At 40.9% G+C, this 142121-nt stretch overlaps 4 protein-coding genes across 6 annotated transcripts; 2 read left to right on the top strand and 2 right to left on the bottom strand.

The window, feature by feature from the left end:
* Positions 1-65114: 65114 nt before the first annotated feature.
* On the bottom strand, positions 65115-72638 carry cdk9 (cyclin-dependent kinase 9 (CDC2-related kinase)). Its single transcript, XM_049604605.1, has 8 exons — positions 72540-72638; positions 72293-72406; positions 71622-71703; positions 70935-71025; positions 70203-70369; positions 69226-69397; positions 68713-68861; positions 65115-66077 (listed from the first exon to the last, which is right to left on the bottom strand). Exons 1-8 carry the CDS (start codon positions 72578-72580, stop codon positions 65712-65714), a joined length of 1182 nt encoding a protein of 393 aa, XP_049460562.1. The 5' UTR covers positions 72581-72638; the 3' UTR covers positions 65115-65711.
* A 3809-nt stretch (positions 72639-76447) lies between these two features.
* fpgs (folylpolyglutamate synthase) lies at positions 76448-104422 on the top strand. Its single transcript, XM_049604522.1, has 15 exons — positions 76448-76605; positions 80880-81008; positions 81130-81183; positions 81503-81567; positions 85318-85432; positions 88363-88440; positions 88772-88833; positions 90761-90863; positions 92062-92139; positions 92279-92426; positions 93910-93993; positions 94463-94613; positions 98623-98698; positions 99379-99445; positions 102736-104422. Exons 1-15 carry the CDS (start codon positions 76456-76458, stop codon positions 103110-103112), a joined length of 1737 nt encoding a protein of 578 aa, XP_049460479.1. The 5' UTR covers positions 76448-76455; the 3' UTR covers positions 103113-104422.
* A 2305-nt stretch (positions 104423-106727) lies between these two features.
* Positions 106728-115982, top strand: skp2 (S-phase kinase-associated protein 2, E3 ubiquitin protein ligase). 2 transcript variants are annotated; one of them, XM_049604227.1, is made up of 10 exons: positions 106728-106866; positions 107512-107756; positions 107856-107970; positions 108706-108849; positions 110441-110575; positions 111689-111787; positions 111903-112030; positions 113179-113230; positions 114618-114725; positions 114808-115982. In XM_049604227.1, the coding sequence occupies exons 1-10, from the start codon at positions 106853-106855 to the stop codon at positions 115013-115015; spliced, it is 1248 nt and encodes a 415-aa protein (XP_049460184.1). In that variant the 5' UTR covers positions 106728-106852; the 3' UTR covers positions 115016-115982. The 2 variants fall into 2 exon arrangements, with proteins under 2 accessions (XP_049460184.1, XP_049460186.1); XM_049604229.1 differs by having other exon boundaries at positions 107859-107970; positions 114808-115981.
* Positions 115983-123824: 7842 nt separating this feature from the next.
* Positions 123825-139467, bottom strand: nadk2 (NAD kinase 2, mitochondrial). 2 transcript variants are annotated; one of them, XM_049604091.1, is made up of 12 exons: positions 138628-139467; positions 137850-137938; positions 137636-137724; positions 135803-135884; positions 135489-135572; positions 130394-130533; positions 130084-130177; positions 129786-129929; positions 125023-125078; positions 124862-124915; positions 124649-124772; positions 123825-124545 (listed from the first exon to the last, which is right to left on the bottom strand). In XM_049604091.1, the coding sequence occupies exons 1-12, from the start codon at positions 138880-138882 to the stop codon at positions 124407-124409; spliced, it is 1350 nt and encodes a 449-aa protein (XP_049460048.1). In that variant the 5' UTR covers positions 138883-139467; the 3' UTR covers positions 123825-124406. The 2 variants fall into 2 exon arrangements, with proteins under 2 accessions (XP_049460048.1, XP_049460049.1); XM_049604092.1 differs by having other exon boundaries at positions 129786-129881.
* Positions 139468-142121: the final 2654 nt, after the last annotated feature.

The following is a 142121-nucleotide window of genomic DNA, read 5'->3' as shown; positions in this document are numbered from 1 at the left end:
TAGTACATGAAACAGATACGCCGCATCCTAAGAGCAAGCAAGCATCTGACTATCACACCACATCAGACGCTCTCTGTCCACATTGACTCAGGTAAATATGGAACTCTGTTACACTGCATAAACCCCCCCCCCCCACGTCAGACTGGAGATGTAACCACTTTCTTATTATCACTCATGTTGCATCCAGTTAGGATACGGTAATAATCTGTGAAAAAATCATCATCTGTAGGTCTGCTAAATGGAATTTTTAAGAATCCTCCACACATAAACAAAAACAACCAATCAGAGCAACCAATCAGAGCCGAGGAGTCTCTAATTTAACTGTCAGTCATGTCAATCACTGCTCGTGAACTATGGTCAATCTGTCAAACAAGGCAGCACTGATCAAACATGAATCAAGATGCTGTTAGTGCGTTGTGTATGTCTCTCCTAAAATGTTCTTAGAAACATATATCGGTGGACTGTTTAGCTGTAAAATGACATAGTTTGTGACTCGGCAGCCATGTTGGATACAGCCAAGTGGAAACTAAGCACTGCCCACTCGCCAGAGCAAACTTTCTCATTTTACAGCTAAGATAACTGAAAGCATCTGAAGTGATAAATAAGCAGTGCAGTAACAGAAACTTGACTTCTATTTCATCAGTGCTGCCTAGTGTGACAGTTTGACCACAGTTCAAAAGCAGTGATTGACATGATTGACAGCTGTGTTGGGGACTCCTCGGCTCTGATCAGTTGTTTTCCAACGACTGCGGTACATTGTGGCAAATGCCATTTGAAGCACTATGAGGAGAAAGATGGCTTTAAAAGACAGTGAAAGCCAAAGAAGCCAGAATCTGATAACTTTGTTGTAAATAATCATCTACTTTATGTACTGTGCTTGTACAAGCTAGCTTTGTAGTGAACTGAACGTGACAGCTTGGACTAGCAACAAACTAGGCCAAACATTGGGTCATACGAACATTGATGCGTCATACTCATGCTTAAGTGCATATGTGCAGTGATGCAACTGCTTAGCTTAAGGAAACTCTTAGAAATCATACAGTCCATCTGCAGGCCCTCCTAAGGATTTTATTTTATGGTTATATGCAGTGGTGTAGTGGTAGCTGATGAGGTGGATGTACTATTTAGTAGCTGGGTAAGTTACAGAGGAGAAAGTGGGCATACTCTCCTATATAGTCTCATGGTTTTTTGTCTGATAAGTGGGTATACTGTAATTGGCCAGAAAAAGATGTGGGTATACCCCATATACCTGCGTATACCCTCCACTACACCACTGGTTATATGTAAACAACAGCTGTATTTGTTGTTGTTAAAGTGGTTTACTTACCGGTATATGACCTACTGTTCAAAAGCTACGCTCCTTGTGCCAATGATGTGAACCATTTCAAGATAAAACCACCAGACAAAAAACAGATATAACTCACTTATGAGGCATTGTCATAATCCATAGATCCATATTATCCAGACAGATTTGCTGCTTACAAAGCTATCAGTTGATCTGTTACACACTGACATTAGTCCAGATGATCTAAATCTAGCAAAACTTGTATTCCAAACACATTATTACATCCATAGATATCCACAAACTGCCATTGCATTCTTTCAAAGGTTCATATTTCTCCACATATTATCCATAGTTTCTCCTGTTCTACATGTAATCAAACTGACTGGCAAATCTCAAGATGGAGGCCAACTCCTTGACTTTTCATTGACACCTCTTTTGAGCCCATAGGAGCTTATGCTGTTGCTATGGCCTCAATAGCCACTGAGGGCCTGTGCTGAAGGCACATGTGGTCTCAGATTTTCGGGGTTAACAGCCATTTAAAGAGCCAGCTACTGGCCCATTTGGCCCAATGCATTATAGGTCTTGTAGTCAATGATACTTCAAAGCTCCACAGTAGAACTGAAGTGAACTTCTTGTAGGCCCCCAGACTGTTATAAATGCATGGAAGTGATGAAAAGTACTTACAGTGATTCTGACTGTCGGGAAAAAACTTCAGTGTTACTTTTCAAATGAGACCATGCATGTACATGAACTAAAAATGGAACAGGAACAGCTTTCAGTTTACTTTGGGATTGCTTTGGATGGGCCTTTTAGGTGAATTTAGGTGAATTTTACAGGGAAAAAAAAATCTTCGAATCTTCGAACTTAACAAAACAATTCAGACTGTGACTTGTAATTTTCAGCTCCAGTGAAAGTAGACTCAGTAGTTAGATAACCAGCACAAGTTTTTACATGAATTCTTCATGTGTTGTACTTAAAATAAATTCCTTTCAGCATCTGACTACTGTACAGTGAACATTTGTTGGAGTGAATGGATTAGCAGTAAACAGATTAGCTTGTTTACACAACCAGCAGACACAGAGATGCAATCATTTAGAGTCATTTCCATTCCTCTGACAAATGGAAGTCCAATATTCACTCTCCTTTTAGCTGCAGCTACTGAGAATACTGTCTTACTTCAACTACTAAATGCTCCAATATGTTCACAAACTAGTCTCTAACTTTGTCTGTCTGTTGTTTGTGTGCTTGGCAGGAAGTACACAGTGAGATTATCAAGGATTTCCACTGAAAGCAAAGTTGATAGGAGCAGTGCGAATAGACAGTAAAGCTTCTGGTGGTAAAACCCAGAGATATGGACTTGAGTCATATGACATAGACTCAAATCAGACTCAAGTCCCAAATTTGATGACTTTTAACTCGATTTGACAAAATCAAAAAAGACTTGTAACTTGTAAAAAGTATGTTGAAAACTGTACTATGAATCAGTTCATTTCCTTTATTTTCTGCATCAACTAACATTAATGTCAAGCTTTTACTTCCTTTTCAAATAAAACGTGCAACTTCATACAATAACATGTTAAAGGAAGAATATCTTGCAAATGTAAAAAGAGAAAGTTGCGGACATTTTTCCAATATAAGATGAGTAAATTAGAACAAGACAGGACAGAAACATACACAATTCTGTTGTGGTATGAGTTCAATTTTTTTTATTTTTTAATCATTATTATTATTATTTTTGATGACTAATTTCAGTTGCACTTGTTTTAACATGTCATGTCATGACATGTTTTATGACATGTTAAGGATGCAGAACTCAAAGTTTAGGACTTGGGACTTGAGCGCAAAGACTTACCAAGGACTTGGTCCCACCTCTGGTAAAACCAAAACAATAAGCTGAAAAATGCTAAAACACTCACAGAGCTGACAGGAACTGCAGGGTTGGGGAAATCTCTCTATTTGTCAGTATGAACAACCCATTTCACAGAAGAAAATGTAATTTACCCATTGTTAATTAAATCCTATTGATTAGTGTAGCTTTAGACATGAATTGCTTCCTTAGAGAACAGTCCTTTTGTTCAACATCTATAGCAAAGACAATATTTTCCATGAAGAATACAGTTATGATCTTACCAAGGTTACTGCAAAAAAAATTAAAAAAAAAAATGTTACTTTAGAACATACAACATTGTTACTGTGCAAAATATATCTTTCAGCCGTCAGATGATAAAATTATAAAATCTAGTGAGCTTGGTTAATGTCCTGATACTTATAGGACACATTTGTAAAACCAAGAGTTCAGTCTGGAACACTGAATCTGAATCTTATTGTAAGACCAGGACAAGGATAATAATTGTAATAACAGCATTTAACTTTTTTTAAATTGCACACAGGTGTTGACATACACCTGAAACATCCTTGATGCGCGGTGTTGTATATGTATGTACATATGAGGCCAATTGTGAGTCATACCCTCTGAAAACTTTTATTCTCCTCACCTTGTATCTTTGCAGTCTTGCTAATTGGTTCTTGAATTCATCAGGCTAATTAATGATATGCAGATGAGGCTTGATTGGTTTGAGTGTGGCATGGAACTCGCACCATGGAGGGAGATTGAGAGACCCCCCTCCTTGCTTATCAAGATATGGAGATAATTGCAATTAAAGTCATTTGCATGAGTTAATTAATTTGTCTTATGCTTTTCATGATCACAGACATGGAGTAAATAATTGATTTCCTATCAGCACTGAGCATGTCAAACTGCCTTTGTCATGATTGTGTGAAGTCAACAAACTGAAAACTGCCTCATTATTCCATCACTAGAGAGGGAAATTCTATAGAATTAATGCAAAGCAATAGATGCACATGTAAAGCTCTTGTATCCTGTGTGATCTTTGCCATCACCAAGACAGACAATCCTCACGTGAACCCAGCTCATGCTCCAGCTTCAGCTGTTCTCTCTGTCTCATATTGGGTGAAGGTTTGTCTGTGTTCATAGCATGGATGGATTAACGGGCACAGGCCCAAGGGACTAACCTTCACTTACAAAATGTCAATCAAATTAACATATATCGACTAGGAAGAGACTTAAAATGACCACAAAGAGATGCAAAGGAACTGCAAAGAGACATAAAATAACTTCAAGTAGAATTACTGCCTTGTGGTTGTATACCTCTGCACACCAGTCAAGTTTCTCTTACAGTTTACATCCATGTCTGTGAATGCTTCGCATCTTCACCCCAACAGCACAGAAGATCTATACTGTACAACCAGCACAGTTTCAAGGTGGACACCCACGATTAGAGTCACCAATTCAGTACCTGACCAAATGTCTCCCCTTCTGTTCCTGAGATATGACATTGAGTGATGGCCAGGAAAGTGTTTTATGCAAAACATTATGATGTCACAGTGAAGTCAACCTTTAAACTTTTGTGATTGTCATCACTTCATCATTTTATAATATTAGACATTTGTGTGAAGTTTTGTCATAATCAGTATGAAATTTGGAGTTATGACCAAAAACATTGACACTGACCTTTGAGCTAATCAGTTTATTCTTCAGTCCAAGTGGACGTTTGTGTCAAATTTGAAGAAATCCCCTTAAGGTGTTCTGGAGATAATTTGCGTTCATGAGAATGAGATGGATTAAAGGTCACAGTGACCTTTGACCATTAAAATTGCATCAGCTTGTTGTTGAGTCCAAGTGAATGTTTGTGCCAAATGTGAAGACATGTCTTAAGATGTTTTTCAGATATCGTGTGCACATGGAGGACAAAGTCACAGTAACTTGACCTTTGACCTGTGACCACCAATTCTGATCAGTTTATCATTGAGTCCAAGTGTAGCCGATGGTACAATCGGCAACAATTTGAGATCTTACAAAGAACTATTATTGCAGTTAATTTTTTAACCATTGGGTACCACTTATATCATTACAGAGTAAATATGACCTACTGAGCAGTAAGCTGGATTTTAAAGAGGAATTAAGAGAGAATTTACTGCAGTTATTATGTTACCTATTCTAAAGTATGACCATAAATCTGAGCAAAAATCTGGATGTTTCAGGGAAGATGGAATGATGACTTCTGCATGACTTACTAAATCTAATGTGGTTTTATTTCAAAATGACCTTAACACCAGTAAACAGGGAGACTCCATTACAATGTTGGGGTACTTTAAACACACAAACAAGCATTTACTGCTGAACAAAGGGGACAGTGTCATGGATACTGCCAGCCTCTTTCATTTGCCCCATCAGCAAACTTCATTACTAGACACTGGTTTATGGCCTTGTGGCTCTGCTTACCATCGGCTATACAATTCACCCACCCTAGATTTTGATTTAACCACATGTTGACAGTTTTGAAGTCTTAAATATAAACACTGCCTCCTTCATCTAAGGAAATAAATGCAAATATAGCAAGATAACACACAGTATGAATCATAACACATATACAGTATACAGGTAATCTTCTCCCCTGCCAGTAAACTGTGCAAATCTAAACTGTTGTCATATTGTTCTCTGTGGTTACAGAGTAAGTTAGATAGTTATCCCCTTGTTACATTTAGTTACAGGGTAACTATGGGGTATTTGGGTTGTAGTCTAAAGCACTGTCACCCAAAGGCCAGGAACTAGGCCACAGTTGGGACGCAAGCTCCACCAGGTACGCTACCAGGGCACCTCATCTGGGACGCAAGCTCCACCAGGTACGCTACCAGGGCACCTCATGTGGACATTACCACAGTTATTCAATATGGTCATACTGTATCCTGTAATAGTAACTGAAAAGGTACCCAGTAGTTAAACAATAACAAAAAAATACGTTCTCTCTAAATTCCTCCCATACTTTCAGATTATTGCTCAGTAAACGTACAGCATTATTACATTTTGGTGCGTTGTGTTCCAAGCTTATACTATGTTAAAGGAATACTACACTTTATTACAAGTAAAACAGGTCCAAGAGAACACGGCCAGATAATTAGACAGGTCCATCAAAAAAAAACAAAAAACTTTGGAGTTGTGACTTTGGATCTAGCTCTTTGTCATTCTGCACTTAAGTGTATTTTTATATCAGATGTGTTCAATCAAAGAAAAGTTGTGACAGATGTTTCATCATACCTCTTGCACTCCCCAGATGTTAAAAATCCAGGCATTTTACTGACAGCTAACAGCATGATGTGGCACAGCCTTTTCACTAATGATGCAGAGCCTTTAGTCAGCTGTGTGTCTTTAACATCCATTTCCCAAAAATCACAACAACACTTTCCAGGTGATTCAGACAGACCTCATGGAATTTTCCATTAATTAGTTGCACTGATGCAGTTTTCCAAAGCCTGCAATGTGGTAATGAAATTTCTGGAGGCATCACATGTTCTATAGTATTGCATTCAATACCTGCTGCTTCACCTAGTGGAAATGTTAAAGGAATACATCAAGTCAATGTTATGCTATCAGCTTTACAGTACACACTGACAGAATAAAATATATTGATAGAAGACACATGACACATAAACCTGCTCATCAACTCTCTTCTACACTAGGCCATGTTCCTGCAACTTTACTCTGTATGTACGGCTGCAGACAGACTGTGTGACTGAGCATTAAGAGGGTTAGACAGTGAGAATGATGAGTGTGTTGGTGGCAGATGTGGTGCTTCCTGCATCAATGAAACCTGTCGCCCTCCTGAGGTTTTTACACACATCGTGTGTATACAGTACAGGGTTTAGAATGACTTAATGAATACAACAAGCATACAGTCAACAGCAGCATTGTTGAGATGTCAGATCTAGCTAAGCGTAATTGTATCTTTAGCCAAACTAGCAGCATGGCTCCTGCTATGACAGTGACGTCTATCTATAGATCAGTTGGTGCACCAAACTGGTGCAGTCTGTGATATCTCAACAATTATTGAATGGATTGCCATGAAATTTTGTCTTGGGTGAAATATCCTCTGCATTTTCTTCTAGCACTATTATCAGCTCAGAATTTAAATTTTTCAAATACCTTGAGTTTAGGGCTTGACAGTCGCACCCACGAACCCACATAATGCAGGTAGAATTTGGCAGTGGTGTGTAACACACTCACTCTTACCAGCCACTTTGGCAGGTAACATATATGCATGCAGTCACACAGTATGTAAATAGATGTATTGGATGTGGGATGCGAGTTCACGAGTGCAACTTCTGCGAGGAAACTTTTAGCTTTCTGCTGTCGACTGAGTGGAGAGGGGAGCATAATGGAGCAAGCCACTGCTTGAAAATACATTGAACATGCTAACACATATTTGACAGCATCACCCAGATGTGCCAATCACCAGAATGAGGCAAAAACAAACCAGAGGCAAACTCCTTATCTCTGCTGCTTTAAAGCAGACTTCAGACGCAAAAACACAGAGGGATAGAACAATGACTGAAGCAGCTGACATTTATACTGAACAAAAAATTTCATGCATGTAATAGATATATTTCTCTCAAATTTTGGTCACAAATTTGTTACAATTTGTGTTAGTGAGCACTTCTCTTTTTCCAAGACAGTCCATCCACTTGACTGGCATTGCTGTCAAAGTGCTGATTAAACAGCATCATTACTACAGAGGTGTGCCTTGGAATGGTCACAATAAAAAGCCACCCTAAAATGAGCTGTTTGATCACACAACATAATGCCATAGATGTGGCAAGTTCTGCATTAAAAACAGTATAAGATCTTTAGCTTAAACCTCTGAAAAATGGAGCAAAAACAAAAGTTTGGGGTTTAAATTGTTCAGTGTACATTGGCATAAAGCATTTGAAATGAGTTTTAAACATAGTTCTTAAAGTAAATTGTAGCACGCCATAGTCAACTTAAATCAAATAAAACATTATTTCCCAGCTGACTGTCCACTAACTTTGAAAAACCATCAGTCACAGTGGTTGGTGTGTAAAAGTAAATGTAAAGCCCTGGTTGTAAAAGGTTGTTGTATAGACCTTTTTCACAACAGACATATTTTAACTTGTCAATGGGAAAACCTCAGGTGTTACTGATAACATGGACAATATCAGGAACCTGAAACTGAAGCAGCTAAATGGAATTGAGCCATCATTCATTCAATTACTTACACCTGTGCTTTTCATACTGTCACGTCACAATGCATTCTGCGATAAAGACCTGTTAGACTGCATTCGTTTCAGTTAGGTGTGCCTAATAATGTGAGCATGTTTAGAATTCCTTTTTTATACTCTGCAAATTGCTACAGCTGCTTTATTTATGAGCTCATCTGATTCATTGATCTTTTGCTCTCTGCCTGGATACAGTCAATTAATTAGTCAGATTTATATTTTGTAGTCCACATTTATTGTAGATGTTAAACCTGTAGGGAAAGGGTTAGTGTTGTTACATGGTGCATGTACAGAGTGTTTCGGTATGTGTGTACCATTAATCAGCCTGAGCGCCTGTGGGGAGAAAGAAGACCTTAAAGCAGCTGGTACGTGTTTTACTGCTCTGGTGGTATTTTATAGATGGCAGTAGTGAGCTGGCTGTTGTCCTTGATGATGTAAATATTATTAAGTGATGATTGCACCTTTGTTTCAGTAATTTCTGCCTTTCCAGTCAGTTTATTATTGATGCAGGTGCTCATCTGAGTCAGTTTGCAATGTGAAAACCAAAAATGTATCAAATAATTGAGGCGTCAACAAATGATTCACAGTAGGAAAGAAACAGGAGTGTGAATGCCTGAAACTGATGGTGAAACAGAGTGAGAGGTCACTGAGTAAGAAGTGATCCTCCACATCTGTCCTGTCTACAGCTGTGTGATGGACTGTGTTTAGCAAGATAGTTCAAAAAGGTCAATTGGGAAAGTTCCTTTTTAGTAAGTTAGAAAGCATCACCATTCACTATGCTCATGCTCAGCCACACCATCTTCAGTTTAAACTCAAAGTGGAGACCTTCTGACCTCCTGTCCTCAGATAGTACCTATCTAACCTCAAACACAGCTGTAAAACCTAATATATATTTAGATTGCTTCTCCCCAATTTCTCTTCAAGAATTGACCACATTGATTTCTTCATCTAAATCATCAACGTGTCTCTTAGACCCCATCCCAACTAGGCTACTTAAGGAGGTCTTTCCTTTAGTTAACACTCATATATTAGATATGATCAATATATCCTTATTAACAGGCTATGTACCACAGTCTTTTAAGGTAGCTGTAATTAAACCTCTACTAAAAAAGCCCACCCTGGATCCAGAGGTGTTAGCCAACTATAGACCAATATCTAATCTTCCCTTTATGTCAAAGATCCTTGAGAAAGTAGTCGCAGACCAGCTGTGTGATTTTCTCCATGATAATAATTTATTTGAGGAATTTCAGTCAGGATTTAGAGTGCATCATAGCACTGAGACAGCACTAGTAAAAATTACAAATGACCTTCTGATTGCTTCAGACAAAGGACTTGTCTCTGTACTTGTTTTATTAGATCTTAGTGCAGAACCTTTTAGGCCAATTAAGTGATCCAGTCTCTGCAGTAGAATTTGATGGTCAATTGTGTCAAACGCCACACTAAGCTGGTTTAAATCTTATTTATCTGATCGTTTTCAGTTTGTTCACGTTCATAATGAATCGTCCTTACGTATCAAAGTTTGTTTTGGAGTTCCGCAAGGTTCTGTGCTCGGACCAATCCTATTTACTCTATATATGCTTCCTTTAGGTAACATCATTAGAAATCACTCTATAAATTTCCATTGTTATGCGGATGATACTCAGTTGTATTTATCGATGAAGCCAGAAGAAAGTAATCAATTAACTAAACTCCATAACTGCCTTAAAGACATAAAAACTTGGATGAGCACCAATTTCCTGATGTTAAATTCAGACAAAACTGAAGTTATTGTTCTTGGCCCCAAACAACTCAGAGACTCTTTATCTGATGACATAGTTTCTCTTGATGGCATTGCTCTGGCCTCTAGCACTACCGTAAGAAAGAAGTAATATTTGATCAAGATTTGTCTTTTAATTCTCATTTAAAACAAACCTCACGGACTGCATTTTTTCATCTCCGTAATATTGCGAAAATTAGGCCTATCCTGACCCGAAAAGATGCAGAAAAATTGGTCCATGCTTTTGTTACCTCTAGGCTGGATTACTGTAACTCTCTATTATCAGGTAGCTCTACTAAGTCCTTAAAAACTCACCAGCTAATTCAGAATGCAGCTGCATGTGTACTAACAGGAACTAAGAAACGAGATCATATTTCTCCTGTTTTAGCTTCTCTGCACTGGCTCCCTGTAAAATCCAGAATTGAATTTAAAATCCTACTGTTAACTTATAAAGCTCTAAATGGTCAAGCTCTGTCATATCTTAGAGAGCTCATAGTGCCTTATTATCCCACCAGAACACTGTGCTCTGGGAACGCAGGGTTACTCGTGGTCCCTAAAGTCTCCAAAAGTAGATCAGGAGCCAGAGCCTTTAGCTATCAGGCTCCTCTCCTGTGGAATCATCTTCCTGTTACAGTCCGGGAGGCAGACACCGTCTCCACATTTAAGACTAGACTTAAGACTTTCCTCTTTGATAAAGCTTATAGTTAGGGCTGGCTCAGGCTTGCCCTGTACCAGCCCCTAGTTAGGCTGACTTAGGCCTAGTCTGCCGGAGGACCCCCCTATAATACACTGGGCACCTTCTCTTCTTCTTCTTCTTCTCTCTCTCTCTCTCTCTCTCTCTCTCTCTCTGAGACAGGACAGAGGGATGTCGTATGCTGTAAAGCCCTGTGAGGCAAATTGTGATTTGTGATATTGGGCTGTATAAATAAAATTGAATTGAATTGAATTGAATCCCTGACATTTTATTTACAGTGTTTACCCATCCATCCATCCATCCATCCATCCATCCATCCATCTATCACTGGGGAGTGTCTGGGGCCAGCTCTTGGGTCATGAAGCTCGGTCGGGCTCAGCCTGAATAAATAATATGGAGCTGCCACCCTGTGGGCCCACCACCTGCAGTGGTGGTAGTCCAAAATGGTGCTATGTTTTAGGCAAGAAGGCAGAAATTAAGATAATATATGGTTGGATTTGTTGCCTTACATAGACAGCTCTGTAATCAAAAAACAAGTACGACAAAGAAATGCACTTAAATTGGCCGAAACACTCTTTGTTGCTGAACACCACTGAAACACGTCCAATCTCTGGGGAATCTTGCCGGTCATTATTTGGTGATAGTGTGGTCAGCTGGCCAGAAGCACAAATGTATCAACACTGTGTAACCAGGTAAAAAAGTCTCTGTTACAATTTCCCCAGCGTTAGGTTGTGCCCTGCTCTCCCGTTGCACTCCTCGTACATTTAACTAAATTGTACCTTTTACCAAAAAAATGTATAAATTGTTAGCAGACACCTGTATCTGTTCAGGGATCAAATTACTTTCATTACTGTTTAAGTAGTCTGTGAGTAAAATAAAAGGTCATTCTGTATCGATACAAAAGTGTCCAAACTGACCCTGTTCTCTCCTAATCAATTAGTCATTATGCATTACTTATTGAAAAAGTAATTACATTACTTTGCTAATGCATCACCTTACATTACCCATCATTACTCACCCTGGCTCACTCACCTATACGTCACATCTTTGGTAACAAAAAAAAACTTCAGAGGGCCATACACTCTCCCATTGGTTGTCAGACCTGGTGTCCTCAAAGGTGAGTAGTGCAGTTGGGCCCTTTTGTTGAAATGGGAAATATCTTTTAACTATCAATGTTACCTTGTCGCCCAGCACTCCTGAAGGTCAAAGTATAAAGGAAGCTTTAAAGGAGACTCCTCCCTTTTTTGTCTTTGTGTAAGGAACACAGAAATTGCTGATGATTTGATGAAAGATTTGAGCTCCTCCACCCATCAGTTACTATGATATGAAATGGATATGCTGTGTGAGCGTGTGTGAGTAAGATGGGAGTTTAAAGCAGGGATCTTTTTTTGGTGGGTGAGAGAAGGGGGGATGGGGTAGTAATTTCATCCAATCACAGTACTTTGAATAATTAAACTGATCAACTTAATTAGCTCAATTAAGTTGATTTGACCACGGAACATTGCCATATGGCGCAAGGAAACAAAAGAGGGGGGAACTAATTAAAAGTAAAATAATGAGGATTTTAATTAACTGGTTCCCCAGACGTCAGCAAGCGGGATGTGGAGTTGTAATTAAAAAGTCCTGTAGTGCTGGCAACATTCTCTCCCTCTCTGTTTTAATAACGGCAAGGGCTCCATCCATCTAATTAAATCTGTAAATGAATTAGCAACATTGAGGGTCCCTGCTTGAGTTTTACACCCCACCTCCCACAGCAAACCTTCCAGATAGTTCTCATCATTTTTGTAATAATAGGAAGAAAAGGGAAAAGGAGGGAGAAGATGAACAGAAGAGCATCCCTCTGATCACAGGCAGAAATGACGATACAATAAGCTGTTAGTACATGTTCTAACACAGCAGAAGTCACTCAAACATGTTGTATGTCTTCACATATGCATGTCCTCTGACTTGGGACTTGGGACTCGCAACATGTTTACACAAACAATCTGCTACAATACCAACCACATTGTTCACATACTTGCATGCAGGTGTTTGGTACCTGGAGGATTTGGGATGGGCGAACAAAATCTCTTCATATAGGAATCAGGATTATTCTATCATTCAGTTAACATATTTGAATCAATCTATGTTTCTAATAACATTATGGTTTCTCCTTGCAATGTTAATAGAATGAAAAAGGCAGAGCTGAAACACAATGGCACAGTGCAACTCCCAGACAAATTAAAGTCATCTACAGCAGCTATTCCCAGGGGCTGCACCCCAGGAACTACTTCTGCAGTTACCAGAGGGGACATGGAAAGAATGTGGAGTAGCTCAACTAATTTTCAACTAATTTTCTATTTACAAATTCAGTATTGAGTCAACTCTAATGCTTGATTTCGTGAGGGTTGCATCATACCATCAGACCCCCCACCATATTGTAGATGTATGTTTTTGACACACTGCCTCCTACAGTTTGGGAGAATGTCAGTTTGCAGAGAGAAGAAACCTGCACACAGTATAAAAGATCCAAAAGTTTTCTTCATGATTTCATGATTTCACTATAATGATTCTGGAGATATCCTTCAGGGTCTGTGTATCCTGACATCACCCATTGGTTTGTGGACTCACGTTTTGATATTCGGCCATGGCCATGTTGGCTTTTTGGAGCCAAAAGTGATCATATTTGGGTGAGAGGCTGGAGTTGTGGAGGAGCGAGGGGTGGATCTAACTGAGAAGTTGAGGACACTATTGGCAGACAGCCTGTCACTAAAAGCGGCCCTGCCTTTACTTATGTGCAACTTAAAGCCATAATAAAACATAAACGGAGGGTAATATAAAAATTCCCCCCCCACATGCAGTTGTCATGAAGGGTGAAATTAGCTACAGAGACCATAACTGTTTTCCGTACCAGGCTGTAAACATGTTTATTTTTGCTGTAAAGTTAGGCATTTTAACATTAGGGTCTGTGGGGATTGACTGGCTTCTGGAGCCAGCCTCAAGTGGTCGGTAGAGGAACTGCAGTTTTTGGTACCTCTGTGTTGACTTCATTTTTCAGCCCAGGAGACTTGGGCTGCCTTTACACTGCCATGTCTTGATGCCCAATTTCAATTTGTTGCCTATATCCGATTTTTCCTGACTGCTGTTTACATGTTATTCACCTTATTTTTCACAGAGACACGGAGGCAAAACAGAATGTTTTTTTGTGCGACACTTCCGGTCCAGCACTCTTGACCACTGTGTAAATGTCCCACGGTATTTGCTACAGTGACATTACTGCACGCATGAAAATGTTTACATTACTGAAAGCAATTTTAAGGACTAACTTTAAATATTTGAAGTTAATCGTTAAAGAATAAATCACCTGGAAAGCTGGCGCTGCTCCACATAATTTAAAAGGAAACTTAGCCTACACAGAGTGGTGGAAATGTCCGTGCAGCTGCAGACAGGTGCGGCTGGATGATTGATAGGTACATGCTGATTCGGGTGCTATCAGAGCCGATCCGCGCATCACTATGGCTTAATAATCAACTCAGTCAATAAAAACAACCCGTCCTGTGTTTGGAGTGTATGTCGCTGACAGAAAAAAAGAAAGAAAAAGAAAAAAAAAGATAGAAAAGCAGCGTACACCTCACATATTTATTTCTCACAGTTGCACACACGTTTGGCTGGCAAACAGAAGCGCTGTCTGTGTGTCTGTGTGCCGAGGGTGCGAGCCGCTTCTTCAGCTGCTCAGGTAGAGAGGCTGTGTAGCCCGGTGTGTTTTTTCGCTGATTCGGTTCTGCAGGTTCTCTGCTGGTACACTGGAGACGGGGATCAAGTAGTTTGTCTCACTCGGGATAGATTGTGCTTTTTTTGGTTCATAGTTTTTGATTAACGTGCGATTTTTTCGGCTTTCCTTCCTTTCCCTCGCTCATGAGCACGTCATCAAAATGCGCTGTCGTCACATTATTCATGACGCTACAACGTGGATTGCCAGGAAATATCCGATCTGTCTGTTTAGATTACAGACCTACTGGCAGATATCTGATTCATATCTGATATATTTCCACATGAAGGAGGCCTGAATCTGATCTGACAATATCCGATATCATGCGTTTTTTTTCCTTTTTATACGTTCATGTTACAGATCCGATCTGTGCCACTTGAGAGGAAAAAATCGGAACTGGGTCACTTGAACCACGCAGTGTAAAGTAGGCTTTGGTGCTACCATGGGGTTGACATTGATTTGTTTTGTTCTCAACAACGATTGGTTGGATTGCCATGAAATTTTGGTTTTCTAGTCATGTTCCCTTCATGAGTAATTGTAGTAACTTTGGCATAATGACATTGTTTTTAGTTTTTAGTGCTAATTAGGAAATGTTGGCACTTAGTTCAAAGCACCACTGTGTCTAAGTACAGCCTCACAGAGCCACTAGTATGGCTGCACACTCTTAGTCCCGTTGCAGTGGTATAGACAGGTTTGCGAGCAACAGCATCAGTGAGTGGCTCAGAAAATAAATCAAAATGACTGAGAGCTTATACATCTAGATGTTTTTGATCTGAAACTGCACGGATCACAAAAGTAATGGGGATGAAATGTTCTCAAGAGGGAAGCCTCAGAGTGCAGAATAACCATTGTGCAGCACTGGAAGATGCTTTGCTTGTGATGCAAACCTTTTTCTTGTTGCTTTGTTTTGAGAGATCATCTGCTCTCACCTTGCCAAGTGACACTGACAGCACAAATTTGTAATTTGTCTGGTTCTGGATATGGCACTTTAATGACAATTAAGATGCACATTTGTTACTGAGGACCTGTTTGGATGTAATACATTGGTGTAACAAACTGCATCTAGTTAAGTTCCTCACTAATCAGGTAGTAGGGTTTTTTTAAACCTTTTTTACACTAACTAAAGTAATTATTTTTATGAATACTTTTACTTGAGTCAGTACCATTATAAAGTAACAATACCTTTACTTGACTACTGCTATTGCTTACACTACTCACTGCTGTCAGTTTGATGTGCATGTAGAGCTTCAGTGTGGGATCTGTAGCAGCTGGAAGAGGTGCAGACTGATAACATGGAAAATGCATCATGTACTTGGAATTTTACAGAGAAAAAAAATCAGGTGCAGAGTCTCTGTTCATCAGTAACACTCATTAAAACTTATATTGACACAGTTTGTTATGAGTGATGTTTTGGCTGTTTACACTGCTGTCAGAGGGTGAGTCTGTGATGTGATGTCTGTCATCAGTTTGTGTGTGACTTGGTAAGAGGCAAAGTGTAAAGCACAATATGATTGCAGTGCATTCACCATTTTACATTAACATATATTATTAATATACACTCAGTGTCCACTTTATTAGGTACACCTGTACAATCTAATGCGATCCTATATATCCTATAAATATCCTATAAATGGATTATTATTTTGCCATAAAGTTATGATGCTTGTAATGTTCAGTTTTTTGACAGTGTCATAGAGGGGTGCATTCAGTTATATGTTTTAGCAATGATGTCATAGTGATGGTTTTGTACTGAGTTGCTTTATATTCAGAGGTGTTTCTAACATTCTAATATTAGAGTTAGAATCACCTCTCTATGTAATGTCGTCAGCTGTGGAGGAAGTATTATGTTACAAGCAGAAGTCTTGTATTGAAAATGTTGCTTAAGTAAAAGTAAGTAAGTATAATCAGGAACATCATGTACTTAAAGGGTCTCACTTAACAGTAAAGTACACAAAAATAGTTGTTACTAAGGAACTAATGAGGACCGAATGAGGAACTGTTAGTTAATGGTCAGTTCTTGAGTAACTCCCAATCAAATGTCATACAGTAGCTAATCATTAGTTAATAATTAGTTAATTGATAATCACTGAGGGAACTATTCATTTTTTATGTACCTTACTGTAAAGCGTTACCAATTTAAGTAGCCTACTAAAAGTAAAAGTACCCAATGCAGAAAAATATATAAATAAATACATAAAATAAAAACACTCACAATGACAATAATAATAATAATGATAATAATTAGCAAATGCCTGAAATGTTTATCAAAATAGTTGTCAATTAATTTTCTGTCAATTTTCTTAATTGATTGACCAACTAATCTTTTCAGCTGTACTTGTAAAGCTGTTTTTTATGCAAAAAAATCTTAATTCAGAAAGTAACTTGTTGCAAAAGCTGTCGGATAAATGTGGTGAAGTAAAAAGTACAATATTTCCCTCTGAAATGTAATAGAGTAGAAGTATAAAGTGGCATTAAAAGAACAGACTCAAGCAATGCCTCAAATTTGTAAATAAGTACAGAACTTGAGTAAATGCACTTACTTACATTCCACTAATGAATGTCATTCAGTACGATACCACCTTTAACTGATAAACATATCAGTAAGTTTACACATTTCTAATGACCAAAACACTGAACATTATAAACTTAATAAAAATAGAATTTATGGCAGAACTGTTGTATTGAACTGCAGTAGTGTATTGGTGTGCCTAATAAAGTGGCAATTGAGTGCATTGTCCAGAATAAGGAAGGTTCTGTGCTCTTAACTTCAGCAGCAGATAAACAGAAACAACACAACACCCAAACTCTACACTCTCACTGTGTGCTTCACAATAAAAGTCTTGGTTGTTTGGTGGTGGAAACCTTTTAATATGAAGAGAGGTAGTCAAACTATATATAAAAATATATAGGCAGTTGTACAGACAGCTGGAAATATGCATGGCTGTTGTCAACCACACTGAGACTAATCTATTTCTGAGTTGTAATGGGATGATGAAGACAAGCTGTGCAAGGACAACCAGAGGACTGCAGTGAAGAGAGAACAGCAGCTGTCCTTCCTGATCCCCCGATCAGCTGCTACCCATCACCTCTCTGTCTTCATCAGTCTTCAGTATGTCCTCTATGTATTTCATTTTGTTTATGACTCCGTGTGTGTCGTCACTCTCTTCCCTCCTCTGAGTGGCAGAGGCGAGGTGCCAGGCTGGTCCTCAGTAGGCCCACCAGGAGTACAGGCTTTCATTAGCACTCTGTAATTAGGAACAGATGCAATTTGCAGCATGGCACTCAGCTCACACAGTGGCTCACACACAAAAACCTACACACACAGAGGCCCGCTGATACTGTACTTCAATCACTGACACAGACCTGTGCCCTGTTTCACCTCAAGCAAACTCACAGGCATATAAATGGCAGCATTTTTCAATTTCCCATAACTCTGTGGCATGACTTTCCCATCTTCTTAGATGAATCAAATAAATAAATAATTTTAAAAGGTCCAGTGTGTAGGATTTAAGGATTTATTGCTAGAAATGGAATATATGTTTTCTTCAGTGTATAATCACCTGAAAATAAGAATCATTGTGTGTTCATTAGAATGAGCCGTTTATATCTACATAGGGAGCGGGTCCTTGTCTATGGAGATCATCATGCTGCACCATCATGTTTCTACAGAAGCCCAGAACAGACAAACTAAACACTGGCTCCAGATAGGGCCATTGCATTTTCACGTTGGCCACTGTAGTCAGCAGCCCCTCTACAATGAAAGCGTGGTAAAAACACAGATTTCTTTCCCATGAAACTGCTATTCAGTGCTTTTACCAGTTTAAATCACTTGGTCTGTTTGATTTGGAGAGGAAGAAACCTCTGTGGATAATTTAGCTTATAGTGAAAACCTCCTGAATGTCTAGATTTCAAGTTATCAGAGAAAAAAAAGCACTCATGAGCAGATGCTAGGCTAGCATGAAACTGATTCTACGTTTTTACCTATTTTAATTATCTAGTCTATTTTTCTTGGAGAGGTAGAGACCTATGTGGACAATTTGGCTCCCAGTAAAAACCTCCTAAATAATGAACACTGACAGAATTTTAACCAGGAGAAGTTTCAGCTGGTTGCAATCTGCAGTCCTTACCGTAAATGCCACTAAATCTTACACACTGTTCCTTTAAATCATTAATAATGAAGCATTATTAAGTATTGCTATTACACTGAATGAGTTTAATGCTGAAATCCAAGAGCTGATTAGCCACTGCAGCCATGGACCTTTTAGCCTCTTCATTCAGAATATTTATATGATATGTACCATTTGAGGGGCAGCAGTAAGTTATGTGAGTACACCTCAAATGCCCAGATAGTTTAGAATTGATGTAACTATTTATTCCATAATGACGACTGGATCTGTATGAGTGTTTGCCAACACTATGAACAGGTCCTATGTATTGAGTGGTATCATTTTAGGGTGTGGCGTAATGCACAAGATCCTGCTCCGAAAGTAATGCAACATGGTGAAATCCTGAATCATCAGATCAACACTTCAGCGTTCATCACCTAAGGCAGATCATTTGAACATAGAACAAGAGCAAACACAGAAACCCTTGTTTAGACTGTCCTGTCAGGCTGACTGGCTCAGTCAAGAAAAATAGGCCTCTGGTGTGTTGTTGGTGGATTTAATGGAGGCAGAGGGTCATTCCCATTATTTCAGTACATAAACATACAAAACACTGTCAACATCTTGGAAAATGCTCTTTTTCACTTGACCACTCTCATGTCTGTAGCTATGCTAAATATGAAGCTATAACAAGATCTGTTAGCTTAGCTTAGCATGGGACAAAGACTGGAAGCAGAGGTAAACCGCTAGTCTGGCTCTTTCTAACACTGACATAAGCCACCTACCAGCACCTCTAAAGCTCACTACTTAACACATTATATCTCATTTGTTTACTCCGTAAAACGTGTAAATTTCCCTGTTTTATGGGAGTTATGGGCCAAATTATTTCTTGGCTGGGACCAATGTCTTCGTTTTTGGGGAAAAAACTAGATATAACGTGTTATTTGGTGAGCTTTAAGGCCCAGACACATCAAACCAACTACAAAGAATTAGCTGCAACAAGAATTGACTGTTGCGTCACTGGCTTGGCCAAAAAGTTTGTAAACGTCATTCAAAAACAGAAAATGAAAGACCGTGTTGACATTAGTTGACATTAGTTAGCATATTTACTGTGTACCAGTGAACAATAACACAAACCATTACAAACCATTTCTGCTAAAGAGCTTAATGACTAAAGAAAAATAATCTTATGTATCAAGTTTGTTTTGATCTCACTCCCTCTTGACTTAAGTTCTTTGATTACTTTTATCACTTCCGTTTTTCTTCCTGTGTGCTGAACTAAACTGCCAGTCAGAGTGATTTCATTCAGAGACAGCCTCTGCTGTTGCTGATTCAGCATGCTGAATGCCGCAGAATTTCAATTCATAATGCTGACTCGGCTGAAAAAAAGCACTTGTATTATGAGTGAATTTCATTTGCCAAAACAGAGACAAAACAACAATAATTGTGTATGAAGATCTTATAACATGCCAGCCCTACTTCAAAACAGGAGTACACAAACCATAGGTGACATCACAGTTGTTGCGTCCATTATTCTATATAGTCTATGCTTTGGACAGTTTCCCCCTGTTTCTAGTGTTTATGCTAAGCTAAACTCAGCTTTGTAGTAGCCACTGTAATTTTCACATAATTATCCACGGAACCTAGACAGGCTGATGTTTCCCACTTAAACATTTATAATGAACATTATTTATTTTTTACAGCTGGTCATGGAGCCTACACAAACATGTCTGCAACCCTACACTCCTGCCCTCCCACTGCCCCCACGGCCTGCACCACAGTTCCCAGTTCCCCTCAAATCTCCTAATAGTCCAGATACAATATCACTAATATCCCTAATTGCCTCATTAAATTGACACACAAGCCAGGGCTGAGGCTGAGGCAAAGACCCTAATTAGACACCTAAACATGAAGCCAAGGGCGTTTTATGGAGGGGCACTTTGGGGAATGTTTTAATGAGGACATGGTGCTGAGAATAGCTTTGGAGTCATTTGTTGACGCAGGAGCTGCACCCGGTGGCCAGCACTCCCTAACCTTATTCAGGCACACACACACACACACACACACACACACACACACACACACACACACACACACACAGTGTAAAATAAAGACAAAGCCTAAAGCCTGAAGCCCTGCTTGTGTCCCCTGGACGCTGCACTATACTGGATGGAGCAAACTACAAACTGAAAAGTTTTAACTTGTCATTATTTGTAGGACTGAATTTGTTTGTCTGGCACTGGCACAAGAATAAAACTCTGTGGGGTCATTAAAATCAAAGGTTCATCGTCTAAGGAGCATGAAAGGCATACTCCAGTGATAGCCTACAGTGTTACATTTCCATAAAGTTTGAGGTCTCACCAGAAACCGATTTTAAAAAACAGCCAAAGATACTAGGCTAGGCTGAGGCTATGTCCAATAGGTGTTTAAACAGAGCTTACAAACCCAGGGTGGATAAGCAGGCTTTTGACAGAGCACAGTTTGAGCGTGATACTTTTTTTTGAAAAAGAAGCTTGCACATCAGTCTTGTTATTTTTTATCACCACATACAGTACACATGCTGAACAAATCAAACGTATCATTTAAAATTATCGGGCCATTATTAAAAGTGATACTTTGTTGAGAAGAGTCTTCCCTGAACCCCCTATAGTTTCTTTTAGACCTTTGTGTTTTTTATTTAACTTATTATTAGTTTTTCATTATTATTTCATTTGTTTCACCTGTCGTGTCATTATCTAGGTCAGTAGGAGGTCATGGCCTCCTATTGGTTCCTATTACTATATAGGTGGGGTCCTATGTTTTGAAAGCCCTGAGTGAGACCTGCAGTGGTAAAAACATGTTGGCTCCTTCCATACTGTCACTTCTTAATCCATCACTATATCAAAAGTAGAGTCCTTTTGTTCTGGCTTGACTGCAGCTAAGAAACTTCTCGTTGTAAGATGAAAATCCCCGCATTGTCTGGATATTAAACAGTGGTTGTCCTTTTTTCAGAATCTTTTTAATTTTAAAATTACCTTTTGAATCTATAAACCCTCTTACTGATAAGGCTACAGCTAGTATTAAGATAGTCGTCAATTTAGTGAAATCCTATATGTTCAATGTAGATGAGGGATAGACTCTGAATTATAATATATAGAAAACTGTGTATGTATTATGTTAATTATATGCAGAATATAATACAGTATTCTCTTTTCTCTTTTTTCAGTATTTTTTCTTTCTTAGATTTTCTTCTGATCCTGCATTTATGTCAGTTGTATTACTGTAACATACATTTATGGGATTCTATGTGAATGCTGTGAAACCAAGCAGTGGAAAGTAACTTAGTACATTTACTCAAGTACTGTATGAACCAGCAATCATTTTTTCAGCCTCTGGGTACAGGGAGAGCAAGTTGTGAATGCAACAGTGACATATCGTCACCTTTTAGGTTGATATGGTGAACTTGTTAGTGAACAGCTGCTTCTTTACACATCCAGTAGAGCAACATGATTATTCATTTGGAGTCTTGTTTGTCACCTGATGAATGTAAGTCAAATATTCACTCTCCTTTTACTCTGTTTTTCATCTCCACCCTCTCCTGGGAAAAATATCTGTCTCTTTAGCTGCTAAGTGCTCCACTGTGTTTACCTGCTAGTCTCAGTCACTGCATTTACATGACATTAGAGAAAATGTATTTATTGTGTTAGTCAAAAACAAGACTTAAAAAATACACGTAAACATGTAAGTCAAATCAAATTTCTCAAAGCTGGACTAACACACCAACATGATGCGACAGAGATTCAAATTACTCCTGCATGTATACAGTTAATCGGACCCAAACTGGCCTATGCACTCTGCTCATGCTCTACAGGTTCCACCCCGGTCCTTGACCCAGAAGTCGAATAGCATTAAATGTGTAACAGAAGAAGAGAAGAAAAAGTAAAGCCTACAGCATGTATGACATGTAGAGAACTGTGAAGTTTTCCACCATGGTACAAGTTTGCCACTAGGTAACTGTAGTTAACCTGTTTGTTTGGCCTGTGACGTAATAGGTCAACTGGAAAGCAAGGGGAAGGGGGCATATCGCCACCTGTCGTAGCAGAGTCGGACATACTTTGGTCAATAAACCTAGCCTGGTTCCAGACCATAGACCCCGCCCACTCAACTAAGTAGGCTTGCATCTCTGGTCTGGCATACTTCAATGAATTTGTGATTTATCTCATCCAAACGATGGACGGACCAATGAACACCGGGGGTCTAGCGATTAGCCAATCAGGCCACGCTGATGTCAAGCTGTACGCCGGTGGGTAACTGGTGAGGATAGCAACAATGGCGACCGCTACAGATCCTACAGACCACATTAACAATGCTATCGAGGTATTTCGCCACTACTCGCGTTAATGGAGGACCAAATTAAGGAAGCTGCTAAACTGGATTTAACGGCGATGCAGCTGGGCGTGCACGATGACAGAGACATTTTAAACGGGCAATGCTCGCTTGTTTTCGGCACCCCCGAGGCATGGATACTAATGACGTCAGATTCTGGGTGAGTCGTTGATCTCTACTGATTGGTTAGGGAAAAATCAAATTCCCTCCCCCTTGTAAATCGCCTTCAGTGGAGGCAGTGTCAGACTGAAGGTTCTGGGAGCTTCAGTCTGACACTCAGGCTACAATAAATCGATTCCCTGCTTTGATACGGGGACAAGGACAGTAGTCCAATTAAATGCCCTAGTCAAGCTATATCTGTAGCTCGACTTGTAAATGCACAGAGTGTCTTTGTGGTGTTTGCTGCTGAGCAGGTAGTGAACTATGGCTTTTTACAGATTTGTCTATGAAAACAGCTGACAGCAACTGCTGAAAATGACACTAAGAGAACAATAAGGGTGACCCACACAGTGAAGTTGTGGGCTGAACGAATAAACAATAAGCTTTCACATTGTCACAGTGTTTTCATTGTTGTCATTTTATACATTTTACAATATAGCTTTGTCACTGATAGATGCTTTGAGTACCATTTTGAGACATTTCCACATTATACTACATTTCAGAGGGACTCCACCTGGCTACCACTGCAAAATGTATGTTATGGAAACACAGCATGTGTGGTTCAACATGGGTCACAGCATCCTGTGGTTTGTTGACTTAACAGACTACATTTCTTAATTGGAAAGTGTTGCACGCTGCTGGTGCTGTAGCAGAGCTGAAGAGAGGCAAGGCACATGGGAGCAGGCATGACGCTACTTCCTTTGAAAGGATTTTAGATGAAAGTCAGGGAAAGTCTCAATTTTTCAGTTACATTACAACCTGTTCACCTATTGGCAATTAAAAAAAATAATCAATACATGTAAAAAGTTACATAAAATAGTTTTAATTGTAGGAGGTGAATTTAGTTTTCTTAAAACATTTGTCATGTGTGTCATGTGGCTCTTCCTGTCCTGCACAAAAGTTCCACACATCTCTGATGTGACTAATGATGGAGCCAGAGAGCCAAAGGGCAAATGATAAGGCGATATCTCTGCCAAACAAAGGTCATTATTTCCATTCCCCTCTTCAACACTGACCACCTCTGTGTATATCTGCTCCACTGTCAGCAGCCTCTCAGATAGAACCCAGATCAGCTCAGGATACTTCAGAGACACATTGAGTGCAACTGCAGCAGAGCAGAGGGCACAAAGAGCCCATTCACAGGAGCAAAACAGGAAACAGCCATACAGCATACTTCCTCATGGAACGTGTTTGGATCCCAGTTCTGCAACACATTCAAGACTTCAGCCTGAGGATAAAGTACTGAACCTTGTTTTCCTCACACAACAGATCATTTTTAGGTAGCTTAATTCTATTAAGTTATTATCCATGAATTTAGGTGACTACTCAGCCCAAAACACGATAAAACATTCAAGATTTAATTTAATTTAAAAGTGATGTTGACACAGTCTAATCCAGACAGGGGAAAGTTTCATATCACATAGGATTGCAGCTATTTTCTTCTCAATAAATCCTCTGAAATGCTCTACATTTCACCCACAACATATATTTCTTAACCTTCAGGCTGGAGTGCGTGTTAGCCCAAAGCTATCTGACCTGCCCTGACTCTGTAAAGCAATTAAAAATGAGCAAACCTGCAGGATCCAAAGAGGCACGTTTCATATTTCCCCTGGATAAGGCCGCCATCTGTTGACTAAATAAACCTCTTCATTGGGTGTGAGGTAATGCAGTTTAATTTGATGTAATGTGATAGTCATCCGAAGGAAATTGCTTGTGAGCATCAAAAGCCACTGAAGCATTATGAGAAAAAGCAGCTGGGTGACCAGATGAGTCTGCAGCTCAGGAAGAGCACTCACTTTCTATCACGTTTCCTGTTGTAGGTCTTTACTGATCAGCAGCAGGGTGTGAAATAATAATCAGGGCTGTGAAATACTGAGGTGGAACTTTACTTAAGCTAAACATGTGACCATCTGTTTGTTTTATCACACAATTTAGGAGTAATTACTTTAAAAATGTAATGACTTTATTGTACACGGTTAAGTCAGGCTAACTTTATGCTGACATGGGTATAAACTGATGACTCACATGATCATTTTATGAAATAGATTTCATACATTTCTGTTGTAGCTGGGGTTATTTTGTGAGTTATTAAAGACTTTCAACTTAATTTATTAGTTTCTTTTAAATCCCTGTTTAAAGTTTCACACCTACAATAATTCATGAAAAGTCCTCCTAATTAAAGAACAGAATTATTTCTTTGAGAAATCTCATTACGAGATCATTTTAAAAGCTGTTTTAAGCTTTTAATTAAATCGCACAAATTGTAGGTGTTTAACTTTCTATTTTTTTCTGAGCATGAATGTTTATTCTTGTTTGACTGAGAATGGTGCAATATGATTTGAAGCACTAAACTGGAAGAGCTTGTGTATTGTCAGCTACTGTATTAAAAGTCAACAGATCTTGAAAAAAAATGTTGGTTCTCATCAAAATACTGCCCCTGTTGGCAGAACAGCACTGTTTGTTGGTGCCTCCCAACATTGTTACAAATCACCAGTACAAAAAGATTCATGAGTGTCATCTGATCTGCCTCTACTATTGTTAAAGGGATCATTCAGATTTTTTTAAGTGGGGTTGAATGGGGTACTTTTCCTAGACAGTATATTACATACAGTAGATGTTGGCTGGCATGCCCCCAGTTTGGTGAAGCAATCTGGATTCCGACATGGAAGCAAAGCAATCTAAATTAGCAATTTCAGTTTAAGTGTACACTATTGTAATTTTCAATGGGAAAATGATGCAGTGATATTGCTTTCTTCAAGATTCCAAACAATGATTTAACATTGCTGAACACAGGAGCTGCTGGTCTACCACTGCCTCGATCAGGTATTTTGTTTGTGTATTTTTTAAGTTCCGGTTTTGTTTGGACCCCTGATGCAAGTAAGTAACAAAAAAAGGTTTATTAATAACAAGAAAAAACAAAAGAGCAGGCAGTGGAGGCAGGGAGCTGGCTGGCTCGTAGAAAATTCACCGAAGGATGGATTGAGGCACACGGTGAGGCACAAAGGACGACCTGAGCACAACAGGAAAAAACCACAAGTACAAAAGAACTCTAGCAACACTAGAAGAACAGGCAGCAAAAATACGGCTATGCAACAAGTTGATCACAAGATACAAAATGTAAGAACACAGAGCTCTACCAAACATGACAGAATTATCTGGCAGCATAGTAGAGTGAAGACCAGGCTTTTGTAGACAGGAAGATGAGGTGAGTGAAGACAGGTGTGCCTCATCTGCTGCTGCAGGAGAAGCCAGCCACACACCCTGACACACACATGCACTGCAGAACAGAAAAGAGGGGAGGGAGAGAGAGCAAACACAAAAACATACCACAGGAACCAAAATCATCAAAGTATTATGTGATTTTGGGGTTTGAAAGGATAAGTTTGGATTTACCAAAGTCACACAATAACACAAACTAACTAATTGGTGGAAGCAGTGGTAGACCAGCAGCTCCCATGTTCAGCGTGCTAGAATTATTGTTTTTGTCAATGGAGTCTAGTGCTTTGCGGAGAGCATGGATGGGGAACTAAAGCCGTTAATGGCTTCCCCATTGGAATGGGCTGTCTGACGGAAAGGTAAAGCAGTGAAAATACTCTCAGTATAGCATATACTAAAAATGATATGATATTTTTTTAGGTAGGCCTTTGTTTAGGTGGTTAAAATATATTTTGTTGCTGACCTCAATTCACATCAGTACATTGCTTAGCTTCCATGTCAGACAACAGGCTGCTTCCCGAAGTAGGGGTGTGGCAGCTGACATCTGCTGAATGTAAAGCCCCATTTCCACCAAATGCTTTCGATATGTTACTTTTGGAACCAAAAGTAACCCTTCAAACATGGTACCTAGACCCTAGCGTTTCCACAGCAAACAGTACTCTTTGGAGTCGAGGTCACTTACTGCTCCATCCAGCTGTATTTCCTCATCACCATTGACACAGAGGAAAGTCTGCACCTCGAGCAGGCTGGGGTGAGAGTCTCTCTCGATTTCTCCCGGGTTTGTGCATATATATATATATATATATACATACATACATATATGGGCGTAGTGGATGCGGGGTACATGTGGGACATGTCATGTATATATATATATATATATATATATATATATATATATATATATGTGTGTATATATGTTCTAAACGAATAAAAAAACAACAACAAAGCTCACAATTCACATGGCCACCAGAATACTCTTGTCAATAACATTTCACCAACTCACAACCAGCTCTTGTTTTGGAACCTCGTGAAAGAATAGCTGACTAGTTGTTAACTTAACTCTTAAAATTCCATCTTAGCAGCAATGTGAAAGTATAATGCACTGTTTTCTCCTGTTTGAGTAACATTTGAAAAGCTGTCAAAAGAAACGTTGAAAAGAAAAATACCAAACAAGATTGACACTTCTGAGTTGTCTATATCTGTGTGTTTGAGGGTAAAGAATTAATAGTATCCAGAAAGCTTAAATAAACATGTCACCGTTCAATCAACTTGAAACATGGATAACTCAAAAGTATTGCAATAAGTGCCTAACTGGTTGTTGTTTTTCAACTGTTACCCATAGCCTGATTCCCTGTAGTGGCTTTAAAAAGATCCAATAAATTTTACTCTGCTAATCTTCATTTACAAAAGCACCATAAAGGCTGAAGTTCAGGTTTGACCTCAGTTTCTAAATGCAGCAAGTTTAACAAGTTGACTGTGTCCACATTGGACACATTTTATGAGTGTCTCAATATGCTACTTTTCTGGGCTTAATTGACTCTGAATACCAAGACTCACCAAATCCCCTGTTCACCACTGACATTAAATTTAAAGTGTTTATTATTAGGCTTAAATGGGCCCTGTGTTGGCTCTGTGCTGCTTCTCTCCCTGAGGCCACTGAGAATGTTTAAGCTCATGTTTGTGAGAGGCAAAGAGTTTGGTTTGGACACACTCTATATCCAGTAGCATTTGTAACCCTCACATTAGCAGGAGTAGCACTATTTACAACAGAAGCCACAGCATAAATAGAATAGCTGTAAATCTAGCAATCATAATGAAAGAAGTAAATATGTTATTAAAATTACATACTAGTACAAATAGTGACTTCTACATAATTATAGGTAGGATTTCTTAATGTGCAAAATGAAGAAGAACTGAAAAGCTTTATATCTCCTGATAAAGGCTCCAAGTCTCCGACCACCAATTTAAAGTCACCTTGTGGCATTTTGTGGAGCCACGTTTTTATGAGTGTGTCCTCTTGTTTTTTGTCTTGGACAGGGACAGTGGACCTCATTTATCAATCTAACGTACAAACCAGTGCAATTCTGCGAAATCATCCAATGATAGGGCTTGTGCATGATTCATGAAATGTTCTTATATTGTCTATCACAGCATAGGAATGATCAGGTGTTAATAAATGTGACGGCTATTGTCATTTAAACTTCCCGTCACAATATATTCATGGTTTAGAGGCCTTGCCCTGAGTGTTTATGTCAAAGAGGCGTGATATGGCCAACAAAAGAAACTTCTCTCAGCTGGAAGTGGGAGTGCTGACGTCCAATGTTTGCAGCCTGAAGAAAACCTGGAATGGACAGAAATCATAGCTGAGTTGACAATGAAACTTGATGTTAAAATGTTGAATTTATACATCCATGATATATACTGACCAATAGCCTAGAAATATTAATAATACTAGTATATACATGATTTAATATTTATATTGTTATAATAGCCTATTCATGTAAAAGTTTATAACTGACCTTGGCTGTGCGTACTTCCCCCTCCCACCTCTACAGCTCTTTTCAAAATATAATATGTCAGTTCACATGAAAGGTCCCAAAATGATCATTTTAAACATGCTGCTAACCAAATTATTTGAACAGTGTGGTTATTATAGGATTTGCAGTTCTGATTGAAGCTGTGGTACTTGTGTCAATGAGTCGGTCAGGTTGCAAAACTAATTGGTCGAATGTGTGGGTGGCAGAGTGGATGTAGTATCACAACGTGGTTCCAGTCTGGGAGCAGGTCTTGAAGATCAGATCCAGACAGGACTCGGATATAAACAGCTCCTACTAATTCCAGGACACTTTTAAATGTTGCTTTCAGTCTTTCTTTATAGCCATGTTTAATAAATCAATTTCAGTTTTTATGTTATAGTTTAGAAATTATTAAATATTATAATAAAATATTGCATGGTTCCCATTAAAAAGAACAATGAAATTGAAATGAAACTCATTTTTTTGTTTGTTTGTTCTTCAGTTCAAACAAAGTCTTCTTTGTGGTCACTTAACTTGTTAGGATTTAGGCATGATGTGGAAACTTTACACCTCCAGCACACATACATTTGTAGATTTAATAAGGAGGAAGAAGTAGATGAAATACCAGCAGTATATTTTGATATGTCCTAAAACACGTCTGGAGGGATTTTTCAGACATCTTAACGCAACACAGTGAAACTTATTTAGGGAGTTCAATTTTTTTTCCATCTACAGTAAATGGTGTGCAGATGATGTTAATCTGATATAATAATAAACACTGTCATGATGTCAAAATACTCAAAATCCCCTAACTTAAATCAGCATGGAGTTGCAGTCTGCTGAGCAGGACACAGCCATGTTGTTTTTCATCAGAGACAAGTGGACCATCACAGAGGTGGGAATGAAAAAAAAAGGACAAGACAAAATGTGGTAAACCAGACCCATTCACTCAGCACTCATCATTTGAAATCCTAAAAAACCCTATTTTTCAAGATAAAACCATCGTAGTAATGAAGCTCAGCGTAAGTTCAATCAGGAAGCCTGTCTCTGTGCTCATCCAATCACAATTCCCTCCATCCCACTCCCACTGCTTCCTCTAATCAGCTGACTATGGGTGTTCACTCTTCTAGTTATCCAATCAAACCTTGCCATGATCTCTCTCAGCCAATCAGGATGCCACTGCAAAATTTAAAATTTTTTGCTCTCTCTTCTGCTGCTGTCAGCCATCGTTTTAGACACAATCTTCGCACCCTCTTCCACCCCATTCACCTCTAGCCATCGTATCCAGAGTCTAGGACGAGCTCAACAAAGACTCATTCCTCTACTCATCCAGATCATCAGCACTTCTCCATCTTCCTCTTATCTCATCTTCACCATCTCTACCACCACCAGCATCTAGACCCCAGGGGAGGTTCCCTATATGACTATGGATTCACCACCCTCCTTAAAAAATACCATCTCTACAGGGTCTAATTGCCAAAGACTTTCCACATTTTCATTCTTATGTGCGCATGTTAATAAATATTCTTTTTACTATGAAAACAACTTAAAAACATTTAATCAGCATCTTGATATGCCACGCCTGTCAGGTGGATGGATGAGAAGTACTCATTGACACGCATATAACAAATTTGGGACCAAAATTTGAATGAAATAAGTCTTTTGTGTGCATAAAAAAAATCTTAAATCTTGAATTTAATCTCTTGAAAAATGGGAGCAAAAGTAAAAATGAAACTAATATAATCCAAATTAAAGCACATGCTCACACACATGTAGTCCAGACTCAGGGCTGTGTAATTAGAGGGCTGTGATAGCATCCTTATGAAACATTTGGCCTGTTGCCATATGACTAGCTGTCCTCCAAACAGGCCACACACACACACACACACACACACACACACACACACACACACACACACACAGTTGATCTTAATATCTCAAAGAGTATGCTTCATAAACTCATATTTCCTTCTGTGTTTTTTTTTTCCACCAAATTCAAGCAGCCTAATGGCAGTTAATATGCTTCTCCAACACTTTGTTCCAAAGCAAGATCTCTCCACAACTACTGGCTGGATTAAAACAAAATTCAGCATGAGCAGTCACGATCTCCAGAGGATGAACCCTTCAGATTTGAATGACCTCCTGACCTTGTTTTATCTTTATCTTTCCAGATCATTCCATATTTGTATCAATGTGAGCAAGCATGATCTTTAAAGGATGAACCCTAAACATTTTAATGACCCCCTGACTCTGAATTCCCTTTCCAGTAAAAGGGTGCACATGCACACATTGTGAACCTATTGCAACTCTCTGATTTTCATTGCACTGTATCATTTCAAACACTCATTTCCCATATCTCATCTACGGTATTCTATGGAAGTTACATGAACAGCATGTGTGAACCAACACACAACTATGATCACACATAATACATCCCTCCAGGCCCCCAGTGTCATAATGCACACAGTATCTACTGGCTGAGACAATAAAACCCATTTCTGACAGGAAAAGAAAAATGTTGACTCAGTAGCTTATAATGGCTTAGTGACACAAACTTGTTTGTGTTAAATTTGTCTGTTTAATACTATTTATTTCTTTTCCTTACAGTGAAACAGAGGTAAATGGCAGTGCTGTATTGTACAGCCCATGCACCCCAGTCTGTAAAAAAAGAGCTTTTTTCCACAGTTTCAGGCCCTGTCCTGATGGCAGTGTGTGAAAATGTCATAGCCATTACCTCAGCTGGAATTTTGCTTTTAAAAATAGTTGGTAAAAAACAAAACAAAAAAAACAACAGCAAAATCTAATTGTAATTCTAAGTTATTGATAGCTTGCCACACTCAATACACTGCATATGATACCATATCTAATTTAATTACAAGGTCTGCATTATTACCCTGCACTTTTCCTATATTGCTACTATGTTTTACCTGATAATACCACATGACATATGCAAGCAATATTACTATACCAATTAATTATCAAGTAGGTACTCAGTAATAAAAAATCAAAAAAAATCTTCCATTGTATTTTCTGTCCAAGCCCTGCTGAACACAGATTTCTTACCTCCTTATTCACAAACTTCTTCCTTTGTACCTATACATATGTTGTACCTACACATACATATGTTCAAAGTTAATAATTCATAAATCAGAGTTCCATTTTTTTGGGAATGGTGCTCTGCGAGGTGATTTAATGTCACATTATTTAACATGATTAATAATTATTATTATTATCATTATCAGTTATTTCTGATAGCCATTTTGATCATTTGACCCACAAGTTTCCAACAATTGGTGACCCAATGCGAGGTCTGGTCCCAACACATATAAGTGCTCAGTAAGTATTTTATTGATACTCCTTATATACTGCATGATTATACTGTAACTTGGGCTGCAGTCCAATGTAACCTGCTGATTGTTTTTAATTTGGGTGAAGGCACCATTACCTCCTCAACATGTGATCTGCATCTGGATACATTATCTGGATACTGACAAGCAGTTCATGGTTATTAATAAGCATTGTTGCTACCCTGGATCTGCCAACACTGTGATTGGATCTCAATGTGAGTTGCAATGGTAGCAGCATGTTGTTACAGGTACCATTGAGACATGAAATACAATCCAGGAAGTCCAATTGGAATAACAGATTAATGGCTTACAATTTAAAGCCTCAGGCCTATCAGATGCCAAAAAGCTGCAAAATAGTTAGTAATACTCACATCATAATAATAATAATCATTTTGTCGATAGCGCCGTAGGCTCGCTGCGAACAACACTTGACTCTGTAGCTCCTCTTAAAAAGAAGTTAAAAAAGCAAAGAAAGTTCGCTCCTTGGTATAACTCTCAAACCCGTAAGTTAAAACAAATATCGCGAAAATTTGAAAGGAATTGGCGATTAACCAAACTGGACGAATCTCGTTTAATCTGGACAAACAGTCTCAAAACTTATAAGAGGGGCCTCCGCAATGCCAGAGCAAACTATTACTCAGCATTAATAGAAGACAATAAGAACAACCCCAGGTTTCTTTTCAGCACTGTAGCCAGGCTGACTGAGAGTCACAGCTCTATTGAGCCTTGTATTCCTTTAGCTCTTAGCAGTAATGATTTTATGAGCTTTTTTAATGACAAAATTCTAACTATTAGAGGCAAAATTCATGACCTCCTGTCCTCAGATAGTACCTATCTAACCTCAAACACCAGCTGTAAGACCTAATATATATTTAGATTGCTTCTCCCCAATTTCTCTTCAAGAATTGACTGTAGTGATTTCTTCATCCAAATCATCAACGTGTCTCTTAAGGTTCTGTGCTCGGACGAATCCTATTTACTCTATATATGCTTCCTTTAGGTAACATCATTAGAAATCACTCTATAAATTTCCATTGTTATGCAGATGAAACTCAGTTGTATTTATCGATGAAGCCAGAAGAAAGTAATCAATTAACTAAACTCCATAACTGCCTTAAAGACATAAAAACTTGGATGAGCACCAATTTCCTGATGTTAAATTCAGACAAAACTGAAGTTATTGTTCTTGGCCCCAAACAACTCAGAGACTCTTTATCTGATGACATAGTTTCTCTTGATGGCATTGCTCTGGCCTCTAGCACTACCATAAGAAACCTCGGAGTGATATTTGATCAAGATTTGTCGTTTAATTCTCATTTAAAACAAACCTCACGGACTGCATTTTTTCATCTGCGTAATATTGCGAAAATTAGGCCTATCCTGACCCGAAAAGATGCAGAAAAATTGGTCCACGCTTTTGTTACCTCAAGGCTGGATTACTGTAACTCTCTGTTATCAGGTAGCTCTAGTAAGTCCTTAAAAACTCTCCAGCTAATTCAGAATGCAGCAGCACGTGTACTAACAGGAACTAAGAAACGAGATCATATTTCTCCTGTTTTAGCTTCTCTGCACTGGCTCCCTGTAAAATCCAGAATTGAACTTAAAATCCTATTGTTAACTTATAAAGCTCTAAATGGTCAAGCTCCGTCATATCTTAGAGAGCTCATAGTGTCATATTATCCCACCAGAACACTGTGCTCTGAGAACGCAGGGTTACTCGTGGTCCCTAAAGTCTCCAAAAGTAGATCAGGAGCCAGAGCCTTCAGCTATCAGGTTCCTCTCCTGTGGAATCATCTTCCTGTTACGGTCCGGGAGGCAGACACCGTCTCCACATTTAAGACTAGACTTAAGACTTTCCTCTTTGATAAAGCTTATAGTTAGGGCTGGCTCAGGCTTGCCCTGTACCAGCCCCTAGTTAGGCTGACTTAGGCCTAGTCTGCCGGAGGACCCCCCTATAATACACCGGGCACCTTCTCTCCTTCTCTCTCTCTCTCTCTCTCGTATTCTATTACTGCATCTTGCTAACTCGGCCATTCTGGATGTCACTAACTCAGCTTCTTCTCCGGAGCCTTTGTGCTCCACTGTCTCTCAGATTAACTCATATCACAGCGGTGCCTGGACAGCGTGACGTGTGTGGTTGTGCTGCTGCCGTGGTCCTGCCAGATGCCTCCTGCTGCTGCTGCCATCATTAGTCATTAGTCATACTTCTACTGTTATTATACACATGACTATTGTCACACATGTATACTGCCAGATATTAATACATACTTTCAACATATTGTACCACAGTAGCCAGAACTATAACTATAATATTATTACTTTCAACAATATTGTTGTAAGCTACTGTTATTACCTGCATCTCTCTCTCTCTCTCTCTCTCTCTCTCTCTCTCTGTGTCTCATTGTGTCATGTGGATTACTGTTAATTTGTTATGCTGTTCTGTACGACATCTATTGCACGTCTGTCCGTCCTGGAAGAGGGATCCCTCCTCAGTTGCTCTTCCTGAGGTTTCTACCGTTTTTTTTTCCCCGTTAAAGGGTGTTTTTGGGGAGTCTTTCCTTATCCGCTGCGAGGGTCATAAGGACAGAGGGATGTCGTATGCTGTAAAGCCCTGTGAGGCAAATTGTGATTTGTGATATTGGGCTTTATAAATAAAATTGATTGATTGATTTATTGAAGCACCAGGATGTTTTGCTAGCCAGTAAAAACATTCACACTGGAGCAGCGTTTGCCATTGGTGTGTGCTGTGAGCTGAAATTAAGCAGTAAATAATCAGTCTGAATGTGTGTCTGACTGTGGATGGTGGAGCTGTTGAGTGGATTTGTGGAGTTTGTTAGTTGCAGCGCAGGACTCCACTCAATCCAGACTGCCTTAGGAAGATTTATGGGTTGATTGACGTTTGACAGGCAGGTAGGAGGCTTGGTTATCTGTGAATGTAGTTGTGCTATAAGTAAACAGTCTGAACTCAGTCTGAACAGTCTGAGTTTTCCCTGACAGTTGAAAGTTTAGTTTTATTCGCCAACTCTGAGAGAGGACATTTGTTTAAACCTCCAGACTGACATGTTGCAGATAAAGAAAGAATTCTGGTTTTTATTAAGTTATTTTTCTGCTTCTTCACAGTGAGTTCGATAAGTCAGAGTTTACAATGAACCTGGGTACAAATCCAATTAGTTATTTTTTGGTGTCAAAGAATAAAATTGAGAGATGCTGAGCTTTTCAAATGAAGATCAGTAAGTGTGTGCTCATAAATCACCCCTTAAACCTGTCAAAAATTGCTGGAGAAATGAGTTTCTAAGTGTGCAGAAATTATTTGTAGGCTAGTTGTAGAAAAAAGTTGTTTAACCTCCTGAGACCTGAACTTTGTTTGGTATGCATTTTTAATTTCTCATAGCTATTTGGGATCATTAGGACCCGGTAAGTATGAAAAAAACTAAACATTGTCAACGATAGTCACAATGTCCTCAAACGAGATAAGAAAGTCCCAATGTCCTCAAACGTGACATCCTAATTAACAGTGTCTTATCTTGTTGCTAAAATTGGTCACATTTGTTGCCATATCAAACTACAAACATTATTAACCATAAATAAACAAGTTTCAACCATACAGTGTGATCAGGTTTTGGACCTTGTCCACTTTTGTGTCAGGATCGGCTGTAGACTGACTTGGCAAAGATGGCTGCCATCTTGTTTTTACATTAATTAGTGTATTGTGTTCTGACTACCACTAGGTGGCACAAAAAAGTGTCCACGAACGAGGACAACAGATCTATGTTAAGAAGAATGAAGTGTAAGGTCCAGTTAACCCAAAATGTGATGTTCTCTAATAAGGACACAGGGTCTCAGGAGGTTAAAGCAACTCTTACCTTTCTTGCATTTCACACAGCACTTAGAAAAAATTCACAACTCCCACCTCCCTCGAAAGTCCCATCCCCCTCCTCCATTACGCCCTCATTACGTCTATGATAGACATAGGCGTTGGCAAGGTACCGTTAGATACACAGAAGAGGAGAGCGACTGTAACGTTACAACCAAGACAGTCAAACACAACCCCGGAGTTTTAAAACTCAACCGGAGTCAGTGATGACTGATGAGTTTTAGAATAAGGTTACAGTGCTAACGCTAGATAGGCCTAGTAGCATTAATGTTACTAGTGAGTGGAAACGCACAAGGAAGATAACGTTAATGTTTCAGAGGCTACACTACAGTGGGCTAACGTTAGCCGTTAGCAACTGGATGCTATAACATAACGTTATATGTTATATTAGAAGCAAACTAAACATAATGTTACCTGTTACCCACAGTCAAATGCAACCCCAGAGTTTTTAAACTTATCCGGGGTCAGTGATGACTGATGAGTTTTATAATATAACGTAAACTCTAGATAGTACTGGTGACTGGCAACAAACAAGGAAGATAATACAGAGGCTTAGGCAACATTAGGCTACAAATGGTAGGCTAACAGTTAGCAACTGGATGCTGTGTTGTCATATATAATGTTATAGCCTGTTACATTAGAGGCAAACAAAAAATACCTGTCCAACAGAAACTATGCGACAATCTCGTCCCTTTTTAGCTCAGGATGTAACGCGAGCGGTTACATCAGTCGGAGGCTTCCACGTGGGGAAGACAGACAGGATGCTCGGCCAATCATTGCATTCGGTCCGAATGCAATGATTGGTCTGAGTTTTCTTAGAACCATATGAGAATGGTATAATTATGAGTTTTTATCTCTGGTGGAATTCACTTACATTTTAGTGTGCCATCAGCTTATTAATAGCATTTTAACCTAATCAAAGAAAAGTGTAAAATTTCCAGAAAGGTAAGTGTTGCTTTAAGATTAAAAAAACACAGATAATATAATCACTAAAAGTTGACTAAAATGTCATGAATTTTCATCGACTAAAATGTTTTGAATTTAGGGTTAGGACTAAACCTATGAAGGATAAAAATGGACTAAAATGGGACTAAAACTAATTAGCATTTTTGTTTCAAGACTAAGACTCAATCAAAAATAGTTGTCAAAATTAACACTGGAGGGGGCCACTGACCCTCGGCTTTGTGCCCCTAGTTCACAAAACTTTACAGATGTGTAATTGAGATAACAGTAAAGGTCAAGTTCGAGGATTGGTGTGGTCTGAGCAAGGGAGCGAGAAGTAGGGGGGGTAGGAAGCTTGGAAAGGGCCATTGCTCCCTGACTTTGTACCCCTGGCCCACATTCATTGATTGTTGTTTCTTGTTTGATTGATCCCATCGCAAGATAGTCCCTAGTCATATCTGTAATTATTAAATCTTTTGTTGCGACACATGTGAGATAAATTCCTAATTCTATGTGTGAATGTAGAATGTGTGCTTGGCTGTATTTGATTGCCCAACACAGCACCTTACCGTATGACATCACATTGTGCTGCAGCAAAAGTTGAGCAAGGTTCAACTTCTTCACCAGACAACACTGCATTTTCACGTGGGGCTGAAGTCAGTGGAAATGTGGCCTTAGGTGACCTTTGAACTAGCTGGCCAGCCTTTTTCCTTGTGGTCACGCTGTACAGGTCACCTTCACAACTGGCTGAGATCCATAACATGCTGTGACAGGGATACAGACCTTGGTTGTAAGTGACACAATGGTTGCTAGGTAGAATTTATGTTTGCCAAAACTGTAATGATTATAAGATTTATAAAATACCATTTGTTCTTGACTATTGTGCAGTAAAAGTCAAAGTTAGGTATAAAGGTTCACTGCTTATTTCTGACTACAAAGAGAAAAGCATTTAAGGTGACAGTTGAGGGATGGTTCAGAGAATCAGTCCTGACCTTGCAGTGACGGACATAAGCCAAAGATAAGAAGTTTACCTTTCAAACAAGTTAATACTGCTACGGAAACAAGAGTTTTTGTTTTGGTATTCTCAAGTCTTTTCCCTGAGGGGGAAACATGTCCACATTGAATGTTAAAATGTATCTCCAAATCCTGGCTGAAAGCTCTAAAAATATGGGCAATAAAAGGGCAGTTGTCCTGTTGGCAGGCCCAGCTGGCCACCAAGAGGGCACTCTTTATTGACTTGGCAGATAGAAATCTGCACTGACATTTCCCTCTCCTTTCTATCTGAAAGAGCCCAGGACTGACATTACAGCTAAGCATTTCAAAGGCCCAGTCAAATTGCTCTTTTTGATATTCAGTCAGGCCAGCCTTCTGGGGACCCAGGGCTTGGGGAATCATATAAAAGAAGAGATGACAAGGAGTATCTAAGACCTAGACACTTTTCAACAAAGCAGGGAAGAAGCTGCAATATAGCAGGACGATGACCGAAATACAAGACCTCGGTGAACTTTATGAACTCAATAATGGCATGTGTCCAACTCAAAAAGTCCAAAACGTCTACCTGTTAAGGTATTAAAAGATTTCACATTGAGGCATGAACTTTACAAAAAATGTTTTTGTTGGACCTAAATGGTCATGGAGAGAAAGAAACTGTGTGACATCAGAATTAGGTTATTGCAAAATTAAGATATGTGAGACATTTGTATCCAAAGAGTGTTTAAAATGGATTAATTTTAAGACTATAGACACAGAGATAAATGCCCTCTTCTCTTACATAGAAGCAACAGTCTTCCTCTGCACTAGCTGCTGTTTTCTTTCTCGTGTTAGTGCTGGTTTTAAATAGTATTTTCCACAAGCTGTCCAAATCATTTGCAAAGTTTTTTGCCACCACACTGACACTTCTCTCCAAAAATACTAACCCAACAGGAAATATTCTAGGAAACCCTCAAAGGAAATCTGTGGTATGAGTCATAGGCTATTTTATTTAAGCAGAGTTGCTCTGCCAACCCGGCAGAATAAATAATGACATTGTACATTTCTGCAAATCACACGTATGTTAAATTTGCACATTTCGTATGTTTCGTAGGTTTAGGAAAACATTATGTTTTGGCTTAAAGTACCCTGTTTGGTTGCTACAAACACAACTGGAAATGTCCAGAATACCCACTGCTGTCACAAATATGGCTGGAAATGTCCCAACCTGTCTTTAAATAATACCCGCTTTTGTCGTGACAAGCATGGCTGAAAATATCCCGAGCTGTCCTTAAATAATACCAGCTTTTGTCACAACAAGAAAATGCCCCAACCTGTTGTAAAAAGATACTTACTTTTGTCAAAGCAAGGATGACTGAAAATGTCTCGAGCTATTGTTAAATAATACCCGCTTTTATTACTACAAGCATGGTTGAAAATGTCCTGACCTGTTGTTACAAGATACCCATTTTTGTCATTACAAGCATGGCTTAAAATGTCCTGAGCTGTCATTAAATAATCACACGGGAAAGAAGCAAGCACTCTCAAAAATAAATCCACTCAACAGGTACACGGACAAAAGCAGCAGAAAAAAGAAAAGAAGCCAGCACTCACAAATGTCCTTTTGGTAAATTTAATAAACCAACTTGGGTGGCGTTACCAGAAACACAGACGTTTCGACAGAAAGTCTTCTTCAGTGTGTAACTTAGATTACGGAAGTGGCGTTTAAATACGTCAGAAACAATCAATGCAGGTGTGTGGAAAGACAATTTACACTTCCGCCATACAATATAGTGCCAGCTCACAGGCAAAGAGAAACACAACAACAGTACAACAATCTTAAACACATGTCACAGCTAAATAGCAGTAGATACACCGAAAATCGATATACAGTACAGGCCAAAAGTTTGGACACACCTTCTCATTCAATGCGTTTTCTTTATTTTCATGACTATTTACATTGTAGATTCTCACTGAAGGCATCAAAACTATGAATGAACACATGTGGAGTTATGTACTTAACAAAAAAAAGGTGAAGTCAAAGTCAAGTCAAACTTTATTTATAAAGCACATTTAAAAACAACCTCAGTTGACCAAAGTGCTGTACAGTTATTGAAATATAAAATAATCATACACAAATATCATAATAAATAAAACAAAGGAAATAGTAAGGGCTCAATTTAAAAAAAAAAAAAAAAAAAAAAACTAAAAATTTGATTAAAAAAGGGAAATAAAAGAGTAACAAGAGTAAAAGCCAAGGATTCTTGCCTAGCAGGGACTGAACGCCAAGGAGAAAAGATGGGTTTTCAGTAATGTTTTAAAGTGCTCAACAGACTGTGCAGCTCTAACCTGGAATGGTAGGCTGTTCCACAGCTTTGGGGCTGCCACTGAGAAGGCTCTGTCCCCACGAGTAGAGAGTCTGGACTGCCAGGAGCAGCTGGTTTGACGACCTAAGTGCTCTATAAGTACTGTGAGGCTGTACAAGCTCTGATAAATAAGACGGTGCTAGACCATTTAAACACTTAAAAACAATTAATAAAACCTTGAACTGGATCCTAAAATTAACAGGCAGCCAGTGCAAAGATGCAAGGACAGGACTAATGTGATCATGCCGTGAAATAACTGAAAACATGTTTTATATTATAGTTTCTTCAAAATAGCCACCCTTTGCTCTGATTACTGCTTTGCACACTCTTGGCATTCTCTCCATGAGCTTCAAGAGGTAGTCACCTGAAATGGTTTTCCAACAGTCTTGAAGGAGTTCCCAGAAGTGTTTAGCACTTGTTGGCCCCTTTGCCTTCACTCTGCGGTCCAGCTCACCCCAAACCATCTCCATTGGGTTCAGGTCCGGTGACTGTGTGTAACATCTAGTCCCTGAGTATTATGTTTTTCTGTCTTTGTGCATTTTGATTACTTCCTGTTTTATTTTTGTATTTTCCTGTCTTTCCAGATCCTCACCTCCTGTCCTCCTGTGTTTCCCGCCTTGTGTGATTACCTGCCCCGCCCTGATTAGTGTCACCTGTGTCTCATTAACCCACCTTCCCTTGTGTATTTAGTCTGTGTGCATCCCTTTGTCTCTGCCAGTTCGTCTTTTCAGTTCCCTGTAAGCGTCCCAGCCTTTTTCCCTGTGTGAGTCTCAAGAGTGTATGATCTAGTTCTGTTTTTTGGACCCTGCCTCTGCCTTAGCGTTTTTTGGATACCTCTGCCTTGTCTGACTGCCTTCCTGTGTACCGAACCAGCCTTTTTCATTAAAGACTTTTGTTGTGAACTGAACCTGAGTTGAGTCCTGCTCTTGAGTCCTATCAGTTCAACCTTAACAGTACGAACTGGCCAGCATGGACTCAGCAGACTCAGATCCTGTGCGGGTTGCTCTCCAAAACCAAGGGAGTAGGATTCACCAACAGGAGGAGCAGCTTTCTATTCTCCGCCAAGAAATGAAGGAAATGGCGGAGCGCCAGGAGAGAATAATGACATCTCTTGGCGAAGAGATCTGCTGTTTAGCGGGCAATATTCAGAAGATGCAGTTCCAGTCTGGGCCGCCTCCTGTGTCTTCTCCTCCACCTGTAAGTCCACCCCCAGCAGCCATGCCTCTTCCTCCTTCAGCTCCATTTCCTCACCTCTCCAAACCAGACAAGTTTTCTGGAGACTCAGGTGATTGCCAGGCATTCCTGGTCCAGTGTGGTCTGCATTTTGAGCTCCAGGCTGCTGCCTACCCCACGGAGCAGTCCAAGGTTGCTTTTATCATTTCTCACCTCTCCGGCAGAGCTGAAGCATGGGCTACGGCAGAGTGGAGCAGACACTCACCCATTTGTGACTCCTTGAAGCTGTTTTCTGGGACTTTCACCAAGATTTTTCAACACACCACTCCTGGTAGAGAGGCTGCCAGAGCCATCTCCAGTCTAAGACAAGGTGAGAGAAGAGTTGCTGACTACGCCATTGAATTTCGCACTCTTGCCGCAGACAGCGGTTGGAATGACGCCCCTGTTAGACTCTTTCCTGTTCGGACTGTCTGATCCATTAAAGGACCAGCTGGCTCCACTCGATCTTCCAGAAGATTTGGACTCTGTGATTGCCTTGGCTATCAAGATTGATAAGCGGCTTCTTGAGAGGGAGAGAGAAAAGAGGAGGCCCAGAGGTGCTGTTACTCCGCCGAGCCACAAGAGGTCATCACCCCCCAGTTGGCGTTTTTCTGGGCAGAGCCCTTCTTCGCCCTCTCCATTGCCCCCTGTTGTTGTGGAGGAACCAATGCAGCTGGGCAGAACCAGGCTCTCTCCAGAGGAGCGTCAGCGCCGCCTACGGGAGGGGCGGTGTATCTACTGCGCTCAGCTGGGACATCTCATCGCTACCTGTCCAGTAAAAGACCGGGCTCATCAGTAACCAGGAGGGCGCTGGTGAGCCGCACATTTCTGTCTGTAAGTCCCTCTCGCTCCTTGCATCATATTACACTCTCCACTCCCACCAAGACTATGAACAGTACTGTTTTGATTGACTCTGGTTCAGATGCCAATTTGATGGACTTTAAAGTTGCCAAAGAACTAGGCTTAGAGTTCATTTCTTTGTCAAAACCCCTTGAAGCCAGTGCCCTGGATGGTCACCTCTTGTGTCACATTACACATTACACTCAGTCTGTACAATTGGCATTCCCTGATAACCACACCGAGACTCTTAGTTTTCACTTGTTTGAGTCTGTTCAACACCCCCTCATTTTGGGTTTCCCATGGCTCAAGCATCACAACCCACACATAGACTGGTCGTCGGGGAGAATTCTAGGCTGGCGAGCTGAGTGCTCTAAGACGTGTTTTCCATTCTGCCCTGCTCCCGTTCAGTCGCCACCTGTAATCTCTCCTCCAGCCCTTCCTGCTGTTTCAGTCACTCCCGAATCTGATTATCCTGACCTTTCTAAAGTACCTCAGTGTTACCATGATTTGAAGGAAGTCTTTAATAAGACTAAGGCCACTTCCCTGCCTCCTCACCGTGAATATGACTGTGCCATTGACCTGTTACCTGGAACCTCTCCTCCCAAAGGAAGGCTCTCCTCTCTGCTCCAGAAATGCAGGCCATGAAGGAGTATGTGGATTCAGCGCTGAAAGCTGGCCTTATTCGCCTCATCCTCTCCAGCAGGAGCTGGTTTTTTCGTGGACAAGAAGGACAAGTCCCTCCGCCCTTGCATCGATTACGGGCCTTAACGACATAACCGTAAAGAACAGGTACCCCCTCCCTCTCATTTCCTCTGCTTTTGAACTGTTGCAGGGAGCTAAAGTGTTTACCAAGTTAGATCTGAGAAATGCCTATCACTTGGTAAGGATAAGGGAGGGAGATGAATGGAAAACAGCCTTTAACACCCCCAGTGGACACTATGAGTACTTAGTGATGCCTTTTGGTTTAACCAATGCTCCAGCTGTCTTCCAGGCTCTGGTAAATGATGTGCTCAGGGACATGCTTAACATCTTCGTTTTTGTCTACCTGGACGACATCCTCATCTTCTCCCCGGATGAGCAATCGCACTTTCTTCATGTCCATCAGGTCCTCCAGCGCCTCCTCGACCACCAGCTTTTCGTCAAAGCTGAAAAATGTGAGTTCCACGTCCCTACTGTGTCTTTCCTGGGGTTTATTGTTTCCGAGGGCAATATTCAAATGGACCCAGCTAAGGTTAAAGCAGTCTCAGAGTGGCCCACCCCAGGAAGCCGCAAGGAGGTTCAGCGTTTTTTGGGGTTTGCCAACTTCTACAGACGATTTATTAGAAATTTTAGCTCCATTGCTGCCCCTTTGCATGCTCTAACCTCCTGCTAGCAGGTTCCAGTGGAATCCCCAAGCCAATCAGGCTTTCATAACTCTCAAGGAAAGGTTCTCCTCTGCCCCGATACTGGCTCTCCCTGATCCACATCAGCAGTTTGTGGTTGAGGTGGACGCTTCAGATGTTGGGATTGGAGCGATACTCTCTCAGCGTTCCAAGGTGGACAACAAGATGCACCCCTGTGCCTTCCTCTCCCGTAAGTTGTCTCCAGCTGAGCGGAACTATGATGTGGGTAACCGGGAGTTGTTGGCTATTAAGGTGGCTCTGGAGGAATGGCGTCACTGGTTGGAGGGAGTGGAGCAGCCTTTTCTGGTATGGACCGACCACAAGAACTTGCAGTACTTGCGTACTGCCAAAAGACTGAATTCACGTCAGGCAAGGTGGTCCCTTTCTTTAATAGATTCCACTTTACCCTGTCATATCGCCCTGGCTCTAAGAATGTTAAACCTGATGCTCTCTCGCCAGTTTTGCTCTGCCGCTGCTCCTGAATCTCCTCTCCCATTCTACCCCATCCTGTGTGGTGGGAGCTCTCACATGGGGCATAGAGGAACGAGTCAGACAGGCTTCTGCTAATGTTCCTGTTCCGGAAGGTTGCCCCCCGAACCGGCTGTTTGTGCCTTCTCCTCTCCGTTCTCAAGTGATCCACTGGGCCCATACCTCCCGTCTCTCCTGTCACCCAGGAGTACGTAGGACGATGTTCTTCATTAAGCAGCGGTTTTATTGGGCCTCCATGGAGAAAGCGGTGGGGGAGTATGTTGCGGCTTGTCCAGTCTGTGCCCGCAATAAAACCCCACGCCATCGGCCTGCTGGTCTCCTGCGCCCACTCCCTGTTCCGCGCCGACCCTGGTCTGACATCGCCTGGACTTCGTCACTGGTCTACCCCCTCCGAGGTAACACAGTCATACTCACTGTTGTGGACAGATTTTCTAAAATGGTGCACTTTGTTCCTCTGCCAAAATTACCTTCTGCCAAAGAAACGGCAGAGGTTGTGCTCTCAATGTTTTCCGTCTCCATGGTTTCCCCAGTGATGTGGTCTCGGATCGCGCCCCAGTTTGTCTCCGTTTCTGGAAGGAGTTCTGTGCACTGTTGGGAGCCACTGTCAGCCTCTCTTCCGGATATCATCCGCAGTCCAACGGTCAGACGGAGCGGCTCAATCAGGAGCTAGAGACTGGACTGCGCTGCCTTGCTTCACAGAACCCCACCTCCTGGAGCAAACAGCTTATCTGGGTGGAGTATGCTCATAATACATTGCCTTGTTCTTCTACTGGTCTCTCTCCATTCCTGTGTGCTTATGGTTACCAACCCCCCCTGTTTCCGGCCCTGGAGGGTGAGTCACGGGTTCCTTCAGCTCTGGCCTTGGTTCGTCGGGTGCCGCTCGGACTTGGAGTCGGGCTCGCCAAGTCATGCTTCAGAGTGCTGCTCGTCTAAGAAGTTCGCTGATAGGCGTGGACCCGGCTCCTGTATCAGGCTGGTCAAAGAGTCTGGTTGTCCACCAAGGATCTCCCCCTGCGTGTTGAGTCCCGTAAACTGGCTCCTCGTTTTGTGGGTCCTTTCCCCATATCTAAGGTGATAAACCCTGTGGCACTGAGGTTGAAACTCCCTAAGACCATGAGGATACATCCTACTTTCCATGTGTCCCGTGTGAAGCCAGCTAAGGAAAGCACGCTGGTCCCTGCCTCCAAACCCCCACCACCCCCCCGGTTTGTTGATGGAGGTCCGGTTTATTCTGTCAAGAAACTTCTGGCTGTGCGACGACGGGGCCGGGGTAGGCAGTATTTGGTGGACTGGGAGGGATATGGTCCCGAAGAGAGGTCCTGGGTGTCAGCCAGCAACATTGTGGACCCAGATCTCATTAAAGACTTTCACCAACGTCATCCTGATGTTCCTGGGCCGTCAGGTGTCGGCCATGGGGGGGGGGGTACTGTAACATCTAGTCCCTGAGTATTATGTTTTTCTGTCTTTGTGCATTTTGATTACTTCCTGTTTTATTTTTGTATTTTCCTGTCTTTCCAGATCCTCACCTCCTGTCCTCCTGTGTTTCCCGCCTTGTGTGATTACCTGCCCCGCCCTGATTAGTGTCACCTGTGTCTCATTAACCCACCTTCCCTTGTGTATTTAGTCTGTGTGCATCCCTTTGTCTCTGCCAGTTCGTCTTTTCAGTTCCCTGTAAGCGTCCCAGCCTTTTTCCCTGTGTGAGTCTCAAGAGTGTATGATCTAGTTCTGTTTTTTGGACCCTGCCTCTGCCTTAGCGTTTTTTGGGTACCTCTGCCTTGTCTGACTGCCTTCCTGTGTACCGAACCAGCCTTTTTCATTAAAGACTTTTGTTGTGAACTGAACCTGAGTTGAGTCCTGCTCTTGAGTCCTATCAGTTCAACCTTAACACTGTGGAGGCCAGGTCATCTGCCGCAGCACTCCATCACTCTCCTTCTTGGTCAAATAGCCCTTACACAGCCTGGAGGTGTGTTTGGGGTCATTGTCCTGTTGAAAAATAAATGATCATCCAACTAAACGCAAACCGGATGGGATGGCATGTCGCTGCAGGATGCTGTGGTAGCCATGCTGGTTCAGTGTGCCTTCAATTTTGAATAAATCCCCAACAGTGTCACCAGCAAAACACCCCCACACCATCACACCTCCTCCTCCATGCTTCACAGTGGGAACCAGGCATGTGGAATCCATCCGTTCACCTTTTCTGCGTCTCACAAAGACACGGCGGTTGGAACCAAAGATCTCAAATTTGGACTCATCAGACCAAAGCACAGATTTCCACTGGTCTAATGTCCATTCCTTGTGTTTCTTGGCCCAAACAAATCTCTTCTGCTTGTTGCCTCTCCTTAGCAGTGGTTTCCTAGCAGCTATTTGACCATGAAGGCCTGATTCGCGCAGTCTCCTCATAACAGTTGTTCTAGAGATGGGTCTGCTGCTAGAACTCTGTGTGGCATTCATCTGGTCTCTGATCTGAGCTGCTGTTAACTTGCGATTTCTGAGGCTGGTGACTCGGATGAACTTATCCTCAGAAGCAGAGGTGACTCTTGGTCTTCCTTTCCTGGGTCGGTCCTCATGCGTGCCAGTTTCGTTGTAGCGCTTGATGGTTTTTGCGACTCCACTTGGGGACACATTTAAAGTTTTTGCAATTTTCCGGACTGACTGACCTTCATTTCTTAAAGTAATGATGGCCACTGGTTTTTCTTTAGTTAGCTGATTGGTTCTTGCCATAATCTGAATTTTAACAGTTGTCCAATAGGGCTGTCGGCTGTGTATTAACCTGACTTCTGCACAACACAACTGATGGTCCCAACCCCATTGATAAAGCAAGAAATTCCACTAATTAACCCTGATAAGGCACACCTGTGAAGTGGAAACCATTTCAGGTGACTACCTCTTGAAGCTCATGGAGAGAATGCCAAGAGTGTGCAAAGCAGTAATCAGAGCAAAGGGTGGCTATTTTGAAGAAACTAGAATATAAAACATGTTTTCAGTTATTTCACCTTTTTGTTAAGTACATAACTCCACATGTGTTCATTCATAGTTTTGATGCCTTCAGTGAGAATCTACAATGTAAATAGTCATGAAAATAAAGAAAACGCATTGAATGAGAAGGTGTGTCCAAACTTTTGGCCTGTACTGTACATATGCATAATAAATTCTGCTCATACAAAAAGGCACTGTGATCAACAATAAAACATGTGTGCTTGAGGGAGCAACTAAAGTGCAACTAAAGTGCAAGACTTTTTTGCACTTTATTTTCCTTACTGTGCATTTGTATTTTGATTGTTAATTGAGGGACAACCACTCAGTGTCTTTTGGTACTTCATCCCTTGTACCGTGCACTTTTGTTCTGATTGTTAATTGAGGGACAATTTATTGATTACTGGTTATTTGACAGTTGGGTACTTTAGTTGTGCCCATCCTGATCTCATCCCAGCTCATCACATATCAGTGTCAGTGCAGTTCACGTCTATATTACACACTAGGTATCCTCCTGTGTTTGTTGTTGACATTTTGGGATGGCGTGGTCAATTTATGCTGTGCAACACAAGCATGTGGTTAGGTTTAGAAAAAACCCCATCATGGTTTGGCTCTACATGCATACAGGAAGCGAACACCAACCTCCCAGGTAAAAGTCCTGGGTTTATTGGACACAGCCACCCTCCCACCAACCCTCCCACCTGCCCTATAGGGACTTTCCAGCCTCTTATATTACATCGTCAGTGGCAGCGTTTCAAACTGACACCATGCACTGGTGTAGCATACTGCCATGACAGGTGCTGTCCCGCCGCGTTATTGACTTACAACACCCGTCCTTGTATCATACTGCTGGGACAAGTGCTGTCCCACTGAGTTATAAACTGATGCCGCCCAACAAGGTATCATACTGCTGTGAAAGGTGGCTTGTGGCGTCAGTGTCTGATGCTGAAATCACTGACAAGAGGCGTTATTTGATGGGCTGCTATGCCATGCTACAGTCTCAGGTTTCAGTCAGCTGCTGTCAAGGCAAACTCCTCCTCAGAGAAAAAAAAAATGTGTCCAAAATCAGTTTTTCATTTGAAAAAAAGTGAGAAAAATTAAAAATTCAGTTCAGCTTTAATGCAGATAGATCAGGTCATTCTTCTTTTGTCTGAACTGTTGTTTAAAAGTTCCCCTCAATATCCAGGCTATTGTGACTTGATATTAGTTTTGCTAATTTACCCAGATGTTTGATCATATATCTAAAATGGACCTGCATTTGTATAGCGCCTTTCTAGTCATCTAGTGACCACTCAAAGCGCTTTTTACACTACGAGTCACGTTCACCCATTCATACACTGGTGGCCGAGGCTACCATACAAGGTGCCACCTGCTACTCAGTTTTTTAACACACTCACACACCGATGGAACAGCCATCGGGAGCAATTTGGGGTTCAGTATCTTGCTCAAGGATACTTCGACATGCAGCCTGGAGGAGCCTGGGATCGAACCGCTGATCTTTCGATTGGTGGACGACCCGCTCTACCTCTGAGCCACAGCCGCCCCATATCTACCCTAATACAACCAGTAATCTACACCATGACATTGACACTCACAGTCTCTGTTACTACATGCTGCTCTCTGCTGGTAAAACACCAAGAAGCCAATCTGTTCACACTGAGATTACTGTTACACTCATCACTATTCACATGTGGGTATGGTTTTATATGATAATTATGACATACCAGACATTCTCAGATGCTGTCTGTACAGAAGCAGTTATTCACCCATCTCCATTATGTCCTATAACCTGTAACTATGCTTTCCCATCTCTCTACCACCAAGTATTATTGACGCCAGTCAAAGTTCAGCATGTGGACGTATACAGTATACCTTAACTTTATCAGTACTGTCACCCTGTTTTTCCTGTGTTCCTTATTAGATCCCAGTCTGTAATACTTTAAAGCTGCATCAGTCAGAATTCTATATTGACAATGCCTAACTTCCTCCAATAAGAACAGGTCTGGAAAAGTATTCCTGTATTTGTCGCAATTGAATAAGTGCTCTTCAGATACAGCGACACATGTCTGCAAAATCCTTCTGCCTGGTTAAGTTTAGGTTTTGTTTCAGTCTAACTATACTCCATAATGTTGACTTCAAAATTTCCAACCAGAATGAGTCACGTGATGAAACAGAAATGATAGACTAGGTCAACACCAATGATGAGAAGGAGAAGAGGTCAAGGATCTGTCGCTATGCTCATGCTGCAAGGCCAACAACCATCATGGCAACAAAACCAGGGAGCTGGTTGTGGATTTTGGGGGGAAGCAGCCGGGAACTGCCCATTGGTTCAACAGCCCATTGGTTCGACATCCCATTGTTCCGACCATATTAAACTCATTGTTCCTAAGTCCGTTCCGAAATCATCATGATGCCCTGTGGTTAAGGTCTGGTTAGGTTTAGGCACAAAAACCACTTGGTTAAGGTCGGAAAAAGATCATGGTGTGGGTTAAAATGAAAAAGAAAGTGGCAAACACATAAGCCGTGAGCCTACTCCACCTCAAGCTGGTCGCGGCACACCATACGCCCGCCGCGAGCCGTTCAGCACCGCGGACAGTCGGACTAATGGGATGTCGAACCAATGGGCTGTCGAACCAATGACATGGACCCGAAGCAGCCAAGGAACAGCAAACTGCTGAGAATCCATAAGACACTTATGGAGAGAGTGAGCACCTTAAGGTCTCTGTGAGTCACATCACCGAGAATCTGACATGATTGACATACACAGGCGAAAGGCCAGGCAATGCCTTTTTACCAGCTCAGACAGCTTAAGAAGTACACACAGTATCTCTGGAGGTCCTAGACTTCTACTCTGGTCATATGGAAAGCATCATAACAGAGGGCATCACCAACACGTGCGTTCACACTGCATAGTACAGGGAAATTCAGTACACTACTGGCGCACTCAAAACAGTCCAAAAGTTGAGTGTGGAATGATGGGCACTTCTCACCCTCAACGGTCGCCATCTTTGTGTTACAGCAGAAGCTACATCACAAACTTCTCAACTTTTGACATGGTGGCTGAGGACAACAAGGAGCCTGTTAGTTATACGTTTTTGCATAAAGTACCAGTACTGTTGTCGAATATAAGTCATATCAGTAATGTTTGGTGGATCTGTAATGATTTGGTACCACAGACAATGATGCCAGTGCTAACATTAGCACTCGCTAGATAGTTAACTTACTCCTAGCTACGGCAGCATATTTTAATCAGCACTGACGTTGTGGCGTAAATTTAAGTTTTGAAACCTGTGAGTGGAGATAGCAGTCAAATGTTGGCAATAGTGCTCCACCGTCCATTTGCAATACGCCGTTTAAAAACAAGACTCAGAGGCTGTTGAGGTTTTGTTTAAAACAGCTATTTGATCTTTATGTGCATGTGAATGTATATATGCATATGTGTGTGTGTGTTTGTGTGTGTGTGTGTGTGTGTGTGTGTGTGTGTGTGTGTGTGTGTGTGTGTGTGCATGTATACCATATCTTATCAAAATGAATTAAAAGGTAATCAAGAGCACCAAAATCTAAGCATAATCACTGTGTTGAGTTGTATTATCAATATATTATCAATATATTACTACTGCATCATCCATTTGTTATCACTGTTTGAATTTAAAAGAAAAAGCCAAGCAAGATCCATATATAATAGCAGAATGAAGCCCTATAGTAAAATCAAGCCAGGAGAAAGACAGAGCTGCTCCAAGCACTGGGAGAATAGGCTCACAGGCAGGCTAATAGTCCAAGCACCTGCACCATACGCACCAGCTCTGGCCTGGATAATTGGGATACATGAAGGGAGGGGGTAAGATAAGGTAAAACATCCCGCCCAACCAGTGTTAACCAGTTTGAGGGGGCTTTCAGAGTAGTTCTACACATATGATAAAATACACATAAAACTTAAGAAAGTGAGCAAGAGAAAGAGAGAGAGACCAGGTATAAAGGTCAGTGCCCAAGCCTTTTGTGTTCAGTTCTTGATCCGGACCACCAACTCAAATGGGTTCATTTGGATGTCATCTCTGAGCAAAGAATAAACCTTCTTGCATTGGACTTCTGATCAGCCTCCTGGTTTTTTCAGAGTGCTTTGGACTTTCTTTGGTTTTATTGGAAGCAATTTTTACTGAATAGTGATCAATACCACAGACCAGGGGCAATTCTAGGATCAGAGGTTTAGGGGTGCTGAGCACCCAGAGAGCTGCCCGGCCAGGCAAGATAAATTTCACTGTTTTGTACATTTTAACGCAATTTCATTCCCACATTTGTGAAAGAAAAACACTTTTTGGGAAAGTCTGTGACTAAGCCATCAAATCTGATAAAGTTTATTTAATTGCTGAGCCACAGCAAAAGAGGAATGGATTGGAATCATAAAAGAAACATATCGTGACCCTAATTTCTGGGGGAAGACAACTCATTTTGATACAGCAGCTCCTCAACATACGTATAAACAGTATGTATGTTTCTGGAGTAAACCAGCCCCCTATAGTGAGTACCAAAAATACCAATACTGTATGGTTTTGACACTTTTCTAGCTTGTTAAAAATGGACATACAGTAAAAAAATAAATAAATAAATAAAAATTCCTCAAATTTTACGGGTGCTGGGATTCAATTTAGGGGTGCTTCAGCACCCCCAAAAATGGGCTAGAAACGCCTATGCCACAGACTATTTTTTGGGTCGAGGGCAGCCAATTAATCCACAACAAGGCAATTAAAAAAAAAAGCTTGAACACATATCACATTTACATAGACTCATTTACAATTTTGCTTTCAACAGAGCTACACCCAAGGAGGCAGCTCAAAGTTCCCACTTCTTTTCCTTTGTCTTTGTCCTGACCACATGGTCAGACAAACCGTCCCCACGGTGTGGGAATAGCCAACTTCTGCTGCGTCAAGAACTCCAAAATCCTTCAGGCGTTACTATTAAATAATTCCAAACTGATAGTTTAGTAAACTCTTTGAGACTGATATTTTTAACTGGCTATCATTTTCCCCTTTTCGGGAATGGTGCCCCACAAGGGTGATTCAATGTAAATTAAGTCACATTATTTCACATAATTAATAATTATTATTAATAATTCTTAATTATTTCAGATAGCCAATTTGATACTTTAATTCGAGATCTATTATGAGGTCAGGCCCGCGTTAAGGCTTAAGTCCCAGCAAATGGTGCTACCATGTAAACATAGCACTGGTGCCTAGATCACAACATTTTGGGTGTCCTCATGTAACACATAGTATTGTTATAGATTCCAAACAAAGAGTATCCCCGCCTAATAGATTTCCTACATTTTTGGTGCCCCCCATGAGGCCTACTATTGTAATTCACAACAGCCTGAAACAAATGACTACAGTTTATACTCCAGTACAACAAAATAATCAAGTGTCTTCCACTCTGAAATCCATAAAAACAAACATGATAATATGGATATGTGGAGTGTTATATAGAAACCAGGCTCCAGGTTTGGCCAGGTGCACCACATGTGTGACCCTCTTCTAGTCTTAGATATGAAAGCGGAGATTAAAATGGATCATTAAAGCTGTAGAGGAGGGAGACAGTTTCTCCTTTTATAATACCAACTCCTTTGAGCAATGTAACACACACACATGAACACACAGAGCACCCCAGGATTTTGACAGCTCCTGTGTGTGTGCCCTTTGATTGATGAGCCCTATTCCAAATGTTTTTTCATCCAAATCAGTGGGAGTTTAAGTGCCTCGTGCATGTTAATACCAAACAAAACATTAGCCGGAGCAGTCCCATTGCTAACTCCCTCTCTGCTGATTTCATCACTCATCTCTCTGTGGCTCCACATGACTCCAGGACACAGAGGGGTAGAGATGGAAGGAAAATGGAAGGCAGACACCATTAGAGGTTGGTACACACATGCTGCATAAGTTTTTATGGTTTTATGGAAACTGTCATTTTATCTCCGCTAGGTCAGCAACTCTGGATTTGTCTTTAAGAAGTTGTGTTGCATTTCTGAAACCACTCAGTGACCATTTGTGAGTTGTACATGAAAGCCTGCTCATCTGTTAACAGGATCAAGCCTTCAAGGAGATGATGGATGACTTTAATTGAACTTTGTAGTGCATCACATGTTCTCCATGTGGTTAACAGGATGTACATCACCAAAAGAAACAGGACATTTCCTACGTAAATGCATGCACGACACTGGTCTACTCAACATGGGTTGGGCCCATGTTGGACTCACTCATCTGAGACAACCATCCCTCTGGCTGTCACTAGCCCTTTTTACACTGCCTCTTCAAGGCAGGAATTTAACGCTGTCATGCCGCCTCGCTGTTCTGTATAAAAAGTATAATCACAGAATGAAGGGACAGAGTTGTCTCGCCCCTGAGCCAGGAACTGGGGTAGTAGCAGTGTCAAAACAAGGTCTGTGTAAACAGAACAGCTGGCAGGATGGGACAATGGAAGAAATGGCTATTACATTTTGATTACATTTTATGTGTGCGACCTGCCACTGGAGATATAAAAAGCAAGTGATAGCAGTTAGCAGCTAACTCAAAGAAGAGGAACAGCAGCCAAAAATGTCTGCAAATTGGGAAAACAATGAAGTCTGGAAGCTCCTTACCCTCTGAGCAGAGGATGAGGAAGCCCAGACAGTCCTCTCCCCAGCCACTTCCATCAGCTCTTCCGCGGGAACCCCGAGGCGTTCCCAGGCCAGCCGGGTGATGTAGTCCCTCCAGCATGTCCTGGGGCGGCCCCGAGGTCTCCTCCCGGTTGGACATGCCCGAAACACCTCCCAAGGGAGGCGTCCGGAAGGCATCCTTACCAGATGCCTGAACCACCTCAACTGGCTCCTCTCGATGTGGAGGAGCAGCGGCTCTACTCCGAGTCCCTCCCGAATGTCTGAGCTCCTCACCCTATCCCTAAGGCTGAGCCCAGCCACCCTGCGGAGGAAACTCATTTCGGCCGCTTGTATTCGCGATCTCATTCTTTCGGTCACTACCCAGAGCTCGTGACCATAGGTGAGGGTTGGAACGAAGATCGACCGGTAAATCGAGAGCTTCGTTTTCTGGCTAAGCTCCCTTTTCACCACAACGGACTGGTTAAGCACCCGCATCACTGCTGACGCTGCCCCAATCCGCCTGTCAATCTCCCGCTCCATCCTACCCTCACTCGTGAACAAGATCCCGAGAGCCCTACAACATCCAGAGCCTTGAGATATCCGGGACGAATCTCATCCACCCCTGGGGCTCCGCCGCCTCGGAGTTGTTTCACCACCTCGGCAACTTCTGCCCCAGAAATTGGACGACCCGCCCCTGAGACCCCCGTCTCTGTTTCCTCACTGGAATACGTGTTGGTGGGATTGAGGAGCTCCTCAAAGTATTCCTTCCACCGCCCGACAATGTCCCCAGTTGACGTCAGCAGCTCCCCGCCCCCACTGTAAACAGTGTAAGCAAGTTGCCGCCTTCCCCCCCTGAGGCACCGGACGGTTTGCCAGAACCTCTTTGGAGCCGATCGATAGTCTTCCTCCATGGCCTCACCGAACTCCTCCCACGCCCGAGTTTTTGCCTCCACGATTGCCGCTGCCGCGCTCCACTTGGCCCGCCGGTACCTGTCAGCTGCTTCCGGAGACCCACAGACCAACCATGCCCTGTAGGCCTCCTTCTTCAGCCTGACGGCTCCGCCGCGACTGGCACCAGCGGCCTTGCGGCCACAGCTCGCAACCACCGCCTCAACAATGGCAGAGCGGAACAAGGCCCATACGGACTCAATGTCCCCCTCCGCCCTCGGGACGCGGTCGAAGCTCTCCTGGAGGTGGGAGTTGAAGATCGTCTGGACAGGTTCTTCCGCCAGGCGTTCCCAGCAGACCCTCACTGTTCGTTTGGGCCTGCCAGGTCTGTGCGGCGTCTTCCCCCACCATCTGATCCAACTCACCACCAGGTGGTGATCAGTTGACAGCTCTGCTCCTCTCTTCACCCGAGTGACCAGAACATATGGCCGCAGGTCAAATGATACGACTACAAAGTCGATCACTGACCTGCGACCTAGGCTGTCCTGGTGCCACGTGCACCAATGGACATCCTTATGTTTGAACATGGTGTTAGTTATGGCCAAACTGCGACCGCACAGAAGTCCAATAACTGAACACCACTCGGGTTCAGATCGGGCAGGCCGTTCCTCCCAATCACGCCCCTCCAGGTCCCGCTGTCATTGCCCACGTGAGCGTTGAAGTCCCCCAGCAGAACAATGGAGTCCCCGGTTGGGGCACTGTCCAGCACCCGTCCCAGGGACTCCAGAAAGGGCGGGTACTCTGAACTGTTGTTCGGTGCATAAGCACAGACAACAGTCAGGACCCATTCCCCGACCCGAAGGCGCAGGGAAGCAACCCTTTCGTCTACTGGGGTAAACCCCAACGTACAGGCAGAGAGTCTGGGGGCTATCAGAAAGCCCACCCCGGCTCTCTGCCTCTCACCCGGAGCAACTCCAGCGAAGGAGAGAGTCCAACCCCTCTCAAGGACTAGGGTTCCAGAGCCGGAACTATGTGTCGAGGTGAGGCCAACTATATCTAGCCGGTAGCGCTCAGCCTCTTCCACAAGCTCCGGCTCCTTCCCCGCCAGAGAGGTGACATTCCATGTCCCAAGAGCCAACTTCTGTAACCAAGGATCGGACCGCCATGTAGCCGGTTCGGGCTGGGCCTGGCCGGACCCCATGGGCGAAGACCCGACCACCAGGCGCTCGCACATGGGCCCCAACCCCAGGCCTGGCTCCAGGGCGGGGCCCCGGTAACCCTCCGGGCCGGGTACACGTATCCTTGATCATAACCATCATGAAGGGTCTTTTGAACCATTCTTCGTCTGACCCTTCGCCCAGAACCAATCTGCCATGGGAAACCCTACCAGGGGCAAAATGCCCCCGACAGCATAGCTCCTAGGGTCATTAGGGCACTCAAACTCCTCCACCACAATAAGGTGATGGTTCTCGGAGGAGCACAATACGGCGCAATATCTATGTAAAAACAGAGACTCCAGTCTCAACAAATTCTCACTCCCAACTTGTAAAATGTGTCAGCTTGGTCAGTGGCTCCACACTTCAAACTGTGATGCTTTAGGTACACTTCAAGCAACAGTTTTGGACGTGTCACTTTCAACTTGTTACATGCATAGTGGAGCCAGCCTCCAGTGGCCATTCAAAGAACTGCAGTTTTTTGGCAGATCCGCGTCAGCTTAATTTTTCTGCAATGAAGATTGCTGCTCGATGGAAACACACCAAATGACTGCATTTAGGGATCATCAAAGTATAGAAATCCTATAATATGAAGTTAAAAAATTTGATCAGTTTTCTGTGGCCCACTCAAATTTATATTTTTATGCTTTTGAGGGAGCTCAGATTACTTTTAGATGAGCTGAGACCCCCTGGCTCTCTGTTATCTGAACTTTTAGCTAGATTTATTTCAGTTTGGGGTTTTTTCTCCAGAGCCTATGAATTATGACACTGTTTTTTGTTCAATACAACTTGGTTAAGTACTAAAAACTCAAGACTTGGTAACATCTTCAATAAAATATTACTGATGATGGTTTTGAATTTCATGGTTTCCAATGTTTTTCTTCCCATAGAGCTAAAGACGCTGATCAAGATGTGATGAAAAAACTCTGCACTGCTAAACTTTGAAGTCAGTCTCTCGTCCTCAACAGAAATACATCCAGCAACACTGGATAAGCAACTGGGAGCTGCCATTAACTCCCCACAGCTCTGTGAGCCGCTGCAGAAAAGCTGAATATGAAATCCGCCTCAGGAGTGAAGCAGAGGGCTGGAGTGCTACTAATGGCTTGATGTGGCCCCTGACTGTGTTCATTTCAGAGCAACCCAAGCTCATCCTCTCCCTACTGGGCAGCTAATGCAATTACACCCTTGTATCTGCAGGGGGCTCCCTCTGTCTCCATCTCCACCTCAGCCCACTGCTCTCTTTGTGACTTTGTGTGTGTAGGTGGGAGTGTGTGTGTGTGTGTGTGTGTGTGTGTGTGTGTGTGTGTGTGTGTGTGTGTATGTGTAGTGAGTGAAGGGAGAGGTAGAGGCTGGGACTGGTAGGTCCCATGCTCACGATTTACGGTTAATCAATCATCGTGCCGCCTTAATGACACCCTGCTGCTTCCCTAATGTCTTCTGGCAGAGGCAGCCCGCCGCTGGCACAGAGCTCATGCAGGCACACATATGGTCGCCTCAAGTGAGTGACAGGACCCCTTTCATGTGTGCTGCCCTGCACGCCGGATGCCATCAGCCACATACAGCCGCCGCTGGCTAGGACTGAAAAGGTGGTGGAGGGAGGAAAATGAGAAAAAGAAAGAGAAGGAAGAAAGTGATGGAGAGAGTGGAAGAGAATTCTTGTGCCTCTTGTGATTGGCTCAGGCTCACTGCCTCCTCCTAAAAGTAAACTGCCAAGAACAATGCAACATAAGTGAGCAAAGTGTGAAATCAACACTTGAGGAAGGCTGAAATGAACACTGATAAATCATGAGACACCTGGGAAGTGTGTACTTTAGTACATCTAATTGCTAGTTGGAATACTTGGGAGTTCATATTAAAAGTAATTCATGTGAGGACCCAAATAGCTCAGAGGCCATTTACACGTTGCCGGCTATTTTCATAAACGGACATTCCACCGTCTCCGTTTTCAAAAAATTCTTCGTTTACACTTAGCCGTGTATATATACACAAGAGCATGGCAAACCTGTAGGTGGCAGTGTAACGAGAAGCTCAAGCCTTCCATGTATCCACTGTCGCCATAGCAACATAGGTCGCACTTTTGACACAGGCGCAAGTTCTGGCGCATACTGTGACCTGGGCTGCCTATAACTCCGTCTATGTCCGTTTATCTCAGTTTACATGCAAACGCGCAACCGGAGTTTTCCAAAATCTCCACTCTGGCCGGAGTTTTTATAAAGACTCATTTTCAGAGGAGAAATCTCCGTTTGCGTGTAAACGAAGGGCACAAACGAAGGAAGATGTCTCCGTTTATCAAAATCACCGTGTACGTGTAAACGGCCTCTCAGGCAAATGCTGGAGGAAATATGAATCATACATGTATGATAATATTCACATATTTTGGTGAAGTACAGTGCATTTTTAACTAGTGTAGTGGCTCTATGGATTGCAATGTCTGTGTGTCGTAGGTCCATCCTTTTCATCCAGGCTTATTTCTCTTAACAACGGTTTGATGGATTGTCATGAAATTGTGGACAGACATTCATGGTCCCCTGAGAATGAATCCAAATGATTTTGGTGATTCCTTGACTTATAGAGCACTGGATATATAGACATCAAATTTGGTACAGACATTCATGGTCCTCTCTAAACATTGCCATTGACTACAGCTGTACTTTGTATTTGGTTATAATTAGCAAATTAGCAAAAAGGACACACTATGGGAGGGCGGCACGGTGGTGTGGTGGTTAGCGCTGTCGCCTCACAGCAAGAGGGTTGCCGGTTCGATCGTTGCCGGTGTGGGAGCCCTTCTGTGCGGAGTTTGCATGTTCTCCCCGTGTCAGCGTGGGTTCTCTCTGGGCACTCCGGCTTCCTCCCACAGTCCAAAGAACTAGGTTAATTGGTAACTCTAAATTGTCCGTAGGTGTGAATGTGAGCGTGAATGGTTGTTTGTCTCTATGTGTCAGCCCTGCGATAGTCTGGCGACCTGTCCAGGGTGTACCCTGCCTCTCGCCCAATGTCAGCTGGGATAGGCTCCAGCCCCCCCGCGACCCTCAAGAGGATGAAGTGGTTAGAAGATGAATGAATGACACATTATGGGGAGTGTCTCATCATGATCATCCATGAGATCCAAAGGTGACTCAGGTTTGATGGAGGGGCTAAAATCAATTTCTATAGGGTAGAGAAGGAAAAAATTACAGCAACGAAAGGTTTGTGGGCAGAAAAGTGCACAATACATTGTCATGTATGTTCTCAGTGGACTTTCATATGAATTCTCCTTTCCTGCAACCAGTAGTGTAGTGAAGGCATAAAGTTCTAATAATACCAAGATACCAGATGCCAAGATGACACCTATTTATTCAAATCAAGTTGCTCACCTGGCATATATGCCAAGAAAAATTTGCTTCCAGGTTTACAGGCATTGCTGAGCCAGGGAGTTTGCATATCCACCACAACAAAGGATCCTAATTGACCTTCCATTGGCATTGTTTCCATGTGCAATTTCAACACAAACGCCACGGCAACGTAGGTAAGGCCGTTGTAAGAGGTCATGGTCATTTCACGTATTTCTATAAAACCAGGTTTCTCTTAGTTTGATATGTTAGCATGGCAACACACATGACAGGATTCATCCACTGGAGACCATACATGTAAAAAGAAATCATGATAATCATCTAATAGTTGTTGAGATATTTCAGTCTGGACCAAAGTGAAGGACCAACTGACCAACACTGCCAGTGCTAGAATGACAGAATATGGCCTGCAACAGTTTTACAGAACTACAATGTGTGCAGATCGCTTGCTGCTATGGAGATGGTTTTGGGAAAGAGGAAACAGATGAAGGGTTTTATCTGTGTAGATGAGGGTTTGCTTCTCATTCATCTGCAGATATTAAGACATGTAAACTGAAGGAATGCTGAGCATGTGTCAGGCTGTTCAGATTAAATGACCTCCACAGAGCAGAACCTCACCAAATATAGCAGCAGTGTCTTTTTTCTAGCACTCAGGAGGAAGACGCCTGTGAATCTGAAATGACATTTATCCCAATCTGACATGGCATTTGCCCAAAACAAACACTGAAGCCGAGTGCCATCACATCAGTCAGAGAGAACACCATAATAAGCCCTTTGGAGCCAGTTCACAGTGTGTCCTTCTGTGGCCCAAAGCTGGCACAGTTTTGAGCGTCATTTTGCATCCTGGCCTCTCGTCCACACAGATAATCAACAATGTTGTTTCTGTGGCGAAGAATTGGGAGTCCATTTGCATGCAGGCGGCTGCAGTCAGAGGCCCATCTGGCTAGTGCTTTCTAATTTTTGTTAGTTGCTGTTGTCATCATTGTCAACACACAGCACCCACAAACACACACACACACCCTCCTCTTCAATAAAGTGACAGCGGAGGAGCTCTGGAACTAAAAGAGCAATCCATCATCTGAGTAAAGCTCCACTTTGACACCACACACAGACTGTTGTTAGGCTGAGGAGAGTGAAACTATGAGCCTGAGGTGATTCTTGACAAATACATGCACTATATGCATATTCATTTATGCCTTCTCAAAACATTTTTTCCTTGATGTATAATTTATGTCAGCTGCATATATACTTAGATGCTCTGTAGAGCTAACCAGAATGCTTCGAAGCTTCAATCATCGCCATGACAATTGACGTCCAAATCAGTATTTCAGTGCTTCCTTTTTTGTTTTGTTTTTTTTTTCACCAGTAAACTGGTTCGAGCAAATTGAAAGGAGGTGCCCTATGTCTTCAGTGCAGCCACTGACCCTCGCTTCAAACAATTAAATTGGCTGTCTGACAAGGAAAAGGAACAGGTAAGACCAAATTGCTGACAGTTATCCACAGCTGTAAACTGTAGTAAAGCCCCTGCTTTGCATGTAGTTATGCGGGCCAACCTGTGGCACTAAAGTTATTAATAACTTACAGAAACACTGTGTGCAATAGTCCACCTTCCACTTTCTCTTCCCCCTCTCTATCACTCTCTCTCACATACACGCAGCGGCACTAAGTCCTACCATTAGCATACATGAATATGATTGATTTCTTTTACACCGCCCAGTCCTCCTGGTCTTGTCGCATCACAGTAAAGCTTCAGATATTCACAAGTAGTTATCAATGAAGCCAGAGGCGTTCCTGGCTAGTTTTACGCCCTGGGCGAACCATCCCTCGGCCAATCCATCCAATTTCAGAGGAATTATTTTAGAGTTTTAGAAAGATGAAGAATATGATTTCTACATATGTTTTAGTAGTATTTGTTACATTCATTTTTTCAGGCAGTCAAAAAGTGAAGGACTTGAACTTGAAAGTCTCTTTCCATATGAGATAGAACATAACATTGGAATGAATAATTTTAACAGTATTATTGCTGAGAGATAATTAAAAAAAAACACATAATAATTATTTAAATTGACATGATCATAATTATACACCAAATCTTTGATCTGGACCAACTTAAAACTTCTTGGTACATAATTCTGAGCCACAAGAGGCATACATGGAGTTACTTGCTCTTTCACTTGCAGAAAAATCTATGTGAAAATGGTCATGATCAACATTCTTATAATATGAATAGATCAAATGACTAAGTGTAATCTAAAAGGGGCAGTTAGTGGTAATAAAACCACAAAGAATAATCCCTGGCTCTGCAGTTTGAAGAGTTCCCATTTGAAGCCTTAAGTTTGGCATTTTGGCCATAGCTATCTTGGCTTTTTGGAGCCAAAAGTGACCATATTTGGAGAGGAGGATGAAGCTGTGGAGGAGTGAGGGGTGAAACTGACCCTGCATTTTGATAGTCTTTCAACATGCCGTCGTTGACTTCCCCACGGCACTTGCCCTCATGAGGGACTCCCCGTCACCATCATAAGTGTCATTCCATTTGTCTGAAGCACTGAAGCGAACTTGGTGAAACAGACTCTCGGAGGGCTGAGGGAGTGAGTGAACAACAATGGTCACTCCAGAGGTCTGTATCACCCACAATGCATTGCGATTACACATTTGATGCAAGAAAGTGCATCCATGGTTAGGTGGCAGAAATGATAAATTGGAAAATAACTAAAATAATAAATTAAAATAGAATTAAATGAATTCACTATTCAACATGCTTTTCAGTATCAGTTTTTCTAAAAGGTCTGTAAGGATAGGTACACATACATTCACTCGTCTATCAGCAAATAATTTCTCAAGAAAATTTCAAATATCTTGATACTTGACTGAAAAAAATGTCATACAATTAATTGCTCTTAATATTTACTGTGATTGTTGTACTGTTGTGTAATTTCTTTTTTCTAATATTCACTGTGGACTCATGGAAATGTTGCTGTTTTGCAAGATATCATAAACCTGTAGCAATAATAGTTATGGCAATACAGATAAACAGAAATTTATCAATCAGAAACTGATGTAGCTAATTACCAGTGCCTGCCGATATATTGCAGTTATCCGCAGAATATGCCTTCACCTCACAGAAGGAAGTCTGCAGTTATCTGATGATATGTAAAAAGGAAAAGCAGTGTAGTGCTAATCCTGCAACTGGTGGTTGATCCATAATAGTTGGGCTGAAAGTGAACGAGGGAAGGTGCATTCCATCCGTAAGCTGTTACATAATACCAGGGGCTGAAGATAAGTGAATGAAGACAAGTAGAGCTACAAATGAAACGCAGAGTGACTGAGAGCCTGAGGACACTGCACAGTGCCATGGTAGCAACGTGCCAATCACAAAGTAGCCATGCCCTAATGCATACCCTGCTTTATCATGTATTTTAATCTAAATGGGACCAACATTTATAAAACGAACATCATGCTGTATTAAAGGAGACTAAGAACAGAAACTTATTGGGAAAATGTTTACCGTGGTAATAAATCAAGTGAAAAGTAGTGCCATTTTACCATAGACTCCTATACAAACAGATCTCTTTTTGCCACCAGTACAGTTGACCCTTGCTGGCCATTAGAAAAAATGCAGGTTTAAAGTCCCCCTTTGTGGTAAAAAAAATATGAATGCTGCTTTAAAATCAATAGCAGGTTCTTACCTGGACTCTCTGAAGGTTCTTGATGCAACCGTAGGTGGAGATTCCACATGACACCCATTAGTTTGCAGCAGAACATTCAGATGGTGTAACAACCTCACGTGTGAGTTGTAACCTCAAGAAAGAACAAAAGTCAGTGAGGACAAACACAGGACCCTTTAAGTGTTTTTACCATTTGTTATCCCAGCATACAGGTGAGAGACAGTGCAGAACATTCTCGAGGTTGCATTATTGCTGGAACTGTAAGTTTGTCAAGGATTCAGTAGGAAGCAAGGTATGGCCACTATTTAATGATACATTAATACGATGCTGCCACCTACTGGAGTCAGTTCATTAGTGTTATGGGTTCAGTCTCCATGTTTTATCTTCACAGCTGAACCACAGTGGTGCTCAAAGGTCTGGGTTTAATAGACAGCATCCTGCCCTCTGTGCAGTGTGACTATTACACGAGGTGACTGTGGCTCAGAGTCTGTGATTCATTAATCACACTGTTGGTGGTTTGATCCTGGCTCTTGCTGGCCACATGTCCAAAATGTCCTTGAACAGCCACTGAACCCCAAACTGCTCCCCATCTCCAGGCCAGCACCTTGCATGGCAGCGCTGCTGTTATCAATGTGTCTGTGTGAGTGTGAATGAGAACCATTGTGAAGTGCTTTGTCTTGCTTCAGTAGAAAATTGAAATACAAGTAGGCTGCAGACTATTTACCATTTTGAACCAGCTTGGAATTTGAACATAATTTTGAGTGCAACCTTTGATTTTCAGGGGCCTTTTCTTAAATAAAAAGTAAATAAAAGTATTTTCACAAAAATGTACTTTTAAGTATCAAAAGTAATTATGCAGTGTGAACCCTGTTGCTGTTATATTTTTATATGATTTATTTTTATTGATTTTATATTTATACTCATGCAAACCTTTTTCTTTATGACTAAGATGAAGCACATTCTAGCTACATGTTAGATTTATGAATAATAATGCATTGTAATTTGTCACATGTACATGTCAAATCTCATATATTTGAATATAAAATCTTAAAGCACCTTCTTCACAGGTCAAATTTTAAGGACATTTTAGAGTTCCATAATGTTTGGTTGTTATTTTAGGGACAGCTGACAAGTAAAAAAAAAAGTAAAGTAGTTTATCTTGTACAACTCTTGGTCAACCTATTTTCCCCGAGTTTTAAAGGTATCTGTAAATATGGAAAATATATTTTCCATCCTCACTATCATTTACAACCCCAATTCCAAAAAAGCTGGGATGTTGCATAAAAAAAAGAAAAGGAAAAATATAGAATGCAATGATTAACAAATCTTTTCTGACCTATATTCAACTGAATTCAGTACAAAGACAACATATTCAATGTTCAGTCTGATAAACTGTATTACTTTTTGTAAATATACACTCATTCTCAATTTGATGCCTGCAAAATGTTCCAAAAAGGTTGGGACAGAAGCAACAAAAGACTGGGAAAGTTGCAGAATGCTCAATAAACACCTGTTAGGAACATTGCACAGGTAAACAGGTAAATTGAAAAAGGTGAAAGTATCATGACTAGGTATGAAAGGGGCATCTTAAAAAGGCTTAGTTGTTCACAAGTAAGGATAGTGTGAGGTTCACTACTATGTGAAAAACCATTTGGACAAATAATCCAACAGTTTATGAACAATGTTTCTCAAAGCACAGTTGCAAGGAGGTTAGTTATACCACCACCCACAATCTATAATGTTATTAAAAGATCAGAAATCTCTGCACGTGAGGGAAATGGGGCAGCTGTGGTGGCACAGAGCTAGAGTGGATCACCCACCAATCTAAAGATCGGAGGAATTCAGTGTCCAAATGGAAATGTATCAAGATATCTAACATTCTCCCTCTCACAGAGTCCTGCCTTTAACAAATATCACTAACGCTGAAACAAGCTTTAGTGAGTTTTGAGTCTGCTGTTACACTTGATGTTTCTTTGAACAAATCCACAGGAACACCAGCTCACATACAGGGTAGATTTGTATGAGTTTAACTTCCAGGAACTACCATGATCACACAGAGTCCTATAAGTTGGGTAAAAACAATTTTATTTTGAATGTCACATTTGTCCATGTATCCAGAGGTGTGTGTGGAATCCTTGTAAAATAGTTTAAATAAAAGTTTAATATAAATAAAACCACAAAATACTGCACAGCCTATAAAGAGCTATTTTTATACAAAACTGATAAGTGTGAATTAAAAAAAAAACAAAAAAAAACAAACACTAAAATGCCAGACACTCAAACTAACGACAATTTAAACTAACAAAGCCTTGTTCAATCAAGGCGACCAAGCAAATAGACCTGAGCCATGTCTACAGAGTTTAACAGTCTCTTCATTATAACCTGGAGAAAAAAAGTTGGAACAATGACCATTTGGTTTGCAACAGGCTCTGGATAACTGAATTACAGTCCGGTCCCTAGTCAACTTGCATCCTCCGCCATGAACTCACACAGGACAGCGATCATACAAAACACTGTAGAGCTCTCCAGGTCATGTCCGCCAAACCTCAACCAAAAAGGGAATGTATAGCTTTCCTCAATATTAGGTCGGTTGGGAAATTAAGTATTTATTTGTGACTGAACAAGTCAAACCAGGCAAACTCCTGCCCATTAAGTTTTTCAACCACTAAAACACTCGGTCAAACTCTGTCTGACTGGTGGTGGCTGGGTTTCTGTTCTGGTTGGGCTGCTGCTGCGGCATGTGGCCTCTCCGTCTGGGTGGTGCTAGGTATTCAAACATGGAGGTGTTGTGGGAGGAGAGCATGTTCTTCAGGTCTGATGGCATGGGGTCAGACCAGAAGAAGTCGTGGTTGAGCGCGTCGTCACTGTCTATGCGCTGTGCCGGGTCCAGGACCAGAAGTTTATCGATCAAATCCAGCGCATATGGGTCTTTGACGTAGGCTTTGAGACGATCCTTCACTTTCCTCTTTTGGCCTTTAGGCAGCTCCATTTTCTGGTAAAGCTCATACTTCTTATCAACGCCAGGCCACACCTGATGGAAAGAGAAAGTGGTTCATTATCCAGTTGACAAAGACGACAAGTATGCCACTTAGTGATACAACTTCGGTCTAAACTTGAGGGCTGTAGTCAACCAAAGAAAATCTTGGTCTACCAATCGATTGGTCTGGTAGTGTTGTGTATCCAAAGTTTTTTTTCCTGACGCCAGCATATTTTTTGAAATTCTTTGCAATGGTAGCGCTTCCTGTACACTATAATATGAATGCCAGCACTGTGATGAGGCACTAAATGTCTATTCTGAGGGCTGTACATATGGTGATTTTTTTTTCTATTCACAGAGAGTTAAAAAGTTGTTCAACTGCGCTTCTCAGTGTCACCCAGCTGTCCAATCACAGTGGAGAAGGGGCAGGACAAATAGTACAAAGACAACTATCACATCCTACATTTACAAATGCTGAACAACAGGAGAAATTAAATCCCAGTTCAGACCAAAGATTCGTGACAAGACAATAGGTTCGTTCGAGATGAGCCAGGCCTGCGCAGATTCGATCACTGGCGATCGGCGCACAATGCATGCTGGTTAGTTTTGTGTCTGACTTCATCCTGACTTGCTCTGACGTATTACAAAAGTGGACGGCGATAAAGCCACGAGAGCAAGGCGGCCACAGTTTTTAGAGCCAGGCGCTGCAGTTGCTCTCCACCTACTGCACCGCCTGGCTCTCACCTGATCTAACAGCTGATTGGTTAAGATGTCAACTCAACAATATGACGTTTTAGATAAACTACTCATTTTTGTTGAATTTTAGAGATTAAGATTGTATTTGTCTGACCTGAAAGTTTATTCTGTGAACAGAAAACATGTTGTGTGACTGATGGTGAAGTTTAGTTGTCAGAGACTGAATACATTCATCATAAACTATACAGTCTGCTGTACTATATTAATATTGGACGGTTTAATTATTTATTTAGCAACACAGAGACTTGTGGTCAGTGGGATGTGACGATTCTTAAAATAACGTCAGATGTGAAGTCCTGACTGTATCTGACTGAGCCTTAATGAAAAAAGTTGTCTTGTATTTTTTTTCCTCTGAAAATATGAACCTTTTAGTCAAACAGTGTATTCAGCCTGTGTAGTTGAGGGGACAGGTCAAACTGCTATGATGCTGATCTACAAGAGAATTCATATCAAATAGAGGATAAACCATGAACATAAACTACAGATCACCTGTAAAGCATTTTAATAAATTAATCTATCATAATTAAAACAACTGGAGACTGAAAAACTGATATATGGGTCTGATCACTTTTTTAATGAATTGACATCACTCCAGACAGGATGTAAGTGTGTCTGTGACTTCCTGTATGGGCTGAAGGCTGCTGGAAACTGTCGGGAAACTGTCCGACTTCGCCACAGCTTTTTGTCACCGCCCCCCGCTGCGGCCGCCTGCTCTCGTGTACTTTTCAGGCGAGGCGCAGTTCATCTCTAACGAGCCTAATGAAACAGGCAACTACTTGCAATGTGCCGTTCTGCAACATTCTAAACAATGCAACTAAATGAGATGGTGTATCATCTCTACACAACAACCCTATGTACTTCTGTTCTAATTTCCAGCTTTTCAGGCTAAGTTTGTTGCCAAATGTAATTTGTAGCTTGTTAAAATATGAATGAGGATAGTGATAGGGACATACTGGCTACAACTGCATTTGTAGTTGTGATGAAACGGCGAAAAAGAAAAAGAAAACAAGCATCAGATGGACTGTATTCATATTAAATACGCCACAATAATAGTTATCAGTCAATGAGAATAAGCATATACAGTGAGCAGCAGCACTACTGTCTGACACCGGCACACAGTGAGGACAGAAACAGAGGGCTAGGTGGGGACTGAGTACCTGCTGCAGCAAGCACACATGCCATCTGTGGTCATTTTGACTTGACAAGCCTGGATGTTGAATCAGCTGGCTTGGGGTGAGCTCAGACCAGCTAGTTCACACCACTGAAACTTTTCTCTGCAACGTTCTAAAACAGTTTTGTCTAATCACGAATCATTGGTCCGATCAGGGCTAATAACTGACAGGTTGGTCTACCTTTCTACTTGCTTAAGCCTTCCATTCATCTATAGAATTGAAACTCAACTTACAACCTGTGGGCCAAATGCGTTGTGTCATTTTGCAAAAATGGCCCCAAGGCAAAGCAAGTTGAGTATCCCTGATGTGGAGCAAGGGCCAAAGCATGTCGTCTACTTTGTGCCGATATTTTTACTCCCACTGATATTCCATATCACTGCAACCAGACAAACAGTATCTCAGCTGACAAAAAAATGCTGTCTTTCCAAAGTGCTCTAGTGCTCCCAGCAGAGTTATAAAAAAAATGGTGCTGGCCCATGTGTCCTAGAAGATTCTAATGTCCCAGACAAACAGGAGAAATTATGGTCAAATATTATCTGTGTTTACTGAATAGATGTGCATGAACCCTGGCTCCCAGCAGGGCATCACAGGAGTTCCTGGCATTTTTTAGATGGGACAAACACTTTGGTGGACACACAGCCTTGTGAAAGCAACACCAGCAACTGACCGATGAAAATTCGGTCAGACCAGAGCATACTGACCAACCCACTAGTAGGCTTCAGCTCTACTGAACTGATGTTCTCATTGTGATGTCACCTTACCTCAGCAGTGATGGAACCACAGAGCTGGCTGATGAGAGTGAGCTGATGCTGTTCAGTGTTGCCTTGCATTATAGGACTTCTGGTCCACATCTCTGCCATGATGCAGCCTGCTCCCCACAGGTCAATGGGTGGACCGTAGTCTCGCTCACCTATGAAAAACAAATAAAATAAATAATGCAATTCTTTTGTCTTCTTTGATTCAATCAATTACGAAACACTCTGTAAACTCAGCATCAATGAGTGCTGTACATCATTACTGAATGCCTTTCTGACATTTGATGACAATGACTGAGATAACAGTATAACTGCCAACAATAGGTTTACAGGTGCATTTGTGATTAATTTAGGAACTGACATAGTAATATGAATAGCAGCAGCTGTGTGCAATGGCTATACTTAGGGCAGCTCTGGGGCTGTAGCAGGACCCTGCCAATACTCAGTGAATTACACTGCATCCATTTATAAATGACAAGAAGACAAACGAGTGTCTTGAGTTTTATGGTTGTCTCTCACCTAGCAGCAGCTCTGGAGGTCTGTACCACAGTGTGACCACACGGTTGGTGTAGCGGTTCCCCTGGCTGTTCTTAGCCAGACTGAAGGCTCGAGCCAAACCAAAGTCAGCCAGCTTCAGGACACCGTCTCTGGTGATGAGCACATTGGCTGCCTTCATATCTCTGTGAAGGATCTGATCCAAGAGAAGGCATTATTATGATAGAGAACACAAGCTCTAGGAACATTTACATGCATATTCACTTTTTTTTGTTTTTTTAAATAGGACATTTATTGTTGTTCTTACATTTTTTTTCTGAATTTGATACGGGTCTTGTGAACAACATAATCCAACTGGATTTCCTGAATTAAACCTTATTCCAAATATAGCATTTTTCTACTAACACATGTAGGATATTCTGGTATGATTTGGGTTTTAATGGCATTATTTGGGCAAGTATAACACACGTCCTCTTGTCTGTTTACGGTCGGCTATGTGCGTTGTCAAAGATACATTGTACACAAACCAAGTCACCAACAATTTGCGAGGCTGCAGATGCATGGCCAAAAGAAAAGCCAACATTTGCAGTAGGAAGGAGAAACAGACCTACTTTTAAACATTGTGAAAGACTTGGATATCTACAGGTTTTTGGAAACACGTAAATATCACAACACTGACCTTTTCAAAAAGGTGGCTATACAAATAAAAGAGGAAGGCTGTGTTCACAAGGTCGAACAAGTGTGCAACCAGTAAAAAATATCCTGTTTTGATGCAAAGAAGCAAAATGATAAGCAGCTCCAGCCATTCCACTTCTCTATATTTTGATGTGCTAAACAACACGTTCAGGCGCGTTAATTGGAGTATGCACGACTGCATGTAAACAGGAGTATATATTTTAACTGCGAGTGAAATTCTTCAGCTCTCTGTAATAGAATTTACATATACTTCTGTTTTACCTGTCAATGGAACCAGTGGATGGTTATTCTTAATGCTGCCTCACCTTGTTTCTGTGGATGTAGTACAATCCATTAAGCAGCATCTGCATGACCTTCTTGATCTCTGCCAGGGTGAACTTTACGTTGGAGTTGCTAAGCAGCCCGGCCAGGTCATGCTCACAGAAGTCAAACACCAGATAGATGCTGCCTTTGTACCTGTTGAACTGAGTAGCTGAAAGAACAATAACAGGGGTAGACAGAAGAGGAAAGAATGAAAACTTGTACCAACAAATTAATTTTATGCAACACATGCTTCCGAGAGTTAAAGATGTTGTGGCCCTGCGCCTGGAAATGTCTAGCTACAGGGGATTTAGGATCACCTGGGGATGGAGCTTCTGTGTTCACTGATTCTGAGTTGGCGGTTGGTTTTACCTATATATTGTAGGCCACACGGACATGAAAGCAGATAAATAACATTAATAGAGCGACAAGTAAGAATTTCTGAATTTTGTATTGTTTTTTTTAGTGGTGTGGCTAACAAAAGAATTAGCCTTCTTGTGGTTTTGACAAGAAGTGCAGTGACGACAAGGAAAGAAGCTAGTGGGTCCGTCAATGCTTCCTCCTGCAACATATGCTTCCTGCTCTGATCATTGGAGCATTATGCTACTTCTTACACGGTAGAGCAAACAAGTGACCTAAAACTAAAGACACATAACAATCAATGTCTGCCTTCATCAAGGTTAGATGAAGTCAGAAACTGATGACAAATTAATAGACTGGAAACTTGTGACACCAACCTTTGGTTCTGCAGATCTCAATCAGATTGACCACGTTCTCATGTTTGAGCAGCTGCAAGATCTTGATCTCTCTCAGAGCTGTGATTGGGAACTGAAACAAAGCAGTCCGAGGAAATTCTTTTAATTAATGTGTAGAAACACTGCTGCACCAATATGAATTCAGCATGGTGTCAATTTATGCAGCCTAAGCAGAGCAAAGAGATGCAGTACTGTGAGCACAGGATGTATCCAGCAGTTACTTAAGAGTTTAACACAGATGTTTCACTGTCAAGTTTTTTTGTTGGTTGAGTTTTACATTTTGAAGTAAGGATATGTAAAAGAGGCTGAAACTACATTAGTGAAAGAGGCCTGGCCAATGAGCAGTAATTGCAATTTGGATAAACCTCAGCCTTCAAACACATAACTGAGATAAGAAACAGTTTCTAAAAGGATTATTCCAATTTATTACAACTTGAGTCTCATTTTCCATCTGACTTAATTTACTGACATTCCAGAAATCAGCACTACATAATACTAGAGTTATATCAATAGCAATACAAAAATAAGACTTTACTTGTATCAAGCCAGAATTATCCTTTAATATGACTTTCCAGTCAAATGGATAAAAACACTTTGAGTCCACATCAACAGTTGCCATCAGTGAAACACAGGTGTCCAAACCATAAGTGACTCTGAATGGTCTCTTACCCCTTCTTTCTCATTTTCCATCAGAACTTTCTTCAGTGCGACCTTCTTCCCAGTCTGTCTGTGCTTTGCTTTAAACACCTCCCTGAGAAGTCATTACATCATAAGAGACAGCTGACATAAATACTTTATGTTTAAAGAACAAAATAACGCTACATTACAACTATACACTGGTAGATTCCTAGTTCTTGTTGTAGCATAAATGAGACTTAAAAGAAGAGGGACTCACTCAGACACTGAGTTGCACATTTGAGGGTCTTTTGATCTCAAAAAAAAAAAAAAGCCCCAGAATGGATGCGTCATGACGTCATTATATAATTGTCATATTCTCACCTCCTTCTCCTTTTTTCTTTGTGGGTAGTTAGTGCATATTAACTAATTTACGGACTACAACGTCCCTCTACTACCATCCAGTTCTTTGACTATGTAAGCTATGTTTTTAAAGAGTCTCCTGAACATATAAGAGATATCTGGTCCTTAACACAGCTGCCCACACGAAGAAAAGCACATTGTTTATGTCCAGCTACTTGTTCTCTTGTAACGTTAGCCTCTAGAGCTAACGTTTATCCTTATGACTTAAGTTAGCTGTTAGCACAGCTTACGTTAACCAAAACAAACACTCAAAACGTATTCACAGATAAACTCACATGATATAATATTTGTGTATTACTCACCCGAAAGTTCCTTGTCCTATTTTTGCCATCTTTTCATATTTGGAGAACTCGTCACAGAAAGGAAATTCAACTCCATCGTAGTATTTCGACATTATGGCGGCCTCTCGGTCGGGCCTGAAGAGACATTTCGTATATTAGGACTTCTAAGTTAGAACAAGAGCTTCATCAAACGTCTCTAGTAGTAGTAATCAAATTCATGAAAACACAAATGTTTTATAAGTACAAGTGTAAACAGTTATTTTCTTACTTTTCAGCTCCGCCGGCATTGCTTGTCTTCTCTCGCTGCATTCTCGCAGTTCTCAGGCGGTCTTCTTCTTCTTTGTGTTTTCTGGCGGATTGCAATACCAACTTTAAAGGTGCATACCGCCACCTACTGAACCAGAATATGTAGGACAGGATCTAGTTTTATATTACATTATGTCATGGAGAGACAAAACAAAACAAACAAACAAACAAAAAACCGCCAACCAACCATTATATTCTGTAAAACAAACCAGTGTTATATAGGTAATCTATTACCCCTCTCTGTATCTCCCACACCTTATCTCCCTTAGTTCCCAGTATCCCTGCCAAATTCCAGTCCCGTCCTGCCTCTCTCACCCTTTGTTGCAACCTTACCCTTTCTTCGTTATATTTACTATAGTACATAATTACATGTTCTACATTTTTTATAATATTACAATATGTGCATACTTGTGAGTTTACTTTTCCCAATAAAAATAATGTCTTATTTAAACCAGTGTGATCAAACCTTAATCTTGATAGAACTACCTCCTCTCTTCTACTTCTTCCCTTAATATTCTGTGCTCTGACTGTGTTTTGTATTCTGTAATAATTCCTGCCCTTACTGTCCTCATCCCACTTCTTCTGCCAAAATTCTGATATTTTCTTTTTGATTAGTGCTTTTCCTTCACCTTTTCCAAATGGAATATCCGTTAAATGTCTCATACTAAGTGTTCTTTTTGCCACCCTATCTGCAAATTCATTACCTCTTAATCCCACATGGGCAGGTACCCAGCAAAATTCTACCTCGATCCCCACTTTCTGAACTCTGAACAGACACTGAAGAATTTCATACATTAAATCTTCCCTGAGTTACTTCATATTCTATAAGCTCAATAACACTGCTGCAGAGTCAACACACATCACCACCCTGTCTGGTCTCACCTCCTCCACCCACTGAAGTCCAAAAATGACTGCCATCATCTCTGCTGAATAAACTGATAATTTATCTGTTATCCTATTGCTCAGTTGAATTTGAAAAAGTGGGATGTAAACTCCTGTACCAACGTGATCATTTTGATCTTTTGAGCCATCAGTGAATATTTGTAAATAACTGTAATAATGATTCTTTATATATTGATTTGCACAATGCCCTATTTCCCTTTCCACCCAATCCTTCTTTAGGTTCATAATACTAAAATCTACTTTAACCCTAGGAAAAAGCCATGGAGGAACATTACTTATTGGCAATGGGGAATTAAAACAAATTTCTTTAATGCCATATTTTTCTATTTTATCTTTTATCTTCCATCCAAAACCATTTCCCTTAAAACAGTTATATTCCCAGCATTCATTTATGACACTTTTGATGTTTTCATCCCCACATCCTCTCAACCGAATCCAATATGTTAATGAAAGTTTGTCCCTTCTGAACTCTAGTGGGCTTTCACCTGATTCCACCAGCACGGCATTAGTTGGAGTTGTCCTCATTGCACCAATACAGAGTCTCAAGGCTTTGTTTTGTATTCTTTCAATTTTGTTTAAGTGTGTTTTGGCTGCTGCTCCATAGACAAAACATCCATAATCTATTGCTGATCTCATCAATGCCTTATATATATCTATTAATGCCTGCTTATCTGCTCCCCAGTTATATCCTGATATAGCTCTCATTAAGTTTATTAGGTTTTGCATTTTGTTTCTAATTTTTCAATATGCAACTTCCACGTATACCTTTCATCAAGCCAGATCCCCAGATACTTAAATTCCATTACTTTTTCTATTGGTTGCCCATATAAATTAAGACTCTGTTCCTCTATCTTTCTCTTCCTGGTGAAGTACATGTAACAAGACTTACTGGGTGAAAGTTTGAATCCCCAATTATATGACCATTGTTCTACTTTTTGAATAGCCTCCTTTATATTTTTCAAAACACTTCTATCATCTCTTCCCCTGATCCAAATAGCTCCGTCATCTGCATATAAGGATGAACAAATCCTTCTATCTAGGTTTGTAAAAATATCATTAATCATAATATTAAATGATACTGGACTGATGGCACTTCCTTGGGGAATGCCATTAGCTATATCAAATTCATCGGATATCTCCAGCCCTACTTTTACTCTAAACTTTCGTTCAGAAAGAAAGTCTAGTACCCAGTTAAACAACCTTCCACTAATACCCATTCTGTTCATTTGGATTAACAGTCCTTCTCTCCACATGGAATCATATGCTTTTTCAATATCAAAGAAAACAATCACCATCAGTTCTTTCATCTTGAATGTTTTCTCTATTTCATTGCTAACTTTCACGACAGCATCCACAGTTGAGCTTCCTTTCCTGAAACCATTCTGATATAATGCCATTAGACCTCTCTGTTCTAATATATAATTAAGTCTCTGGACCAAGATCTTTTCCATCCATTTACACAAATGCGAGGTTAAGGCAATGGGTCTGTAGTTTCCAGGGTTATCTGGGTCTTTACCAGGTTTACTAAAAGGCAAAATAAGTGCAGTCTTCCAGCTTTTTGGCATGACCCCATCTCTCCATATCTTGTTAAATAATTCCAAGACAAGTTACAATACTTGATCAGGCAATTTGCGAAACATCACATAGCTTAATTGGTCCTGACCTGTTGCTGTATTCCTAGTGCCATGCAATGCTATTTCTAACTCACTCATAGTCAGCTCAGCATCAATTCTCAGGATGTCTGTTACGCCTGCTGCGTTTAAGTTCTTCTTCTTCGTCCTCTCTCAATTTATTGGCGGATCACAAACAACTTCCAGGTGTATACCGCCACCTACTGTACAAGAGTGTGCAACATCCTTTCATTTAGCCTGTTTCTTAAATCCTACTCATCAGCCTAGTGTCCTTTAAGAAATGAAGTGCCTTCCTTGTGGTTTTAAGTGATAAATGTCAATGAGATAAATGTCAATGAGTAAGTCTTCACCTCCGGATGATGTTGATTGAATACTTTCCACTACGGTGCATACCACCTCCCTATCTGGTCTGACCTCTTCCACCACCTGTAACCTAATGCGTTTAAGTTCTACTGGGCTCCTAGGCTTCACCAGTGTAAGGAATAGTTTAATCAATAAAGCAAACGATGGTCATAGAATGACATAGACACACACCTCTTATTTAAGTTATTTATATATAGTGCAATTCAATAACACATAAATGAATAAAATATTATTTGTAGTCTAACTGTTTTTGTGAAACTGATCATCAGAACAGTACTTGAAGGCAGCAACATCGGTCAATATTAGTGGAATGAACTGGCAGCGACACCTGGCGACCGGGAGGAGTAATACCGCCTGCCCAAAATGTGCACATTAAAATGTAGAGGCACTACTTATTTTGATGTGCAGTGCGTCAAAGTGGTCAAAGGTTTTGTAAAAAAAAAAAAAAAAAAAAGTTAAAGGGTGAGCAAATGATAGAGTTTTTTAATTTATCATCAGTGTCACTGTGAGTATATCTGTGGCTATAACTATAGCGAGCAAACCAGGTGAAACTTCCCTTTTATTTCATAATGAACCATTTTCTTATTTTCTTTGCTGAATAAAATGAAATGCTAACATTGGATGTGTAAATTATTAGGAGCATCTTTAGATTTATAAAATGTTTTATATGATATTCAATATTCAGGGAATATAATAATATAATCTATTATATTATGCCCAGTCTACATGGACTTATCAGACACCAAAATACAAATTAAATGCACCATAATATCAAGGACTTAATAAAATAAAAAGACAAAATTACATTTTATGTAAGCATAATTTATATATGATATATTATATTTATGAATTCATTAATTATGAAAAAGATGGAACCTTTTATAACTGGCTTGTGAAAATGGGGGCGTGTTGTGACGCATTGCGTATGTGTACGTAACCTCCCATATTTGGCTATAGCTTCCTGTGACAGCTCGACGCCCCATGATGGTGTGCATGTCCAGCGTGTGGCAGCGGGGCTTCGTGTTTGCCGCGCGGCTCCGAAAGCGCAGGGCGTATGGTTTGGCGGGTTTTTCATCCAGGTACTACAGCACCACCAAGACTGCACCTCATATACCAGGCATGGAGTACCAGGTACGTTGTGTTCCAGTCTCTTCTCCCTATCTTTCCCCGGCTACTAGCGAGCTAGCTAGTACTAGTTTGATAAGTTTGTCACACTGCTCTGAGCGACTGGTACAGTTTTGACATGGATAGAACATGGCTGACAGGCCATATGAGGATACATGAACTTTAGCCGACACGGTGCGGCTACAAGCTGTCAGAGAAGCTGTTGGTTGCTGAGTGACTGTGCTATGAAAAGTTACGGCGTGGACAGAGCTCGCAGCACACTGTCAGATGTACTTCTGCTAATGCCACACTGCTGACTCAACGTCAAAGTTCAACCAGTGAACAAACACGTGCTCTAAAGCTTTGGTACCATATGGGAGTTGGACTTGGACCAGTTTCACATTAAGTGTACACTGAAGTGTTTACCTTTTTTTATGTGGCTTGTTTTGTTTCCACACAGCATAAGTAAAACTACTACATCTTAAGAGCTGTATAAAAATGGAACTGTTAAGACAGTCAATAAAAATACACTGACCTTTCTTCACTTGTTGCAGCTTACATTAATGCAAATGGAGATGACACAGTCACTGTCAATGACATATGTGCCACAGTACTGTCACCACGTGTAGATAAAGCAACCTGTTACATTAATTATCTCATATTTATTTCAGCACCCTCTGCACTCTGCACCATTGCACTATTGTCCTCCTGTTTACAAATTATTATCACTGATTTATATTCAATAAGGATATCATTTATTTATAACTGTACATAGTGGTTAAATGTTTGATAACCTTGTTCAGCTTTGTTGTCCTTGTTTTAGCTGTATGTCTAAGTACACTGAAAGCAACGAAAAGCTAGAGTCAAATTCCTTGAATATGATGCACCTTGGCCAGTAAAACTGATTCCAAAATGACTTGGCCAATGTCGATGGGTTATGCCTTCCTGCTAGTTAAGTTTGCAACTAAAAATGATCTTTATTATTGATTAATCTGAGAGTTAGATGACAAGATACCACTATCATTTCTACCCTGTGCGGTAAATATTAAACTTCCATGAGCAGCTGCTTAGCTTAGTAAGTATAAAGACTGGACACAAGGGGAAACAAAACCCACCTACCAGCAGCACCTTTTCAAAGCTCATTAATTATCATGTAGCATAGTAGATCTTGTTTAATCAGTGCAATAACCAAAGTCTCACAGTTCAATGTTATGCAACTTTCCAAACAATTTATTGACTGTGACCAGTTGGCAGCCAAGCAGCACTTGTGTCAATCTTCTCATCTGATTCTTAATAAGAAACAAGGAATTGAGGGACCCAGCAGGTAATGTTGGGAGTTTCTTAATGCTGCTCCTGCAGTTTCACCAGAGGTCTAAAATTAAAGCATTAATTGTATTTTAAGAAGATAGATTACATGAACATCTTGAGCAGGAGAGTCTGTGCTGCAGTGAGGTTGAGTCAGGGGAGTGTCTGTAATGAAGGTGGCTGAGAGCATACCTGCTCATAAAAGGTGATGCGGCATTGTTAAGCCCTGTATACTCCACAGGAACAGAGAAATTTGTTCTTTTTCTCGAGGTGGCAAGAACAAGAACAAAGTTTGTTTTGGCTAGTACATTTCATTCTTCACAAGAAACTCAAGTGCAGAACTCCTGGAAAGTCCTCATAGGCCCCTCCCACTGTGGCACTTTCCGCATTAACCATGCCCTCTTCAAATTTCTGACCAATCACACAATAGTTCTTGGACACCACAAAGTTTTGCCCAGTTGATGTGTCTAGAACAAGCTGCAAGAACTCCCAAACTCGGGCTGCTAGCCCTGGGAGAGAGAACAAATTTCTCTGTTCTTGCAGAGTGTGTAAAGGCCTTTAGACTTTACTGCAGATAATCTTGCCATGGGTATTTAGCTCAGGAGGCTTGACAGAAATGGTAAGCACTGAGACCAATTTTGCAGGAGGCCCAGCTAGAAATACTCAGTCTACATGTAAATGTGTTGTATTTGAATGAAAATGTCCTTTAGTAAATTCATCATGACTTCTGTGATAGATAGAGAGATAGATAGACAGATAACTTTATTGTCCACCTCAGTGGAAATTTTTGTCTTTGGCTTCTCCTAAAAATCAAAGGTACATACAAAGGTACATTCTGTGTTTATTGCCTGTATGGCATAGGGAATAATGTTCCGACTGGTTCTTGTGACCCTAAATAGACACCCAGACGGAAGCAGCTCAAACTCTGAGTGTAATCATTGTGAGGCATTGGCAATTATGTGTTTGGACTTCCTGCATACAGCACTGTCAGATATATTGCTGAGTTGTTCCTGTGAAATTGGCAATCACCCTCCCTGCAATGTTGACTATCTTGGAGAGCTTGTTTTTGCTCTTTGCACTCAGGTTGCTATAATGTTGTATTACCTGTTTTAGATACGTGGCTCGTCTGTCCGTCCGTCCGTAGCACGAGTCATGTGCGCCACTTCACCACCTACCCATGCGTAAAAGCACAAACAATTCTGTGTCCTCTCACCAAGAATGCTGTGATTTGACCACTTTAACTTTTTGGACATAGCACTGGAGCTCCAGAGGTTAAAAGGTGTACAGCACAGGCCACAAAACTATTACATGAGTATAAAAGTATCAAGCAGGCCTAAATCCATCGTAGTTTAGAACAATTAAAAATATTTGTTGGGGGAATTAAAAAGTCAATTTCCATGGCCTTTCAAATGAATCTAGCGCTGGAAAACAATTTCAGCATTTGTGTATATTTAGGCTATTAGGCTAATCTTAGACTACAACTACCAAGAAGAACGGTGAAGCGCTGTGATCCACCTCACACACAAACTAACAGTGCAGCGCTGGATTGCACATGTGCTGCTGTAATTTTATTCATCTCACAGATTTAGCATAGCACGTGCAACATATAGACCGATATCGCACTGTAGACTAATGAACAGACAGATTGAACAGAGGAGCAGCTCTGTGTTTATCGTAATGTTGCTGGAGAACTTGTGAATGAGGGGGGCAGAGCTGTGCAGAGTTTTATGTAACAAAACTTGACCCTTTTATCAATATGAACGGTGTTGTCTAAATCTATATCTTGCTTGAAAATATATTGATATATCGCACATAGTCGTTACATTGCCCAGCCTAGTTCATGGTAATGAAGGAACACGTCAACCAGTGACACATTGTGTCTCACTGTCTCACTTCATTGGATTTTGGATTATTGCCAAAAAGTGGCAAACAAATGTTTATGATACTTACATGTTTTGTTCAGCAAGATAATTTTAACAAATGAACACCACTTTTATGATTTTTGATGCTTAAATGCAATGCCAGATGTAAAAAGGTAATGTTATGCTATAAAGAAACTGCATGACAGTCGCATCCCTTAACATCACCACTGCAACAAGGCCGTAAAGCCACTTTAGGCGTGATGACGTTCTGTAGTCTCATTTAGCAACCACCTTCTTTAAGACGCATAGAAACTTCAAAATTCACAGCAGGGTATTTACTAACGAATTTTACTTCATAGAACAAAACCTGAATGTCTCATGAGCTTGTGTTGACCACAGACCTTATTTCAGGCATCTAACCAAAAACCCAATAACAAACCCACTGACTTCTTCAAGATGAGGGGACCAGAAGTTTCAAAATGCTAACTCATTTCTAGGTTTTAGGACTCCCGCAGCACTCTATTGACGAAAAATAAAGAATATCATCATACTTACCCTTTAGGCTTGCAGAAGTTAGAGAAGAGTTGGGGTACAACTAATCATGCTTTTTTTTCATAACTGTTTATTCCATTATTTTCATTTCAGAAAATAGAAAATAGTAATAACTGTTAATTCAGCATCTTGCCAGAAAACATGTAAGTAGTTGAAAATGGTGCGTTAGAAATGAGTTATTTTGTGTCAATAGACTAAATGATGGATATAAAAGTCATTTCTGCATTTCAAGGCCCAGCTTAAGAAAAGAAATTACATTTTGATCTATTGTTAGTTGACTAATCCAGTGGAGTCATCTCATCAGTTAACTGATGAATATGAGCTGGACTTTGATACAGTATACTATCAGACAGCAAGTCATGATACCCTGACACACCTTAACATGTTGCTCCAACTGAACATGTGCATGTAAAATCAAAAAGCTGCTTGTATGATTAATTCCATGGTGGACTTGTGTTTTACACACCATAATAAGTCAAAGGCTGTGACAGTTCTCTGGTTCCATGCTGTGTAGATTATGGTGTTGTTGTTTTTTAAATTGTCCTGCTGTTCGAAAAATTTCACTCTCTGCTTTTGCTACAGGATGCCATTTGCACTCTGAACACACTACAGACCAATGCCAGTTGTCTGGAGCAAGTACGACAGGAGCGCAGCAACCCTCAGCTGCAGCTCCAGGCCATGAGAGGCTTCCTGGAAAGATCCGGTCTCACAGTGAGTCAGCTAGGTCAAATACTATGCATGCAACAGTGACCACTTAAAGGATTCCAAAGAATGTTGTCTGATGTGATACAGCTTTTGATTTATCTGATGCATGTGTGTTTGTGTTTCAAAGGTGGAGGAACTAGACCACCTCAATATCATTCATGTGACGGGGACAAAGGGCAAGGTGAGCTAACAAGAGCTGCTTGTGTGTGATGTATGTTGCATTTTTAAAGGCCCAGTTAGTAATTCTTTGATCATACAAGTCACACACAGATGTATTTACACATAGAACTGAAGAGACGTAATGACTGATCTATAATAATTTGCTGTTAACATTAAGATCATAGACTGTTCCAATTTAATATTGACCTCTTAGGTCTCATTATGCAAGCTCTGACAAAAGGTCATAAAAACATGTTTGAAACTTTGCGTTCATTCACTGAGGGACACAAACTATTGTGACAGCTTTACGAGGCCTCTAGCTGTTTGCGTTTGTCTTTCAGGGGTCAACATGTGCGTTCACTGAGCAGATTTTGAGAAGTTATGGCTTCCGCACAGGATTTTACAGGTAAAACTGCTGTCTGTGAACAAATTTCACACTATTTGACCCAGCGGGAAGAAATTGCCAATACAGTCTCTACTTCTTGTCTTGAAACCATAGACAGATGGAGTGTCACTGTTTTCAACAATCAACTGTTTTTGATTGCTTAGATTCTGCTCAGATTTAGCCATTTTATGTAATTAAAGGTGAGCGATATATCAGATATACTCTATGTATCGCAGCTTGTTCCATGTGCGATGTATAAAATAGCTGTATAGCGAACAGTATAAATGGTCACATTGTGTTTTTTTTAAGTCACCAGCATGAGACTCATTTCAGTGTTTCGGTTCTCTCGCTCTCCCTTTTGGCTCTTTCTCTCTCACAAACACACACACACACACATAAAGAAAGACTCAGGAACATGATACATCACACATACTCCTAAGCCAATCCAGATCACTTTCTCCCAAGTGATAGCAGGCGAGGTGTGTTTGTTGCAAATGTGATTACTACTACAGGCCATACTGTAGCGTGAGAAGTGGAAGCATCTGTCTTTGTACCTTCAGGCTCCAGACCGCGACTGTTCAGTCACATTGAGCACCAGTGCCACTTGAAAATACTATTAATATATGAACCGTAGAGCTGTTACGTTGTTTCCATCTCACAGTAGATAAATACTCACGTTCAAAGGCACAGAGAAAACCTTTTAAATTTGTGCTAACTGCTTACCTCTAACTATTGACTGGGGACTTCAAGTTTACAGCAAAAACATCATCACTTCCAGCCCGAAACGAGCAGAATGCTTCAAAATGAAAGCACCAGTGGTTCTGCCTCAATTAATTTAATTAAAATAAATCTTCAATTCAGTGGTTCCCAACTGGTGGGTCGCAGTCAAAAATTGGGTCAAAGATCCATTCTGAATGGACCACAAGTGACTTGCAAACGTGTCAAGTTTGTTTTTATTTTGAAGTGCAGTGAAATTCCAGCACAGGCCTTTTACTTTGAAGTGAATTTCAAAATACCCTAATATATATTGTGTATCGCCATGTAGCCTAAAAATATTGCAATATTATTTTTAAGCTATATCACCCAGCAGCAGTGTTAACACTCCCAAATCGGAGTAACAGGTGTTCTTCCTGTTCTACCTGTTCTCGCTGATGCTGCATGAATGCAACATATGCTTGGGATTATGTGAGGTCACTGAACTCCATGCACCAATAAACATGAGAGTGACTATGCCAATGAAATACTGTTGGCACTCACCCACACACTCCTGAGATGAGCTGTAATCATTAATCCAAATAATGTTAAATCACCTGTGTGGTTAGACCGTTACTGTGCAGAGTCTTTAAAAAGCAGCCATTGAGAAGAAATGTCAGAACACTAAAAACTGCTTAGAGTGATCAAAAAGCTGGAGACAGAATTGTTCCGATACAAATGCTGTGTAAATAATTAGCATATAGTAATCAAGATGTCGTGTCATACATGAAAGGACCCAAGGGGAATGCACTGTCTGCGCACTGAAATCACAACAGGAAAAAGAAAACAATTTTCTCTCAGTCAAAAACATAGTCTCTTTGAAGCTTAAGACAGCTAGAATGTCCACAGGTGAAGCACCTGTGGTCAAAGCCGCCCTCATGACGTAGGTTGATAATGCCTATTATATCCCTGTTAAAAAACAGCTGTAGTGTACTTTGAACCAGTCAGCAAAATTTAGTTAATAGCTAAGCTGTCTCTTTCATTACTTTAATTCATATAGTAAACATATAAAAGTCAATTAGATGGTAATCTGCACAAGAAATGGAAAAAAAAAAAAGGAAAAAAAATAGTTACAGTAATCATCCACTTACAGTGACCGATTTGACCTGGACAGACATGACACCACTTTATGCGGTTTCCACTGTATAACCATCGTCAGGTCTCTACTGTACAGCAGACTGCTCTTAGCTTTCAGTTATTTTTTGTTCTGTTTTGCATTGCACCGTATTGTGAGTCTTCTATCATGAATAAATCCTTTTAATGGCGTTCTGAACCCCCTCCTATTCGTTCACATGTTACATTTCTCTCACAAAATCCAGGCTATCACCCCACAGCAGGTTCTCTACAGAAGAGACACCACCATATTGTTGATAGAAAGCTGTCCAACATAGCTACAGGAACTAAAATGGAATGGGGTTTAGGATGGATCAAGATTTTCTTTGCTTTGCCTTTTATTTGATAGAGTTACAGAAACACAAGAATAGAGCGAAATAAGATATCAAACTGTCAACATTGCGGTCATGTGGCAAAAGTCCCAAACCACTCATCCACCAGGATATCCCAGGGTTGGTCAGTTTAAACCCAGACAGGCCTTGATGAGGGTCAGTTCTTTGAACACCTTGCTTTTAGATGACAACCTGTTCAAGACACACAAGAAATCCAAAACTAGCTGTTAGTTGGTATCAGCCACATGTTAAGGTGGGTCTAACTTCAATACAGATAATTATCCAAATTCACATTATCACTAATGAATATGGAATAAAAAAGCTATTTTTGAAACACATTGAAGTGTTTCTTTATCTGTACTTGTCCACTCAAATTATTATAATTATTCTTCCCAGTTTGCTCATTTAGATTCTGAAAATATTTTCTCTGTAGCCTGTGCATCCTACCTTTGGCAATCTGAAGTTTAAAGGTCATTATGCAAAACAGTGCTCAAAGCTTGGGTTAAGCAATATATGAATACTTAAAGGGGTACTTTGCTGATTTTTCAACCAGCTTTTTATCATAACAATGTGGGTAGTATGTGTAAAAGAACTGTAGTAATCTTCCCTCCATCTAACCAGTGCCTAGATCTCCCTGCTCCCCTCCCAGCCAAACTCCACCGGATGATAGATTTTGCTGGCACTCCCAGCTGTTATTCAAACTACAGGCTGTACTTAAGCATATTCGTATTGCCCACCACCTTGCTGCCACCACAAACAGAGTATAGAAGGTGTTCAAGAGACGGACCCACCCCTCTCTCTCTGTCTCTGTCTCTCAAACTCCAACCAAAACTAATCAAATGTGTTGATCAAATAAAAACCAAGGTTCTATGACTGCACCGCCTATTTCTCACCCAAAATGTTTTCAGAAAAAAATGAAAATTGCTATTGTAATGCTCTTGAGAAAAAGTGAACGCTGCAGTCCTTTTCCTCTGTTTTCTTTGATCATTAATATCAATTTCAAAAGTATTTGCATCTTTCTACTGCATTGACAGCTCAGTTTTATGAAAAGACCATCTTTCCAGCAGTGAAATTATATTATTTTAACAATACTGTGGTATGGCTTGTTTTTAAGTTATTCATTCCTTCACATCACCCAGCTACACTGGAAGCCCACTTCCACAGTGAAACATGAGGCTAACTTCCTCAACAGTACTGATAATAATCAATACATTTTGTACTTTGTAATCCATTAGTTCGATCACCTAGTAAAGATCCTTGCAGGTAAAAATAGAGAAATAGTCTGAGTAGCCTGGAAAAAACAATCAATGGCAGGTGGAGAGACTGAGCATGTTTCCTTGTAGAGTATACTGTTTAACATCATGTATCATTACATATATTTAATTTAGAATACTATACATGGACACATTCATTTTGAGATAGAACATTGTTCTAATAACAAAATTCATAATTACATGTGTAATGCAGATTTAACATCTGTATTGATGCACTTTGCCAAGGTATTTATTTTCTTATACTCAGCCAGTGAAAAGTGGCTTAACAACCTCTTTTGATGTTTATTTTCTGACCGTAGTTCCCCACATTTGGTACAAGTCAGGGAGAGGATCCGAATCAACGGACAGCCCATTGGAAAAGAGCTCTTCACTAAATACTTCTGGCAGGTTTATGGACGGCTGGATGAAACTAAGGTAGGTCATGGCAAAGATGCATAGTTTTAAAACACAGCTCTTTAATTGGTTTCTAACTGAAAATGGACTGGTTGGACAGAAACCTGACTGCCAGAATAATCATGGCTACTCATTGACTTCATTAAATGATTCATCAGATTAATCTTTAATCGTCTAAAAGTGAGAGCTAGCATTCTGAGGAGTGATGTCTGTGGCATTTTATCTGACTGTGCGTCCTGTTTGTATTCCCAGCCTGAGTAGAGCTTCAGCCTGGATTATCACTGTCACAGGTTGTAATTCAGTCAATAGAAAATAAGACTCCTCATGTCCGGATGAGCATGACCCTCATGTGACAGTGTGCTTTATCACATTACCAGCAGTCAGCGTGCAGTTTGACTCATTAAGGAGGCTTTCACATCAGGGCCCCAGGCCCGGAGCAGAGTGCACTTGACCACAAAGTCCAGAGCATTTGATCAGTGTGAACACTGTGTACACTTACAGTTACGTTGAGCTGCGGTTATAGCTCGACTGGGCCATTCAATTGGACTACTGCCCTTGTCCCGGTATACAAGCACAGGAGGGGAATTGATGTATTGACCGAAGTACGTCTGACTCTGCTACAATAGGTGGCGACAGGACAAAAACTGTGGAGCATGTGCAGAGCGCCTCAGCCAGTTTGGGTCCGATTGACTGTATACATGCAGGAGTAAACAATGGTAGCAGTGTTTCCCCTACCATTACATAAGGGGGGCGCTGACTGGCAGGGGAGTGGAAACTGCCCCGGCAGTCATACTCAGGCGTGGTATGAATCAATCGTACCTAATATGAAGGCGCCCTGAATGCTTCAGACACATTTGGTCAGTCATTTAAAAAAATCATGCCATTTAGAAGTGACACAGCTCTGAGATAATCAAAGAATTGTGAAAATGATTGTATTTACTGTAACTGGAAATGGGACATTTGAGCAGTTACAATGATGGATGGACTGTTCATTCACAAGTTTACTCCAGTTGGGTGTTCTTTTTAGGATTCGTTTATGCCCTGTGGGATGAGTGCACAGAGCTATAAATACATCTGACACATTATCAGCGTTTAAAGTTGATATGTGGAATGTGTTAGCACATGGTTGCCGTTCATCAGACACAGAGTAACATAAGTATTCATTTGAAGTTGTGTCTCAGGTTATCCACCTGATGGTTAGAAGTCCAATATTAACTGGCCTTTCAGCTCTGTTTGGGCCTCTATCATCTCCTGAGGGAAATATTTGACTCTCTAGCTGCTAAATGCTCCACTATGTTCACTAGCTAGTCGCTGATTGTGTCTTTCTGGGTGCTTGACGGCAAGTGTACTGTTGGTTTATCAGAGCTTTTTCACCAAACACATCCGTGGCTTAAAAAAAAAAAAGAGTGCAGAGAGTTATACTGCTTCTTTCATCAAAACTGGGGTATGAATGTGCATTTTTTTGTAACACAACTTGTCACGTTTGATGTCACATGTACAGTGATAAAAGTAAAACACTCACTAGCAACATTCAGTGTCTGGCGGATCTGCTTCCATGCTTTTCTATCTTTGTTGTGATGGTTTCTGTCTGACACATCATACAGTAGCTAAATGAGCAGTAGTGACGTCACCAGCGCCTTTGGAGGCCAGCGAAATTGTTAGGTTGTTTGGTCCTGGGGAGCCCTTCGTAAAAAAAGCTCTCCCAGTGCTGTTTTCAATTATGTCCTGCAGGTTTTGTTTCTACGACAACAATATCTTGACACTAATTTTAGCTAGGTAGCTAATGTAATGCTACATTAACAGAAGGATGACTACACAGTTAACAAGCTTACAAAGCGCGTGGTGATAAACATTCACTGTTCGGCGGATCTGCTCCCACTAACAGGCATTTGTGTCTTTGCTGTGACAGTGGACAGCTGGTCAAGCTGAAGAAGTGGTAGTGATGTCACCAGCACCTTTCTGAAAACTTCAGAGATATTCAACTAGAAGCGCTCGGAGAGGCTGCACAAAAAAAGCCAAAGCGCTCTGAAAAACACAGGTGGATGCAGCGCTCTGTCTTTAAGTGGCCGTCTGCATCTGTATACACTCTTTTCATTGGGAACAATTAATAAAAGATGGTGGCGCTTAAGAAAAAAATGCTATGCAGACACATGCCCTTATGATGGTTACTTCTTTTTATATCCCTTACTTTTTCAGTCTCTCTATCAAACTTGGTGCCGGCTAATTTGGATTGATTTTTGAGCACTGCTTAGATGGAGACGGGTGGTATACTGTAGCTGTGTCTCATTGCATTGTGCCAGCAAAGGGGCTAAATTTAGAGTGTCCACTTGGTTGTCATATTTCCATCACTTCCAATCAGACCTGGAGCCGATAAACACCTGTGACTACTTCAGAGTCATTTGACGCGCAAGCGAATGCCAATTGTATCTTTTCCCGTTTAATAAAAAAGCCAGATGTTGGGTGTTGGTGAGTTTTTTGTGCAGTGGGATTGGGGCTTTTGCTAAACAGTGAAGATGTGGGCTGTAAGACTAAAATGCTGAATGCTGAAAGTAACCTCTGAAGAGCTGAGGGGAATGATCATTCTCTGTGTTCATCATTACAAACGCCCTTCACATTAGACAGTCATTTGACCTGTTGTTTATATGAATATATTGATCTGTGCAATTTTAAAGCACCATGTGTTAAACTTAGTTTTTGACGCAGTGGTGCTTTCACAAAGACACTGGCACTGAGATGAATAAGATGAAAGCAAAGCGATAGACTACAGGACTGTTCTTTCTACAAACAAGAACATATTCTAGTGGAATTTTTTCTAAGGTGCTGTAGTCAGAAATATTCTACACATAGAAGCATTAACTGGTATTAACCTAGCATTACTGGCATATATTTCTATTTGCATAGAAACTTCGCAAACAAATGACATAGTAACTCTATTTCTTTAACCTCTTCAGGCTGCTCACGGAGGGACGATGCCAGCATACTTTCGTTTCCTCACCATCTTGGCCTTTCATGTGTTTCTTCAGGAGAAGGTACGCTGGCACACAAAAAAATAGGAACTCAGTGTTTCTAGGGAATAACACATATACCTAAGAAGAAAACTTTTCATCTGAGATGAGTCATTCTGGCTGTTTGTTTTCACTCGTGTGCAGTGTCACAAAAGCTTGAAGACTGTCCAAAATGGAGAAGGTTCCTCTTGGTAAACGTCCTGGCTTTATGGCCTGTAATTGTTGAAATGTTTTGTCAGTGTCAGTGTGTTTGATCGAAAGACTGATCAACTGACATCCCCATTCGCAAGTTGGCGAGCAGGGCAAAAAGTGTTACTATTTTGCCTGATTTAAAACAACTGTGTTCTTTGTTCAGGTGGATTTAGCTGTAATTGAAGTTGGGATTGGTGGAGCATATGACTGCACCAACATCATAAGGTAAGACTCAGTATTTATGATGTGACTGTAATTTGCTCACCTCTTTACTTCCTACATCACAAATTACATTTAGCTTTGATATCCATTTTTTGTAAAATGACTCAAGTTTCAGAGCAGAGGACAAATCAAACACTTGTGATCAAAGACTGTCTGTTAAAGAGCATTAATATCTTACATATTAGAGAATGACACTTTGGTTGTGCATGACTGAATTGATCAGTCGATCCATCAGAGCTGATCAGATGAGATTGATGGATGAGCTTTTTGTCAGTGGAAGCAAACTTAGACCCAGCGCAATGAACGGCTAGGTTTCATTTTCACTGCGCCTGGTGTTCTGCTGCTCAGTCTGTGGCCAGACTACACACGCACTTTGAGAGTGTGGAGCAATAAATAACCGAGCAGTATACGTATTCCAATAGCGCATCCGATGAACAGTTTAGCTCCGAAATTAGAAAATCAAAATGTGGTGGTAGATGTTGTAATTGTGGTGGGCTACCACAAATAAATGAATGTGTGGGAAACCTGATGTTGGAGCCCTTAAAATTTGGTACAACACCAGTCTAACACTGTATATTAGCAGTTGGTTAAATAAAGGTTAAATAAAAATAAATATTAGCAGAAAATATTGAAACATCCATATTTTTACACTTAAGGGGATTGCCTGACGCTAGGGCCACACCGCCCGCGGAAGCGCCGAGAAGAGAAGGCAGTTTCCTTTCGGCACCCATGTTAACCGACTGTGACGTCCACACTGGCCGCGCTGCGCCAGGAAGCTCTGCGGCAGGCTCACGATTTGCAGCGATCAGTTCGGCGTCTGGTCTATTTTCTGCGCAAGCCGCGAGCGAATCTGACAAGCCAGGCAGTGAAAAACAAGAGCTGGGAGCAGAATCGCTTGTCGACGGCATGGAGAAATGCACGTCTGATGTGAACGGAGGTGCTCCGGCGCGCGCGAGAATTTCGGTGGCCAGTAATGAAAAATATAACATCTGCTTGCCTGTCAATCATTTGAATCTGATGCACACTGTTATACCTTTGCCCCTACCAAATGTCATTGCTTTAGGAGTTATATTTATGAAGATACTGAACCCCAAAAATGGCTTTGTTGAAGTGTACAAAAATAATAGACTTCCCAACTAAATCGGCAAATACCTAGGCAGTTCTTAGAATTTAGCAAAATATCCTACAGAATTTTAATTTTCAGTGTCAAACCACATACAACAAGAGAAAAAAAATCTAAATGTGCACTTTTTGTTTTATCCATGAATATCAGTAGATCTCCACAACAGATACAGATGCAAACTTGAAGGTGAAATTGGATATAGAGGCTTCTTTAAGGAATACTTCACCTCACAAATGACCATTTGTGTATGAATTACTAACCCTATATTACATGGAATACATAAAGAAAACTTTGTTTTAGCCATCCACAGTGAACTAAGAATCCAAAAAATGAGAAAATTGTTGATGAATTGGAGTAAAAGGGGACTGAGTTTAACAAAAGCAAAATTATATCAAAACATCTTTTTTTTAACTCACCCAACTCGTGCAGTAAAATCTAAGTCTCATTTATCTAGTTGTATACTTTGTACTGTACAGAGAGAGAAACTTATATATATATATATATATATATATATATATATATGCTCTCTTCAGAGCCAAACTCCATTGACAAAAACAGTAATTTTACCTCTCTGTACACAGGAGCTGCTGGTCTACTACCACCACGATCAGTTTGTTTGTGTTGTGTGACTTTGGTATTTTAAAGGGTTAGATCGGGTTCACCAAGTCACATTGTTGCTTAGCAAGATGCTTTATGACCACCTGTAGTTACTGATATACTGTCACCATAAAGTTGTGTTTTTACTTTATCAGAGTTGTAATAAAATTTGACCAGTGCCTTTTCTTCTCTTTGTTTGTGTTTACATAGGAGGCCGTGGGTGTGTGGCATCTCCTCCCTGGGTATAGACCACACTCAGATTCTTGGAGACACCATAGAAAAGATCGCCTGGCAAAAAGGAGGCATCTTTAAGGTAGGGATGCACGCGATTAGACATTTAAACAATTAAACGTCCGCCCCCTCACTAGTCGGCACCAGAAACATTAGTTGGTTAAACCAATTAGTGTTTTATTAATGTACAATGCCGCTTAACTGTCATGCAGCCACCCGCCACTAGTGGGTACTACAGAGCCATAAGACAGCAGTCCCCCCTTCCTGCGGTAATGCTCAAGTTGACTGGAGTTTTAAAATGGCATGGTGGGAAATAAGAGAGATGTCCTCTTGCAAAACCAGCACGGTTTGGCAGTACTACATGGCGCAAAATGCCTCTCATTTCAGCCAAAATTTAATTCTGATTTAGATATTGTTTTATTAACTTTAAAGTGAATTGCTATCATTTTTGCCGGATAATCTGCAAGGTTCAATGTGCCCCACATTTCAGAGGCAATTTATTTATTTTAGATGTTATTTTAGTGGTTCACATTTATACCGCACAGCACAAAGTGTCTCATACTTAAGTGGCAATTAGAATCCGACATGGTTGTTGAAGATTGTGATTAAAGGCTTCAAAGGGCTCTTAGTGCACACAATATATTTTGACTTTTGACGTTTTCTGAGTGTTTTCCTTTTTTTAGACTAGTTGACTAATCTTAATTTAAATTTTCGTTTAGTCATCAGGGAAATTAGTCATCAGGAATATCCCTACTTCAAGTTATGTTGGGTGTAAACATCAGTAATGTGTCCCTGTTATTGGACTATTTCAGCATTTTGTGCTTTCAGCTTAATTGTACAGTCTTCATCAGCAGATGGGATTTGCTCTGTTGTCATGGAGATAGAAATGATGTTGAATGTTTAGCTGTTGATATAGTCATGTAGCCATGATTTTTAGTAGAACCCAGCCGCTTAGATCTCCATGAAAACTGAGCAAACTCCATCCACTGAGGAAGACAGAGATTTGTTTCGAAATTCCAGTAAAAGCTTGCAGGAAGACCTTGAGTTAAGTATTTTTTGTTAGTTTGTTTGGGATTTTTTTGTTTTTTATTTGTGAAACCACTATTTTTCAAGGTTAAGAAAAAACATAAGATGTGCATTGGAATTATAGATTTCTTCATACTTGAATTAAGACCGGGGTGACATTCAAGTTGTTTCAAATAAAATTACTCATTGTAAAGTATTAGTCCACTTCTCCTCTGCTCTGTCATCTCACTGGCTGTAAATGATGTTTTTTCTAGCCTGGTGTTCCGGCCTTTACAGTCAGACAGCCAGAAGACGCCATGGCTATGCTCAGGAACAGGGCCAAAGAGATCAGAGTAAGTGATCATTCAGGCTAATGCAGTATTTTCAGTCAGGAATTGCCCAACGAAATGTTCCTGGGTGAATTAAGCTTTAAATAATCTCTGTCCTCTGGCTGTTCAGTTTTCTGTAATGCAGTCTGACCTGTTGTTGTAGTGTCCTCTGTGGGTGTGTCCAGAGCTAGAGGACTACAAGGCAGACTGTGGACCTTTGCGTCTGGGTCTGGCAGGGCAGCATCAGCGCTCAAACGCCTCCCTGGCTCTCCAGCTGAGTCACACTTGGCTGCAGAAAAGATGCCTGCCAGGTAGGATGGGTTGTCTACTAACATTTAAACTCTGTCGGTTCAAATGAGAGGCTACCACTCTGTGGATCAGGACAAATCTTTTTGGTGTGGCTACCATTACAACTTGTTGTGTAAATTTGGTAGCAATTTATGTTGGTCTCAAGACTGAATAAATTCCTGAATCACTTTCATATTAAACAGCAATTTGGCTGGGTTAGACATAAAGACCACAGCAGCACAGGTTAAATATAAAGAGATTAAACACATGCCTTGGTCCACCTTTTTAGAAACACTATAATAGATGTGTTTCTCAACTGTCGTAACTTAGTTATGGAATACAAAATAACTTTATCAACTTATAAAACATCGCAAAAGGGACAGTTCACCTCAATGTCAAAAACGCATATTTTCCTCTCACCTTAGCTGCTATGCATCAATCTAGATTGTTTTGGTGTGAACTGCTGAGTGTTGGTGATATCGTCCATACAGATGTCTGCCCTCTCTCCAATATAATGGAACTAGATGGCACTCTGCTTGTGGTGCTCAAAGCACCAAAAAAATACATCTGGAAAAACTCAACAGCAGTGTCTCTCTCCAGAAATCATGACCCAGTTACTCAAGATAATCCACAGACCTTGTTGTGAGCAGTTTCACAAAGGAGCTGTTTTCTCTCTTCGGAACTACAACCGCCAACCGCATGCAGAAGGAAATATGCACCTACTGCTAGCTTACCTAGCACTACTGAGCTAGCTAATGCTACAGCTTAGCCGAGGAGGTTGCCATTATTGTTTACCTCTCGGTCTGTCACCAGCACAAACCTGTTGTCCATGAGTAGATGCACGCTTCCTTCTGCGCAGTCATTCAGGAGGCAGTTGGAGTTTGGTAGAAAATAGGGGGAAAAAAAAAAAAAAAGAAAATAGTTCCTACATGAAACTACTCACAATACGGTCTGTGGATTATCTTGAGTTACCACATTATGATTTCTGGAAAGAGACATTTCTGTTGAGCTTTTCAAAAAAAAAAAAAAAAGGCATTTTGAGCACAACATGCTGAGTGCCATCTAGTTCCATTATATTGGAGAAAGGGCAGACATCTCTACGACCGATATCACCAACACTCTGCAACTCGCACCAAAACGATCTCTACTTACAAAAAGCACAACAGGTAAGAGGAAAAATATGTGTTTTTGATTTTAGGTGAACTGTCCTTTTAATGAGCCAATGTTGTTCTTGAGATTCTTCTCAAATCAGATCAGGCTGTAAAAATAATTTCCTGCCTCACTGTGTTGGGCAAAAGAAAGTTAAAGTAAACCCCTTGTGCAGTCACAGTTAACCAGGTGCTAAATATCATGTAAGTATTGTGGCACTTTCTGTAAATGTCCTGTAATGTCTAAAAAACAGCCATAACTGACACCTGTGTGTGAATGGGGAAACAAAACACAAACATTGGTGTTGTGTTTTCCATGTCTGAAAAGTTTTCACAGCAACATGTCCTCTCTCAACAGTTAAAAGCTTTCCCTCCACCACTGTTGAGAACACAAGTGTACTGCAGGCGACTTCCTTCAAGCCCAGCCCCATCATGGTAAAAGGTGAGTCCTAAAGAACAATCAGTCACTGTCAAAATTAGATCAGGATGAAGATCATTCCTATGCTGTGCTGTAGATCTCTGACTGAGCTAATTCAATACTTCAACATACAACAGTTAAAATTAACAGTCGGGAGTAAACAGCCAATGCTCACATTTGGGCTTCTGCAAACATAAATGTTTCTGTAACAGCAGCAAATAAGCAAAATCAGTTTGACTTGAAATCCATCTACCTGATAAAAAAGTACGTCACTGTGCAGCCAAGAACAACCACAGCTGACATTTTGATTATGTAAAAACATCCTGTCCTGTTTCTGTGATGAATACACAGTAAAACTCTTTGAATGTCAGAGAGCCTCAGTGCTACTGGTAGTTGTGATCGTTGTAAATCAGGATTTATAGAAATCCAACATTTAACAGTTAGCAGGCTTAATGTGACATCATCCAGTGAGGTTATGTGTGTTTTGTCTCAGGGCTAGCCGACACGGAGTGGCCCGGGAGGAATCAGACTCTGAAACACGGACCAGTCACCTACTTCTTGGATGGAGCTCACACCATGCGCAGTATGCAGGCCTGTGTAAACTGGTTCAAAGAGACTGCAGCCCAGCATGAAAGGAATGCAAGGTGAACATCACTTCTTATGACATGAAATGTTCTAGCATCCATCAAGCAGCTCGATGCGACCATACAGTGCTCACTGCTAATAACATAAGAGTCACTTTACACACAGTTATTACAGAAGTAGCTCACAGTGCTGAGCCTGGCAGTATCACATCAGAGAATATACGTGTACGCCTTTTCAACAGTCATGGGCTGGCTTGGTTTGGCGAAGGCCATCAGCCCAGCATGGCAGGGATTTGCATTTCTATTACAAGAGGGCTACTGACTTGAAGGTGTGTCTTTAACTGATGGTGGCTTGTCTTGGGTGATTACGTTTTAAAGCTGCATGCTGATAAACGGCTAAAGCCCCCTGTTATTTTTGCTGCATGTGTTGTCCACAGCAGGGCAGGTAAAAGAAGTTTACCTGTTGGCAGTGAGCTGTTTGCAGAGGTGCGGTAAGAGCCTGTTGTCTGCAGCTCTTCATCAACATCTCACTGTGACAGTTTCTGCCTGGACTCTTCTTCCTTGCAGTATTATTAGACTTGCCTTTATTGAAGAAAAGCTGCTGACAAAGTTCCGCTAATTCAGTGATAAACACATTTGATTTCCTAAAGATTCTTCACAATAAAAGTCCCATGTTATTTTGTTATGTAAAAACTTTTATTGTGAAGCAGCAAAATAAGGAAATGCTGGAAACTTCACACAACTTCTAATACGGTGGATAGCAAACATAAAGCAATAAAATAAAGCAGATATCTTAAGTAAAAACAGGACACAGGGTTCAAATAAGGAGAGAAACTAAACTCCAAACCACAGAGATTCAGTTAGAATCTACAAAAGTACCGAGAGCTGAGCACACAGACTTTTAAAAAAGCCCTTCTCTCTGGTCTCGTGCAGACAGAGGTGAGTAGTCTCGCAACACACACGGCTTGTTTGTGGGGGAGAAGCAAGGTCGTCGGGGGTTGCCTGCTGTCATCAGGACATCACAACTACCTGCTTGAGGCTTGTGGACCTACTCTCGAGAGGGTCCATCTCTGGTGCAGCTCTGCGTGGCACGGCACATCTAAAGCCTAGTTCACATTACATGATTTTCACCGCAATTTTGACGTCGCAAAGGATCTTGAGAGCCACCTTGGGTTGGAGTAGAATCGGCAGATAGTCTGCCACGACGAGTCCTCGTGTGTGAACAAGCCTACGAGCAAGTCGCCCCCTCATCTGTGACTGGGACTGGATATCTGCCATGCTAGTAAACTGGAGAAGCCTGACACGACTGACAAAGAGCATCAGCCAATGAGAGGCAGGATACGTCCCACGTCAGCACGCAGGAGGACGGAAGAAATGTGAGGAGGACACTCCGACCATCAGCCGACCTGGCCACTTGCCAGGTCGGCTGATGAGCCGCGACTTAGGGCTTGTTTCTTAAGTGGAGTTGCTTATTTGGGCTTGCTCTCTAAACATCACCTTTCTCTGTGTATGTCTGTCTAATAAGTTATTTAAACGCATGATAGTAGGGGTGCACGATAACTATCGGGCCGATAACAGGAAATTATTACGTCATTCCGATAAGTCCGATAACATGACGAATAGCCCCGATAACATATATAATTTTGTCAGCACGGCAGTGCCCCGCTCCCACTATGAGACCTGAATGGCCTGCAGTGAATGCTGCGTTCAAGTGACGTCGGCATAATCAGAAAACTCTTTCTGACTGGGAAGATTCAAGAATACCCCCTCATGTCGGAAAACAACTCGTTAACTCGGTCATAATTTCACACAGACGCGCACGATCGCTCGCTCTCTCTCTCTCTCTCTCTCTCTCTCTCACTCTCACACTCACACTCACACTCACACACTCACACACACACACAGGCGCGCACACTCTCTCACACTTTGCACGGTATAGTGGTACCAACGGTAGACCTCGGCACTAAAACTCCACAGTACATATGATACCATAATGTTGGAGTACTGTAGTACTACGGTACCTCAGGTACCACTGCTGTGGGATAAGTTCAAAGTCCAGTCGCAAGAGGGTGAGTGTCCATGTGTCGTCCAATAACGGCGCGCGCTGTCCAATAACGGCGACTCCTGCCAGTTGTGGGTTGAACGGGGGTCACAGACACAGACAGGAATACGTATTCCTGTCAAATACGGCGGCCATAGTGCTCCGTGGCGCAACATAACGGCTTACCAGCAACGGATAAGTCCGGCTCCAGGTCCAATAATGTCCTCTTGTTGGCATCATGACTGCCCAGAAGTACCTGGCAGCACACAGGTATGTGATGTGTCAGAGGAGAAACGAGCTGTTGACATTATTCTTTGTGTCAGTAATGGCCCACAAACCTCACTGCACTTTAGGGACTGTTCTTAACTTGTCAGGGGAGGAGGGTGGCTGGTTGATTTTTATTTTATTTTTTTATTTTATTTTGATCCCCCCAAAGATACATTTGAAAGCTCTGATTTGTTCCGGAAGTGCTGTTGTTGTCAACGAAGCAGGACAAGCGGTTTGCTGTGATGATTTGCGCTATACTGTGTGCCGAAACGTCCAAAAAGAAGAGGCGTCGGCACATAAGGACTCACAGATGGCTTGAGAGACGTGGACAGTATGGTTTGTCCATTTTACGAGAGTTGGAGGTAAGCCGGCTACAGTCAGGTGCACCCTCTGTGTGTGTGTGTGTGTGTGTGTGTGTGTGTGTGTGTGTGTGTGTGTGTGTGTTGTACCTCATCTAGCGCGCTAGCTTGTATGTTTGTTGCGCTTGCTTGAAAATGAGAGCAGAAAAAAACTTACCAGGCAGCTGAAGAATATTGGCTATCTCCTGCCAGTGTTTCTCTCGTTGATCGCGGTCGTGGTAGGTGGAAGAAGAAACGTCGAACAGGCACTCATACTGTTGCCACAGCTCAACCAACCTGGCCTCCCTATTTACAGTCGGCTCTGCTTCAACTGTGCGATGTCTGTGCCAGCCGACCAAAATTTCCGACATGTCAGAAATGCCAAATCAACGATCGACCGTGGTTGAACAGATGACCCCAAATCATTTTGCAATCATTTTCTATATATATATATTTTTTTTTTGAACTTCTGGAATGAACTTTTTCAGTTTGTAATCCCGATGCATGTATTTGCATCAGTTCAAGGGGCCTTTATTTTTATATCAGTAAGTAATGCACCTTATTTAAATTGATGTCCATTTGAGATATGAAATTGTTTTTTTTGTTTGATATCTTTTCGAAAATGTTTGAGATGCTTGCCAATAGTTTTTCATTGGAAAAAATAAATATCTCTTCATTTACAGAGTCAAAACTGTTTTGGTTTTGTTCATAGTATTGATGTCATGATCTTAGATATATACATATATGTACTGTATATGTGTGTGTGTTATCGGTTATCGGTATCGGCCTTTAGGAGCTGAAAGTCATCGGTTTAAAAGAAAAGTTATCGTGCATCCCTATATGATAGTCGCTTCTTTTGGGCTTGTTTCCATAGCCCTGGTTGCTTGTTCCTCTCCCAAGATCTGGAAACACTGACAAGCGGGCAAGCAACAACAACAATGGCGGCATCCACAGGATCACGGGAAGCATGTTGTGTTTGGACCCAGGCCCTGGAGGCAGATCTGATTCAACAGTGGGAATCATATCCATGCCCTTTTAGGATGTGTCGTCTCAAAGTTAAAAAAAAAAACGTAGTTTGGTGACATTACCACGTTATCTGGGGCTCTGTTGGCGAGGGCTCGGTGGAGAAATCTTGTGGTGTGCACACACAGGTCGTAACGCAGTTGGTGAGACTCCCCCTGACAGAAACGCACGTCGCCAGGTATGAACACACAAAAGATTATGAAAGTCTCCGTGACGCAAAATCAGGGTGAAAATCGTGTAATGTGAACCTGGCTTAAGCTGATAATCATCCATATTGGTTTTAAGATGTGACAGGGAGGTCCCTGTGCTTCATAACTTTTACTTTTATAGAGACACTTGAGACCTTTTCTAAAACAGCTGAACAGTGGTGATGTAAAGTCTTGGCATGTTTGTGTTGCAGTGGACCTGTGGCTAGAGTTTTGCTGTTCAATGCCACAGGAGAGAGAGACTCAGCAGCCATGCTTAAACTACTGGTGGTAAGTACATCTGCTTTCAGCAACACAGGGAAAAGGGGCATTGTCCTTAAAGCTAATAAGCACAATGCTGTTGTGGGTATTGCAGTGTGTATGTAGAGGAAATGTGCAAAGCTTGGTTTTCTTTTCCAGTCCAGCCAATTTCGTATTTTTTCATACCTTTTTGCAGTTTATATAGATAGATTAGTAATATTTTAGATTATTTGTCATGTTAATGGCTACTGGATTCCACAAAAAATAAAATGAAAATAATCATCTTCTGTAGCAAACTGAAAACTCTCATATTCAGACTGCACCTTGACCCATAAAAAACATCTCTCATTATTTATATGGGCAGCACTTGATGCAGTTTAGAATATTTTTTTGTTTTGTTTTTTTAAATATTTTTTGGGGGCATTTTTAGCCTTTAATGGATAGGACAGACAAGTGTGAAAGCGGGAGAGAGAGAGGGAGTGACATGCAGCAAAGGGCCACAGGCTGGAGTCGAACCTGGGCCGTTGCGGCAACACCCTTGTATATGGGGCGCCTGCTCTATCCACTAAGCCACCGACGCCCCGCAGTTTAGAATATTAGCTGAAGTTGACATGCCTGCAAGATTCTTACAGTTTTGGGGTTGTATCCATGTGGTTGAATGGACTTACTGTTACTTATTCATGTCTTTTTTTTTACCTGTCTCTTTTCAGCCATGTCATTTTGACTTTGCTGTGTTCTGCCCAAACATCACTGAGGCCATTGCTTCATGTAATGCAGGTGAGGTCATTTAACCTGTTGCTGTTGACAACAATCATTGGATCATTAGATAGAGTAGTTTAGACAGCATGCCCCCAGTTTGGTGAAACAGGCTGGAGTCTGACACAAAGCTAAGCAATGTACTGCTGTGGAGGGGTCAGCAACAACATGTATTTTGGCCCCCTTAAAAGAAATGAACAGTCTAAGCGTACTCTGTATGTAGAATATTTTTACCGCTTGACTTTGCTGTCAGATGGATTTCTAACGGGGAACTAAAGCCAACAGATTGCTCTCTTCAAAGCCAGGCTCCATTGACAAAAACATTATTGTGCTCAACACAGAAGCTGCTGGTCCACCACTGCCCATATCATTTAGTTTGTTTGTGTTAATGTGTGATTTTGGTGTTTTAAAGTGGTTAGTTTGCATTCTCCAAAGTCACACAATAACGAACAAACTAACTGAATTAGACAGTGGCAGATCAGCAGCTCCCTTGTTCAGCGACTTAAAATGACTGATTTGGTCAATATCTGGGGGCTTTGACAAGAGCATACATGTGGAACTGAAGCTGTTAACCTGTCAGAAAGGCCTGTCTGCAGCAAGGTCAAGTGGTAAATATAATCCCAGTATAGTGTTAGTTTAAACTGTTATTTATTCTTTCAGATGAGACTTTTTTCAGGTGGTTAAAATTAGTTTGCTGCTGACCCCCCTCCTCAGCAGGACATTGCTTAGCCTCCATGGTAGTGCTCCAGCCTGCTACTCCAAACTGGGGGCATGCTGAATGACATCTACAGTAGGTAATACACTGACTATAGATAAGTCCCTCATACAGCCCTAAACTATCTCTTTAAGGACAGAGCTGGAGTCAGGACAGGGTTAGCCTAGCTCAGCATAATAACTAGAAGCAGAGGGAAATGGCAAGCCTGAATCTGTCCAAAGATCAAAACATATCATCTCTCTTTTTTTCTTTTTTTTAACAAACTGAAATGTAAAAATGTCTGTGGTTTCAGGAGATTATGTGTTGGAACTAGTTCTTGACAAACATTGATCCATTCCCCCAGTGCTCTTTGGCAATTGTCTCTGTAGCTAAAGACCCATTGTCAGCATAACAAAACAATAATGAATGGCAAATTATATACTCACAGGTGAGGTTCAAACCACAATCAGGATAGAGAATACATAATTAAGTAATAAGATCTATCTATGTATGAATGACCTGCAAAATATTAGCCTCTCACAAATGGGAGGAGTGTCCATAACAACCAAGAAGACCACCAGCAACCAGTAACACAGGCTGAGGGGTAAAAAACAGATACACAGGACTGGAAACAATAACGAGAAACTATAAATAAGGAGCTATAGGATCCAGAGTCATTAATTAATGAATCAATGAATGCACATTAACAATCATAAATACAAAGAAATAGTATAGTATCAATAAATATAATATGTATAAAGGAGCCCTGAATACTTTCATAGAATAATGAAAAAACATCTTAATCTCCTAGTATATAATATTTATGACCCTTATCGGGAAAAATGCTACCAAGAAATGAAGCTTAAGACACCTTTCTTATAGGAATTTCTTCAAAAGACAAAGACGGGGATATGTAGCAAGTATTAAAGTAATTTAAGAGCTAAGTATATACTTTTCTGAATTACTTGTATTTTTCATGTTGTTGTATTGACAGCAGTGCTTAATTTGAGCCGGAACGTACTGGAACGCGTACCAGGATCTTTTCAGAAAAGGCCCTGGTGCGTTCCGGAACTAATTTGCATGGGTCTAGAACTTTTCACATCTAAAAACTACACACAGTATTGGCTGATGTCACTAGTGTTGCAGGGTATACTGGTTATGGTAGACCACGGTACTAAAACTCCACAGTAGCCTACATATGATAGTTCATAGTCCAGTCGCAAGACGGTGAGTGTCCATGAGCCGTCCCGGCGTGCGCTGGTCAATAATGGCACGCGCTGGCCACCTGGCACTCAATATGCTGCTGTAGTGGTTTGTTTTCCAGGCATGTGAGTATCTTTGAGTAGTGAAAGTTATTATTTATGACTTTTTACTTGTCGGCAGTGATTTGTTTTCCACAGAGCTCTACGTGCGAGCATTTTACTCGCATTTACGACTAAAAATAGTTTTGTGCGCACAAATTAAATCTGCTAGGCTCAGCTCGCTGTGTGAGTACAGATTTCAACCAGCAGCAGAAACGAAAGGCGAATCATGCAGGTTGTGGGTTGAACGGGGGTCACAGACAGGATACGGCGGTCAAATACAGCGGAGGCTCATAGTGCTCCACGCCACAACATAACGGCTTACCGGCGAGTCCGACTCCAGGTCCAGTAATTTCCTCTTCTTGGTGTCATGACTGCCCAGTAGTACCTGGACAACCGAGCCGTGGCGGCACACAGGTATATGGAGTGTCAGAGGAGAAACGAGCCATTCACATTTCTCTCTTTGTGGCAGGTCACGGTCCACAAACCTCACCGCACTTTAGGGACTGTTCTTTACTTATGAAGGGACTGTTCTTTACTTGTCAGGGGAGGAGGGTGGCTGGTTGATTTTTATTTCATTTATTTATTTTATTTTGATCCCCCCTATGTTAATCGATGCTGTTTTTGAAGTATGAATAAGTCAATAAGTAATTTATTCCACTGAAATATCATTGATGTATTATAGAAAAGTGATTTATCTCTTTATAAATGACAAAAGGCACATCTGCCTCATTTTTGCTGTGGTATCCTGATACTACTCAGAACCATGATACTTTCACTGGTATCGTACCGTGGGTCCCAATTTTGGTACGGCGACAACACTAGATGTCACAACCATTCCATTTGGAGTCACGCAGTGAGGCGGCTCAGGTGCCACTTAAAAAAGTGTTCCCTCACTTTTGGGAGTGGGGGAACACTGCTCTCTCAGAGGCCCAAAGTGTTCCCCTACTTCTAATTTTACAAATTAAGCACTGATTGACAGTGCCACATTGCTCCCGTTGCTGCCTATACTAAATAAGTGAAGTCTACAACAAGTTGCAGGTGTTTTATCTGTTTTTTGATTTTCATCAGTACTGTGCACGTTTTTTATATTGTCTAAGATTTTGGACTTGTGCACTCTGCTATTCTTCATCACAAACTTCAGTTTGCCGGAAAAATAGTTGAAGCATGGAAAAACCCCACAAACTGTCATTTTTACATTTCTATTTACACTACAATAAAGAAAGACAATAAGCACATTCCCTATAATGTTGAGTTATTGCTTTTACACTAAGAAGAGATTTGAAAATGGTCCCTCTTATTCTCATACTTCTCAGACCAGCAGAACTTCAATGTGTCAGTGGAGAACATGTTGACCCGCTGCTTGGACAACGAGAGGAGCTGGCATCTCCATAACAGAGTGGGGGATAACAAAGGTCCACAGCTGTTAATCGAGAGCAGCCTGCCCCTGGTCCCTGAGAAGAAAGCAGACACCCTGGTCTTCCCCTGCATCCTCAGTGCCCTTCAGTGGATCACCCAGCGCAGGGATTCAGTGTTGGCAGACCCAGCCAAGAGTGTCTTACCGGTAAAACCCAGCATCATGGCCAAAGCTGCTCCGCTCTGCGACGTAGCAGAGATACACATTCTCATCACTGGAAGCCTCCACTTGGTGGGAGGAGTACTCAAACACCTTGACCCTGCTTCCTCCAAGTAAACAGACCATGTGAAGTTACATTAATGCATTTAAACCATTAAATAATGGGATTCTCTGCCTACATGCACATCTACCTTCAAATAATTTCTGTCTGTATAGATGAGGTTGTAGTGGCATTACCTTTTTGAACACTGTTATTAGGTGTTGACCTGAATGGCTTTAGCTGCACCCGGGTATTGTTATTTTCTCGTAGCTTCCCTGTAGTGGCTGATGGTAGGAGCCCGCAAGTTTGGACCAAGGCAGCTCCAGGCCTCTTAAGCCCCAGCTTCACCCAGAGCCTTACAGACGAGCACACAAATATGTGAGCTCCCGTCTTCAGTTTTACTTGAAGCCAAATATGTTTACAAAGGGCACATTCATGTACACCACAATGTGAGCCGAGTTGGCTAAACTGGAACTGTATGTAAGCTTCAGTGATCACAAACGTCACCAGGATGAACCGGTGTGGTCAGTGGTGTGGTGGTTATTACATTTATACAAAAACTGTAGATTACTGGCACAAGAAAGTGCTACTGGATGAGTTTTCTGGTTTTTACTATCTATTTGCAACACTTGACTATTACATTTCAGTCTTTCTGTTTTTTTTTGTTTTTTTTGTTTTTTTTTGAATGAAAGCCATTTTGCACGCTTTCTAATTTTATTTTGTCTGGATTTGACAAATTGGATTGGATTTTTTACACATGGCCTCTAATTTCTCTTTTGTAGGAGTGTAAATATTCACTCAACACTACTGTTGGAATCAGATGTAACTAAATCAAATTCTGTGTAATCTGTTTTACATTGAAATTAGTGATATTTAAATGGTCCTAATGCAAATTAATGATATTTAAATTATCTGATGTATATACAGTTATTTTATGTAAAATGATGAAAGATATTGAAACTGTATGAAATAAACTTGTCAACTGGGTCTTAATGTTATGGGTATTCACCCAGTGAAACTAACTGAGGTCTTCAGTTTCACAGGTGCTTCAGACAAATCCAGTCACTCTGTGATCTTGAATGAGTTTTGAATTCAATTACAATATAAAATAAACTACACTGTTTTTATTGTTCATGTGGACCCATCAAGACACAAAATGCACTTAAATGGAACTTGCCACTCATAAGTAGTGAAGTTGAAATCAGCTGACATCTTAAATACAAGTTGATTAAAAATGTGGGTATGGAAATGTTGTCTACTATTGTTTTTGAATATTTCTTGGTCTCTCCTTTGTGAACCTCCAACTTGATCAAATGTGTTTTATGATTACAGACACAACCCTTGTCTATCCATTGTGATCCACAATAAAAATCTTTCCAAAATGTAACCTGTCAACTTTTGGACAATGTCCTATTTACTACCCATCAGTGTGACTCCCAGAAACTCCCATCTGCATCTCATTGTCATCATCATCCTCATCAGTGGGGGGTGGGGGTGGTTTCGGGGGTTCTGACAGGCAAATCCACATCCACATCTGGACACTGAAGATCACAATAGTGGCATCTGTATAGGGATTTATTGGGAAATATTTTTATCTGAGAATAGGGGCAGTAATGTGTTAATAGTTACATGTGGCGCTGTTACATTTGTTAACCCCCATAAGAGGGTACTTATGATTCAGACTAGCCCACCAAAATCCTGCATTGTCCATACAGTAGCTCTGCAGATGACAGCGAAAGGAGGAGGGATGTCTTGCATCTTGCCTAGCTATGGTGATGCTTATAGCTTGTGGTCTGTTGCTGGGGAAACTTGGATGAAGTGAGGAGTGGAGGGATGTTGAGGTTCTGGAGTGTCTTCATGATCATCTGGTGGTAAAGGTAGAGCTGCTCAAAGTCCACAGTGATGATTCTGGTGATGTGTCCTGGTGATTTCAGATGTTGGAGGAGGAAGTGGAGAAGGCATGTCCCTCATTTGGCCCTGGAGGCATATTGGTGCGAGTCCAGCTCTGACTGCTGGCAGCACGGTATTAAAAACCAGTTTCTCCATGCATTTCCATGCTGAGTAAGTGCAGCTGGTAGGTAGTGGTTGGATTCTGATATGCATAGAGGGAGAAAATGGGAGAACACTGATGGGATTTGCACCAAATATTTTCAAAATCTCTTAGTCTGATGGAGCAAACCCAATGTGACAAGCAGATTTATGAATTTAGGCTCTGGCAAGTGATGCATAAAAGTCAAGCAATATACAGTTAAGGCAAACATACACAAGCCCTTATGGAACTCATTTTTTTGCTCATTTTATTGTTGTTTCTCTTGATTATAACATTGTCCTCTTTATCCCTTTATAGAAGCATGTGCCTTTCTGCTCATTAACAGATGTATATCTTCTCCTGATGAGATAGCATTTGCTGTAACGTAACATAATTAGCCCCCTGAGACCCTGCGTCCTCATATGAGGACATTACATTTTAGGATTGCTGCTACTTATACTTCATTCTGCTTAACTTAGACCCATTGTCCTTGTTCGTGGACACTTTTAAGTGCCATCTAGTGATGGCAAGCTTTTGGCTTTCTGTGGCAATCTGGTTTCTAACGTCTGGATAAGAAAAGATAAGTACATGAAGTGATGCATCCTTGTGTTCAAAGTCCATTAACACTGAAACTGACCCTAAGAAGCTTCTAGAGTCTAAATAGATGTCCACAGCTGAATCTTTATATATGTACTGACCACGGTAAATGTGAAAGGCTAAAAGGAGTTGCATGTTATTTACTTTGGAGTGTCTTCATTTACTGCGCACCCTCCCTGTGTGTGTGTGTGTGAGGCTTGATGAGCCTCTGTGGCACAGTGTAGATCTGGAGGGTTTGACCCACATGGGTCCAGTATGGAGTCTGCATGCTGAGATGCCCTCGCTCCTTCGTGGAAGAACTGCACTTCACAGGCACAGTGTGAGTCACTTCACTAGAGCCCCCACAGCCCCATTTTCATATTTACATATTTCCATTGGTTGATCAGACACATTCTGGAAAAGATAAAATAAAGTGTAAATATGTAGATGCACCACACACAAGAGGGCCGAATTGCTTACAGGCCAGGTGGGTGTGTTAGGTTTGACCTACAGACAAATAGGACATTCACAGCTTGGAGAAGGGAAAATTCATACAGTTACAAAATGAGCAAAGCCTAGGGCTTTTAGATATGCTGCATTATTTGCAATTTTGCTTTTGCACAGCCATGTTCAAGTACTGAAATGAATAGTTCTGAACAGTTTTAGACTCAACCAGTGATCCCTGAGCTATAGGGTTACAAAACACTGAAAAAATGTTGCACTGTTTGTAATTTTGTTTAGGCTTTAAAATAATCAGTTTCATAATATTTCACACTTGTGACTATTAAAAATGAACCTAATGTCCCAATTTGAGAACATCATTCAAAAACGGCTTACTTTTTAAGGACAAGATTTAGTTTTTATGTTTATCAGATCCTACTTATCCTCAAATGGCGAGGAGAAATTAAAAACTCATTTGAAACGAAAGCTCGAGTCTAAGGAGATTAAATTTGGAGGCCCAAAAAAATGCAGCTGGCATCATAACTATGGAAAGTCGGTATAACAAGCATGACATGAACGCCTCATGGCCCACTGAGTGAAACGTATGACGTAAGACGTACGGCGCAGACACGTCGGTGACGTGTGACTACAGGGCGCCCTGCTGTTCCCGGCGGTGAGTTTAAAGAGTCTGGATTGGAGGGCTGCAGTGAAAACAGCCAGCGTCCTTATGTGAAACTCTCTCCATACACAGTTAGGTTTGAACCAGAGGAGATGGCGAAACACAGGTATGGTTACGAATGTTTTTACACTTTGTTAATGTAAAGTATTCGCACGAAAGACACCATTAGTTAGCTTTTAGCGTGCCATCTATGTGAAAATGATCCAACACTAACGTTACCTGGTAAGCTACTCCGACTGTGTTCAAATTTAAGGAATACCACTTATCTCTCAACACATTATTTGTGAGTTTCAATGCTGTAACATTAGTCGTGTATAAGTGTGTTTGTGATCGCCATGTTTGGAGAGCTGTAGTTTAAAACTGAAGCTACTATCAGTCGATACCGCGCTTTCATGTCAGCCAGGCCTTCGTACAGGTTCAGGTTTATCTATGCTTTCTTCCTGGTTTAATAAACTAAACTAGCTACGCAAAATTAGAATGATATTCCAGTATAACTACACGCACATAACGACTGGAAAAGAGGTGACAAAGTATTTGCGTTTACTTTTACAGTTAAAATTTGCGCGGTCACAGCGCTGGTAGTAGCATCAATATGGCGGGCAGAGAGAGGTTGTCTGGGGGAAGCCACACGTCGCGAACGAAATATTATTGTAGATGTTGCTGTAAAAAAAAAAAAACAAAAAAACAACACTAAGTGTTATGTATCCAGCATTTTGAATAAACGTTTGATTAGTTTCTCCTTCCATACCAGCATGCCACTGCAGGACCTGCCCTGCCTGGGTCATCAGGGCTCCATGTTGTCCCACAGGATGACTAAACGTAAGTCCAGAGACTGCCTCAGTGAGGGCCTGGACACTGAGTGCACCCCAACAGAGCTCATTCAGCAGTGGTCACCTCGCCACAAGCACCAACGGCTCATCGGCAAGGGCAAAGAGAATGACAGCAACCAGTTTGTCCTGGCCAGGAGATCTAGGAGGAAAAAAGAATCCCTGTCATGTAGGAAACCTCTTTTCTGTCCACCTTCAATCAGCTGCAGTGTATTGTTTGTAGCTGTGATAAACTCATACTTTGCTCTTTTTCATATATTTCCCTCAGCAGGCATTTCATTGGACCACCTACCTGATGAGCTGCTTCTCAGGATCCTCTTCTATATCCCTCTGCAGGACCTCCTCAGGATGTCTGTGGTGTGCAAGCGCTGGCATCGCTTAGCGTGAGTGTCTAATCATTCGAATGCATAAGTTATTTTCAGAGGGTGACAGAGGAGTAATATTTTTTTTCCTTCTCAGCTTTGTCCTGATTAAAACACTCTCCAATTCATGTTACAAGTGCACCCAGTTTCACCCTGTCACTTTCATTCTTAATGCAGTTGCAGTTCCACAGATTATTGACTAGCACAGAGCTTTAACCCACAATATTTTCATTTATCTGTTCTTTTTCTTCAAGTCGGTTATTTAGGGAACTCGGTGACTAAGGGGAAGTGCTTGCTCAAAAATGTAAATAAACCGCCCCCATTCTCATATTCACATCTCCATTGGTTGACCAGACACATTCTGGAAAACATAAAATAAAGTGTAAATAAGTAGATGCACTGCACACCAGAGGGCTGAATTGCTTCTTCTTAAAATTAATCTTCATATCAAACGTTACAAACATGTTTCTCCCTTGGCTTCATCAGGTTTGCAGACCTGATGAAGCCAAGGGAGAAACAAACTACTATCAATCTGATGTTTCCTGCCATCATCTGCACCAAGTTATAAGCACTGATAGTGCAGTGCAGGGGGCATGTGCTTTTGAATAAAATAAAGTGTGTTTACATGCACTTCAGTGAATGGGTTGCTTTTGGCTTTCTGTGGTAAGCTGGTTTCTAACGTCAGGATAAAAGGAAAGATGATTTTTTTTTGTGTGTGTGTGTGTGTGTGTGTGTGTGTGTGTGTGTGTGTGTCAGGTTTGATGAGTCTCTGTGGCACAGCGTAGATCTGGAGGGTTTGACCCACATGGGTCCAGCCCTGCAGCAGGTGCTGAAGTATGGAGTCCGCATGCTGCGCTGTCCTCGCTCCTTCGTGGAAGAGATGCACTTCACGGGCACAAGGTGAGTCCAGCAGCTAGTTACACTCACTCCACATCTCACTGTGGTCTACACAACTTAGGCTGGTAAAGGGTTCAGCTTCTGCTGAGTTTAGTTTCTTGTTTATATGATAAGTCTGGTGATAGTCACTAGTTTTCTTGTTGTCAATGAACCCCATGTGCAGACCAAAACCAACAGTGAATGAACATCTATTGTGTGTGTCTCAAAGCCTGAGCCGTCTTCATCCTCTGTGCCATAGAGTTCCATTGTGTTCCAAAAACTATTAAAAAGACATCAGTGAGCTACACTGTTGCACTTGCTGATGTGTTCTTTCACTACCATGATCGCACACTGTGTTTTATTTTTACACAGTCCCACACACTCCCTACATGCGTATTTGAATATATTGCGTACATGCAGGAATTTTTGTGTCAGTGTATGTACATGCAAGTATACAGTAGTGTTGCATGGTATACTGGTACTAAAATAGTACCATGGTACTAGAGTATTCCAAACAGTGCTATACTGCATTTGGAAAATACCGGTACTTTGAAATTGATTCAATTCATTAATTTAGTTAATTTATTTTACTCAATTATGCACACAAACGCCTTTCTTGTTCCTACTGGAGCACAGATTGCACAAGTGGTGTGTATGACAACACCTGTACCAACATTCGCAGCTGGCGCACGTGAAAAAAGACAAGAGAAAGTGTGCCTCGCAAAGGGAGACAACACGAGACAACACAAACTTGGTGGAACATTTGAGTTACCAAACCGTGACGTCCGTACCGAGGTACTTACCGAACCATGATTTTTTTGGTACCGTTACACCCTTACTATTTATTGTTCTAAAGGTTTGTATCCAAAAAGACTTTTCCTTAGGAAAAGTACCGAAGAGTATCGAAATTCATACTGGTATTGGTACCGAAACAAAGATTTTGGTATCGTGACAACACTAGTATACAGAGATACGTTATTGTATTTATTATATAAAAAAGTGCACCGTATATGATCTACTATAACCTATTAGTAACTAGTTGAGTTGCAAACTCAAAAGCACATAAGCTGTATATATGAAAGCAAGCTTGGAAAAAAGTACATAAGATTTATATCCTCAGTATGAGCCAGTGGGCTTGGAGGTGAGAGTCAGACAGGGTAGAGAAGTCAGAAAGTATTGAGAGACTGACTAACACACTTTAGGTTTTGAATTTTCATGGGATATGTTGACAAAACAAATTTGAACAATGGCAATTTTGTCCTTTTTTAATAAGATCATGCAGCTGCCACTCAATATATAGGGGGGAAATATGTCTCTTTGGATCTAAGTGTCTGCCAGGTGTATGTACAGTAATGATAGACAGTCATTTTTATGCATTGACCAACACTTCACACCTACCCAACATATTGTTCGTGCTTTCTGCTGAAGAGAAGGGTTTGGTTCTATCAGTGCTGTAACCTCATTTATGTTGTCAAACAGATCTGTCCTTTAAAGGCCATTTACTGGTGTAGTTTTCTTGCTGGATTAATGTAAACTGGATTTGTTTGATTTGCCTTTTTACAAAGCAAACTTTTTTTTCATGTTTCAGCACTGCTTTGTCTTCTCTGTTGTTCAGCCCTCTGCCGATAGCTCTAATGGATCTGTCCAGCTCCATCATCCCCACCTCAGCTCTGGAGAGCATCATCTGTCGCTGCAGGCTGCTGGAGTATCTGAGTCTGGAGGGACTGCAGCTCTCAGATACCATCATCAGGTGAGTCTCCATCTCAACTGCTGCCTTCAGAGGTGAGAAACATGTCGCTGATTCTGTCCCCTCAGAATCCTTAGGGCCCGTGTCCACATTCCAAAGCAGGAAAACGCCGGCAGGGTGCTGGGAAGTACTTCATCCCAGCGCTTTATTTTTACAAAATCACTGGCAGCGCTTTTAGTAATGATGTGCTGTGCATAGGTTTTGTTTCTATGACAACAATTTCTACTCTAACATTAGCCAGGTAGCTAACATGATGCTATATTAACAGAGGGTAGACTAACACAGTCAACTTGAAGCTTACGAAGCGAATGGTGATAAAAGCACAACACACACCAGCAACATCCAGTGTCCACTGGTCGATCTGCCCCCAAAAAATGAGCTTTTTATTCTTTGTTGTGACTGTACACTAGCCCAGCTACAGGGGCAGCGGTGATGTCACTAGTGCCTTTCTGAGCATATGTGCAAAAAGGGCGGAGCACTCTGAAAAAAGATGTTGGGCACAGCACTTTTTCACTAGGCAGCCGTATGTGCTCTCTCCTCACTGTGAATAATTGGGGGAAAAAAGACGCCAGCTCTGAGAGAGAAAAAGCCCAGCTATGTTGACACAGGCCCTAAATGACATCAGCCATACATCACTGACTTTTCCATAAATCTGTTGCTTACATTCAAACATGATTAATAAATATTTCAATCAATGATCTAATCAATTTATGTACTGTAACATAAATCTAGAAAAGCAGCACATTTACATTGGAGAGGGTGGAACAAGCAGAAGTTTTGCATTTTCTGTTGGAAAATCTTTTTTAATTAAACTTACCAAAATGTAGGACTTATTTTGATTCACTTGGCAAAAAGGCTAGAGACAGGAAGACTGCTGACCTGGTACCTACGAAAAAACCCAAAGTAAATTAAGCTCTGAAGCCCTTACCTCTGTGTAGCACTGTGTTTATCATTGTAGAAATGGCAATAAAAGCTACTGTACATATAAACCCCATAATTGTGGGGTTGGTGTGTTTGCTGTTGTTGTAGAGTACGTGTGCCCCTATGGTCTTTTCTCAGTAACCGATGGGGTTGGATATTTGATTTTTTTATCTTTGTCCTCTGTCTCTCACTCAGCTCTCTGTCCCAGAACCCAAACCTGCTGCAGCTCAACCTGTGCGGCTGCTCCGGCTTCTCTGCTCCTGCTCTGGCTGACATGCTCAAATCCTGCACAAGGTCAGCCGCTTATATTTCATATGTCAAAATCCTGTTCTTGAGATGACCGCTGGGTCTACCCATTCCCTATCTCTGTGATTTACTAATGCTGTGTTTATTTATTTTCCCTGTGCAGAATAAAGCAGTTGAACATATCATGGTGTGACTTCAACAATGATCATGTGAAGAGTGTTGTTAATAATGTGAGCTCCACTGTTACTCGCCTCAACTTCAGCGGATACAGAGAGAACCTCACGCTAGACGGTAAATGAGGGATGTTTGTGCAAAATCAGTTCATTATTCAGTCTTTATTGTGGTAAAGGGTTAAACATGAGTGTTTGTCCAGGATAGAGCCACTCTTATGTTCACCACTTGCTGTTTTAGACAATAGGTATCTAAAGCGTTAGTACGTTTTGACTTCATGGCAAGTTGCTTCCAATCTTCTCTCTTGCTTCAGCACTTTATATAACAAGATTGTGTCCCTCACCGTAGTCTACTCCTACACTAGTTGACCTGTTTGTGTACCTCTGTACCACCAAAGCATTGTCTGCATACATACATACACTGATCAGCCAAAACATTAAACCACTGACAGGTGAAGTGAATAACATTGATCAAGTTCTGCTGGGAAACCCTGGGTCCCAATGTTCATATGGATGTTACCTGACACACCCCACCCAAACACTTATGCATGCATGCATACATAACTGGCAAATATATATATCATTGGCCGATAAACAAGAAATTAAAATTTGTATTGGTCCAATACAGTGGATAATGGCTCCTATTTGCTTGCTACACTCTCCAATCATATACCTGTTTCAAACCATCAATCAATCTATCAATTTTATTTATAAAGCCCAATATCACAAATCAGAGTTTGCCTCAGAGGGCTTTACAGCATACAACATCCCTCTGTCCTTTGGACCCTCACAGCGGATAAGGAAAAACTCCCCAAAAAACCCCTTTAACAGGGAAAAAAAAACGGTAGAAACCTCAGGAAGAGCAACTGAGGAGGGATCCCTCTTCCAGGACGGACAGACGTGCAATAGATGTCGTACAGAACAGATCAGCATAATAAATTAACAGTAATCCACATGACACAATAAGACAGAGAGAGAGAGAGAGATGCAGGACAGACAGTAATGACAGTAGCTTACAACAACATTAATGATCCATCCCACCTCTGAAAGTACAAGCGATTCTTTATATTAAAAGGTGTCACACTCTGATCAGTGTGTCACCTGCCCTGCTGTTGTTGGATTCCATTAGGCTGACTGTTTTGCTTGCCCACTGCCAAAGTATCAATTTGAGATCATTTTGAGGACTTGATGATGGAGTATAAACTTCTAGTGTTCACTTTGCTGCAGACAAAAAGACGTGAGATGACAGTATCATGTGTCTCTTTACAGATGTGAAGGTGCTGGTGACGAGATGCCCTCATATTACAACGCTAGATTTAAGGTAAGATCTTGTTCCTCATTGACAAGGGATGGTTTGTATGGTGTGCCATGTTTTTTAAATATAATGCAAGTGTATTGATATTAGAAATGAAATAATTATATTTTATCTTTTAGTGTGGGAGGATGTAGCACTAAAAAGCACGGGCAGTAAGAAACTTCGTGATCAACATTTATATGAATACAATCATATATCAAAGGCCATAATTCCTAGATATTGGCACGCTGCCATGGTATTTGAATTTTCTTTTTGTGAGGGAGTCCACTAAACTCTTGGTGATCATTCTGAAGAGCATTAATCATATGTATACCTAATGTGACATAGGCTTAAAGTTGCTTAATAAATTGACTCGCTCCAAAATCAAAATTACAGAAGTGCACTGCTGTCATTCCCCACCAAAAAAAAAAAGATCAGAATCAGGTAAAAATATGAAAGGTGTTGTGTCATAACAAGTTGTTTTTCACATTCTAACAAGAACATTTATTGTTAAAGCTTTTTCTGCCGCCTTTCCCTGCTGAGTTTGACAGAATTGTTAAAATGCTTCTTAGTGTAGGCCTGCAGTATGTATACTTATCATTCACCATGCTCAATAACAGCAAAATCTGGCCATTTCTCTGCTCAAGCCGGCAGTAGCACTTAGTCACGTCGTGTAGATGAGCCATATTTCCTGTTTTAAAAGCTAAGCGGTATGTTGTTATAACAAGAAAAGTGTTTTTTTTTTCTCTCTCTCTCTACAGGAAAAAGCTATTATAGCATGAAAATATCTTGTAAAACATCTTAGAGCAAGAAACTTTTCATGTTATTACCTCACGGTAAAATTTTATTTATTTATTTTTTTTTCTGGTGCGGCAGCAGCACTGAAAGCTCTGACTAACAGCTGACGGCACACTTCCTGTTCAGCACTTCGTCTGAGTGGGCAGAAGTTCGCTGCATAGATCAGCCTCTCATTGGGCGGAACGCACCACCCGCTGAAGTCCCGCCCTACCACCTCTGGTTGCAGTTTTCAACACATCCTTTACTAACTTTGGCGGTGTTTGATCTTGCGGGGATGTAGCCATTTTTCTGCCATGGTTCACGTCCTGTAGGCGATATTTTTGTGGGCGTGTTACACCAAAACCTGTTTCCCCCCTGGCAATATTTTTGCAAGTGCACCATTGCTGTGGCACCACCCAGAACGATTGTGATTGGTTGAAAGAAGTACAAGCAGCTGGGGCGTTTTTTCTCCAATCTCAAAGTGAGAGTCGGCCCAGCCAGACCTTTCTTTTCTTGAGAAAGGTCTGGTGAGCGAGACTATTCAGCACTTAACACCAACTAATGCTAATATTGCTCTGTGATTGCTGGATGTGTAAATATGCATGTTTTCCAACAAGCGGGTTTCTCTGTGCTACAGTGACAGCACTCTACTGATGGCCGACAGCTTCCCCGTCCTCAGTCAGCTGAAGGATCTAGTGCATCTGTCCCTGAGTCGCTGCTACCACATCCACCTCGCTGCTCTCACGTAAGTTCCCCTGCCGCCCTCCCTGCTTCTGAGTACTAACTGAGTTTAGAAGTCCAAAATCTAACTTGTGTCATATTTCCAGTGACCTGGGACAGACGTTCCCCCTGCTGAGCGTGCTGGACGTGTTTGGCATAGTAAACGGCAGCCACCTATCCTCTCTGAAGAAGGAGATGCCTCGCATCAGCATCAACCACATGCCTTTCTCCAACATTGCCCGGCCCACGCCCGACACCAGGCCCATCAGCTGCCTCATGTGGAACAGGAAGTGTCGGCTGAGGTTCAGACTGTAACCACCACGCCTCCGTCGTGTTCTTAAGCTGAGTAAGTTTATGTTATGGAGTGTTTGATCCTGCAGTATTCCAACATGCATACAGTACAGGAAGTCCAGCCCTTTGTGCAGTGATCCCACCATCTTTCAGTGTTTGTTGCTGCTACTCATGTTTTTAGTGTTGTCTGGCATTAATGGTACTAAAGGTCAAATACTGGACCAAGCCTTTAAGTACTGAACATGCAAGCTTGTAGAGAATTGTAATACTTTATTTAGGAAAGTCAAATTTGAATGTGTAATCCAGTTCTTGTTGGAATATGTTCACACAAATGTTGAATGAGTTTTTGAATCTGTTTGAGGTTCTAATAATGTGTTATTTAAAATATTTTGTAAGGGAAACATGGTTTTAAAGACTCAATTGAAATGTTGACCTCTATTAGATGTCTGTAAGTATTTGGATATTTGGGACAGTTGATTCTTCAGACATCTGAATAATGCTGATGTCACAAGTGTCTTGTTCTCTGCTGTAATAATGAGAGAACAGGTGATTTTAATGATTGAAGATGTTTTAATGTGAAATGATGTATCTGGATATTGAATTTCCAAGCAGTCGATATTCCTGTTGAACAGATGTATATTTGTATGCAGGCCTTCACTATGTCGCTGTTTCTACTGTAATAACGTCACCAGGCTGTTGTCTTCTCCAGCTGGACAGTAGTTTCTTTGATGATAAGCTCATTATGTCACAGTACATGTGTCAGTGTAGATGTGCTGTATGTCCAGTGCTCTTTTATTACCATTTCATTCAAATGTCATACAGACTGAACTTTAATGGAACATGAGTTTTAACTTGTGAACTGTTTTATTTTCCCTTCTGAGTCTTAACAAGTAAACCACTGAATACACAAACTGTCTGAACCTGTTTTCATGAACCCCAGCTGTTGTCACACTGACACAACATATCAAAGTTGAGCATGAAAGTTAATTTGTGACCTTGGGAGTAATAGTCTGACAAGAAATCTCACATCATGCTTTTCATCAGTGTTTGTGCAGGCACATACTATGTGTATATGTACATATTCAGTACACACATATCTTTATACTGTACATCTATGTATACATACACAAAACTGATGTGTGTAGATTAAATTCCTGTGATGACACACGTGGTGTGTACAAAAAGTACTCTGAGACATTAAGTAAAAATACAACAATGTAAAACATGTTCCGTTATACATAAAAGCCATGCTTAATTAAAAGAACAGTACAAGTAAAGTATATGAGGTATCAGTGGTAAACGTACTGGTTCTGTAGTAACATGTCCCCTGTAACTGATAAATATGACATAATATTGATACTAATGCATCAAAGCAGCATTTTACTGTTGTAGCTGCTTGACGTGGAGCAAATTAAACTGATCTATACAGTTGGGTAGTTTCATCCCGTGGCTTTCAACAAGGGGGTCTGGCCCCTCCAAAAGGTCACCAGATCATGAGATGATTAACGGGAGACAGGCTAGAACCGGCCATAAGGCAATTCTGGCAAATGCCAGGTGAGCCAGCCCACGTTGTGTGCCGCAAGGCCACCACCCACAACACTGGGGGGAAAAAATGTACAGAAAAAAAACAAAGACCTGCAACCTTTACTATCAAAAGGGCCATTTTTGGCCAAAAAGGAAAAAATAATCTGTCTGTAGCCACAAAACCTATTTGAGCCTCATAATAACAGTAACACAGCCTTTTAAATAGAATTTAGCCTATCAACATTACTAACAGATCTAAATGAGCATTCATTAATTTGTTTTAGCCCAAGGTGGCTACTGTGCAGTGGGCTATATTTGATTATTTAGAGCTTTAACTTTGCAGCATTGTTGATGAAAGCAAACAAATTTGTCCACACACTATTAAACTCTATTTTCATTTAAGACTTTTCCCTTTTTGGATTAGAAATCCACTACTGGCCTAGCTAGGGAGACTAAAGTATACTGTAGCTTTTGTTAGTGATGTGTTGAGATAAAAAGGTGCCAGTCCACAGATGTATGATGCACATTTTAGTGTTAAAACTTTTTTTTTTTTAATCGGTGTATAGGCTATGCATTTTTAAAGCTGAAGAATGTAAGAATCACTTGTGGTCTACAACAATAAAATTAAAATTAAAAAAAATAATAATGGTCATTCCATATAATTTTCTGTCAAAGTGACAGGGAGCCACTGGAGAGGGGCCAAAGAGCCACCTCTGACTCTGAAGACACAGGTTGCCTACACATGGATTAAGGGTTACAAGGCCCCAGAATTGTCAGCCTACCTAAACTGTAAGGTATACTGTAAGGTACTGTAAACAAGGTGCAGCCATACCGGTTGACGTCACCTCCCCACCCCTTCAACTGGATCGGTCCATCCATGTGGATGTGTTGCTATTTTTGTAAGTTGAGATACTTACCCAGTGGACTGAAACACAGACGACCATTTCTCTCCAGCTGTCTTTTCGAAGTAACACTGGATGCATTGCAGGGACGTTGAGTCCCTCTAAAATAAATGACTGAAAAAGATTTAAAGTGCAATAGAATTGATTAATTAATTATCTTTAAATTATTCGAGTAACATTAAGACTTGTAGAAACATCTATTAACAACACTAACTGTTATATATCTTGCTAATACAGAAAATGATCAGCCTTGCAATAGAGAACCATTGTGTATGCTCTGTAAACTCTAGATTAGTGCTTCCCAATCTCTTTGTGTGTGCAGAACAATCAACCATAGAAATATTAGGATAATAGGATTTTGTAAACAGTTAAATGTGTTCAATGAAATTTGGTGGCAGAGAATTAAGGAAGAATGTGGAAGGGAGGGGGGTGTAACTGAGGAAACAGAAATGTAGGCTACATGGGGTCTTATTCATAATGATGACCAGGAACAGAAAAGTGTGCATGTGACCTTATATCAAAGTATGAAATAAACTGTGCAAAAAATATGCTTACACTAGCGTGAATCAGTGACAAGATGTGTTGTCCCAATCACCCAAAGGTCCTGACCCAGTCACCCAAATGCTACAAAGAAGTAGTTTATTGAAAAGGGTATGCTTCACCTCCTTGGAATATGATATAACTTTCTTTTCTCCTCAGATGGATAGGTAACATCTTCAGTGCTACAGAAATGTATCATTTGTTAGGGTATTTTTTTTTTTAATTAATGACAAGAAAGCTTACAGAAGGAGGAAATTTAAAAACTGTCCCAATCACCCTTAATCCACATGATATAGCCTACATTACACTTATATTGCATTCTAGTTTTTTTAAAATACATTTGAAAGTGAAGGAAATGACAGTGTGTTACACTGATTGTATCTACTGTACTCACGCACAGAACTGCAGCACTGTAATACTAGAATCAGTAGTGATAATAATGCCAATTTGTTAAGTTTAGATTTGATTTAAATCAAACTTTATTTATACAGCACTTTCATACAAACATGCAGCCCAAAGTGCTTCACAGAGCAGGATTAAAACAGCACAGAAAAAGTAACAAGTAAACAACTTGACATTACAGCATGAAAGAAATGTTCAAAATAAATGAAAGGCAAAAGAACAAATAAACACAGGGGATAATAAAATACATGCATAAATAAATAATATAACACAGTGATATAATAGTGCAATGGAACGGTGTGCAAATGGTGCTGGAATAAATATGGAATTATTAATGTAACAGGTTGCTTTATGTACATGAGATAGGTGGATATGACAGCATATACCAGGGGCGGCCAAACTACGACTCGTGAGCCAACTGCGGCTCACTACGCAGTTTTAAATGTTTAAATCTATAGTGAGAATTAAAGGGTGGGTGCACTCGAATTACAAAAACATTGGGCCTCATTCACTAACATGCGTAGAAATGTTTCTTACCCTGCACATGAAATAGATGCACACATAAATAACCATTAGATTCATGACACATGTGCACTAGCCAATTTGTTTAAATTGACAGGTAATAGCATACTGCCACGCCCCCATTTCTCTATATAAGGAAATACCTTTGCCCAGAAGGTATCATGGAGATGCACATATTAAGGCCACACACACTAGAGTCAGATCGTCAGTGAATGTGTGTGAGCGTCTCCGCAGTCAGAAACAACTGATAAGCTGTTCATCACTCTCTATAAACATGTTGTGTCAAGATGTGCTCTCTCCTGAAGGCACAGACTGCAGTGTCTTCCAGCAAGATCAGGTATGACGTCTCAACACCTGCTTGGATGTAAATCAAAATACTGATTCCTGTTGATAATAATAATAATAATTATTATTATTATTATTTCATGGTACTAAAATTGGAGGGAGTAGCTATCGTTACAGACAGGTTTAATGAAAAACAATGAAAACCAAAACTTCTGAATATCATAGAAGGCATTCTCATATATTCCACTGTAAGTTAGGGCAGGGACACTCAGCTTTTATAGTCAAATATTTTAACTCTGACAATAATTGATGAGGATGAAAGGGTATGAAATTAGTGCATGCATTAGTGAATTAAAAGTTTTAAATATTGTCTATTAAAGCCTTGTTTTCAATGAATGTAGTTCTAACATTATATGCATTTAGTTCAAAGGTGTGTGTGTGTGTTAACGTTTTCTGAAGACAGCCAGGCCTTTATCATTTGTGCCTGTGCTTGGTCTGTGGCAGTTCTAAATTGGTTCACAAAGTATAAACAAATTTGGGGAAGCAAATATTGATGAATCCCAGATTTGTGCGGAAAATGTTTGTATGGATGGTTTAAGCACAGACTCCACTGTCTCCACCATGATAGAGTTGATGTAAATGGAATTTCATTTTTAAAAAAACAATAGTAACATCTGTTTACAGAATCAGAGTGTCCATCAATACTGTGGATAATTCACAAATCTCAACACTGGAACTACCGTTCACCAAAGAAAAAGTCCCAATGAAAACTGAGGCAGGTGTCTTAAAACTGAGCAAAACCACAGCTCTCTCTGCATGACCACATACCACCAGAGCCAAGGAGAGAAGTGTTGTTTGTTTTATTTAGGTGACCTAATCCTTTCAGTCTGACCACTTACACACAATTAAAGGAATAGTTTGGTTTTTTTAAAAAGTTGTATGGGGTAATCACAGTTTACAGTTTTGTGCAATAGAAGTATTTTAAAAGTACTTAAGGGGCAGTACAGTTTTTTTTCAAGTGGGGTTGTATGAGGAACTTATCCATCGACAATATATTACATACATTAGATGTCAGGCTGGGGTCTGATGCAGAAAGTAAGCAATGCTCTGCTGTTGAGGGATCAGCAAAAAAAAAACATATTTAAGCCCCCTAACAAAAAGTCCCACCTAAAAAAGACTGTACCAATCTAAGTGTATGATATATTGAGAGTATTTTCACTGCTTTACTTCTCTGTCAGACAGCTTGTTTGGATAGGGAAGCTGTTAATGGCCTCAGTTCCCTATATAGGCTAAGGCAAAGCCTCCAGACTCTATTCAGAAAAACAGTAATTTTACCTGGTTGACCACGGGAGCTGCTTGTCTACCACTGCTTTGTTAGATTAGGTATTTTGTGTTATTGTGTGACTTTGGTGAATCTAAACTAACCCTTTTAAACACCAAAGTCACACAACACAAACTAACTGTACAAGGCAGTGGCAGACCAGCAGCTCCTATGTTCTCTGTTTTTCTCTAAAAGCCCAGTCTGGCTTTGAAGAGAGCCATTTAACAACCTCATTTTCCAGTTGGAAATCACTGTCTGACATTATAGCAGTGAAAGTACTCTCAATACAGCGCGCACTTAACCGGATACTGCTTTTTTTTTTAAAGGTGGCTATATATGTTTTATTGCGCCCCCCCTCCCCCTCCCCCCTCCATAGGAGTAGACTGCTTAGTTTCCATTATGGACTCACGCCAGCTTCTCCCAACTGGGGGCATGCTGACCGTCATCTACTGTATGTAATATACTCTCTATGGATAAGTACACCATACAACCCCACTTCAAAAAAAACTGAACTATCCCTTTAACAATGCATCAGTAATACATCTACTACAGATGACAAACAGGCAGTAATAACTTTAAATAAGCACACACAAACATTTCTTTTTCTTATCACTTTATCTGATTGTAAAACAGCACATCCTGACATACTGACACATTATATTGGTAAGGACCCCTGCCTTTGGCACGCTGCATATTACAATTTCCTGGTTGTTTTGTAAACTAGTCCTTAAGAAGAACACCTCCTGGTTCAGAGTCCAGGGCAGATAGGTGTTACAAGGTGCACCAACAATATTTTACCAATCAAGTGGAATTACAAGTGTATACAAGAGACCAACTAGATTTTGATTTAATATTTTAAATTGTTACAACCATACTACTGTGTTGGTCAGACTGTGTATCTTTTAATTTCAGCATCATCATACAGCACTGTTCAATCATTTAGTGTCAGGTAGCTTTACAGGATAAAAATCATTTGTTTGTACCACTTTCTACCCAATAAAGTTTACACTGTATTTTTTGTTGTGGAAATTTTTAGCATGTTTGCCTCAGGCACATGCAAAATATTGCTAAATTTGTGGTCTCATGAGAGGTTAGAAGACATACTTTTGACCTAAAACATGGAGCAAAATGCTCTTTTAAGCATGGAGTTCTATTTTTAGTGCACTTACATTTTTAATTCTCAGTTCAAATGGCTCAACCAGCTAGAAAAAAATATACACTCTGTTCCAAAAATATCTTAATTAAACAAACAAGCCATAACAAACAGCCTGTGTTTTTAATTCACCATATAATATTCCATATTTTTCTTTTTGGCAACAAATCTCATGTGCAGACCCAAAGCAACAGTGACGGTATCTTCTAACATGTACTGTGTGTGCATTACAGCCTGATGTATCTTCTCCCTCTGTGCCAGACAGCCTGAAACTATTAAAAGACATCAGTGAGTTACACTGTTGCACTGGATGACATATCTCTTCATCACCATGAACACACTAGTTGTAGTTTATTTCACTGTCCTGCTGCCCCTCAAATACTCAGGAGGGCACCAAATGTGGATTCATCCACCCTTGAAAACAGTCCCTGACAAATGCACTATTTCCTCCTGTTTGAGTAACCTTTATGAAAAAAATAGTGATCAGCTGTTTTAGGATATTACTGGGCTTTTTTTAATTAAATTGTATATTTGTCAACTGTTCTCTGAGGCTGCTCCCGAATTCGAAAAAAGATTCCAATCATCATTGTCAGTCAGTGTAGCTGCAGAATGAGTGCTTCTCGCTTTCACGCTGCTCTCTGGGGTTAAATCATTACAATGCGTCAAGTAGTACTGTCTGCTCACTGAGGATGTCTACAAAGGGTACAGGCAGCTGCAGACCCAGGCAGCTGCAGACCCAGACCCAGGGTGAGGCTGAGAGGAAGGAGGCAGCTGTCAGAAGTGAGGGGCTTTGCCCAGTCAGGCTCAGATGTTAAGTTATCTTCCGCCTTCTGTTTCTAAGTGGTGAATTTATAGTTTAAAGCACCTTAATACGATCATCTCTGACTTTTGTTTGATATCTAGTGATGCCAAAAAAATGTTGCTGCACACTCCAAATCAGTCCGTGTGTCAGCATAATTAGCATGGATTGGCTCGGAGGGCAAACTTGGTTTGTTTACTCAGGTCCCCAGGACCGTTCTTCAGTCTTGCTGATAATTTATCCCAGTGGCCACTCATGGTATTGCAGCGAAAAATCCCCTGCAACCCAAAAAGCATTTTCCACATAGGCCAACATTATAAATGGTCAGTTATGACTCTCCTGTTCTGACTTCAGGGAGGTTATATATCTGTAAAACTTTCCTCAAGCCGGCAAAAGTCTACGAGCAGAGCAGGAACTCGGGGGTGGGGCCAGCAGGAGAAACAGTAATGCGCATTTTCAGTAGGCTGCATACCATGGAAGTAAACCCGGAAACTAAAACCTCTTTTTGGTGTATGCACCAGGCGAGCAGCTCCATTGGAATGAATAGGTGCCATTTTGCCATTTGGTATCTAGGCTTTAGTGAAATCTGTGTTTACTATATTACATGAACGTTGCCGTCACCCTGGACATCCTTCCCCAACCCCGTTTAAACTCTATATGATAACAAAAGGAACGAATAGTCAAATATTCGTATCGAACAGCCACATCCTATTCGACTAAAACAATTCTTAGAGGAGCCATAAACATGCCGCATTTCTTACAGCCTCAAATTCCTTGTTTTCAATGTAGACGTGTGGCAGGTGTGTTCAAACGCCAGAGCTGCAGGCACACGCAGCTGAGTACCTATTTTTCTTGCCGTGACGGATGCGACCTGAGATAAACTGAGTTGAACTTTTGGAACGCAGCAGCACGCACCACATCACCTGATGAGGACCAACCAATCACAGCCAATCAATATCTTTCCCTTCTTCCAGAAATATCAGTCTGTGATACATATGGAGAAGATGATTATCATTTTAGTGCAGGGCTGTCAGAACTTTACATCTGTCCCACAGACAGTAGGCCTTCACACAAATAGTGCCTGGAAGAAGATCAGCTCTGCACTCAGGATTTCAGGTAAATAGGCTGTGATGTTAAGGTTGCATGGCAACCTCAGATGCAACCTGCCACTGCACTCTTGAAATCTGGCATTGAAAAGGCACAGGAGAAGCTCCCAGTGCCCAACCTCCTGTTTTCCAGGTGGTTTAAGACATGGCATGTGTACGGCTCCTAAGTCGGGTAGAGCCCCTCCGTTTTCAAAAATACATGTCTTCAGTAGAAACCACTGAATTTGGGTTGAGTGACACAGACAGGTAGTCAGAAAGTAGAGACAGCTGATTGGAATTTGCTGACAATAAAAGAATATGCATCAACTTCATTCTTATCCTTCAAAAGTCATTCATTGATGGCTCCATAAGGGTGAAAGCACAAAAAAAAATCAAATCTGAAACAGGTACAAATTTACACAACTGTTTTCTATGAACAGAATCACATTGTGTTCTACCTAATAATCAATCAATCAATCAATCAATCAATCTACTTGACCTTCCATCTCTTCCTCTGCTTAATGACTCTGTTGGTTTGATGCAGTGACAGACAGCCAATAGTAATGTGCTTTAAATGTTGCCTGACACAGGATCTACAAAACAGATTATTGCCATTGTAACCCAGAGGTTTATAACCTGTTTTGAACTGGGGATACTGGGATGGACAATAAAAGAAAAAAAAATCTGATTTGGAAATAATTAATCTGTAAAAATGCACACATTTCATAAAACAATTGTAACAATGATACCTTTCTTCCAGGTATAAAAATATTCAACACTTGTGGAGGCTAAAGCTAAAACGTGGTACTTCCCTTTGACCACATCCCTTTGAACAGTTGGCTTAAGAGAAACCAGCCATGTGTCATGTACGCTGGACTCCTCTCAGTTATCAAGAACAACCGTCCGCAGCTGGTCCTCCTCACTCATGCTGACTGTAGCGATGGCCCCGTCATTGAACTCGAATGAAGTTCCACCATCGACCACCATGCAGGCATCCCAACACCGTGAGCGGACAGACACCCTGAAGCAGCAGACACATCATTACATTCAGACAGCTTTACAGCTTCTGTACAGTGTGAATTCTTATTTGGCTTTTGTTTTGAGAGTGAGGAACATGCACTGACTTGCTGGCGAAGCCTCTTTGCCGACTGCTGGAGAAGACTCGGTTGACAATGGGCTCCCTGATGCTGTAGAACAACCGTCGGTCATCTGGACTGAACACCAGAGACTTGTTGTATTCATCAGTAACTGAATGCACAGAGATACCATTGTCACATAAAACAAAATGTCTTCAAATGTACTGGTTAAAAATCAAAAAAGGACAATTATAAACTCACCCTTTTCTATGAAGTCATGGCTAAGTGGGATATCAAGACCTGTTTGAGAATATCCTAAAAAAAAAAAAAAAAAAAAAGCCATGGTGTTTTTCAGTGAAATCATATTCCATATTTGGAGACCAACCTGTTTTTTTAGGCTTCAAATTTGTATATGCACATACCAATTTTTAGAACCTCCCCCACAGCTTGTTCAGCAAGTTTGTTGATGTTATATGACCTGTGGACACCAGGAGAGAAAAACACAGCAAAGGAGTAGACAAGTGGATTAAAGGGACTCTATGCAAAATTCAGAGCATTCGAGTGGTGTGGTCACAGATAGCAACATGGAGGCGGCTGAGCCAGCAGCTAGCAGCAAACGATGCTAACTCCATAAACAATGCTTAAAGGGTTAGTGCACCCAAAAATGAAAATTCAGCCATTATCTACTCATCCATATGCCGATGGAGGCCCTGGTGAAGTTTTAGAGTCCTCACATCCCTTACGGAGATCGGCAGGGGGAGCGGCCAGCACACCTAATGGCAGACGGTGCCCCAGACTAACGTTCAAGAACACAAAATTGAATCCACAAAGTATCTCCATACTGCTCATCCATAGTGATCCAAGTATGCTGCAGCCACGACATAAAAAGTTGCTTTGAAAAACGTAATATGAACTCTGTTTTTAACCTCACTGTAGCCTGTAGCTCTGACTGTTTCTCTGTGCTCCGTGCTCACGCGTGCGCGCAACCAGCGAAAGCATGAGCTTTGCTTACCCGTGTTTACATCACGTGACACGTGCACCGCACGGGGAGACAACAGTAACCACAGTAGCTAAAAGATAATTTGCACTACAGTCTTTTAGCAAAGGACAGCCTAACATGTCTGAAGACTTTGAAATTGAGGAGGAACAGCATTTCTTGGTTGAGCCGTATTTGTTTGAGCCCGAGTATATGGATGCAGAACTCAGGCTACTGGACAAAGCAGCTGCTGCAGCTCATGAGACTAACCCTCAGCCAGCCGCAGAATACCGGAGTCGAGCACTGGAAACCTGGTGGTGTAGTTGTTTCAAATGCAAAGCAATGCCAACGGATGAGGAAAGTCTTTGCTGCTCAGACTGGGAATTGGCGATGCCTGCACTTGAGAATCTGGACATCAGTACTGACGAGACTGCTGCTCTTCAGAGACCGTGCATCATCGATCACCCTGAGCGCGCACACGTGAGCGCAGAGCACAGAGAAGCAGTCAGAGCTACAGGCTACAGTGAGGCTAAAAACAGAGTTCACATGACGTTTTTCGAAACAACTTTTTATGTCGGGGCTGCAGCATACTTGGATCACTACGGATGAGCAGTATGGAGATACTTTGTGGATTCAATTTTGTGTTCTTGGACATTAGTCTGGGGCGCTGTCAGCCATTAGGTGTGCTGGCCGCTCTCCGCGCCGATCTCCGCAAGGGATGTGAGGACTCTAAAACTTCACCAGGGCCTCCATCGGCATATGGGTGAGTAGATAATGGCTGAATTTTCATTTTTGGGTGCACCATCCTTTTAACAATGGCAACAGTGCTGACAGAGGCCCCTTTTACGCTGCCTCTTCAAGGCGGGAATTTCACTCCATTATTCCACCTCGCCATTCTGTACAAAAGGTCCAATCACGGAATGGAGGGACAGAGTTCTCTCGCCTTTAAGGCAGCATCGGAAGTAGTAACAGTGCTGAAACAACATCTGTATTAACAGAAAAGCCAGCAACATGCTGTCTAAAATCGCATACTAGAGCAACATGATGCAGCTGTTGTTTGGGTTTTTTTTGTAAACATGCAAATGCTGCATAAAGAAGGGACTTTGTAGCAGCTCTACAGCATAATCTCTGTTTAAAAACAGCTAGCGCTAACAGTGTTTACCAGAACCAGAACCTGTGGGTGGACACTCTGTTTCCATGATGCTGTCCTGATATCAGCAGTAACTGCCATATAAGCTCAGTGTGAAGCAGCGGTGATGAGCTAGCCAGTAGGATACACACATACACTTACATTCACCCATGGCTGGACCAGCTTACCACAACAAACCACAGAGAAGCTCAGATTGCAAGACACACAGAGGTAGCGTGACTTCATTGTCTGCTCTGGGCGCTATTACTCTACTATATCGTAACATAGCAAATGGTGGTTTGCTGCTATATAATATATATATATATATGTACTGTGGTGACTCGACACTGATACATGTTGGTGATGATTTAAAAATGCAGAAACTCAGTTTACTGCAGGATTTTGTAATTCAATATGCTGGTGTGCCACTGAATGGACAATTGGCAATTTAATAACAATATTTTGGAGCAATGATTTCAGCTGGAGACACTCAAGCTAATATTATTAATGACACTGTGCATGTTCTAAAGTTCAGCGATCCAACAATTAAAAAACATAAATCATGTGTTCTTACATCTTTACCGAACACATCACTGACATTTTATCAACCCACAAAACTACATGCTAGTGTAGAAAGCTTAAGATAAACTCCAAACTTTAATCTTAATTTACAGTTTTACAACCGTACAGTAACATGGAGTGACAAAAATCATCTCATCTAACTCTCAGTATGAAAGTGATTAAGCATATTTCCCAAAATCTCTATGATTTCCGTTGTATTTCATGTGTAGATTTGCAATTTGAGGAAAATTACTTTTTCTTTAATCTCACTTAAGTCCCTTATATTGTTAGAGGGAGGACTGATAATGCCGTTTTCCCACAGGCCCACTTTAAATGTACTGTGCTGCGCTAAAGGCATACTGACATTATCACAGGGAAACAGCCTTTGTGTAATGTAGTTCAAACTTGTTCAACTTTGACCAGAATCTGCACAGAGCTTTGTGGGCGCAGCAAAATTTTGTGCTCACTGTTTAAACTGAAAGGTGAATATAAAAATAATGACATCTGTCTGAATATTCAGAACTGTACAAAAACAAATTGGCCTCACTCAGAAACAGGAAAATAAAAGATGTTGAATTGGGGAAATATTAGCATGTAAATGCAGTTACCAGATTTGTTACAAAAAACACAGTTTGATTCTCTGAAACTTAACAATCTACTGCTAGAAACACTGGCCTTGCAGCTAAGTTGTCCATCGGGAGTTCTATCGTGGTAAATACTGTGCTCACCAACACCTGTGTTTTTCTGCTGCAATGCTAATACACCTTCAGCCATGAACTAACGGCCCAACATGTGTGACTGTGCTGGTGACTAGAAACTGGCTTTGCTTGGCTTTCACGTTGTACTGTCAGTTATCAGCCTTGTGTTTACTGATTGCTTTTACAGCTGAATCAGAGCATGGGGGCCTCTATGGCCCGTTGGTAGGGGTTTTCGGTCCTTTATAAACCAAATCACAATGTTTATTGACAAATACTTCTGACTAGAAATCCCTTACATCATGTACATAAAATCTGACAGCGCTGAGCCGCCCTAATTGATTAGTTTTTTGCCACCTAAAAAAAGACCCACCTAAAGAAATTACTATCAGTTTAAGTGTATGCTATGTATGTTACAGACAAACAGTCTGTTCAGAAGGGGGAAACTGAAGCCGTTGTATCAAAGCCCCCAGACTCCAGTGACAGAAATAGTTATTTTACTTTACAGAAAACTGGAGTTGCTGGTCTACCACAGGCTAGATTGGTTAGTGTTTAAAGTTAGGCCAAGCCAGTATTTAAATATAGCGTACACTTATACAGATTTTTTTTTTTTTTTTTTTTAAAAAGGTGGCTAAAGCCCAGTTCAGACCAAAGACAAGACGAGTGCTTTACGCTCTAAAACTAGCTGAGTTGCAGGTGACACCATCAGTCGGCTTGAGTCAAACTCAGACCGGCCGGTTCACACTGCTGCAACTTTTCATTACAACGTTTTTAAACATCGCGAATATTTGGTCTGAACTGGGCTTCAATAGAGTGGTGCAGGAATGAGTCCTAAAACCTGTAAATGAGTTAGCATTTTTGCACTCCCAGTTCCCTCATCTTGAAGTCAACAGGTTTTTTGAATGGGGTTTTTTGTTAGATGCCTGAAATAAGGTCTGTGGTTAACACAAGCTGAAGAGACTTTAATGTTTGTTCTGCATCATTAAATACGTCATTAAATATCCCACTGTGAATTTTGAAGCCTTTATTTGTCTTTAAAAAGGTGATTGCTAACAGGTGGCTAAATGTGACTGCAGAACGTCATCACCCTGAACACGACTATACAGCCTCATCGTGGTGATGACGTTAAGTCATGCAACCGCAGTGTAGTTCATTTATAACGCTGGCTTTTTACTTCTGGCAATTGCATTTAAGCTTCGATAATCATAAAAGTGGTGTTCATTTGTGAATAATATCTTTCTGAACAAAACATGCAAGTATCATAAACATTTGTTTGCCACAGAGCTTATTTTCTGCCATTATCCAAAATCCAACAGGAAAATCCCATTCAATTTTTGACAAGGGAACAAAGCAAAGCTAACTTCTGCTTCAGCCTACAAAAAAATGTCTTCCCTAATGCACTCTATACGTTTTGCTGTGGCCCCGTCCACAGCAGTACATCGTTTGGCTTCTGTGCTGGTAGATTTGGTTTATCAAAAATGCTAGAAGATGCTTTGATGAGTCAAACCACCATGTTTAAACATTACAGTACCAGCTGAAAATGACAACAAATAAACAAGTTTGCAGATTTTACATATCTCCACAATTGCAATCAGTTGCCAGTTGTCTACCCGGAAGTGATTGCTGTGCAATGTCATGGTGATTCGCATTTTAAGTCTTTGAATTCTTGTTCCAATTGCTGTCAGATTAACTAAAACACTCTCTCTTAGGTACTAATGTTAGCCATATGAGCCATGTCCCAACTTCAACTCTTAAATACAAAGTGGATGTGGATTAGGCACTAGTAAAACATTCAATGTTTAGCTGAAAGTAGAGTATATTTACCAGGCTTTGGATCCTGTTCCTGTACAAATGCTGAGTCCTGAACTCTTCTGCTTTTCCCACGGGCCGTCATCCACAGAGATCTCATAGTAGGAAGCCCTATGGAGCAAGAGGTTAACATGGGGTTTGAAGGAGTTTAACTTCATCCTGTGGTGGACAGAAATTCCTCTGATGAGTGGTAGAGACGAGCAGGGTCGTTGTGAAAGGGCTGGGGATTAATGAGGGTTACAAAATACACACAAACACAGGTACACCATATTTAGACGGAGTTAAAGTGCATCGGTTTGGCTGACAGAGGTACCTGGAGGACAGAGATTCTCCAATGAAGATCTCATTCAGGCTTCTGATAGGGAGGAGGCTAGGCTTGGAGTAGCTCTCAGGTAGTATTCCTGTCCCTGAGAAATATCACAGAATTAGCAGAAGAACAGTGAGAGAACAAAGACTTCAACTGACAGAAACATATTGATCAAGTTCCAAACTGGAGGTCAATATCTATCTAAGTCACTCTAAGTCAGTGTCATCTTGTGCAAAATCAGAGGGTCACACAGGAGAGCAGGCCAAAGGACACAGAGACAACAGACAAAGACACATGATGGGTGCTGGAGTCGTACTCTGCTGGCCATCCATGGTGGTGATGCGGTGGGCTTGGTTGTGCTGCTCCAGGCTCAGCTGCTGTTCGTGCAGGTCCACGGGGGTGGGATTGATTCCTGTGCCCTCTAGGTGTACACGGATCCTCTGACGCCACAGCCACCTGAACGCAGCACAGGAGAGGGACAGAGCACCATTAGGCTGAAACCTTTTTTTTTAAAGTTGTTTTTTTCGGGCCTTTGCCTTTGCGTAATGAACAGAACAGAGTGAAATGGGATGAGAGAGAGCCGGCGGGGGGTGGGGGTGGGGGTGAGACGACACACAGCGCATGGTTGCAAGCCGGAGTCGAACCTGCGACTGCTGCAGCGAGCCATTGCCTCTGTACATGGGGCGCCGGCACTATCCACTATGCTACCGACGCCCCAGGCTGAAACTTAACCAGGTGGTCATCTTTTACACTTCTGGCATCAGTAAATCATATCATACATTACACTATCTCTAAAGATGTTTGAGGCTGACACATCATGTTTGATCCACACCTATGTGAGGGTTGTCTTCAGAACTGCATACATAGTGAAACATATTAATTTTTAGAAACATTCGCATTATAAATTTGTCCCAACACTGTCCTGCTAAATCAGTATTGGCAGTATATGTAACCAGTGTTGGGGAGCAGAAAATTACATGTAATCGAACTAGTAGTTTAACTACATTTTGCTGGTAGTTCAACTACATTCATATCTGCATAGTGGTTCAAGTAGTTAAATCACTTTTTTGCCATGTTTTGTAGGTGTCGCGATAAAATAAATTCTCGATACCGTCGTGGGAATGCCACGGTAGTTATATAGCTGCGTTCTCCTACAGAGCCGGTAATATGACTGTGCGACTACATTCCCCATAATCCTTTGCGTGCAACTGCAGGCACAGGTGAGAGCTGATTGTTCTTCTCTGTGGATTTTCTCTGGGACCGTGCGTCATAGTGAGAAGCCACGCATATCACGTGAAACAGCGGAATCATGGCTTTCTGACAAGACCAAGCACTTGTCGGTAGTCCAATGTTTTCACAGCGAAAAAAAATGATGAAGTTACACTAAAATAATGAATAACAAAGCTTTCATACAGCTTTGCACACACATTACTTTTGGATGGATTACTCGCAAATGCAGGGTCGCACAGAAATGCCACGCATATCACATGAAAGCGCAGGACCAGAGCTTTCCTCTCCTCATCTCCTGTTCTGAGAAAGTGTTAGGGTCTCCTTGATGTCAAGATTGTCAACCTGGCGTGAACAAACTGAGTGAATGTGTGTTTTTGAGTTTTTCTATGACTTCTAGGGAAATGGCTGGGTTTTATTTATTTTGGTTTTCTTTTACACACATCTTTACCCACCTCTCTCTCTCTGTCTCTCTCTGTATCTGTGAGTGAGGGATTGTGTGTTATTGAGTTTACATTATTTCTAATTTGTTAATTTTGTTGTTGTTGCAGGGTCTGATTGTTCTAATTTCTGTATATTTGATGAATATTAAGACTACTCTATCCTCATAATTTGATGTCATTCAGATGACTTTCTAGTAATAGTACCACACTACTTTTGTTCAGAGTAGGTTAAAAAATACTGAATGTTTCCATTTTCATATTCTGTCACTATAGTTTTAATTGACATGACTTTGTTATGGCACTTCAATATCTGCCTGCCTATCAGTAATAGGGGGAAATGAAAGCACACGTTCAACTGTGTGTTGATTTGTTTATTATCAGCTTCCAATGTACAATGTACATGCACTATTTTTTAATAAAATATCTATTTTTAACAATAAATTTTCTCTTTTTTTCCCCCTTGTATAAATATTGTGATATATATCGTATTGTAGACTCTTTATCGTGATAATATCGTATCGTGAGTTTCTGGTATCGTTACATCCCTAATGTTTTGTGTTATTTACTACTGAAACTCTAGTCTCGCCACCAGACAATCAGAGATCTCCGCCTTCTGATAGTCTGGGGACACTCCTTTCTAAAGTGTGTTTAACACACCAGCGAAAACGGCCGGCAACAACAACTCTTGCATTTTTGAAAAGGACACGCCTTCTCGGAAATGTGCGCTCCCCCTTTTCTTGTCCGCAAGGAAACAAACACACAGAGAGCTTGAAAATGGATGCCGAGAGATTTAACTCCGTTTAATCAAACGTGTGCTCATCCGTGAAGAAAATATTTTTTCCAGCGGATGTCTTAGTTACAACATGATTGAGCTAACTGGAGTAGTTTCATGTCGTATCCGACAACGGGAGGCTTTTAACAGATGACGTCCTGATGTTAGCTTTGCTGCTGCTCTCTGTCCCTGTCAGCTGCAGCCACTGATACTTTCTAGACATCGTGATTTCCCAAAACTGAATAAATACCACACATAGCAACACAAAACTGCTTTGCTAGCTCAATCATGTTGTAACTAAGATATCCGCTGGAAAAAATAATTTTTTCACGGACCGTTTAATGAGTTATTACCTATTACAGTCACCACTAACGGCTAAGAAATAGTAATGTTTGTTCAATCATTGTGTTTATAGACTTTACAAACATCAGATTAGTCTAAATGGTGATACAGTGATGTGACAAATGTGATATATACATGTATATAAAGCTCTTCTGGTTTTCTACCCGGAAGTATTTGTAAACAACAAGGCGATTTCCTCTATAGTCCGGCTGGACGGATGAGTCATGGCCTTGTAAAAGATTATGTTTGTTTCTTTTAGTTGGCGAGAATGTGTCGCCGCAAACGCGACAAACATCTAACTTTGACGGCGTTTTCTGCGAGCACGCCTGAGCCATTTTGTACCGTTACGCGTGTTTCTAGTGGGACTATGTTTACAAGCACAACAGTTCAGCGAGCCACCGAAGGACCGCCCTGCAGATTTACTAGACTCTGAAATTGTACCCGCCCATCTAAACACAAAATCAGGGAGAAAGACATCAGTCTTTAGTTAAGCAAAGCTTCTAAAGACTGACTTGTGAGTCTACTGAAACTCCAAACAATTTGGGGCCATATACGGAAAAGAATGATTTTTTTCCTTTTATTTTACCCTTGCTTCTCTACTATACTGAATCTTCTATGACCACATATGGTCAGAGATATTGATGATTTTGTTCAGAAAATTTGTTTGCTGTTTCTGAAGTGACCTGGCTAACGGAGTAATCCTGCTTGGTGCAAAACCCCTACCTTGACTACCTTGAGTTTCTGAAACACAGATGTTTGACAAAACCACACATAAAACCAAAGCTGGCATTACTGCACTTTCACATGCAAAGTGGGGCATATTATTTCTTGGAATTTATGTATGACCTGTAAACAAGTGGGCACATTTTGCGTTGAACTAAATTAAGTGGTGTTTTATCACGGCATGTGACTTTTTAAAATTACATTTTGTTTTAATTCTGTATCACATGTACATTGACATTTTTTTTTACAAAGTAGTTTGAACTAATTTTTCTAAGTAGCTCAAGTTAACCAAACTACATTTCTCTCGAGGGTAGCTATACTGTCGTTCAACTTCCTCAAGTGTGAAGTAATTGGTAGCTTGCAAAGCTATGCTAGCTTTCCCAACACTGTATGTAACCTAGACATCACAGATGTATCCAGATATCAATGTAAATGGATATTTTGACTTAAATAAAACAAACCCAAATCAATTCTTTCTTCTTGGGTGTTCTACTGAACTTCTATTACACTTCTATTAAATAACCCTGAGCAGCAGGTTTAGAGAATCTCAGATAGAGTGACCTCTAGTAGCAGTTAGGTCATTTCTACAGACACACTAACTGGATTTAAAATATCCCACTTAGTCTGAGGACACAGCAGAGGGGTATTAGACACCTTGTGACTTTCTTCAGACAACACAGGCTTAAATTTGTCTGGAACTCTATACTCATGAAGGAACAACAGTCCCAAGTTGTTTACCAACTGAGGTGTAGCGACTGCTATCAATAAAAAGGCCGCTGAGAGGCTTAAGTGAGCTCGCATCTGTGACTTGTTCCTTCATTGAATCAGTCCACTTGACAGTTTTATAAGTTTTATTTAGCAAACGAAAGAAAGACTTACAATGCAGCGATCTGATGTGACCGTCAACAGAAAATACCAGAGCTCACTCAACCCTATTGTCTCCATTCCCACCAGGCATTTAAATGCCCGGTTAAATAACTTAAACCACACCCATGTGTCAACCACCAGATGTGACATACCTGTGCATACATACAAATAAACAATAAACATAAGCAAAATATATATTTTGGCTCTTACATCTGGATTGCCAGATTGTGAAAGCTGCAGAGGTATGGCGTCGTCCCAGCACTATCCATCGCAAATTCTAGCCGACCAATGGAGAAGCAAAACCAGAATCAACATCAGTTCAGCTTTTGATCGTTGGTGTCAGCTGAAGGCAGAAAAAGGGCTAAAAAGCCACACAGAGGTTGCAGCTTTCCTTCTGGACAGGTGAGCTAATGTTTGCTAACTAACTCAGCAGGGTTGTAAAAACATATCTACTGCTGGAATATATCTAACATCTAGTAAAGCCGAACTATCATGTTATTATTATTATTATTATTATTGTTATTGGTGGGAAATTATAACAGAGGAATATACTTGCCATTTTAATATCAAGAACACTTTTGTGTTTTTGTGTGTATACAGGACGTTGTTGAATCAGGGAATCCGTGTGTCCACCATGACAAAGGATCCTAACTGACTAATTACGTTAGCATTAGTGATGAGTAGAGCTAAAATTGCTTTACGGAGAGTGTTACAGTGTGTTACAGGGTGCACAAGAGAGGATTCATGATTTATTATTATTATTTTTTAATTACTATACCACACTTGACTCTTCACTTGACATTGCTGTCTTCAATGTCTGTTGTTTACGAACCTGGCAACCTGTAGAACTGAAGATTGGAGCGAGAGTGGACGAGTGTGAGTGCGACACCTACTGACCGGGAAGTATGAATCCTATATCTATCACCTTTAAGTGACAGCACACACACAGGAGGACAGGGCAGCATGTTGACCAGAAGAAAGTCACAGTGAAACAGCACAAGGACTATTTGTGGGATTATTTGTGGGTAAATACGCACCTGAACTCACCACGAAAGAGTTTCTCCAGTGCCTCTGGGAAGGCACGAGTGTACCGCACAGGCAGGCACAGATGACCCTCTGACCTATAGTTGAAAGAGACAAATGTAATGAACTCAGCTGAATGTAAGAGGAGTGTTACATAGAAACAATGCAGAATAATGACACAGCATGTTCGGCTTACTCTCAAGTGTGTATGGACACATTTTCAAAGACGTTTTCTCCACTACTTCTTCCAAAGAGCCACAAAATCATGTGTGATCGTTCTTTACACATTTAACAATGCCTTCCCAAAAAGTGCTGTTCAGTGTTTTACCTCTCAGGGTCTGTGTTCACTCCAACAACTGGTTTGTCCTTGCTTAAAACCTTGCTGGCAACAAGTAACATTGTCCCATCACCTAACAAAAAAACTGCAGTTAGAGAAGTTGTATTGTGTACTTGCATCTGTTGTCTGAGGCCTTTGTTCATATGACTTTTTGTCCCCTGAACTGAAAAAGTTAAAGGTATACTCTGCAGGATTGTCAGTTACTGTTTGTAAACACACTCGTCAGTGAAAGTAAAGGTAAAACCCCAGATTCACTCTCGTTTGCCATTTTGCATTGCTATACCTGTGGGAGGTTTTGCCACTGTCTTTCTTGGATGCCAACTGCTTACAGTCTGGAAACTGGTCGCTACCTTTTTATAAAGCCCAGAGGAGGTTCTAACAACACATAAACGGTGTCTGCATTAACGTGACATCCAGCAGGATGGGATCATGGGCAAGATAGGTGTGACAATTTGACATATGTATGCAATTCACCACAGGAAATTTAGCTGTTAGCAGTTAGTGGCTGACTCAAAGAAAAAGAACAGTGCTGTAAATGTCCGTAAATTGGAAAAACAATGTGGTCTGGGAGCTCCATACCCTCCAAGCAGAAGACAAGATCAGCTGCCATATAACAGGGACAGTGATAATTATTAATGTCATGTTTTGCAATTGTTATTGTTTATTAAGCGCTGCCAACATGTATCATAGTAGAGGCCAATGCTGTGGTGAGACATGTCACGTTCTGTGTAAAAATGCAAAGGCAACCTAAAGAAGGGCTTTTGTAGCGGCTTTATAGAACGATCTGTGTAAAAAGGGCTGAACAGTGAATGGCCTACTTCATGTAATATGCTGCTTCAGAGGCTTTTCACCATGACCAGAATACAGTTCTCTGAAATAACAATGAATACTTATTGTGGGCACATCTAAAGATTTTGAACATTGTACAAAATATTGTCAATCAGCAGCTGTATAAGGCTTATATCTTAAAACAACATTGCCAAGGCACTGCCCTGGGGATAACTTAACCTGCTTCCTCAATAGCTTTCTCTTTACTTTGGCATTGTGATGCCAGCATTACTACACAGGAGTGGAAATGTATGCATATGGGAGTAGTAGACTCACTGAATGTGGTAAAACAGGCATACTGTTGAAACTGCACTCATTTTTCTTAAGATATCTCAGGCTGTTTATCATCTGTTTTGTAAAAGGATGTACCTTACCAGAATGTACTTCTTTACATAAAAAGAAAGGGAAGCATTTGGGGCTGCTGGTATTTATAGGTTACTCTGCAATGAGGTCCAGGTCCAGCTAACTAAGATCAAATTGGGCTGTACATTAATTGTATTTACCATTTGTGTGCACTGGGTGGCACTGTACTGGTATTTTGGGCTTAGTGACTAAAGGTAGGAAGGACACTGGTGCGGTCAGGTGTCTGACCCTGGAAGGGCAAATGGTTTTTGACAACTGTGGTGCTGAAGATTGTTCAACAAGCTGAAAGTTGTATGTTTGGATTTTGGATGAAAATGAAGACACTGGCATTTATTTAACCTTATGCATGCTGGTATAAGTAAATATGATGATTGTTCAGCAACTGGAGTCTGTAGATCAGTTTTTGAATGCAACACAACAAAGGGAAGCTGTGGCATCAACCAAAGCAAGCGCGTCAGCCAAGTCAGGCCAGATAAAATATCTCAGTAGCTGCAGGTAGTAGCTCCTACAGACTATAAGAAGTTTAACACCCCTGCTTTATGCTGTATTTGTAATGAGTCAATGTCTCAGGCTGAGGAGGCTTAAGTACAAAAAAACTGCAAAACCCAAATGACCAGATAACAAAACTCCTACCTCCTGCAGAGATAACTGCATCTGCCCATCGAACTACTTCTTCATCATATTCTCCTCTCTTCACAACTCGTACTTCAACACCTTCTCTCCTGCAAACACATTATCATAAATCAGTCTTTTATGACTAGCATCCCAGCTGCAAAATAAGGAAATCTTCCTTATCTGCTTCCTGGAAATGTGATGGATAATCTACTTGTGATAGGCCACATCTTACCGCAGGCTCTTCACAATGTGTTCTACATTGTTAGTGTGGATGTTGTGTCTTTCCAGCAGGCCGCTGTAACTGGAGCCCTTCATAGCAAGCTGCAAAACAGACAAAAAAAATCATCAGATGTTAAGTGTAGAGTTGCAACGGTAACTATCAGAATAGACCAACATAGTTTTTGGTTTTTTTGCACAATGAATAAATATCATACATTGAAAAGTATTTTATTTAATGTCTCCATCTGCTGATGGGCCATCATGATAAAAGTATGCATGCAAAATATGATGTTACTTCCACTACAGTAGAGACTGGATGATCACTAAAATTAGGTGGGGGGAAAAAAGTGGATATATCAGTATCGGTTATCAGTCAAATGAGTTGTTGCATATCGGCATATCAGATATTGGCAAAAAATCCAATATCGTGCATCCCTATTTGAAAGTTATCATACTATTTACATTTACATATCTATGGTATTATGGTATTGAAAAAAAAACACAGTTGCACAATGAATCTCACCTTTATTTTAGCTATTTTCAAAGAGGAGATTTATCACACATCATTCCATTAAAAAATGGTTTCAAGTTTCATAAAACGTTTCTTCAACAAAACTCCCTTTGTTTTCATTCATGTAAGGGTCATGGTTACTGATAGTGACAACGTGATACCGCGATATTTCCTGAGGCTATTGTGGTACCGTGAAAATCTCATACCATTGCAGCTCTAGTTACATGTTTGTTTCTCGTGGGAAGTCACAAGCCTGGCTGAAAGTGAAAGCCACTCTTACCAGCTGTTTTAAGTCCTCTTCAGAGAGTCCTGCATAGCGATACCGCTGCTGTTCAAACTCATATCGTGTAGTCTTTGTAACCACTGCGACTTTTTCCGGTTTGAATCCAGTTTTCGGCTGCGACGAGGTGTTGCATACTGACGTGTGGAGGAGACGAAGTGAGTTTCCATACAGCAGCCTGACAGCTCGATTCCCAAGACAAACCAAGTTCACCACTGAACGACAAGTCATTCTTGTAAGCGAACACAAAACCATAAGCCCAATTACATGTCCGATGAGAAGTGCTGAATGGGGGCTGTGCTGTTACGTAGCTGTCATACTGGGTCATATGTCAGTGCTCTGGCCACATGGAGTCTTTGTCCATTCACAGAAGTTAGACACACACCCAGCTACCAAGGACGGTCACCAGGTCCAACAAGCTCTTCCCTAGCTATTAGGTGACCTGTTTTTAACTTTAAGATATTACTTTCAAAGTCAAATGTTTCCCCGGGCAATAACAAAACCGCAAGAACAACAGCTAACTCGTTTTAAACTAACGGTAGTTACCCTGATAGCCGTATTAGGTAAGGTTAAAAGATAGCGTTACCAGCTGAGCTTACAAAGCTAAATGTAGCTAGCAGTTTGCTCACAGGACGTGAGCAAGTGGTCCTGCATACCACAGTCCCGACTGGGTTTAACGTTACTCCAACCGCACACCGCACTGAAGCTGTGTCGCAGTCCTCTGGGCCAAAAGGTTTAAACACGAGGTGAAACACATGGGCAGGTGAAGAATAAACGACAACACAAGAGAAGACTGGTCACAGCGCACGCACCACGCAACCTGGTACGAACCCTCGCTGCACATACGTTACGTAGAGTTTCTTCTGATTGGCTACGGAGCCGTGACGTTTTGTTTTGACTGTTGACCTGCAGCTCGTGATGCATTCACAGACGCATTAAAGACTGGACAAAGTAAAGAAAAATATTACCAGAAAATTCCGTTAATTCCAATATTGAGTGAAATATATATATATATATATATATATATATATATATATATATATATATATATATATATATTTGTTTTTCATTTTTATTACCTTTATTTTATCAGGAATAGTCTCACTGAGATTCGTAATCTCTTTTTCAAGGGAGTCTTCAACTAGACAGCATACAAACAAACATTATAAAAATGACCCCCAAATATTGGCCCAAACGTGGCTGGAACCAGGTTTTTAGAAGTACTGAAGTCACGAGTTTTAATTGACATAATTTCTCATACTTTATTTGCTTAGTTAGGTGTTCAGTTGCATTATGTGTAAGTTTTATTTCCCAACATGAATGTCTAAAGCAGTGGCAGACCTAGCACATTTGGCGACCTAGACAAGGCATTATTATTATTATTGTTGCTGTTGTTGTTGTTGTTGTTGTTGTTGTTGTTGTTGTTATTGTTAGTAGTAGTAGTAGTAGTAGTAGTGTGTTAGCTAACCAGAAATGAACATTAATAAATAAACAATAAAAGAATACAGTATGTGCAAATTTGCTTAACTGCCTGTTGTCTATAGGAAGATCCAGCAGTGGTCTAAAGACTGTATCAAAGCCCCCTTTACAATGCTGGAAATACAATTCTAGTTGAGAAACACTACATCCTGTCTGTATTTATTTGTTTACTAGCCAAACATCACACCATGTTTTTGTTTTTTTAACTGTAGAATGTGAGCTACTCACGCAGAAATTCCCAGTAAGGCCATAACCTCAGTGTCCTCAATGAAAGATATGGCCCTTAGCCAAAATACACAGTGTTTGAATTTGTGTCAGGTAAATCAACATTTACCACTGTTTTTCTTATTCCATTTAAAGAAGTGTGTTTGATTTGCACTAAAATATTGACTCGTGACTCGTGTGATACTCAGTAACTGTACATGTGAAAGTGAAGGTGTAACCAGTGGTGTTAGTAGCTGATGAGGTGGGTGTACTACTACATAGATAGATAGGTTACCAAGGAGGGCGTGAGTATATTCTTCTATATATTCCAATGGCTTTTTGGCTGATAGGTGTGTATACTGTAAACGGCCAGAAAACGAGGTGGGTATATCCTTTATACCTGCGTATATCCTCCACTACACCACTGGGTGTGATTGTTAAAAGCTGAGGGAAAGGGCCCAGTCTGTTCTACAGCTGACACACAATATTACAAGAAACGTTGGGCCGTAGACCTCCACTGAGGCAGGAACTGGTCCTATACAGCAGTCACAACATGGGTCAGAGGGTACACAACAACTTGCATTCACTTATAGATAGTTCAAATAGTTTTAAATAAATCAACTATTATGACTTGTCACCATTATTTCTTCACACTAGCAATACATCCATAAATGCATCTGAGACAGGAGAGGTCAGAGTATCCTCATAAAACAGGTGAAGCCTGTGTGGCTCCTGAGAACAACATAAAACACATTAAGCCATGGCAGCTGAATGGCAAGGAAACTGCATTCATGTCTGGTAATTTCTCTTGGGTGTAGAATTTGCTTGTAGCATTACGTGTGATAGAGTTAAATCAGGCCACAATCCCCTCTGAATCTGTTGTAAATTAGAGTAGAAATTGACTGGTAAAAACATTTAGTTTGTTGGCTTTGTGTTTCCAAGCTTAATTTCTACAGGTTATAAGTATAATTCTGCACCTATGTTTAACTACTTTTCTACTACAAAGTGTGGTTGATATTGGTAAAAGCAGTGTTGTTTTTTTTAATAATGAGAACGTCTGATTAACTGGTAACTTACATAATTCTAGGAGTACGTGAATCCAAACAACCTCACAAAGCCCCATGTTCTTTGTACACAGGTGCCTGGACTCAGCCAGGGCTCACTGTGGACACAATTATGCAATGACACAGAGGCATCCTACATGTGAATCACTGGGTCAGGAGTAGATGATCCTGACCAACGGCAGTTGTATCCCCAGTGTAATATGTGAGACCTTTTGTGGTTATTTTAGTTGAAAACCAAAGCAGGAATTACCAACCAGGTACAGAGAGGTTTTTCATTTCCCACTACTGTGACCTTGTTAAAATCTGTAGCAGATTTAACCTCACAACTCTTTCATAGCACAGAGGCACTTCACAGTTCTTTACACAAAGTAAATATATGAATTACAAGATCATTTTAAAATAAAATTGAAAGGAAGATAAAAACAATTACAATGAAATTATGAAATAAAACACAGAGCTCTAAAAGCCCAAGGTTCACCACTTGTCAGCTGGTTTTGGGAATTTGATTATTTGCAAATTTGTTTGACTTCTCTCTAAAATACAATGTAAGGCTGGTTTTGCAATAAAAGGTCATTGTTTGACTGTGTGTTGTAGAGGGGCCCTGTGTCTAAATTTGTTTTGTTGTTTTGTTTTGTTTTGTTTTTGTTTTGTATACATACATAAATGTATGTGCATATATATATGCGTAATCTTAAATAACGTTGTGTTTAACCAAACAACATATCCTCATACAAGGGTTCATATGAT

This window comes from Epinephelus fuscoguttatus, linkage group LG18 (genome assembly GCF_011397635.1).
Source record: "Epinephelus fuscoguttatus linkage group LG18, E.fuscoguttatus.final_Chr_v1".
Lineage (NCBI taxonomy): Eukaryota > Metazoa > Chordata > Actinopteri > Perciformes > Serranidae > Epinephelus > Epinephelus fuscoguttatus.
The sequence above is the reverse complement of the archived record's forward strand: the minus strand, read 5'-3'. Positions and strand labels throughout refer to the sequence as shown.

Coding starts and splice junctions, on each gene's coding strand:
- nadk2 (XM_049604091.1), bottom strand. CDS start 138,882: ATGGTTTTGTGTTCGCTTACAAGAATGACTTGTCGTTCAGTGGTGAAC. Junction 137,725..137,849: donor CACATTGTGAAGAGCCTGCG/GTAAGATGTGGC, acceptor ATGTGTTTGCAG/GAGAGAAGGTGTTGAAGTAC. Junction 125,079..129,785: donor GGAACAGGATCCAAAGCCTG/GTAAATATACTC, acceptor TGGTGTCCACAG/GTCATATAACATCAACAAAC.
- skp2 (XM_049604227.1), top strand. Junction 107,971..108,705: donor AAGCGCTGGCATCGCTTAGC/GTGAGTGTCTAA, acceptor TGTGTGTGTCAG/GTTTGATGAGTCTCTGTGGC. Junction 111,788..111,902: donor ATGCTCAAATCCTGCACAAG/GTCAGCCGCTTA, acceptor TTCCCTGTGCAG/AATAAAGCAGTTGAACATAT.
- cdk9 (XM_049604605.1), bottom strand. CDS start 72,580: ATGCAGCGAGAGAAGACAAGCAATGCCGGCGGAGCTGAAAA. Junction 69,398..70,202: donor ACTACATCCACAGAAACAAG/GTGAGGCAGCAT, acceptor CTCTTGGATCAG/ATCCTTCACAGAGATATGAA. Junction 68,862..69,225: donor ACCTCCAGAGCTGCTGCTAG/GTGAGAGACAAC, acceptor TGTTTTTCATAG/GTGAGCGAGACTACGGTCCA.
- fpgs (XM_049604522.1), top strand. CDS start 76,456: ATGATGGTGTGCATGTCCAGCGTGTGGCAGCGGGGCTTCGTGTTTGCC. Junction 88,441..88,771: donor ATGTGTTTCTTCAGGAGAAG/GTACGCTGGCAC, acceptor TTCTTTGTTCAG/GTGGATTTAGCTGTAATTGA. Junction 88,834..90,760: donor GACTGCACCAACATCATAAG/GTAAGACTCAGT, acceptor GTGTTTACATAG/GAGGCCGTGGGTGTGTGGCA.